Here is a 142473-nt window from a genome sequence, read left to right as displayed (position 1 = left end):
CAGTGGTATAATGGGACTAAATTAAATCTGGAAGTTACACTTGGGGAATTCAAACACCCATAGAAGGAATTCACTGGCGGATCATTGGGCTGTATCTGAACAGTGCTCAGCATCCATTGCTAATCCCACACAGTAACATACAGGAAAAGGGAAACAGAGGAGCAACAAGCATGCACAGTAGGGAAGGGTGGAGTTAGAAAGGACTCTTTCTACAGCATATATCAGATGACAGAAAGCCTGTGGAAGGCGTTGGTCTGTCTGGTCATTTACACCAGAGAGAAAATCTGTAAACTTGTGTTGATATGTCCTGTCAAGCCAGGTCCAGCTTTATCATAATCTGCAAAAAATTCTGTGGTTCAGGCTCGTTTGGGACAAAGTTGTGAGGCGCATTGCCAGGGGTACACCACCTGTTTTCTTGTGCTATTTGAAAAGCGCATAAAGAAAGAGGAAAAGAAGGACCAGGTGAGACAAAGAGATTCTCCACCCAGGGCTTATTGATCCAGAGGGGTTGCAGATGTGCTGCTGTAGCAAAAGAGTTCAGTGCAGGTTGCTTTCACGTTATCCTTCTGCAACTGCCAGAGCTCGTGCTATCGTACTCAGCCCTGTTTGCATTACAGTCACCCTTGTGACTTGCTTTTAATGGCAGATCACACGACAGCATGACACATTGTCGAGCGTTCGCATCCAAACGTTCACGCACTTCTGTACTTTTTCTAGTGTCTAACGTGGCAACAGAAATGCAAGAGAAAGATTTTTGGGAAAGTTATTTTCAGCCTTACGGATTTCAAATTCTTCCTTGTTTCTGCCTCGGGAGGGAACAGTGTTTGTGCAGATTTCAAGTCTCACAGCATAAGATGATTCAGGGAAAAGTTTTGGCTTCTGGCTTATACCTCCCCTAACATTTACACTCTTCCAATTTGTCCTTCTCTTTCAGGAACACTATGTTCAGTTCAGTACCTAAAACTCAAGGGTTTGGAGTGGAAAATGTTAGACTAATCCCTTCAGAATCTAAGCTCTTCTGAGTTTTTTTAAGGTATGTCTTGAAACCAATTTGGAATATGAATATTTTAACAAATGTTTGGGTAACACATAGGCTTTCCAGTCTAATGACTAGGAAGAATATGATCCCACAGTATCAAAGACACATAACAGCCTTTTATAGAACAAAATTTTAGGAGGCAGGAATGCTGCACATGCTTAAGAAAGGAACTGGAAGAAAGCACCCAGGAGCACACATTTATCTGGCAGTTAAGGAGCGGACTTAACATACTGTTAGGCATGAACTGAGCCTGAGAATTAGATCGGTGCTCATCCATTATTTTGTGCTAATGAGGAGCATAAGTTTAAAAAGAATAGTATCTCTTAATAAAGCAAAAATATCATTACAATCATTGTTTCTTATTTTAGCGTAAGTAAATATAGTAGTTTCATGGTGCAATGACATTATTAGAAACAATTTAAATGCCATCCTATTTCTCTGTAGAACATAATTAATACATGTCTAATGTACCAAGAATGTTGTTGGATCTTGTACTGATTTCATTTTCAAAACACAAGAACTTTAGACATAGAAGCCTTGAAACCCTAAGCAGCCACTAGCTCTCAGTGTTAGCAGTTTTACAGAATATTGCTTGTTTACATAGAAGTGATAACTTCTCACCTCACTGTTTCTGCTGTGACTGCAGTTTCCAGGATCTCTGAACATCATATTCTAAAGCCTAAGAGTGCCATTAGACAGGACTGTAAGCATTTCTTAGACTTGTGCTGTCTATATTGATTCTGTGCCCTTTCCTGCACTTCAAAATCCTTTGCTCCATAAGGAGACACCGAGCTTCATGGCTAATGGAAGTGCACAGGCCTCTTAGTGTGGAGAAGGATCCCCAGCAGCACAGGGCAGCTTGGTACAATAGCTGTGGATGGGTAGTAAGGAAGAAAAATACACACAAGATGCACATAGCTGGTATGTAAACAGGAACTTGACTGGGCAGAGGGCTGGAGATGGTGCAATGAGGGATTCAGATAAATACAGACTTTTGTGGCATTGCTATCACAATGGAAGGAATCTGCCTTTTCCCGTGGATCGCTTCTGCTTACTGCTTTGAGCTGCTTTGAAGGGAGGCAATTGCTCTTCCGCTGCCAAGGCCCCATAGCTGCAGGTTCCACTTTGTATCTGTCGACTCCCTTTCTGCTGCGTACCTGCATCCCTGGCAGATGATGTTTGTAAAGCTGAACCTCTGGGGAATGATCAATAAGCAGGTCACTAGTGCCAGAGATTAGGCAAGGTGGTGTAGCAGGAGAGCACTGCTCTTCCCCAGGCAGCAGCAGCATGCTCCAGCCAGTCACAGCTTTGCTGCCTAGCGTGACAAGCGGAGAATTGGACCCTCACTGAATATATTCAGACATTTTTCTTTTTGTGTACTGGGGCTGAACAAAATACTTAAGGACTACCAGGCAAGCCTCGCATGCCCCAGCCAAGTTAATTTCCTCCATTTTCCATTGCATTTTTCAGCAGCAAAAAGTGATGAGAAACTCTTAGCTACTGGCGTTTTCAGCTACATCTATTCAGTCTTCCAGAACTGAATGGTTTAGCTGGATGCTAGAATACCAGAGTAAAAGGATCCTCACCCGTTAGTGCTCTGAGACCAGCTACACTGGGCTTCTGCTTCCATTGGGAGGTCCTGTAATATGTCAAACATTTTTCAAGCCTGTGTTTAAACTCCTAGGAAAATACACACTTGACTCACTCTTGGACAATGCTGTGTGGCCCTGAGCCTCCCGCTCTGCATCTGTGATTCAAGAGTGCTCTTTTCAGGTCACAGCTGTAAGCAGAAGGAGCCTGATGCTGCCCTCGTATGCACTGGTGAAAGTTGGCCTGGGTTCTTTCAGAACCCCTGGCATGAATGGCTCTGAACTATATCAGAATTAGGCCTTGAGTCTTAACTAAGTTTTGCGATCCTTCTAAATTAGTCACTTTACTGTCTTCTATGCTTTATTTTCTCAGATAACTCTTAGCACATATTTAATCATTTGCACTATAGGTATGGGTCAAGGTCTGGGCCAGAATGCCCGCTCTGTTGTGCTTGGTGCTACATGGTCCATTGCCCCTACTCCTTTCCCCAGCCATTCCAGCATGTTACAAGAGCAGACAGAGAAAGGACTGTGGGGTTTTTATAAATCCACCGAGTTGGGCTTTTTGTGGGGAGAAGGAAAAAGGAGTTACTTGAAGTACTTTTATACAAAGGGATAATATTTTTTGTCACCAATGTTTGATGCATCTACCACTTCTGAAGTACCAAAGTCCCATAATTTACAGGAAATGTAGAATTACAGTATAATCTTTTCATTCAGAACTTCCTATTCACTCAAGGACATCCTAAGTAGCTACTTGAAACCAAAAAGCACCTAAGTGATACATGTTAACCAGAAGGAGAGGTCCACTGGGACATCCGCAATATGTAGGTGTTTCACTGCAGTTGATTTTGCTGACATTAGCACCTAGATGCCTTGAGATGCTCTTAGGTGCTTACCTGTGTCATTAACTGTCTCAAACATTTCTTCAAAAACTTGTCTGTATGTGTGATGGGATGGTGGGAAATCAGGGGAAGATAAAGCTCCTCTAGTAGCTTGAAAAATAGGATGTGAATACTTTTAAAAGGTACCTTGATTGTTTTTCTGTGCCCCAGTCTCCCCATTTCTAAACAGAAGTGAGTGATCCTAGGTATGCTGTAGAGGTAATGTTTAGTAGTCAAGCACTGTCTGTTCCAAAGTGCTTTGCTCCTGAACCCAGTCATGGTTGCTAAGTGACAACAACCTAATTGTCTCTCATAACTTTGACTAAGCCAAGCATTTAAAAGCAAGAAAGTGAAGTGCTAAGGACAATGCAGCTCTCCTGCTGTCCATATACTAATCTGTTTTCTAGAGCAGACAAAGGTATTTGTTTGCTGTTCTTCTCCAGTAACTTTATTATTCCCAAGACTATTATAGAGAATTACATTAATTGCTATGGTAATCATAACAGGAAGAAATTACTTTCAGCAAATAACAATTACTTCACCTTCCCAGATTTGTTTGTGACCACGCCTGGTCTTAATCCCAGATTTATAACAAACATTTTTCTGGAAACTAAAAAAAAACAGATATTGCTTGCTCTTTGGTGGGGAGGACTTGCAAATCTGCATGCTAGGGTCTTTTCCCCTGCCAAACCCCAAGGACATAAACAGTTACTTAAAAATCTCATGATTTTTGTAAATATCTCATAGTATTGTCAAGGGTGGCTTAGGACTGCTTTTTGTTTGTGATTGGTAGCTTGGCGTAGACAAAAATGCAAAATACCAGGACCTGGGAAAAAGGCTTGAATCCATTTAAAAACTGGGACCAGCTTGGTTTCACTTGAGATGATCCACTATGTTGCTGTTACTTTCCTATCTAAGGCCTTTAAAGAAGGTACCTATGTGAACATAGATTTAGGAGAAAATCTTAGGGGAAAACATTACAGGGCAAAACTGTTTGCTGTGTTAACATATGATTGTTACTATGCAAACTGATCAAATACTATGGCATTAACAGTACTAAAATGTTATAGAATGCCTCACAAAGACATTAATTGATGTCTAAAGATCAAATTCTTTAAGTTAATACCATGTATAATAGCTTTCCCCTGTGTTCCTTTTGTTTTTTAAGCAAGACTTGTATTTTACCCAGTACTGCTTGATAACCTGCACTGTGCCTGACCAAGATTGAAAATACTCGTTGATAAAAAACTACAGCAGTGTTCGGCTACTCACAGCAGTATTCCTCAACATCACTAATATTCATTAAACCTGGCAGAATGAGAAATCCCTAAACTACTAATTACCAAGGTGCTGTGCTGTTCACATAAGTAAACTGGAAAACATTTTGTCCTTGTTTTGTACTAGGAAAGATGGATGGCATTTCCTGCTCTGTTTGTGCTCCCCGGTGCAAGACCAGCACTGGAAAATACCCAGGGGTACTGCTAGCAAGGGATGCTTCACCTAGCCAGGGTGAAGGTGTAGCTGGAGGATCGATAAGAATCGATGCCCTGTTTCCCACCGAGCTTCCATGTTCAGAAGTGTTCTTCAGGGACTCCAGAGAAGTACAATCCATAGCCGGAGGCTGGAGTCAGCACAGCAGGCTAAGAAAACAACAGTTTATTTATAAACAACTTGTCCCACTAAGTTGGCTCGCTAAAATCTTTCATGTGTACTTGGTAGCCCAGGTTCTGTTTGGCATGACACAAGTACATCCCAAATCCATAAGCTGTGTTTCATCCCTGTAGCAACTGTATTTTCTCTGGAGAAAGAGCTCTACAGTGTCAAATAATGTTGATGTTTTTCACTGCTACTTATTTTTAGTACAATGATTTATGATCCTGAGCCTGATAGCCAGAGTAAGTAGTTTCCCAGTGGGTTTGCTGGCTGAGAACGTTTGCCAAGCCCTGAACAGCACAACACATAAACGGAGTGTTAAGGCCAGATTTGCTTTTAATCTCTGCTTCGCTCTATGTGGCAGCCATTTGGAGGAATAACTGACATTACCTTGATATCTAACGGTCTGCATACACATTTTTGTGAGCAGACGTTGATCTCGCTCTGTGCTTGCTAGGAAAGTACCATCTCCAGACACTGGGTTAGCAAAGCCCTGACTCTGTGCTGATATCTGCATTTGTTCAGCTTCAGGACTGTGCTGTCATAGCCGTATGGCTCACAGCCAGCCTGAAGCACAGGCTGGGAGAGCCGAGGAGAGATCTGGAGAAAAGGAAGATGGGCCAGTCTTAAGGAAGTTGAAGTGAGGTTTATAAAACAGATCGCAGCCTACTTCTCCACCAACCCATGTGAATTAAGCACTTTGCTGCATCTCCAGATACCTGAATGTAACTAAAAATCTTGCATAATGTGAATTAATGTGATTGGAGTCAGAATTCATCTTGCTAGGTGCTTTCTTTAAATGAAATAGAACCTAATTATACATACCAATTATCAGAGAAACTGTATCATAACTCCCTCAGCACAATTCCAGAATATGATCCTAATGGTTTGGTGTTTTGGACAGTACAATGCTGCAAGTTTGGGCACCATGTGATTTTTAACTGATACACAAAAAGTATGTGAACTGCCATTCTACGCGTGTTGTCTTCCAATACCCATTTTTCAAATAGTAGGTCAGTTTTCCAGATTCGTTTATGTGGCTCAGAAGGGTAAAGGACTGAAATAAAACAGCTTTTCTAACAAAGCCATGTAACTAAAACCTGACACTCAGCCACTAAAGAATTCCCCAGTGGCCAAATGAAAACTGAAGAGTGTTGAGGGATATCAGTGATGTGCTAAATCATATCTGGCTCCCAAATTTGAAACAATCAGAATTAGTTGAGAAACAAAATTGCTTCATTCAAGTCAACTTTTAAAAGATACTGAATTATTAGAGTGAGGTAAATTCACGGGGAATGTGAAGGACAGCTGAGAATGTGAATTATTTAGCAATATGCGTATGTAGATCATGAAAACCAAGTTGTTCAACAAAATTGTAGCAATGTTGGTTTTTTCTTCTTCCCAGACAACTAACAAATCAGATCATCTCTCCATTTTACCACTGATGAAAAAGCTGAGAAAGTCCTGTTCTGATGGGCCGAAGGATTGCAGGAGAAGGCATCCAATTGTAAAGCCTGGGTGCTGCCATTGCCTCATGCGCACTTACTACTGACAACTGCTCTCCAGTTACCACCCTGAATACACCAGGCCACTGGCTCTTGGTACCTAAATTCTCTAGGTTTGCTGGGATTTCTGATCACCATTGTGGACTTCATCACCAGAATGAAATAAAGATCTTGAAGAACAAATGAGGGGTAAGATACTGTACCTATGTATTACAGGGCTCATCAGAGAGTAGGCTTCTTTATTCCTGAATTTATAAAATTAGCTCTAATTATCAAGGTTTTAATGCATCTGCCAGATTATGTAAAGGACCATGTGCAGTCCTCCTATGGGACTGAACCAGCACCCTCCAAAGATAAAGACTGAGCTGTTGCAAGTTAGGCTAAAAATGTGACCATCTTTAACGTTGGGCATAAAATTCTTATCCTCTAGGGGAAAGGCACAAGAAAGGCTATAATACTGGGTGACTAGTGAGTTACATCCACAGGAACTAACACCTGACTATGGTCCTTTCAGATTACCCAGAATCTTACTGGAAGAAGAAAGCATATCATGTCAGTAGTCAAACAGTATAAATAACAATGAAGTAAATTATCCTTTGAACAACCTACTGATCCCCATCAATGTGTATAGGTACATTTTGGGAATATGGGAATTTTAAAAACACTTGCTAAGTGTATATCAAGACTCCACAAAAGTGATTTCATCTTTATTTTGTGCAATGCAAATGTAATTCCCTTTTGCTATTCATATGCCCTGTTCAAGTGAATTAAAAAAATCTTAGACTTTTAAAAATTATAGTATCAGCACGAAGAACAATAGGCATCTTTCTTTTGGCAGCATGGGAAAGCTGCAATAACTATTTCTTTAAAGAAAAGACATAAATGCCATTAATCTAAATTACCAGGGAGCAGATGAGGAGGGCTAGCCAACAAATCATTTATCATTATGAAATAAAAGCAGCCTTTTATGCATATGAGCATCAGTGATACTGGGATAGTTAAGATCACATTAAGAAGCTTAAGAACCAAGTTCACTATTCCAGTTTCTTTAGCATGATCTCCGTGACTTTTAATTATTTCATCATATCCATGTGGTAACCTCATTATACAATCCTGCTCCCAGTCTCTTCTGGGAATCCTCCTCTTACCACCTTCTTGCTTTTGATGCTAGGCTTGCACCAGTCACAGTACTAAGGCAGCGTGTCCTCCCACTCTTCCACCACAGCCCATTTGTTTCTAGCACCACTTACCTGCTGTACTCCTCCCTCATCTTAAAGCACATTTGAGTGCTTTTCACATTAGTAACAAGGTTGGGTAAGATGATTACTAAATGCATTGCCATGGTTCGTCTCCCAAGAACTTGCACAGGTCTGGGAGGAGACTTCTCTCTACAAGAGCTACACCGACAGTCTCCTGCTCAACCATGTTTGTGCATAGACTTGTTGATTCAGTTTTTTGTAATCATTTCCACAAGTTGGCCTGGTGGAGCTGTCAGCCTCAGTGGCCTTTTAATTCCCTGTAGTTCCTCTTGGAATACTTTTTAAATCACACTGTTCACTGGGGAGCCAGTAAAACACTTGAGCAGTTTTGACTGTCACTTCTCTCCAGCAGAGAACAGCCCTGGCACGCACAGGTGCTGTCCCCCTCCCTGTACGCTCTCCAGCTCCCTTCACCTGCCTTCAGCCAGAAAGGAGAAAGTACAGGTGAGAAAATAAGATGGAATCATACAATGTTAAAAAGGCTAAAATACTAAAATATGAACTAGACTAGTTTTAAGTTTACATTAGCAAAAAACCCCCACCCAAACCATTCCCCCCCAACCCAAACCCTGCTGTACAAGCAAAATAGTTACAACACAGCAAATTTGTGTAAAAGGCAATGTCTCTTCCAGCATCAAGTATGGACTATAATACATGGCTTTCCACCATGGATTCCTCTGAGAGTCCTGCAAATTAATTGCAGTTAACAACTACTGCTACAATTAGTCTCTTATTTTTAAAAGACTAGAGGTTTTCCTCCTTCATTGCATAATTGGTAGCAATGATGTTAATTGATAGGGCCTCCTTGCAGTTTGCAGTTCTAGTTAAGGACTGCTATGGATTGTCGCACAGAGAGAGCACTAGATAGGAGTCGGGTTTTGCATATGTTTCTCTTGTTAAAAGCAAAAGCCAGTCAAGGGAAAAACAGCCCAACACAAGTTTTACACTGGCTCCCTGCAGTGTAGACTGGTAGAACAGAAGACATTCTTTCAAACTACTAATTGGGGAAGGGCAAGGGATAGACAAATGTAAACTTTTCAGTGGTGTGCCTGTGCATGATTCGGTATTCATTTCAAACATCAGAATTCCTGAATTCAGAATTGCTGAATTTCCATCTTGAACCCATGAGGAAGTTCATTTCAATCCAGCAGCTACCTCAGAGTGCCCACTACCTGGTGCTCTGCAGGAAGAGGGGTAAAAAACCAGTAGCAGATGTCTAGGGAAGAATAGCAATGTGCCGATGAGGATAGGAGGTTTCTTCTTTAATCTTCCTGGCTTTGGTCTGACAGCAAGAATCTTGCTTACATTTTGTAAAACCAAGCAGATCTTTTAAAAGCAAAGCAAAACAGATACAGCTGCAAAGGGTAGATGTGTCTCACCTTGTTTAAACTGTCTAAAAATTAGCTTGTTTCAGCTATTTGTCTCACCTTATTTTAACTACCTAAAAATTAACTGGTTTCAGCTATTTGTCCACACTTCTCCTGTAGCCAATGGAAATAATTGACAGTAACCAGCACTTGGCAATTCATCCAGGCCCAGGAGAGATATTTCACCCTGTAGCAACATGTGTTCCTGCCATTTGCTGTTGGAAGGGACCCAGGTGGCTGTCTTGGAGCAGAGGCCTGCCTTTCAGATATTTATAGGCAGGTGAGATGAATCCCAAATGGCAAGACTGCAATGTGCTTACTGTTAACACTACGTAAACACTGAAAAGCAAAGAGATGCATAAACATTTCGCCCATCTCTCACAGTTCCCACAAATGTTTATGGAAGGTACCAAATGCAGATCAGCTCACACTTTGATATATATCCTGTATTGATCCTACATCACTGAAATCAGCAGAAAAACAAACAAGCAAACACCCATTGGTACTGATATGAGTAAGCAAGTATCCAAAACTACTCATCATGAATGTTGCTGGTAACTTTGCCTCATGATGCTCTCCTTGCTCCTACTGCTCTCCAGCAAAGCCATCAAACACTTGCACAGTGCCAGGAGGGAGGTGGCTCTGGTACATGGGTGCACCTCTAACTGAGAGTAGCAGGAGGGAGGCATTTAGCATTTAAACTGCAAGCAGGGTGTGACATCCTAGCAGAGCTGTGGGATGGCATCACTGCATGCTAGAGCATAATGAAAATCTGTTGTATAAGGAGGTGCCTCAGGCTCAGAAAGGTTGAAATGTTCATACAATGTAGATGGCTATATTAGTGGAATATGATCCAGACATTGCATTTATTAAATGTTTTTTGCCTAGTCTGAATGGAAGAAATGCACTAAACCATTTATTCATTACTGAAACACGTACAAAAAAAAAAAAAAAAAAGAAAAACAGTTAATTTACTAGGAACATGAAAAGTCAAGACAAACTTGCTTTTTAAGAACTGCTATTATCCTTTACCCACTAAGTGTCCCTCTGCTTACCTGGAAATGCTTTGAACACCCCTGAAGTTTAGGCTGCTCTAAGGAGTGGTTCTGAAAGACAAAGAGCGTGTAAAAAGCAATGTAATGGTCTGCTTGAAGAAAGAACATTTTGTCTTTTGACAGTCAGATTCTGACCACGCTGATCAGAGCAAAACCTTTGAGCAAAACTGGCTTGCTTCACTGAGTTTCTTCTACTGGCTCTGTCCATGGCAAATGGACATTTTATTTTATAGATGCTCATTACAGTTATTCTTACATGCCATCTGCAGTTTTCACTGCTTCTCATTGGTGATTATTCCTCTTGAAAAGAAAAGATCAGACAAATTAATGGACAGCATTCACCATGAATCCTTCCTCCTTTTCCTTTAGGACATTCCTGAAACACAAGTGATGAGAACAAGAAATGGTTCAATACAGCTGCTGTGTCAGGGTTAATTAAACTCCATCAGGTAGCCAGATATTCCTAGAGAGGAAATCTTTGTTATTAATAAACACATCTGGCTTAGATTTTGTAGCACACAGTCTGGTAACGTGACAGAATAAAAGACTGATAGCTGACATGGGCTTTCTTCCCAGCCAGATTTGACTCTTGCATTTAAAATGCACTAAGTGAATTTGTCTTTACTGAAGGCTGAATTCTGACTTGAAGTACAACCTGTGGGACAGATTCCCTTAGGTGAGAGACTGGATTTGAATGAGAAGGGGGGAATCAGCATCCACTGTATAAATATAGTTTATGGACTCTTACTTAAACTATCAATTTGTCTTCAGTAATTCAAAATTTGAAGCATGCAAATTATTTTCTAAAGCCCCAGCATGAAAATGGGTCATGGTTTTAATATAAAGCCTAATCTAAACCAGGCAGCACTTCATGAACAAGGGTAATTGCGTTGTGATGAAATCTGAGCTAATGGAACAGGTTATCACTGTAAAACCTTATTGCTCTGAAGGGCACGTCCACTTCTGCTTTGCAGTCCAGCACCTCCTCCTACCAGATAATGCAATTCCATCACAATCCTAAATCCTGGCGTTGTGTAACGGGACAATTGCAGGCAGGAGGAAGCAGCGGGGGTGTCAAGTTGAGGCACAGGGGGTTAATGCGACTCTGCCCAAAGGACTCAAGCAAGAGCAGACCTGGGAAGGCAGTTCTCAGCCCTTCTCAACCTTCTCTTCTCCACTGGGAGAGAAGAAGGTACATTTTCTATGTAGGACAGGAGATGAAACAGAGATATAGAGAAAGGAATCATGTAACACTTTTGTAGCAGATGTGGAAAACAAAACCAATTTTCCTGACTGTCAGGCCTCTGCAAATGTGAAAAACCCATATTTCCCTTGGTACCCTTTAATACAATTTATGCTCTGTGAAGGGTGTTTTTCTTCCTCCAGGATTCCAGTGACTTGCACCTTGCCTGTTCGGACTGCTTACCTGCCAGTGCTGGTGCGCAGCAGGCAGATTTTCAGCAGTTTGACCACTCACAGCTGCCATCTGGCAGCTCCACAGAGCGTTCTGAGGAGAGAGAAAGCCAAACTTCTCCAGACTTAATCTCATTGCAGAGATTTTCATAATTTTTTAAAAGTGCAGAATTCCTACACCATGGTGCTGTAGCAGAGATCTTGCCATTATTTTTTCTCAGCAGGGACTCAGGAGTTGCTGTGCTCTCTCAGATCAGTACTTCATATGTTCCAGGGGTCTGGCTCTGAAAGCAGGTGGGATTAGCTCCATCGAGGAAGAGAAGACAGTCCTGGGAGACTCAGAGGAAGTTACTGCCTTTCTGGACTGATTTATGCCAGGAAGCACAGTCTTTTGCATCCCTTTCATGTTTCCCTTACCTGAGGTAATGACCATGCTTATTATCTGTGATAATGGACAAAAGGGACTTTTTGCTAGAGAATGCTGTGCATGAGAAATGATATTATTTAAAACCTTCCTGGAGAGCCGGTGTATGCATGCACAGGCACGTTGCATTTCAAGCATTCTCTTACTGACACATCCTCCCTCAGCATTAACCATGATGCATGAGCTGTTCCATCCTGACATGCCCAAAGGACAAGCATTTTATGTATGATGAGCTCTTCACTGAATCTCTGCAGTACCCAGAACCACAGGTTCAAGGTGAGTGAGAAGGAGTCTTAGGCTTTACTATGGTAATAATTAAAATACTTTAATTCAGTAAAACGGGGCCTCAGTTTGGCCAACTGGCAGGTCAAATCCCTAAATTCAGGTGCTGTGAGAAGTTGTTTTTCTTCCACAACCTTTATTCCTTCCCTGGTTGCAGGCTTTTAATCGGTTTGTTTGGGAGATGCTCCTTGATGAACACACCACAGAACTGGCACATCTTAACATTCTCCAGTGCCAAGGTTTGCCATTTTGCAGGTCATCCACCATGGATTCACCTCGGGAGGAAGCAGCTTTAGCTGGAGGTTGGAAGAGCGGGACGGGAGGCTGTTGTGGTGTAGAGGGATGCAGGGAAGAGCTGCTTGTGCAGAGGGCTCAGCCACTCCAGCCAGCAGCTACAGGGGGGTTAGTCCCTTGAGTAAACCCGCTCTTAAAGGGCTGTGGGGTTTCCATGGAAGGGTGCTTCAACTCCCTGTCTGCATAAGCAGGAATAAAAGTCACCTCCCCTCAACTGAAGGCCATGTCCAGCAGAATGCTATTCTGAAGCTGTTATTTCTGGAAAAAAGCAAATCGGGTTTCATAGCCTGATTTTAGTCCCATATGTGGGTTTTTTTCCCCAAACTAGGGATTTTGATTGCAAGAACCTTTGCATGAAGTTCTCTTTTTCCCCTTGCACCTCTGCTGACATACCCAGCTGGGTGCTGAGGCACGGTTGAGCAGACAGTGTCTATGATTATGGCCCTGCAGCATTTTGATAAGAGAAGTGCGGCAATTTTCTATGTCAGACTGTGATGCGGTATAAAAAGCCTATTTTTGTTAGACTATTTCAGCTTAAGTACTTGTGCACTGTTCATGCCAGCCTCAGCTACAAAATAACACCATGCTGCATCATGAAAAATTTCTAAGTGAAGGCAAGCTGTCCCAAAAGGAAAAGCCAAGGTCTTCTGGACAGGTGTAAAACCACAACCACCAGCTGTGCTTTGAGATGGACCAAATGAAAAGACTTTGAGATGGACAAATAAGAAATGCCAATGATATTGGGACTGAGTTCCTGCATCAAAAAAACTGTGGGAATGGGGATTAATCACTGTAGTAGTTGCAAAGATAGAACCAGTTGCAAACTGCAGTGCTGTGCAGCACCTGCCACTGCTGCAACATGCTCCAGCTTAGCTTGAGCAGGGTGCATGGCTCTCCCTCGGCCATTGCAGGGAGCAGGGGCTTCTGCTTGCAAATTGGGCTCAGAGTATGGCAGCTCAGGACAAAACTCCTCCAAGACAGAGCATGGCTTTAAGCTGAGAGCGATGCTTTACACTGCATCACCTTTGTGTGCTCCACTGTAAAACATCGCCAGATCAGGGCGCTGCATTTTACAGATCCATGGTGATGATGTAAATGATCACATGGTGGGTAGAGCTTGGGGCAATGAAGGGTTATTTTTGTTGGTAATGAAAAAAAAGGAGGGGAGGGAGTCAGCATTTAAGTGAAGGTGGGATAGAGAGAGCAGAGAGTGGCTTTTCCAGTGTGGGGGGCTGCAGGGCATCCCCCTTTTGCCATGAGCTGTGGTGCGAGAGGAGCCACGTGCCATGGGCGCTGTGTGCCGTGGGTGCTGTGTGACGTGGGCGCTGTGTGACGTGGGGGCTGTGTGCCGTGGGGGCTGTGTGCTGTGGGGACTGTGTGTTGTGGGTGCTGTGTGCCGTGGGGGCTGTGTGCTGTGGGCGCTGTGTGACATGGGTGCTGTGTGCCGTGGGCGCTGTGTGCTGTGGGGACTGTGTGCTGTAGGTGCTGTGTGACGTGGGCGCTGTGTGCCGTGGGCGCTGTGTGCTGTAGGTGCTGTGTGCCGTGGGCGCTGTGTGCCGTGGGCGCTGTGTGCCGTAGGTGCTGTGTGACGTGGGCGCTGTGTGCCGTGGGCGCTGTGTGCCGTAGGTGCTGTGTGACGTGGGCGCTGTGTGCCGTGGGTGCTGTGTGCCGTGGGCGCTGTGTGCCGTGGGTGCTGTGTGCTGTAGGTGCTGTGTGCCGTGGGGGCTGTGTGCCGTGGGGGCTGTGTGCTGTAGGTGCTGTGTGCTGTAGGTGCTGTGTGCCGTGGGGGCTGTGTGCTGTGGGTGCTGTGTGCCGTGGGCGCTGTGTGACATGGGGGCTGTGTGACGTGGGGACTGTGTGCCGTGGGTGCTGTGTGCCGTGGGTGCTGTGTGCCGTGGGTGCTGTGTGCCGTGGGGGCTGTGTGCTGTGGGTGCTGTGTGCCGTGGGTGCTGTGTGACGTGGGCGCTGTGTGACGTGGGGGCTGTGTGTCGTGGGTGCTGTGTGCCGTGGGCGCTGTGTGCCGTAGGTGCTGTGTGACGTGGGCGCTGTGTGCCGTGGGTGCTGTGTGCCGTGGGCGCTGTGTGCTGTAGGTGCTGTGTGCCGTGGGGGCTGTGTGCTGTAGGTGCTGTGTGCTGTAGGTGCTGTGTGCCGTGGGGGCTGTGTGCTGTGGGTGCTGTGTGCCGTGGGTGCTGTGTGGCGTGGGCACTGTGTGACATGGGGGCTGTGTGACGTGGGTGCTGTGTGCCGTGGGCGCTGTGTGCTGTGGGCGCTGTGTGCCGTGGGCACTGTGTGCTGTAGGTGCTGTGTGCTGTGGGCACTGTGTGCCGTGGGCACTGTGTGCTGTAGGTGCTGTGTGACGTGGGTGCTGTGTGACGTGGGTGCTGTGTGCCGTGGGCGCTGTGTGCCGTGGGTGCTGTGTGCTGTAGGTGCTGTGTGCTGTAGGTGCTGTGTGCCGTGGGGGCTGTGTGCTGTGGGGACTGTGTGTTGTGGGTGCTGTGTGCCATGGGGGCTGTGTGCTGTGGGCGCTGTGTGACATGGGTGCTGTGTGCCGTGGGCGCTGTGTGCTGTGGGGACTGTGTGCTGTAGGTGCTGTGTGCTGTGGGCGCTGTGTGCCGTGGGCGCTGTGTGCTGTAGGTGCTGTGTGCCGTGGGTGCTGTGTGCCGTGGGCGCTGTGTGCCGTAGGTGCTGTGTGCCGTAGGTGCTGTGTGACGTGGGCGCTGTGTGCCGTGGGTGCTGTGTGCCGTGGGCGCTGTGTGCCGTGGGTGCTGTGTGCTGTAGGTGCTGTGTGCCATGGGGGCTGTGTGCTGTAGGTGCTGTGTGACGTGGGGACTGTGTGTCGTGGGTGCTGTGTGCCGTGGGTGCTGTGTGCTGTAGGTGCTGTGTGCTGTAGGTGCTGTGTGCCGTGGGGGCTGTGTGCCGTGGGCGCTGTGTGACGTGGGCGCTGTGTGACGTGGGGGCTGTGTGATGTGGGGACTGTGTGTCGTGGGTGCTGTGTGCCGTGGGGGCTGTGTGACGTGGGCGCTGTGTGACGTGGGGGCTGTGTGCTGTGGGCGCTGTGTGCCGTGGGTGCTGTGTGCTGTAGGTGCTGTGTGCCGTGGGCGCTGTGTGCCGTGGGTGCTGTGTGCTGTAGGTGCTGTGTGCTGTGGGGGCTGTGTGCCATGGGGGCTGTGTGCCGTGGGTGCTGTGTGCCGTGGGTGCTGTGTGCTGTAGGTGCTGTGTGCCGTGGGGGCTGTGTGCTGTGGGTGCTGTGTGCCGTGGGTGCTGTGTGACGTGGGCGCTGTGTGACGTGGGGACTGTGTGTCGTGGGTGCTGTGTGCCGTGGGTGCTGTGTGCTGTAGGTGCTGTGTGCTGTAGGTGCTGTGTGCCGTGGGGGCTGTGTGCCGTGGGCGCTGTGTGACGTGGGCGCTGTGTGACGTGGGGGCTGTGTGACGTGGGGGCTGTGTGTCGTGGGTGCTGTGTGCCGTGGGGGCTGTGTGACGTGGGGGCTGTGTGACGTGGGGGCTGTGTGACGTGGGGACTGTGTGCCGTGGGTGCTGTGTGCCGTGGGGGCTGTGTGACGTGGGGACTGTGTGCCGTGGGTGCTGTTTGCCGTGGGGGCTGTGTGACGTGGGTGCTGTGTGCCGTGGGTGCTGTGTGACGTGGGCACTGCACACCTCAACTCTGTGCTGGCGTGGGCCTGGGAGGTGGAGGGCTCACCCAACCAAACAGGGTGTGCCACTGCTTACCTCTGGTCTCCCATCCACAGCCACGATGCAATCTACTGGGCTTCTTTTCTGGAATTTGTCTTTATTCTGATTTGAATTTTTTTTTCTGTTTTTCCTCTTCCAGCACAGGGTGTTTCCCAGCACAGAGCTCTAGAGCAGAGCTGTCCCTCTGCTCTCCCATGGCTGTCCCCTCCCACAGCAGCTGCTTCTTGACCAGGAATCCAGCTGAAGCAGCAAGTAGGTTTTGCACTCTGATATCTGGAAACCTCCTCAGTGATTCTTTGCAAGATTTCATTTGTTTCCTGTGTTTATTACTCTATGTGTAGTTTCCAAAGCACAACTCACATAGAAATGTGAAGCATATTTAATTTAGACATATTCTCAGAGCTTCTTTGCTGCAGACAGAACTTGCTCAAATGAGTAAATACATTTCATTCTGCAAAACTTAATGGGTTGTTTTGTTAGACACAGACATCACCCACAGCAAACATTTTTAATTAGTGGCTCTCTAGCAGTTATGTTACCCTTCTCACTTGCCTTACATTGAGGACTGTTAATTTCTGTGTTTATCTGGTCTACTTGGGATGTACATGATGTGCTAATGAAGAGGGAGAGAACAATAATGATGCTTAGCACTTACACAGCACTTATTCCATTTTGCTGCATAAATATTAACTGATGAATCTTCACAAGAGCCCCAAGGAATAAATTAATACTATTATCTTTCTATTTAGGGAAATAGAAGCAGAGAGGTGAAAGGCAATACGAAAAGGAAACAGAAGTACACAGATGTACTTTTCTAAGCTTTTTTATAGCATATGAAAGAGGCTTGTAGATGTTTTTTATAATTCTGCTTACAGTTTTCATTTAGGTGTAACAGGAATATTAAATCTTGCCTTCCTCAGGCTTTACTGGGAACTTGACAAATGAGGAGCAGAAATATCCTTAGAATTTAACAGAAAGGTGAGAAAGGTAACCCATCAGGGAGGATTCTTCTTCCAAATGTTTTATTTCAACAGGCATTAAAGGTAGTAAAGACTTGGAAACAGAATGAATAAAAATCACTTATCTCAGTTAGGCACTGCTTCCTCGCCATTCTGCTTTCTTTAGAAGTAATCATCCTGCTCCTCCATGCACAGCCCTGCCTCAGTACTTTCTGGGCTGCTTTTGTGTCAGGTGCAGGTCCCCACACCACAGTCCCTGGACCTGTGTTTTAAACCCAAACTGAGGAAGAAAAAAGGGACCTGGTTTTGGACAGATGATAAGCACTGGCTGTTCTATCATCCTCCCTTTGGAAAACTCGCCAGTACTTCTTTAGTGGCATTGAAAATATTTAGTTCCAAAGAGCAGAAATTAATCCCTTCAACAATTAAGTTACTTCATTCTCTGATAGCATTACTATCCTTGAAGAAACACAATACATAAATGAATTTTATAGTTTGTATTCCTGAGAGATGCATTTGTCCTTTCAAAACAGAGACATTATGTTTTTAACATCCATTTTTAATTGAAAAGCCTCCCACTGCATACATACAGGGTGGATGTTTTCTGATTACCACTAATCAAACTTCAGGGTTGGTGTGTTTCGTGTTCAAGGGAGAGTGAGATAAACTCATGTTAATGAAAGAGGGGAAGCAACATTAGTCTCAGGGGTTAAAACGGATGGGCTTATCTTGACTTCCATTGCAGAGTGAGTAAAAATTGATTTTCAATAGAGGAAATTCAATGAGATGTAACGTTTTTATATACAGAGAACATAGTGAAAAATGTGTTTGTATACTTAGTGATGTCTACTCTGCAGGTTGAGGTATGAGCGTAACCATGGCAGTTTGCCTCCTCTCTGTATGAAGAGTGGTGCTGCAGCATCTTGTGGTTTAGCTTGTGGATAGCACAGCTGCACTTGGGGCCAAACACACAGCAAAGATGTCACCGCAGCTGAGTTGCCAAGACTAGTGGGTGAGAGACCCTGATAAGTGTTTTGAGGCAGTAATGCTAAAGCTGGAAGTGCTTCAGCAGGGCAGTGGAGGTAGATAAGTTCTCAGAAGTACAAGTCCTCCCTCCTGCTTGCCGTGAGTGTCCTCGTATTGACACCACGCGTGGTCCTGGCATGCTTTCAACAGGCACCCTGGGTAGCCTCTGCCTCTGCTCTCAGGGGCTGCCTGGGATGCACCAAGCAGGAGAAACTTTGTGATTCCTTGCACCACAAGCCGGTGCACACCTCACAGTTCTCCAGCTGCTTTGTCAGCACATCAGTGTAAGGGTGAGTCTGGTGTGTCTTGTCAAAGTAAAGGGTTAAAAATTTCTTTGGCATATAGGAACCAAAGCTAAAGACAGATTAAAGAAAACAAAGGACATCATCTGTAGTTAGTTACCTCTGGTTTTAACAAGTTTTTCAGGGTTTTCTTCCAAAGTACCACAAGCGATAAGGTAACCTGGAGATGAGGGCAGATTCCAGTAACCATTTCCAAAGCTGAAAGTGGTGCTGAGGACCCCTGCCCTCTGCTGTGATCATTGGTCCATGTTGGTACTCCATGGCTCGTTGGAGTAGCTCCCTGAGTACAGAAGATTTTCCTCCCCAGACTCTTTTCTCTGAGGTATTAGCAAATATACAAATATTACTTTGACATCATAGATAGACCTGCCTTCTTCAAGTCTTCCCTTAATGTACACCTTGTATACCTTAGTTAGCACATTGCTACTTCTTGTATTATCAGGGCTGCCATGAGGCTTTATAGATCATGCACCCTGAGAAACAGTGGTTGTGCTGTACCTTTATAGAGTTGTGGCTTCCAGCTCATTGTGAACTTGGCAGTGAGTCTCTGCTGGTCATTTTGCTGTCTGTATTAGGTAAGTGCTTTCTCTCAGTTAATGTTCCTCTCTCCACCACACTTACTATTAGTCCTGTAGTCCTGCCACATTTAAGGTGCAAAATGCAATCCATGACCAGAGCCACTTTAGGAATTCCTTGTTTTCAGTAAAAAAATGTACCATTTTCTCATGTAGCTGTTGCAGCAAATGTTGCAGTTCACTTCTTTTAGCGGATTTAGCCATAGAAAAAGGCTGTATGACCAGCAGTCTGGGGGAGACTGCAACCATGCAAATCTGCACTCACTGGCCTCCTAGAGCCAGGGTAGTGTGTGCCACTTGTGGCTTCCTGTGATGTCTGCTGCCTTCTTTGATGGCGTTTTTGCTCACACCAGTTTAATGCTTTGTATTTTTTGGTTCCAGAAGAAAAACAGTGAAATTACTTGCAGTGATGTCCCAATAAATTTTCATTCCAGTAAAATAAACTGCAAGCGATCACAAGTCAAAGAGGCTGTTAATGACTCACACTGTTACTTTTGATTCTTTTTTTTTAAAAACAAGGACACCTGCACAAAACACTGCACTTAAAATTGTTCATTTGGTCTGAATTGGCCCCATTCAATGTCCTGGCAATAAGAGGAACCACAAACCCCATCAATGTAGTTTTATTTTCGTAAGTGGACAAATGCAAGCATGTGCTGTGTCAGTATGGTCAAATTGAACCTCACTGCATCTTCTAGTCACTCTGAATCGTTCACAGGCAAAAACCTTTCAAAATCTTTCTGTTCCTTGCAGCTCTCCCAGGTACTTTTGGGGAAGGTGCCTCCCCAGCAGGGTCTGGTAATTGCCTGTGGTTTTCCAGGGGTCAGTAAGGGCAGGTGGATGGGGCTGATCCCTTGTATGAGTCCCTCAGCTTTTGAGAGAGAGACTTAAGGCAGAGACTAGAACATGTTAGCATCCATGGGATCCAAGCAAGTATGAAGAATACAGTTGTCTCATCCCTCTGCTTTTTAATGGAGATCGCTTCACCTAATATATACAAATGTATTGATTTCTCTTTCGAGTCAATGATAAAATGTGTCTCTGCAGCTTTTCTTTTTGTTAGGCTGCATTTGCTACTTGTGTCAATAAATCATGATGTTGAGCTGAATGGAAACTATGGTCTGTTACCCCTGGTGCTCCGACTGGGGCCATCCATCTGTTACATCCGAGGAGAGCAGCCCGCAGTCGGAGATGTTCCCTAGGAGCACGGCTGCACCTGGGAGGCCCAAAGCGGGGTTGGAGCTATAGAGAGTCTGGCAATTCTTCCTAGTGTTTGCTGGAGCTACCAAGCTAGCACTTGGGATTTTAAATTGTGAACTCTGAGGCATGGGGGATGAAGTGATTATTAATTCAGTTATATATATGACCGAAGCCCTTCTGGGGAGGGCAATAAGGCAGCACTGACCTGACAGCTCAGAGTTTTAATGCAAAAAGGAAATGACAGGATGTGCAAACGGGATCTGGTCTTTTATCCCTTGAAAATCTGAGAGAATTGCGTCAGTGAAAGGGGTTTGAGGCCTTCTGCTAAATGAGGTGCTTGAAAGGAAATGGGCTGAGTCGTTGGGTTGCACCAAGAGCCTTTTTACTGAGCTGTGCAGGTGGATGAGTTCTGTTTTTGCATGGTCCTCACTGGGCTTCCTCCGATTTCCTTTGATTGAAATGGGAGGGCTTTAGCTGCAAAAAATGATATATTAAGCTGTCTGTGCAGAGGACAATGTATTCTTCCCTATTCCATCTCATCAAACAAACCTTTAGAGGCACATTTACCAGATTAGGGCTGGAAAACCATCTCAGGCTGCTTAGTCAGATCAACAGCTTCGGCCTCTTGGCTGTGCTTCCCAGGGAGGTGACAGAGCAGGGCTGTCTGTGCCAGCAACGGACACTCTGCCATGGGCTGTCTTTTCTGGGCAACTGGACCACAGCACTGGAGAGCATTTCTTTTCAAATAAAAGTATATTAAATAAAATCAGGATGTAGTGCACATTATAGCACCTCTCCTAGGACAGAAACTGGGAGCAGCAGGTTTCCACTATTTGCCTTTCCTCTAATTCCAGGTGTTAGTCAGCTGGCTGGGATTTCTGATGCCATCTTTGTACTGGTGTGAAAGTAGCAGCGTATCACATGGCAGGTAAATCTCTTTTCTTACCAATAAATAAATAAAACAGTTAATTTCTAGCGTGTTATTGCAATGGCAGCACTAACAACAAAAATGAAGAGCAGTTACACTTTGACACATTTGAAAAATAAATCTGGGCCAATCCTTATCACTAGTATAAGAGGCTACTCTCATTTATTCTGCCTCTCTTTTTCATTGCAATGAACTGCATTTTTACATTGACCCTTTGCTAGTTATCTTTTCTGATGCTGAGGAATTGTATCTCGTCTGCACTTCCCAGCATGCTGAAAGGACTGTTGTTCTTCACCTGGTTGTAGACAATCCTACTGTAGTCAACTTGAACTAAATAAACGCTCGAACCGAGTAGGGCTTCCCTTAGACTGCCAGGACCTCTGCATCTGTGCTTCTGTTGGAACGGGGTTGTTCTTGTTTGCTTGCATAGTCCTTTTACTGTATTCATTCACTGTATCTGTGGGGATTGAGGAAATCATAGAATAGTTTGGCTTGGAAGAAACCGTTAAGGAACTGTCTAGTCCAATCCCCCTACAATGAACAGGGACATCTTCAACTAGATCAGGTTGCTCAGAGCCCTGTCCAGCCTGAGCTTGAATGTTTCCAGGGATGGGGCATCTACCACCTCTCTGGGCAACCTGTTCCACTGTTTCAGCACCATCATTGTAAAAAATGTCTTCCTTATATCTAGTCTGAATCTACGGTCTTTTAGTTTAAAACCATTACCCCTTGTCCTGTCACAACAGGCCTTGCTAAAAAGATTGTCCCCATCCTTCCTATAGGCCCCCTTTAAGTACTGGAAGGCCGCAATAAGGTCTCCCCGCAGCCTTCTCTTCTCCAGGCTGAACAACCCCAACTCCCTCAGCCTGTCCTCACAGGAGAGGTGCTCCAGCCCTCGGATCATTTTGGTGGCCCTCCTCTGGGCCCGCTCCAACAGGTCCACGTCCTTCTTGTGCTGAGGGCTCCAGAGCTGGATGCAGTACTCCAGGCAAGGTCTCACCAGAGCAGAGCAGAGGGGCAGAATCACCTCCCTCGACCTGCTGGCCATGCTTCTTTTGATGCAGCCCAGGGTACGGTTGGCTTTCTGGGCTGTGAGCGCACATTGCCGGCTCATGTCCAGCTTTTCATCCACCCTGATGAATCACGAGCTTTCTGCTAGGAAGATCAGTAAACACAGGAAAAAATTGCCTGCAGCGATTGTGAAGCCTCCAGTAGAGGGTAGACAGGGCAAATAGCTGTCAGATATGATAAATACAGACAATTTTGGCTTGGGACAGAGAAATAGACTGCATAACCGCAAGGCCCCTTCTAGCTCAATTTGCACAGATTTCTATATAGCACATATGTTATTAATATCCATATTAGTGTCCCAGTGTGGTGCATTTTAATATCACTCATACTGCAATAAAATTTTATTTCCCCAGGAGAACATTCATACAAAATTACCTTGTGCCATCTGCAAGAATGAGGAGAGTATGACTTTTGCATCTAAATCATGACAGAAAAACGGTAAGCAGTGGCCAATAGGCTGAAGAGCAGTGCCTGGTGTGAGTGTGCATTGCTGTGCCCTGAGCAAGGCTGGGGCATGCTTGAAAGTGGTGCCACTTGAACAAACTAGGAAAAGCACAGTCCCAGGTCATGAGACGATCACAAAGGATTGGACCGGTGGGAAATAGCTACGTTTGCAACACAGACAGAGAGAGGCTTTGTAGAAATAAAATGGAGGGTTCAATTTGTTTAATAGGAAGATATGAGCTGTCAGTCTGGGCTGGTTGCCTAACTTCATGGACCCACTCACTGGACCCTCAGCACTTCTGTGCTCTTGGATTCAGGGCAGTTCTTTGGTTACGGCTCCTGGATGCCAAGTGAAGGAGAACTTTTAACACTTTTTGAGCAGCAAGACCCTACAGTTTAACCTCTTTGGACTCTGAAAAGAGGGGTTTCAGCCCTCACATCTTCCCAACAGGAAATGCAAAGCAGGTCCCGAAGGCTCAGCAAACCAACCTGCTAATCACCTTCCGTCTGTTCTTGAATGAGGCAGGAATGGTGCAAATTCCTGGAAAACAGCTAAACCCTGAATGCAGCTCCTGCACCAATGCCTCCCATGTTCCTCCTCCCCCAGCTGCCTTCTCTGTCCTCTGAGCCTTTCTGGTGGGCAAAGCCAGCAGCCTTGCTCACAAAGATGGGATTGTTCAGCATGTGCAGATTGTTCAGCATGCCACATGATGGCATGTCACTGAATTATCAGATTTGCTCATATGGTCATCTGGTATAGCCACAACAGAAAACATGGAGAAAAAAAATATAAAAACAGTATAGCCTTTCTGCATTTGTAACTTTTCCTCTTTTTCTCCCAATACAGATTAGTGATGTCAGTATTTGCTTTTGCTGTGCTGCAGGATTTGGTGATTACAAATCACCACAAGTCCTTACCAGGTTCCCAGCTACCTAGTGTACAACTCTTCATCCACTCACCACATTTATTGCCTCGTTCTCTCAACTTTTGTCTGAGATCCAATGGTTTCTGTTCATCTGATGGACCTGTGTTCTCACTTCCTCATCTGTCCTGTCATTAGACTGGTCTCCAGTTTCCATAGAGACAGCAAGCCTCACCTTGCCCTCTGAATCAGGGTCCCTTTGTTGCGTTTCATGACTGCAGAAGGACATTAGTTTGCTCCAGGCACTTAAGTAGAGAAAAAGATGTATTTGATTCCCTCGGCATAACAGTAATTTAAATGAGAGCTGCCTCAGACTATGGAGGGACTACAGAGAGCAGGTTATTGTGCAAAGGTCACTGTGCAGAGGCTTTAATGAAACAGAGTTCCATGGAGCACTTGATGGCAAATGAAGGTGGGACCTTGAGGTCTCAAGAGGAGACAAGACTATTTTCATTCCTCTAATGCAAAAGCAACAATGTCCTTTATACAGAAAGCCAGAAAGATTAAGAGACACTGATTATAGCTCCCAGGCATTAGCTGCATCTGCTGTGACCTGCCCCTCCTGTTAGCATGAGACTCGCTGTGCATGTTATGCCTCATGATGTATTGCTGCTGCTGCTGCATGCGGCTAAAAAGAAATACATCTGGCTGGAGCAGCTGAAGGTAGTGTGTGCTATCTCCTGTGCAGGAGGGCAGAGAAACGAGCCCCAAACCTCACGTCCAGTTAGCACTTCTCTGACAAGGCAGTGGCTGGCAGAAATACAGAGATCTGCTGGAGCACCACCTGGGAAGGGTGCAGCAGGGCAAAATCACATAATTCCATGCAGTGGTATCACCTGGAGCTGTTACCTACGAGAAATCTGTCCAGTTCTGTTCCCTGTGCTCCTGCAGGAATGAAAGAAAACCAGCAATGTTTTCATCCTGTTAGCTCTGAGTGCCCAAATGCCAACTATTAGAGGCCAGCACTGGTAGCCAAGGGAACAGTCCTCCCACAGGAAAATAAGAACACAGCTGAACGGCGTGTAGAGAGGACAGCACACAAAAGGCTCACCAGATCATGAGAACATTTGGGTTTTGTTGTGGGGTTAGGTTTATTTTTTTAAATATAGATGGCTAGCTCTAATCTTTTATCCATTCCGAGTGCTTAGACTGCCTGCAATCTAAAGTGCTGGGGCGCTCTTCAGCCTTTAATGGGTTCTGGGAATGCTTCAAACAGCTATTGCAATCCCATCAAATAAATGCACAGCTGGGTCTGAACTAAAAAACTTGCTTAGTTTCCAAAAATCAGACCTCTGTGTGTGTGTGTGCACCTACCTACTGGTTCAGCCCTGGCTACAGATAGAAAGTGAAGCAGTCCATGATGAAAGACTACGTTTCTGTCCCAGCTCTTGCGTCCTCTGCCCCACAGGGCTTTAAACTCTGTGCAGGCCCTTATTTAATAAATGCACATTAACAGCTGTGTGTTGGTGCCATAGGGGCATATTCCTGCTGGGAGTTTCACCCCGTATGGATTGTACAGGAATTAACAGAGGGGATCTTGAACTTGTGAATAATTGCTGTTTCAGGTTGTCCAGACATTTTGCAGATAGTGGAGAGCTAATTTGATCTGATTTGGGATTATATTCCAGGAAAGACCTGATCTGAGTATGCTATGATCTGGATCTGGTTCCTCCACTAAATTAGCAAAATAGGCTTTGGATTGTGAAGATTTCTTTTAGGAGCACACATACCTGGGACCAAGCTGTGGAAATCGTCATCTATTTAACTCCAGAGCCAAACAAGGTAGCCTAGCATTTATAAGGAGCCCTAGCAGGCTTTCTGTTGCACAGTGTTACTGTAGCTCTTGCTGCACTCTGGAGACATTAGGGAAGAAAGCAGTTTGATATGATGCTTTCCTGGGATCAGGAGATGCTTCAAGGGCCAAACTGAATTACTCGTCCTTTTCTTTTACTGATGGAGCATTGAGAAAAAATAGAATTCACTGTGAATTAATTAATCAGTTGATCTCATTTTGTATAAGGACAGGTAAGTTCTAGTAGAAATAATTCCTCTCCTGTGCAATTTATTCTGGCTCATTTTTGTTGTGAACCCACCCTTCTTTTCAGACTCTAGTATTTTGATCCTGTTTTTCTTCAACAGCTCTGCTATGAACTATCTGCTTGGAGTGTTTGGGCCAAGATAACTTACACTCCAGCAAGTCCTTTAAAACAATCACATAGGTCCCAGCTGAGGGAAGCTGATGCTTGATGTGCTGCAGAAAGTGTGCAAAGTCCCTTTGGTTTTAACTATATTCATAGGCTGAGCAGTATTGCACATAGCAATTTCTAACAAGAAACAGCATTTATGTTTGTCACTTATTAGTTTAAGCCTCCAAGCACAGAGAGTACTCAATTCCTCTCCACACATTCATCTGACCAATTTGCAGTGTCATGACAGAAGTAGAGAAGTATCCCATATCCCAGATTGCACAAGGACCTTTCTGAAAGAAAATTTTCCAGTATTAAGGTTCAATGCAATTAGTTTTCAAAGTTATATCTGTTTCCCAGTCTCTATCTCTGATTCAGCCTAGTGAACAGGAATGGAATCAAAAAGCTTTGTTCTTTCACACTTAAACATCAAAAGATGTTACTAACTTTCTTTCTGTCACCTTATGTATGTCCCCAGGAAACACTAATGCCTTTCAAGAGCACTAAGTGAAGTGTGAGCAGCCTGAAGCTTGCTGCTCTTCAGTAGTGTTAGCAGTAGGCTCCTGAGCACCAGGTCTCTTTGCTTGCCTCTACATGCCATTTGCCAGGGTTGTCTGTGCGATGCTGGCATTGCGCTCTGATAAAGGACCTCACCTTTGGCTCTCCAGAGGGCAACATTTCAACTGGTGCTTCTAAGACGTAAAATTTTTCCACAATTTGGCTTGAAGTTCTCATAGATTGTTGAATGTAGCTGGTTGTGGGATGACAGCAAGTACTCTGGCTTAGTACTGCAAAATGCTGAGGGAAAATATTAATTGAAATCAAGCGGAGGTTATTTATTTATTCAAATCATAGATCAAAACCCTTGCTTGAAATTGTTCCCCAAAGATTATAATGGGGAAAACAGTACATATAAAATGTTTCCAGGACTCTGCTATGGTATAAATATAACCTTAGGTTGCAACTTGTAGCTGCACAATGTCTAAGGCAAAATCATCCTGCATTTGAAAGGACTGAATGCTTTACCTTACCTAAAGATCACTAGGGACACATACAGGTACTGCATGAGAAAATACATTCTGATCATAGGCTGTAGTTTAACACACATATTAGGATGGCATTAGATTAGGAAAGAAAGTTCATAGAGAATTAGAACTGATCACTAGGGATCACCTATCTCCTATCATTTATAGAACTATATTAATAGCTTTCAATTTGTGTTGCAGTTTAAACCATCAATGGATCAGCATTGTCACTATGGTGTGATAGTGAGATCTGGAAATGTCCATAGCCTGTTGTGGGACCAATGAAGAGAACAGTTAGAAACTAAGGTGTTTCATGCTGTAATACACAGAAAACAGAAATTACAAAGCCAAGTACACTGCAGAGACATTTTGGTTAACTTTTAAATGGTGTGGGAAGTTTTTACTGTTTGCTATAACAAAACCTTTGTGCTGCTCCTATAGAAACCACCCCTTGTATTGAATTTGTTCACACATTCTGTGGCTTTTGTAACTATGTCAGTCCGTGGCATCCTCTGCTATCAGAGGATTCTGAGAAACACGTAAAACTCACAAAACCCAGCAGAAAAGAACTTAGAATAATCTCGGAGTTTGAAAAAGATCTAAAGCTTTTTACCTCAAATGATATAGAATCTCTTTGAGGGCCAGCGTCTGGTCATCATAAATACCATGGTGTGTGAGCTGCCAGTGCGAGGCAGGTGGGGGTCCCTGTGACAGCTAATGTCACTCTATCTCAGCCTACCTGACAAGTAAGAGACTATATATTTTCTTTGTACCAACTGCAGAACAAGTAAGCAAAACAATGCCATAGAGAAAACATTCTACTTAAGAAGGCACACAAAATAACTTCCCTGAAGGTAACACAGCAAGTCTGCTCGCAGTGTTGACAGTGTCACAGCTTCTTATTTTCTCTTCAGCCATTATTAACAGTTCTGCTGAGGTGCCGATTGCATCTTTCCCAAATAATACTCCACAAATACTATCAGAATAACATTCAAAGGCCAGTTTCCCATCTTAGTGCTTCTTGGCTTGTAAAGAATTGACAAGTCCTTGCCATGCTAAATATTGTTTGGAGAAAAAATCAGTTTGGGCCCCTACTGACATCATGTGACCTGAAATAAGTCAATAGCCATTCAATGCCTTGTACTATAGAGATAATACAGGTTTCCTTCTCAGGAGTTTGCAGAAAAGGTTGTGGAAAAGCAACGAGAGATTCCTGGGCAGGAAGCTCTTTAGGAACATGGCGTGCTTCCAGTCACAGGAGAGCTGGAAGGAAACCAGATCACTTTTTTTCAGTGTTTTTTGTGAGACAATGAAATGCTCAGACCAGGCCTTTAAGTATCAAAGACTGTCAGAATAAGGAACTTCTAACATAAATTCAGGTTAGCATCATCTTCAAGTTATGAAATTACATCATGGCCAAACAATTAAGATTTTTCTTTGATGGTTTTCTTACCCAACTCCATATGTAATGGCTCTGTGAGCTGAAAAGTAACACTGTGTTTCTTGTGATTCACTGGGTGAAGTGCACTTGAGTGCTGCGGGTGACAGCTGCTGTATAAACATGTGGGGTTTTCATCTTCTTTCTTTCTTCTGTTTTACCAGAAGCCTCTCAGTTGCTAAGAAAAACTCTCTAGGGTATGTTTAAAGCACTGTATTTCAGTTTTACATAGACAGAACGAGATCTTATAGAGAACTCCCACCATACTCATGAATTAGAGCGTATGTATGCATTACGATTATGCTGTTCACAAATCCCCATCTGAAATCACCGCTCCGAAGTGGCCTTAATTTTATAATTCCACATCACACAAATTTCTTACTAGTTGATCTAGGGGAAAAAAGGATTACAAACAAGACTATATTACAAAACCATATTACCATATTACAAACAAGACTGTAAAACAAAGTGTATATGTAAGAAGTATAAAACATTCTATTTGGAACAAATATGCCACTGGTAATTGTAACTAGTGTTAGAAGGCAGTAACAACAAATTAGAAATATGTGATATAGTCTGAAAATAATGTAATTAGTGGTTATTGTGTTTGCTTCAAGTGTGGATACTGAAAAATGAAAGTACTGGGAGGCTACAGATATGGCATATGAAATGACATTGAAAATTTGGCACAGGATTGATCATTAAAGTCTTAAGAGTCCTGGAGAAATCTGTTTTGTGTGGATTCTGGGCCATATTGTTGATACAGTGTCTGGAAAATCAGAGCAGGATACTAATGTTTGATCCTGAAATATGCACTGGGGACTTTGTACAACCCTGAATCCAGATTGTGGGTCTCTGGATCGGTGGTGTCATTATGAGTGCATACAAATGGCCTAATATCAGGACTTGAATTGAACCCCTGGGTGTTACCCCAGCACGAATTATTGCAATAACAGTACAACTGGATATATTACTTACTTTCTAATCTGTTTCTTGCTGTGCCATGACTCCTTTTCCTCCCTCTGCCTTCTTGCTTCGCCCCCAAAAAAGCCCAACCCTGAGCAGAACTGTATCATTCTGAGGTCTAGTGGGTGAGATGCTGGGAAGCGCAAGGGAAGGAGGAATTCTTCCTTCTCCGTCTACCAAAGGAGGAGAGGAGCTACCTGGGAGATCTCCTCTCTCTCACATGATGAAGTGAAAAATTGCCGACAGAGTAAATTTCTTTCTGCACTGAACAAAAAGTTTGTACTGTTATGAGGAGCATGATTATTTTGCTTTCCTGGTGTGGCAATTACACATACAAAGTCTCCCAGTGTGTCCATCTGGGTGGGTGTGTACAGCTACAAGAACTACCTTCACACATACATTGCAGAGAGGAGTTGTTACTGATGGCTGAATAAAAGGTAAGCAAGCTGCAAAACTGCTTTTATTACAATATAATACAGAAACAGAACCACCAGAACAAGTCTGCTTTTCTGGTTCTAACATCATGCGGCTTCTTTACCAGACAGCATCTTTTGTTCAGAATTAATCCAAATGACACTTAATGACACAACATGATGTGGCGCCAGTGTTTTTTACATCTCAGTACAAAACCAGCACTCCACTGGTGATCTTTTCACAGCTGCGGGAAGCATCCTGCAGTGCATGCTTTCATTTCATCATTTAAAGCCATGTATTCATAATTAATTAGAGTTGGTCACCATTCCTTCCGAAGTATATGCTGCTTTGTTAAAGGAGGTCAGCTGTATGCTTATATCAATACAAGCAAATGAAAGAGAAAGAAGACAGTGGTTTAGGAGCTGTGAAGCTGAGATAAACTCCTTTATTTCTTAGACAATCCACTGATCCTGAAGATATCAACAGGTCTTCCATATTTCCCAGTATGCTATTGTGATCACATATCTATCACTCTTTCTTTATGACCTCATATGCTTTGGAGGAACAATTTTCTTCCCAAGAGGGCATAAAATTTAGCCTTTGTAACACCAGGTAAAAAGAAAGAGCAGGAAGGTATCGGCCTTTTGGTAATGCCTTCATAATATCACAGCAAGATGGTTATAAGACAAGATTTGCAGTGTAATTTTCACCTCTCAGCGGATTTTGATTACGTCTCCTGCACATAATCTCTAGGTTGAGAACACAATGCTATTAGTAGAGTCTATAGTCTCTGCTATAGACTGCATTAACCACATATTATTTATAACACACTGAAATGAGACTGGCTGATTTTTTTTTTTTTTTTAATGCTTGTCTCTTTGGAGGGAAAATAGTCAAATAGGAGAGGGCCTTACCCATCTAATGCATCTGTTACAGCATCATCGATATCTGTGTAAAAGAGATGTAGGTGTGTCTGGAACAGGCAGCAAACTGTTCAGAGACAGCCTGAAAACACTTTAAACTGTTTTTGACAAGTGTTTTAGTGTAACAAAAGATCCTTTCTTAATTTGGGTTTGCCTTTTCAACTGGTGGTACAAAATTGGATGATACTTCATAACCTTACCTTTACTAACATGCTTGACAGCTTTTGTGAAAATAGTTCATGGTATAATATTTAAGCTCTGCAAGTCTCTGAGTTCTCAAGTGCTATGAAAAAGCCTCCCTGCAACATGCACTTTATATGTGGCTTTAATTATCTGCAACATGTGACACTTTTATTCAGGATGTTCCCAGCTGCCTGTTTGCTGTGTTGACTGCAAGTTCCCCGGGGGGATCACTGACAATCATTAGTCCTCGTGGAAGAAAGCCTGTTCTAGCGCAGCAGTTTCATTTGGACTGAGGATCTAAACAAGCCACTCGGAGGCAGTGAGCATTACAAACTCAAAAAAAAAGATCAGGGCTTAAAATGTCACCCAATTCTCCAATGCCTTGAGCCACCTGTAATTGCTTACTCTGTACACGACTTCCCAACTGTTTTATTACGAGACTGTTACACTCCAAAAGGGTAGCATTCACTTACCTTTCCCAAGTGAAACAAAAGCCCAGAATAGTACCTAGCACAGAATCAGGCAAAGTGTGTTCCTCTAAAAGAGCTTTACCTTCTTGAACTGCCATAAAATATTAACCGTATTAATAGAAAAATGAATCTCACTTTTGTCACCACTGCTGGGGTTTTTTTTTCAGACCAGTGAAAAAAAGAGCCATAGGTCTTAACATGCACAGTATGCAAGAATGGTTTTCATATACTGCCATCTGTCGTTACAGCGTACCCGTTCCATCACTACAGAACACCGCTGGGGTTTTTATTCCAGCAGTAAACATATCCCTTCCAAGAAGTCTGTTAAAAGTGCAGTTAAGTTGGAAGAACTGCTTTCATTCTCACATGCTCTGCCTGAGACAGCATGCAATGAGATTCTGCTTTCAATGGTGGCAATAGCCAAATTACTGGTGTTTTTTCTCCCACTTAACTTACTTCAATAGTAAGCTTGTATCTTTATTCAGACCATAGCCAGAGCATTCATGTTCTGAATCAGCAGTAACTTTACAGCAAAACGTACACACACATATCACAAACTTCACATATATTTATACACACCAAAATTATAAAAGATGATGTCAGTGCATGAATACGTTTACATATACTGTTCTACTTATTTAGACTGCTGTTTCAGAATATGTATCTTTAGTTGCGGTTTGCATACATATAAGCTATGGATTTGAGTCCAAAATCTGATCAGCTAGCACCTTGTTCCCTAAATCTGTATTATAAAAAATAGAACATAATGTTTCAGAAGCTGGCAGGAAAGTAAAAAAATGTATGTGTAATCGAATAAAGGGTGATCAGTGTACATTGCAGAGCAATCCTAAAGCAGTCAGGCACACATGGTACTCATACACAGTGACAAACCACTTGGCAAGACGCTAAAAACAACACTCAGGCTAAAGGTATTTAAAACCTGTGTGCTCGCCTTGTCTGAAAGGGAATCCCCCATCTTGGATACTTATCTGTAATTCAGTAGATCTAGGCCAATTCCTAGCTCTTTTATGTATTTCTTCTACAATCCGGGGCAACTCTCAAGCTCTGCCCCTGTAGCTTATCTGCCCAGCAAAGCTAATTAAGTTCCTTTCTCTCCTGCCTCTGCCTCTCCTGCCTATTTCATTCACAAGGTCTATAGGCATAGATGTCTCTGTGCACACATTGCCATACAGGCTCATGACTATTTTGGGCTTGGCATCATCTGAACGTGACTTAAATGTTTCTAGATGTAAGCTGACCAGTGAAAAGATGCTCAGGACCTGAAGCCTCATGCCTCCCCTGGACCTGGAAGCATCACAGACAGCAAGAGGCACTGCCCAGGATCAACACGCAGCCTGGACGAACTTCTCACAGTTAGCAAAATTAACAGTACAAGCAGAGGACAGTATTTCTGTGGCCAAAGAGAGCAAAATAAGCATGGTTTTAAAGTGGAAGTGGTGAGACTTAAACATCATGTGAAAGCAGCTCAAAATCTGTGCTTGTTCCAGCAGGAGGTTAGCTCAGAAAGTGTGCAGGATTCATGGCAGTCTCTGAAGGGCAGAAACCTTTACAAGGCAGCAAGCTATTCAGCCTCAGCCCAGTACAGAATTACAGTTCCTGGTTATAAACATTTGCATTGATGTTATGGACTAATTTTTCAGAACTTAACTCACAGTGTATGATTGCTCTTTGTTATCTTTGATGCTGTAATGCACTGAAGCTTATTTGCACTGGTCACCATGGATTTTTATATTCAAAATACAGGCTATTTCTGTATATATACAGATATATATACTCCTATATTCCACAGACTATTCCTATATTCTTACTTCATGTACCACAGAAATCTAGAAGCAATATAATTCCACAATAAAAATTATGTACAGCCATCGTGAAACTGGCTGCTGATACTGTTCAATACATTTGACATAGAATATATGCAAGGACTTTCTTTCACTTGTTCTCTCAAGGTTGTCACATGCAAACCAAGAAAAAAATCATACAGTAACAAGATTTATTTGTACACTTAATTAATCTTCCGGATTTCCTCTCAGTTTGCATCTTTTGTTGATTTATTACCCTTACTTATCCAAAATCCATTATAAATGTAAAAATTAAATTTTGGATTTAGAAATATTAAAACATCTCAGTTTAAATAAAAAAATATTTCCTTCCAAGACACTTGTAGTAAGCTTTGTTGATGCTGCCTTTAAGAGTGATACTGGAGTTGCATAAATCAATTAACACACTTTGAAGCTTTCTCAGTATAGTGAGGCTTCAGTGACGGAGATGTTTAAGAACAGCTTTGAAAGAACAAAGAGAACTTAAACAACTTGACTTTCAAGCCACAGCCTAAGAGGTGGAAGAGTGAGCCAGCTGCTGTTTGTGCAAATCTGGCACATTCTGAGTTTTTTAAGCAGTAGGTAGCAGGAAACATACTAACATACTTACTTCATTGTTCCTCCTAAAAAAATAGTAAAAATTAGTTAGAAATCATTCTTTAATTTCAGCTGTTGCAATGGCTGTATGCAAGTTGAAATGCCGAGAAGCACACAAATGCATGTACTTTGCTAACTTGCCAAGCAAGCTGACATCCTCTCAGCATCCAGAACTATCTGCTGATCCTTCAGGCATAATGTTCATTTTGGACTGGAGAGCCCATATTGTTAGCAGCTCTAACAGAACCTCTTCCTGCGTTCTGAACTTATACAGCATAAACCCAGCAACTGAGTGCAGCACCCAGCACTTGCACTGGAGTGCCACATCCCATGTGTTGTAGATGAACTCTCAAAGTAATTTTTCATTCTCGGTTACCAAGGCAGTTGTTTCTCTCTTTTCAGATTGAGAGATACTGTCATGAAGGCAGATTTGTGGATCCTGCTGACTATGTTAATTTGTCATGAATGAGTGACTTTACACAGTTATTAAGTAGCAGTTCAGAATTTACTTGCAGCAAATCGCAGGATATGATTGTGATATTTTAATAGCACTCAATCATCAGTCGATTAACAAAGTGATTAGACAAAATTAATCAAAACAGCAACTTAGTTAAAGATTCGAAGATGGCAAGGTTCACTCTATTACTACATGGAAGTGCACAAAGGAAAATTAAGTTACACTTGAGTTAGAATGATTCACGGAGAGATCGTGGATGCAGGGGATAAGGAGGACCCTCCCATTGAGTCACGACGTTCAGAACAGACCCCCTTGCTTTCTAAACTCCTTTTCAGAGAGGAAATACTGTCACCCAAGAGATACTTGTTTCAATTTTGTAGGCTAGACCTCCATTTAAGAAGACAGCAGCTTAGTACAACTCCATCCCAAGACTCCACACTGCTACAGAACAGCTTTTACTTCTATGCTGAAGTGATCCACCCCTCAGTTTCTTCATAGCTTTCCCACCTGGCCCTTTTTCCTGAATGCAGTTTTTTACTGAAGATGTTCTTGGACAAGATATTTTTGGCTTGGCTCCAATTAAACAGTTAATTATTTAGAGATCAGAGTACATCCAATAATTCCATAACATTGATTTACAATCAAACAATAAACATTTGCACAAATGAAATAATTATACTGACAGCCTGTAAAACCTACAGACTGAATTGAGAAATCAAAACTTCTCAGATGAAATTATGACATTAAACATATAATTTAAAAGTCAGCAAGACATCAAATTATTTCTCCCTTTAACAAGTCATCTCTTTTTTCCCCCTAGTTACAAGGGCTGTTTTGATGGTATGACGACAAAGCAACTAAATCAGCAAGTCTAAATACAACCTTAAGATAACAATACCTTCAGCAAATAAACCTACTCAAGTTTCTCAAGCCATCCTGTTACAAAGCAGCCTTAGAGCAGACCACCCAAGTGTGCCCACTACCAAAGATCCACAACTGCTTGTAAGAGAGATGGCAGAGTTTTGAATGTCCAAGCTGGGATTACCTTGCAACTGTGATTTTGTCTCTGTGTGTGTGTTAGAAGTGGTCCAAGCACAAGCCTCAATACTGAAGTGCTAGACATGAGACCCTTTCACACTTGAAACCATGGGGACAAACTTCCAAAAAGCCACAAGTTTTTGCCTTCCCTGAAGAGGAGGGTCTAAGCAATACACTTAAGAACTTGTGTATTTAAAAAAGTAGAAAGGCACAGCAGAGTTGGTCATGTTTGTTGCATCCACAAAAATAGAAGTTTATTTGCATATGCAAATAATCACAGGATACTTATTTATTATGAAAGAAAACTGTATGGTCACAATTTAAATAACAAGTTCACTTGTCATTTAAAACTGCAGTCTTAATAACTGCAACTGACAGTTTTACTCCCCAAATATTAAAGAACTTGAAGCTTCTTTCTGTTCTTTATGTAACTGTTTTGCCCGGTTTTTCAAATCCTCTGCCTTGGCATCATTCTTCTCAATGCCATCTCCCAGTTTGTACATTCGACTGGCATTGGCACAAGCCCATATGTGACCCAGCTCACACCCTTTCAGCGAGTACTTCAAAGCACGGCTCATGTCCTTAGGGACCCCAGGTGCTCCTTGGAGGTATATTACACTGAGGTTGAAGCAGCTGGGAGCAAAATCGCCATCACAGGCTTTTGTGTAATAGTCTCTAGCGACAACGGGGTCAGGTTTATCATCATTTACTCTCCCATCGTGGGCCAACAGCCCAATGTTATGACATGCATTTACTGACTTCTTCCCACCTTTCTCACATGACTTCATAAAAGAGTTGTAGGCGGCTTTCAAATCTGGGTCAACTCCACCTATCAGCCAAGAAAGCAAAAGATTACTGTAAGGACATGCTAAAACAGATGGGAGCTCTCAGCTTTGCAGCATGCTTCCCAGTGCTCTTTGCGAAATACAGCATCCCTCACTTTAGATGCTACAGTCAAAATTTAGGACTTCGGAGACACTAACATTGTCTCAATTACAAAGGTTTTGCTAGTATCTTCTAGTTCGGAAACCCTCCTCCACTCCCCAGTAATCACAAGTTATGCAGACCAAAAAAACCCCAAAAAACAAAACCACAAAACATTCTTTCCACTACTACCTCGATGGATTTCTTAACAGCTTACACCAGGCAAAGTATTCTTTTGCCAGTATACCTATAAGTACACTACAATTGTTACTAGTTTTGAACTACAGTAAAAATATGTTCCTTCCTTGTATTGTCATTTGGAAGAAGTCTCACTAGTTTAACTGCTTTCAATTACTGTACCAGCAGACACATGTTGGGCAGACTTGGGGCCTACTTATGTGCCTGTAAGCCAGTGTTACCAGTCTGTAAGTTTATTTCTTCCTTACTTTCTCTAAAAAAACCCCAGCCAGACAGGAAGAAATCCAAATTTTAAGAACAGGACACAGAGCAACATTCAGCACCAGATATACTTACCACTTATACAGACATAATTATAAAAAACAATACACGTGGTTAACCTAGAGTTGATTCTTCAGAAGGAAGCAAGCTAAGGTTTTCCACCTTTCCCCAGCTTTTATTACAGGACCATAAAAGGGGCAGGACAGGTAATTCCTCCTTCAAGGCCAGGAGGAAATGCAGGTGTTCAGCACCTTTGCAAAAGAAAGAGCTGTGTTTCCTCATAGACGCTGGCCGCCCTCCCTGCCCCGGTGCCCCAACACAGAGGAGTTCACGCTGCTGGCCGGGCCACCACAGACCGGCGTCCTCTCTGCTGCAGGTGAGGAATCCGCGACACCCGACCGCTGTGCCAAGCCACCAGCGGCTCAGGCACGGGCAGCGGACAGAACGCGTTTAGAGGCAACTGAAAGCATGAGGGCAGGAAAGGGAGCCCCCGACGGGGAAGCGGAGGCAGCGACACGAGCGCCAGGGCTGCCCACCGCCGGCTCACCTTTGCCGATGGCCTGGTAGGCCCCCAGCTTGTAGCAGCTCTCGCTGTGCCCGTGCGCCTCACAGTTGTCGCGCAGCACCCGCGCCGCCGCCGCGAAGTCCTTCTTCACGGCGTCCAGGTAGTCGGCGAGGCGCTGGCAGCCTGCAAGGCACCGGTGAGGGGGTTGAGGCTCCCGCCGGCCCCCGGGCGGCGGGCAGGGAGTCACGGTGGGGCCACTTACCGTCCGGGTCCTTCTCCTTGAAGCACTGGTAGCTGTACTCGACGTGCAGGTTCTCCAGGTAGCCCCTCACCTCCTCCTCGTCCTCGAAGTTGACGAGCCCGGCCATGCCGGAGCTGCCAGGGCCGCCGCGCAGGGCCGCTGGCGAGCGCCTAGCCATCGATCCGGCGCCTTCCGCGAGCGCCGAGCGATCGATGCGGCACGGCCCGCGGGGGCCGAGCCCGCTGCGGTTCCCAAAGCCGCTGCTGCTGCCGCGGAGCCGGCGATTCCCCAGCGCCTCCTCCGTGCCCCCGGCACCGCGACCCGCCAGGTGCCGACCAGCGCCGCCCCCGGCGCGGCTCTCAGACCGCTCGGCGGTGGAAGTCCCCGTGTTCGCCTGCGCTGCCTCACCTCTCCCTCACAGGATCGCCAGAGACTGGCAATTCAGAAGTTTTAAGCAGTAATACATTTTTAGTATTTTACTTTCAGAGTTTTGTACCGTTGCATACATATATCTGAGGTCTTATTCACGACGATCGAATCCATAAGTTGAGACATTACCGTATACTACACTATGCATGGCCTAGAAGCCAGGGCTGCTCTACCAATTCCACCACTCGTTGCCTGCGTGTTTTTGCCTCAGATTAACAGCTAAATAATTCGCAACTCAGTTTTAGAACGGGGGAGTTGCTGCTAGTGACTGTTATCAGCAACCATTCCTTTTTGTGGTACTACAAAAGATCTTACAAACGCTTTTTGAAGAGCTGGAACCCTGCATCCGAGCATCTCTGAGCAGGCAGCGCCAGGGTTGTTGAAAACACCCGGAGACTGGTAAGCAACTGACAACACACAGCAAACCCTAGTTCTCTAGTTAGGGATGAATTTAAGCCAGACATGATATCAGGACGCATATACAAAATATGGCAGACTAGCCAATTGCAGCGGTTCTGAGCACAGAGTTTTCCAAGCACGTTAGAAATTCACATGACAAAATGCTGAGAGTTAAAATGAATTTCAAAGAACATCTGCATTAAAATTAATTTCAAAGACTATTTGAGAATGCTTCGTCCCAAATTATTTCAGTAACGTAACGCCGGCTTGTCAAGCTTTTGGGATAAATAAAGCTCGGTTAAATCAGAAACCTGATTGTCCGTTAACGGCTGGAGCCGCGCGGGAGAACCACCGCCGGCTGGACCGCTGGCACTACCTGCCAGGCGCGCTGCCCAAACGCCCGCTACAACTTCGGCTGAAGTATTTCCTTACAACTTTTCAGACTTTTCAGTATGTGGGTTGGAGTTAACACACGGTGTCTGCGTGAAGCTCTAAACCTTGTTTGCAAAATGCATTGACCAAACCCACTGCACATGTCTGTGAGAAGGCAAGTGAGAAGACACGGGTAGTTTGGGCCACGCTGACTGCTATCTGAGAATTTTTGTGACAAGTCCTCTGTTCTGGAGAAGGCCTTTTGTACCAGCTTGAACTGCTTTGGTACTAGCAATACCGTTTCTCTGAAAATTCAGCTTTGAAAAATTTCAGTTTGCACAGGCTCAGTAGAAACTCTTCTGAGTTTGTTGGTTTAAATCCCTGAAGAGCCTGTTCTCGCTGGGATTTTGTCTTTGCGGTTTCCGACGCTGATGTTAAGTCAGTGCCCGCTGAACCGTACGGCCTCTCCGTGCTAGGAGCGAAGCGGCGCCGCGGGGCTTCCCTTGCTGCTGCAGCTCTCGAGTGCAGTGGGGCAGGCCAGGGATGGGCACTGAGAGCAGGGCGTCAGTCTGTCGCTTGACAGTTTGCACTGCCTGAGCGCAGACAGGAGAAAGGAAGATAGTTCTTGTCATAAATCCAGATGGAATGACAAAAAACAAGGTAAAGACGAGAGATCTGGTGATACTCGGGTTGGAGTGAACAAGCAAAATTGTTAATAGGTACGGAAAGAACAGCCTGGAAGCTCCAAAAGACATTAGGAGGTAGAAGAGACGTTAATGGACCAAGAATAACAGCACTAGCCCCTCCCTTTACCTATCTAAGCTAATTTGTTTCTGTAATTATATAAATTATTTCTTCTAAGCAAATTAGGTTTTTAAGTGGTTAAATTCAGAACACAAGGACTTTTGATTCTGTTCATGTCAGATCCTGAGCATGTACTTTCTCTACATCAACATCCTAAAGAACTGGGACTATAACTGACCTTTGCCACATAGTCCTTAAACACGCAAAATTGTGTTTAATAATGTTTGTAGAATATTTTGTCATCTTCTAATGGCAGAAACATAAATAATTTTAGCAATTGTTCCTTATTTATGTGTTTTGCTGTTTTGCAAACATATGATTTAAGGCTGCTGTACACAATATCAGCCAATTCCTGAAAAAGTTTAACAGTAAACTCTTTATAATTTCATTTTACTTGGACAGGGTAATTGTACCGCTCTTTATTTTGTATCCTGAAACAAAAAATAAATGTATTCTCTTTACCAACAATGCATGTATTTGTTGGGAGACCGGTTTTCATCAACTACTGTATCTGAAACCTGAAATTATTTTGTATAACAGCTTATGGCAAAGCTCCTGTCCAACTTCGAAGCAGGTGGCAGAACCTATTGTACTGGAGATTATCATTCGTATTTCCAGAAGAAACTCGTTTGGGCAGGAAACAGATTTAAATTACAGAGGTTAATCTGTGACCAACACGCATAAAGCTCACATTAAATTCCTGGTTGTGAGAGGTTACCAAAGACAAGGAACTGCTATAGAACTGCTATAGAACTGCTTCAGTCCTCAGCGCCTCTGCTGGGACAGACTCACCGGCACTTCGGTGTTGTTTCACCCCTGCTCCGAAATGAAAGCAACTAAGCGTCAGGGAAGATCTCACACGCACCGTAACACGCGAGACCAATGCGCTTTGCTGCGTAATAGACCCTTCTTCTGACACTTTACGCTTTTCATCCTTAAACCTGGATTTTAAGGTTCCTACTCACGCGTAGAGCAAGCAGCGTGTGCGCGGCGCGGCCCCTTTAAGGGAGGCGGGCTCAGCGCCGCTTCCCGGCCGGCTACGGCAGATTCACTTCCAGGTCGGGGGGGGGGGGGGGGGAAAGGGGGGAGTAAAAACGGGGGGGAAAGAAGAAGAAAAAAAAAAAAAAAAAAAAAAAGGAGCTAAGCTCCGGGACCCGTCTCGCTGGGCGCTCGCCTCCGGCACCCAGCGCCGCGATGGTGAGTGAGTTCCGCGGGCAGCGCCGGGCCGAAGAGCCGCTGAGGGGTGGGCGGGGGTCGCTGCGGCGGGGGTGGGCAGGCTGCCCCTCGCCCCGGGGTGGCAGAGCCCGGCGGCGGGCAGCTGAGGCGAAGCGCCGCCGCCGCCCCGGGGGCAGGGGCCGTTATGGCGGCGCCGCGAGCCCCGCTCTGTCAGGCGGGGGGGGCTGCCTGCCGCGCGGCGGGGCAGGTGAGGCCGTTGGCCGGAGTGGGCGCGCGGCGGGCCCTGGGCGCGCGGCTCTCCCCCCGCCGCCGAGGGGCAGAGCCGGCAGCCACCCGGCGGGGCCGCGCGGCGCCTTCACCTCGCGCAGAGCCGCGTGCCCCCGAGGCGGGCCGGCAGCCCTGGCTCCCCTCGCCGTTGTGTAACCGCCGCGGCGGCCGCCCTGCCGCTTATGTAAAAGGGCGACCGGGAGCCGGCGGAGGGGAGGCTCAAGCCCGGCGCGATGCGAAGGGGCAGCGGCAGCCTCGCCTGGTGCGCCCCGGCATCGCTACGCCGCCGCGAGGGTGATGGCCGGCCCGGCCTCGCTGCCGCTGACCACCCCCTCGCAGGACCTTGTCGGGCCGGGGACTGTCGGCTGCGGCCGGCTCCCCGCCACACAGGAGCGGGGGGCAGCCCGGCGGGCACAGCTCCTCAGTCGGCCGGCGTGAAGGGCAGGGCAGGACTGGACAGCCGTCTCGGCCTCCTCCAGGTCGTGCCTCTCCCCCAGTCCGGGTGCAGCCCGACCCTCAGACAGCACTTTTCCCACTGGGGCTTGCTTTGTCCAGGGGCTGCCTGGAAAAAGCCGTGCTTCTGAAAGCACGGGTTTTGTGGTATTCACGGTCCGTGGGCCTTGCCGATCTGTGTAGTAGCGTGCTCTTACAGCACTGAGCTGGCCAAAACTGGCGGTGGAGAAACAGCCTTTCTCTAATAAAGGCAGGCCTCAGAGCAGAACATATGGGTGCTGTTTTGATTGCTCCTCTGAGAGATGAGTATGCGTATTTGCTTTTAAAGGACTAGCAGGAACTTCCTGGGTTATCTAGTCTCATCCCTTGTTATTGAAAGCCTAATTTCATTTAATCCCTTAATAAAGTTTTTTATTTTAAAAGTAGGTACCTTTTGTGCCTGCTGTTTATTCAGTGGACTAGGGTGGAATTTCATTGTGTGATGTTTTGGAGCTACATACTGACATTTAAATTTACGGCAAAAATTCTAATTCATGTCATTTCTGTGTACTTTTGTTGCTGCGCTGGCAGTGTGCTTCACCTTAATAGCTTTTTTCCTTCTATACTTTGTATTCACTGTGCTGTATTTATAGGCAGCATTCATATCTCTCACCTTTTGATCTGCCAGGCTAAGAAAAACTGGTTTTGTTTCCTACTCCCAACACGTTTTTTTCCCCAGAGCATTCTAGTAGCTGCTATGTTCAAACTGAAATGGTGCAGGTATCTCTTAACATAAATAGCCCCATGAGATCTCAGAGTGTCTTGAAAATGACATAATACGTCCTTATTTTTGCTTGCTGCTTTTCCTGATGCCTTCTTTGGCTGCCTCACATTGTTTTCTTGTGGTTAAGCAACCCATTCAGGTTCTTCTCTCCAGTCATTTCTAATTGATGAACTCATATCTGAACTTCTTGATATTAATCTTGATATACATGGCCTTACTATGTAGTTTTAATGTAGTACTATTTAATTTTAGACCTCTCGTGATCTCTGCCAACTTTGTATCACTAGCAACTTTAATCAGTATGTTCCCACTTGTTGTGCCAGAATAGTTAATGTTAAATTTGAGTTTTGAGCATAATCCTTCCTTGAGTCTGGTTAACAAATTGCCTGCTCCTGTTTCATTCCATTTAATTTAAGTAGGATAATCATAAAGCTTTCCTTGTAACATAAATCACTGAACTGTTTATTTTTCACTGCCTTTCCCTTCCTTTATTAGCACTCGGAAGAATTTTGATGACCGTTACTTGAGTTGCTATTTCTTGATCATTTTAAGAATGTTCATTTTAAGAAAGTAAGTGAAGTGCTGGGGCTGTGGAGAGGTGGAAAACAGTGAGAAACATGGTATGTCCAAGATCAAAGATTAATACTCTAAATTACCTTTTATTTGCTGCTAACTTTTTGAGAGAAATAACAGCCATGATTTGAAAAGTCCCTTATCCTGTATCCCATCTCCTTTGAGATTTCAAAGAGAAAAAAAGCAGATGGGCCTGGTATGCAGAAACCTTACACATTTGGATTTTGCCATACTGCGTCTGCAATCGGGTATAAAAATTGGGGAGGACATCACAGAAGTGGCTGGAGCTGAAGTTGGTATTTGTCTTCTAATCATAGAATATCTCAATTTGGATGGGATCCATAAGGATCATCGAGTCTGGCTCCTTCCAGTGTTTTATACTGGTTTATTGAGGGGGAAAAATAATAAAAAACTACCTATGGGAAAAAAGATTGGATTTTTAATGAGTCTGAGACACAAAGTCAGAAGGAACTGAATCTTTCAGCCTGGAGTTGGTAGGATCACAATACCTACAGAGAAAAAGGCCCACACAGCAGTGGAATTTACTTTCTGTGCAAAGTTAGATTGCAATTGCTGATGGAAAACATCAGTTAAACCTCTTTTTTAGTTATTGTTTTGTAAGCAGGTGGTTGCCTGGTGATGCTTCCCCAAAGGAACAGGGTTTTGTTTTTTTTACTCGCACTCAGCCAGTTAATCTAGGCATAATGTTGGGCTTAAGATTCTCTAGCTTATTCCAGGTACTTTAAGATGTCCCCTTAAGCTCTTTTTTATTTTAACTGCATTTTGAAATATAGGATAGATATATTCTAGCAATATTTAAAGTTGATTCAAGGAGTTTTTAAAAGAAAATGAGGAGGATAGTGTTCTTTGTGAGAGCCTTCCCATATGCACTGGTGTATGACCTACAGGCTGAACTGGGTAACATCATACTGAAGCTGGTATTGCATTTCAGTCCGCTGGTGTATTGGATTACTGTTAGATGCCAGTAGCCATGCAGTTTACTCCCCTCTCACCCCCTGGCCACTTTTTTTGTTTGTTTGCCGTGGTTATATTAAGCACTTATGAAGTTATCTTTTTTTTAAAGAATTAATTGAAATAAGCCTTGAAAAGCCTATCTAAATGAAATTATTCTACTCTTTTTACTATTCCATAAGCTAGTTGATTTTTTAGATGTGTCACATTGTCTTCATTAGCTAAAACACATATTAGTAAGAGTACACAGACTTGCATCATGTAATGAATAATTCCGTGTTTTCGGGAATTTATTTTTATTTTCTGGCCACTGAATTAATTTGATAGAATGAAAGAAACTTTGAGGTTACATGGAAGTATCAGATAGTTAAGATGGATATGAAAAAGTCAAATATACATAATAAAAGTTCTACTGAAATATTTCTGAATGATCTTTATTAAATAATTAAAAAAAATCCTGCACAGTGGTTGACACACATTTACAGCATCTCATTAGAGTATTAGGAACCGGGAAGTGAAATGAGCTGAAAACAAATGCCAGGTTTGTTTTCAAGTTGACATTCAAAAGCATAGCTAGAGAAAGGAACCACTTAAATACTAACCTTGTAAGGGCTTAAATACAACTGAAGACTTTTACTATGAGGTCTTTAATTGGCAATATTCTCCTTAAGTAAAGAGAAGTTGAGAAAAAGAATGCCGCTGGCTTACATAAAAGGTTTACAGGCTGCATTCAAGTTGTTCTATTTCAGTAGCTGACAGTCTAGGGAATTGTTTTTATGATGCTTGTCAAGTGACTTTATTAGGCAAAACACTCTTATCTGTATCTATCTGCCCGGATTATCTAGGGAGCCTTTGTTGTGTTTCTTCAGCCTTTTTGCAGCAAGTTGAAGAAACATTGCAAATGTCTCCTATAACTAGTATAAGTGGAGTTAATAAAGGTGATACTGTGTTGTTTGCAAGTGTAATTGATCCCTGCTTGTGGATTTTGTTCCTTTATTTTATGGAGATGTCCTGTATGGATCTCTAAAGTAACTATTTTATACAAAAATTAAAACAATACCTCCAAATTACAGATTGGCCAGATCGAGGTACTGGTTGAAAAAATAGTTTTCTGAATCATATGCTAGTGGCCAATCTGCAAAGCGAAAAATTCTCGTTGGCGTTTGCTCACTGATAGATAAAAATGTTTTAGCTTTTCTGGCAGAAATTATGGAACAGTGCCAGAAGGAATGAAGAGAGACAGTATTCTGGTTTTGTCATACTTAAGCATCAAATTAGAAGCACAGGATCTAATGGTAGATGAGGATGTCTTTGCTTCAGTGGGAATAATTTTCATATGCCTTTGAGTAAGGATTCTGATTTTTGTTTGAATTTGCAGCTGTCATACAAGTCCTGGGCGTGTGTATTAATTTCAGGTTAAAAAAATTTTCCCCTTGCATTCAAAATATGTACTATTTTAAAATAGTTGGTTTTTCTCTTTAGAAGTATTTCAGGCATTGTTGCACATTGTTGCACATTATAAAGAAACAAAAGACGTTAACAGTTCCAAATTCTGTCTGTCCTTCTCATATCAGCTTAAGATTGGAGGCAGCCAGAATTGTTGTTTTCTGGTAATGTGAGCAAGTCGTGTCACAAAATAACTCCTGTTTCTTCAACAATAAACTGTAATAATCAAGCTTTAAATAAATTAAGCACTTAGTGAAATGAAGTCAAAGATGAAAGTTGCATGTCAAAAGCTGCAGAAAGAGCTTGTATTTGAATAAGTCGGAGTTTCTGGTTCCCAAACCTGTACTTAAGTCTTCAGGAGCTGTTAAACTGCAGTCTCTCATTGTTGTCAATACATGATTCATTAAAGATAAGCTCCATTCCATCTTTGCCCCAACGTGGTACCTCCCGGTCTTCAAATATATGCACCTTATTTTAGAAGACTTACTTCTGTCATTTTCTTTATATTTCTTCTATATAACCTTTTATATGTTTCTGTACTTCTGTGATGAGCATATTAGGCAAATGAAGCAACAGAACAGAAGTTAAATGAGCTAGGAAAGAAAGGTGACATTATCCAGAACTTTTAGTATAAAAGGCAAGCTACAGTTTTTCCTACAGATGAGATCTGGCAGCAGTTGATGCTGTTATTTTCAAAATTGTCTGGGGGAGTATGTACCAGTCACTCGGCCTTCTTTTGTGTAGTGCTGGGGATGATTCACAGTGCTGCGAGTCATTCTTTATGTTGATTAATCTGTGTGACTGAAAACAGTAGGCTATTATTAGACATTGAATAAAAAAACCTTTGAAATTTTCATATATAAATGTACAATCTCAAACTCTGAAGGAAAAGTTCAAGTTTATATTCTGCCTTGTCCTTTGTACCAAGGGTTCTGCTATAGATGATTCCAGGTGCTTAGCATAAAAAGGAGGAAATGGGTATCTATAATCAGAAGGAGTACTGCAATAGTTGTTACTTTAATTCCAAATTTCGTGCGGCAATATAATAGTTCTTTCTGAGTTTCCTTTTTTGATCTGAAGCTCTAGTTGCCCTTCTCAGTGTCAAAAATTGCTCTGAACAACATATAAAATTTATCTCCATTTCTCAGGTAGGTTGGTAGTAGACTTCAAATGTGGGTTGACCTAAATGAGAGATTAAAATAAATAGTTTAAATCAAGAAGTAAAAGTTTATTTAAATCTTCTTTCAGTCTGTCTTGGTTGATTAATTCCCAGTAGACTTCATAAATTCAAATAATCTTATCAGCAATTACTTTTCTTTCTCTGTGAATGCAAGCAGGGCTCAAGCACAACAGACCAGACGGGATGTGGTTCTGGGGGTGACTCGGGGAGGAGGCTATCCGTCAGTTTGGCCAGTCGTTCATTATGTGACCTGACTTACACGTGCTTCTAAGGGGGGTGTCTCCTTTTGTAGTATTTGCCTGTTCCAATGAAAATTAGACTAACAAAAAAGAATGATTTGCCTAAAAACGTTATAGAGGAATGGAGGATTCATAGAATGATCTGACTAAATCTCCTTTGTTTTGTTGTGTTTTGCATGTGACAGGAGGAAGCTTCTCCTTATTCTTTACTTGATATCTGTTTGAATTTCCTGACTGCCAACCTAGAGAAGTTTTGCACAGAAAGGCAAGATGGAACGTTATGCTTGCAGGAGCCAGGAATGTTTCCTCAAGAAGTTGCTGATCGATTGCTGCAGACAATGGCATTTCATGGTAAAAACAATTATTTGTGGGTCATCAGTGCAAATATTTTACTGGAATGTGACACTGCAGTTCTGGTGTATTTTCTGTTTTCTGGTTGCAGCTGTTAAAACTGTATTCCTTAATCTCTTAATAGAGAATTTCTGTTATTTTGGCTTTTCCACAGCTTCAGCTGAATGTTGCATTGCCATATAGATAGTTCTAAATAGAAACTCCTTTGTCTTGGGTTTATTATTTTAATTTAATGTTCTTTTAATCAAATATTCTTTAATAGATCTTCTTTCAGTCACTTCTGCAAAAATATTTATTTGATTCTACTACTTCTAGCAGCACTCAAATATTTCAGTATCTCCCACAGAGCAATTAATTGAATTTTCTTTACTGTGTGTCCTTGTGATTAAACTAGGAAATAATCTTATGATTTTCATTAAAATCGTTTCTCATCTCTTTTGGCACTTTTGCTGAAGTCGAATTACTTGCTCAAAAGCAGTCAGTTTCAAGAGTAGTGTAAACATCTGTGAAAACCACATTGCGGTGTTCTTACATTTTAGGTACTGGCCTATCATGTTCTCTGTCAGCACATCTTTGAGGAGAGGGCTTCCCTCTCTTTTCCTTGCTTTAAGCATGACAAAGGAAAATGTTGTGTCAATAAGAGCTTCTTAGCATGAAAAGAGTGAATGTACAGATTACCCTAGAGAAGAGACAGGAGACCCATTCCTGGAGATTCTGGAGACTTTTATTAAGAGATGAGACATGACACTAGAAAAATTACTTTAAACAGACCAAGCACCCTATCCTCTAGCTGCAGGTTTGATTTGGTCTTATTGTGCAAATACTGGTGTTCTAGTTTTCTCAAGTTGTTCTAGCCGGATGTAATAGAAGGAATGGTTCTTTAAAAAAAAAAAAAAAAAAAAAAAAAAAAGCTAACCCAGAAAACCTCTTCTTCAACATACGTTACTTTCTGATAAGTAATTATTCAGAGTAGTCCCAAGAAAGCAGATTCAAGGAAACTGAATTACCGGAGACTTATTACCAGTGCTAGTAGTGATGAAGGCAGTTCCAGACACCGAAACATCACAAACACTGTGTCAGAGTGCAGGATGTCAAAAAAGTGCATGCCAGGTAAACAGGGTGTGGCTAAGGTAGGCCAGTGAGAAAGCCTATCTTGATCCTTAAATGAAAAGATTAGCAAAAATTAAGAAGTAATTTAGCATTACTTTAAACAAATTATTTATTACATTTAATTTTTCTGTTGGGTACCAATTGTTTCACCCCGTATTTTTGCTGTCTCTGCAGAAGAGCAATGCCCCAACTACTTGGTCAGAAATGCCTAAACCATTTGCTCTTTAGAAAGGTCTGCAAATCTTAATATTAATTTGACTTTGTCACAGAGGCAATTACTAGCTTGTGACTTAAATCCAAACTGTAGTGGCAATGATGTTTTTACTCAAATATATTGCATTTTCAGTTTCTTTTCTATGTTCAGTATGCTTGAAGATAGGAGATAAAAAATGGGAGTGTTGACATATATAACCCTCTGGAGTGGAACTAGAAGGACATGTTCTTCCTACTCCCTTTGTGTGTATGCTTGTGCAACCATACCCTTCTCATATGGCTTTATAAAGCAGTAATCCTTCTGCTGATAGGATACAAATAAGAAATCTTGGTGTTCTCAATACATTTTGGATAATCCTGTGCGTGGAACTAAATGTATTATTTCAGTTAGGATGTTGCCAGTATGCTGCAAGAGAAGAGACTATTTATGCAGTCTTCTTGCTACAGAGCAAAAAGATAAACAAGATTGTTGCATTTCCTTTTTTCATGGCAGTCTTTCTCTCCTTCCCACCCTCTCCTTGTCCTCCTCTTTCTCCTCTTTGAATCACTTTTTATGTTTCCTTCTCACATTCAGCTTGTTTCTGAGCAACACTCCTACCTTCCTCATGAGGGATATATAGAACTTAATTAGCGGTTTAGTGTATTGATCATACTTATGAGTTCGATGAAATGCTAAATTATTCAATTGAGTTAAAGCAAGATGAGAACTGGTCATTGATTGCTGGTACTATCTTGAGGTTAATGGAACTGTGACCAGGGAAGAATAACTTTCAGAAATTTTTAAAATCTGTTTTTAGCACATTTCTAGCCAGTTCAGTGAGAAAATCCAGGCAGCAGCCTGAATGTTTTTGAATCATATCCACATTTCATTTACTGCATGTTCCATGCTCTGAACCAAACAGGTAATGTGTATATACTACATCTTAATTTATCTGTCCTGTTCTTAAACTTCACATTTTCCGAAAGTGAGATCATAATTTTAAAAGTGGAATCTCAAATACAAAATCTTGGGATCATGGCATAATGATCCAAGACAAACTGCTTTGCAGTTAGTTTTCTTTGTTAACACTTTATATCCTTTGGGTTCTTAAAATAAAAGTGGTGTTCTGTAACACTGGAGCCAAACATTAATGCTGTTTTCCAACAGGGCTTCTGAATGATGGAACTGTGGGCATCTTCCGAGGCAACCAGATGCGTTTGAAACGAGCTTGTATCCGGAAAGCGAAAATCTCTGCTGTGGCTTTCCGGAAAGCATTCTGCCATCATAAGCTAGTAGAACTTGATGCTACTGGGGTGAATGCTGATATAACAATCACAGACATTATAAGTGGACTTGGCAGCAATAAATGGATCCAACAAAATCTGCAATGCCTTGTGCTGAACTCACTAACTCTTTCTTTGGAAGACCCATACGAGAGGTGCTTCAGTCAGTTATCTGGGCTTCGTGCATTGAGCATTACCAATGTTCTGTTCTACAATGAGGACTTGGCAGATGTTGCTTCACTTCCTAGATTAGAAAGTCTGGATATATCGAACACCTCTGTCACTGACATAACTGCACTCCTCACCTGCAAAGACCGACTCAAGTCTTTGACCATGCACCACCTGAAATGCTTGAAAATGACCACAACCCAGATTCTGGATGTTATAAGAGAACTAAAATACCTGAATCACCTTGATATTTCAGATGACAAACAGTTCACATCAGACATAGCACTTCGTTTACTGGAACAGAAAGATATCTTGCCTAACCTTGTGTCTTTGGACATTTCTGGAAGAAAGCATGTTACGGATAAAGCTGTAGAAGCGTTTATTCAGCAGCGGCCCACAATGCAGTTTGTAGGACTGCTAGCTACTGATGCCGGCTACTCAGAATTCCTAACAGGAGAAGGAAACCTAAAGGTTAAGTGGGGGAATTAATTTTACTGAAAAATTACAATGTGCAGGGAAAACAACTAATCATTTGTAACAAGTGTATGTGGGTGTTTCAGAAGGAAGCTGTAGGTTAATTTTTTAACTGTTAATTGTAATTACTGACTTTATGTCAAATTCCTACTTAATTCTGGCACAGAAACTACTAAATTTACATAATACTATTGTGAGGAGCATTTATTTCCTGTGCCTTTTCAGTGAGCCTTAGATCCCAATTTAACATATCGGATCTAAGAGAGCAGAACTTTGTCTAGTCTGAAGTCATTTACTGGAATAATATTCTCTGGTTTCCAGCACAGTATCTAGCATAAGGCAGCACTATGTAAGAGGTGGAGGTATAATTTGCATAATTACACAGCAGATACAATAAAACTTAATAGCTGAGCTGCTGTTGTACTCCATCACCACTTCTATTACAATATTTCTACCCACCTTGAAAGGTCTTTTGGTGATGAACATGTAACAAGTAATTACTTAGGACGAAAAACTTCCTCTTCTTGAACGAATCCTCAATTACCCTAGCCCCTTAGGATGAGATGATGTTTGCTGAAGTGTATTTATTTATCTTCTAGTGCTTGGCACTAATTTTGCCTAGCCTAATTTTGGCTTATAATGTGGATTCTTCTTTATGAAGAATGTTCTGTAGAATATGCATGCACTTACTGGAGAATGAGCCTATCCTGTCCCTGCTATGAAGGGGTCAGAATTAAAGAAGAAAAAGAGATGTTTTAGGCATGTCAGTGGTATATCATCTTTGACTCTCTGAGGTTTTTTTTTTTTTCCTACTGTGCCATGAGGATGATGGAAACTGCAGAGGGAATGAGGAAGAGTTTGCATAATGTTTCCATAGTTTCGTTTGTCTCCTGTGCAAGTTGAGTTTTGCACTTAAGTTTTAAAATTCAGAATGCTTTTGTTATAGGCAAGTGAGGTAACACAGCTACACAATTTTATAATTTTTTTTTTTCCTGGAACTTTTGACAGTTATTAATGGCTGAGTCTCTTGAGTACTTAGTTGTCACAGCTGATAGCGATGTGTATAAATGTTGAAATCCATTGTTGGAGAAAGGAAGTTCCCATTTGGCATGACTGATGTTCAGCATCAGGAAATTATACCTCATGTGGTATAAAATAATTCAATATAATCCTTGTTATTTAGAATACATACTTCATACAAATGACTGTGCTATGAAAAGGCAGGAAGGAAGAAGGTTCTAGTAATGTGAAAATCATGATGGACTTGTAGCAGTGTAGTTAGCAGAATGCAGTTTGTGGGTGGTGGTTTTTTTTTTTTTTTTTTAAGGCGTAGTTGTCAAGAAGGGACTGTAGGCAGTGATTGGGGTTTTTTGGGGTTTGGGTTTTTTTTGTGTGTGACCTGAAATTCATTAGTGACTATATTGAAATATTCAGCTGCTTAGTCTAGATACTGCTAAATAATAAACAGGACACAGCACTCATGGAAACAGTAGAAGTAAAATATTACTGTCTTTACAGCAGTCCTGTGAAATTTGATTATAGATTCTTGAAATATTAAACACTAGGCAGACACTGTAGTTGAGAACATGAAGCCAAGTGGAAATTCTTCATATATTCCTGATCTAGCAAGTTTCAAAAAATTTGGCTCTATACAATACAGGATGCATGAAACATGACACTTCAATCTATGAACATTTGCTTTCCCTTATGTGACACATTAAGTATAACAAGTTCTGCATGCTTCCCTAAGAACTTTAAATAACAGCGATTGCAGCAATGATTCATTAAATAGTTGGACTGAGGAACAAACCATCTACAGCTATACAATTTACAGTTATAAAGTAGATAAAATATATTTAAGTGGAAAATATAGCAGATTGGGAGGTGGAAAGGTTTGCAGCTAGTTGCTGATTTAATATTCTGAATTTAAGGTTGTATTGGTCAAAAGCTCATAGCTTCTAATGCAGTCTTCACCTACCTCATTGTTTAGTTTTCACATGTATTTAAAGTCTGGTTTTAAAAATTACTTCTTTTGCAGAGAGCATGAGTAAGTTAGTTCTTTAATATGGTGCTAGAAAGCTATTGCTACAGATACAGATTATAGGAAACAATGTAGAGAGAGAATGGAAATATTTTTTTTTATTGCCAGAGCTGGAATCAAGAGCCAAAAAATTATAGCCAAAATACCATCTTCATCAGTTTATCAGCTGCATTTGACAGAGCATTCAGTTACAAATAGTGCTTTTAGCCATTTGGTGCTTCATAAGCAGCTTTTGTTAGTTATGAAGTGATACTTTTACGTAGTGGTTTTGTACAGTTCTGCTTAAAGACATGACTGAAGCCTAATTTTGGCTTGTAATGTGGATTCTTCTTTATGAAGAATGTTTGAAGATTGTGTAGTTCTGGATTAATATGGCCAGATAAAGTAATCATTTGCTTACTGAAGGATTTGACTAAAAACATCACCACCTTTGAAACTGCAGCTTTGCACTTAAGAACAAAATTTTTAAAGTACCATGATGACATCTTGAACTAAAGATTTATTTCTCTGTTCATAGGTGTCAGGAGAAGCAAATGAAACTCAGATTTCTGAAGCACTGAAGCGTTACAGTGAACGGGCCTTCTTTGTGAGAGAAGCACTCTTTCATTTATTCAGCCTGACACATGTAATGGAAAAAACAAAGCCTGAAATTTTAAAGGTAAAATAATATAGTTTTGATGATTGTCATGCATTGTTCCTTAAACTGAGCCCACCCCCCAAACCCTGGTACAAATTATTTTATAAGCTTTTACATTTTTTGGTTGTTATTTTTAAGATAAAAATTTTAATCTTGGATAAAGATTAAGAACAATTTAAACAGCAGTGACGTAGAAGATGTCCTGTCATGTTTTATGTTAGGGAAAATTGATCTGGACTAATGTATAGTATCTAAACTTAGTAGCTTCTAAAATAATTTTTTCATGTAATTTTGGATATGATATGAAATTTTCTTCAGACGCTGAATTCTGTCATTACAACATACCTGTACTGGGTCAAATCAAAGGTCTGTCTAGTCTTATTCCCCAGGTACAACAGTGCCTTCTGCTGATGCTTACAAAGCAGTAATAATAAGGAAGGCATTCAGTGATATTTCTCTCCACTGTCACCTTCCAGTATGATAGCAAGTGAATAAATATCGTTATTTATATTGGACTCTAACTTGGAAAATCCTAGAAACTTCCATAGAAATCCATTCTAGGCATTGGCTTTCCATGTCTAGAACACCAGAAATGGTTTAATTTTCACTGTGATCGTAAAAAGAAGCATCAGTAGGACAGATTATTTTTGTTTTTCCTATCCTCTTCGAAGTTGAACAAGTGACCTTGATTTTGTTGGCTTCGGTATCAAAAAGACTTTGGCAATCAATAATCAACAAGGAAAAATATCTTTTTAGGTAACATCACAGTCAACATACATAGCCAAAAATATCATTCAGGAAGAAGGTGTGAAAAATATATCCTGACCTAGCAGCTTAGGATGTGAATCTGAAATGGCTAGTCACCAAACAACAAGCCACTACATCATTACCATTACACTGCAGAAAGTCTGTCCTAGCTCATTCATCTCTGAAACAGTTTGGTGATTTTTATCCCAGTGTGTAGAGCAAACCTTGGATCTTTCTAGGAATCTTTCATTCCATGCAGCATCTCCTTTGAGAGGCTGCTGCAACCAGTGCAAAAGGACTTGGAGAAACAGAAGTTGTCAGCTTTGAATCACTGAGCAGAAGGAAATGTGCTTCCTGAGAATGAAAATCACACCAGATGGATTTTTCACTTAAGTAAAAGGGAGGGAGAAATTGGGTCCTATGAGTTGTTGTGGCCTCAAGCAATAGTGGATTGCTCTTGGGGTGTGTGCACAAACATGTGACTAACTTGGGCAAAACTCTTGCATTTCAGCTTGTGGTTATTGGAATGAGAAATCACCCCCTGAACTTGCCTGTGCAGTTAGCAGCAAGTGCATGTGTCTTTAACCTAACCAAGCAAGATTTAGCAGCAGGCATGCCTGTGCGGCTTCTGGCTGATGTCACTCACTTGCTCCTGAAGGCCATGGAACACTTCCCAAATCATCAACAGGTAAAAGATGAAATTTCTTTATTTTCTGTAGGATTTCCCATCTCGTGGATCTTACAAAAATTTTCTCCATATCTCATGACCTCATGGAAATATGTTTAATGATCCATAGCAAGAAAGTATTCTGAAATATATATGTCTCTGAAGTAATTTTTTTAATTTCTCATAGCTGCAAAAGAATTGCCTTCTTTCACTGTGCAGTGACAGAATCCTTCAGGATGTTCCATTTAACAGGCAAGTTTTATACGTCATTTAAAATGTGTTGTAGCATTTCAGAGTATTTTTCTTTGTTGTCTCCTCCTTCAGAAGGTTTGTTTCTGGTCTCAGTTTTGCTCAGTTTAAATCATTACAGTGTGCTGAATTTGTCTGGCCTATATTATTTTGGGCCTGTAATTCACAATTGAATATAGGTCTGAAAAAAATCCTTTGGTATACAAGTATTTTTTACTTCACCTGGGTGGGTCTATCACTAATTGTGTGTAACTTACGTCAGGGTTTCTCTGGGGAACTATGGGATTGCTTTTTGCAGAGATTTTTCTACTTAAATGTTTTGTCCAAATGCTTTGAAGCATGTTGGTCTGATGTTTCAGAAGATTGTGCCAAATTTTTCTTCCCTCTTTGGAAGCAATTCCTGTGCACTTTGATATATAATTAGAAGTAAAAGACCCTAAGCAAACAACTCAAAGCTGACCGAGGCTCATGCAATACCTGTAACTTCACTGTGTATTTCTACTTTTTTTTGGTACGAACCATACTTAGAATCATAGAATCATTTAGGTTGGAAAAGACCTTTAAGATCATCCAGTCCAACCATTAACCTAACACTACCAAGTCCATCACTAAACCAATTAAGGGTAGAGTAGCAATTTCATGTTTCCTGGCTTGGTGGCTGGATCATTTATAATGAAAGTAAAAACTAGGAATCATTAAGATTGGAAAGGACCTCTAAGATCATCAGTCCAGCCATCAACCCAACACCACCATGCCCACTAAAGCATATCCCAAAGTGCCACATCTAACCGTGTTTTGAACACTTCCGGGGATGGTGACTCCACCACCTCTCTGGGCAGCCTGTTCCAATGCTTGACTACCCTTTCTGTGAAGAAATTTTTCCTAATCCAATCTAAACCTCCCCTGACGCAGCTTGAGCCCATCTCCTCTTGTCCTATCGCTAGCTACTTGGGAGAAGAGACCAACACCCACCTCACTACAACCTCCTTTCAGGTAGTTGTAGAGAACAAGAAGGTCTCCCCTCAGCCTCCTCTTCTCTAAGCTTAACAACCCCAGTTCCCTCAGCCGCTCCTCATAAGGCCTGTGCTCCAGACCCTTCACCAGCTTCGTTGCCCTTCTCTGGACACACGCCAGCACCTCAATGTCTTTCTTGTATTGAGGGGCCCAAAACTGGACACAGTATTCCAGGGGCGGCCTCACCAGTGCCGAGTACAGGGGGAACTTCTTCTAGTTTATTTTGTCTTGCATGCATTTCTATCTGATGTGTTGTCTGTGTACGTTTTTCTTTTACTAAGCCTTACGAGACTTCTGAAAACTAAATTTATTTTTAACTTCCAGGTTTGAAGCAGCCAAACTTGTTATGCAGTGGCTGTGTAATCATGAAGATCAAAACATGCAAAGGATGGCTGTAGCCATAATTTCCATTCTTGCTGCAAAGGTATGAAATTTAAGCTTTGAGGTGATAGAATAATATTTCTAAAGTCTAAAAAAACGTTGATACGGTTTTGTTTCTTTACAGCTTTCAACAGAACAAACAGCTCAACTTGGCGCAGAGCTCTTCATCGTTAGGGTAAGTCAGATACTTTCCTGACAGTCAAAAATACCATCTTCTCCAGCTATTCATGCTAACAGTATTCCTAATGATACAAAATAAACCTAAGTAGATAGAATTCTAAGAACATATTAACCTGTATTCATTTGAAAGCTCTTTAGAAGAGAAAAACCTAGAGAATTTGTTACGGATAATATCAGAGACAGTGGCAATGAGACATACTAGCATAGATGAAAAGAAGCCAAAGTGGAAAAACTTGACACAGTTAATACAAAGTAAAACAGCAAGACATCTCTTGATTTGGAATCCATTGTATAACATGAAAGATGCTCAGAAAGAGAATATTTGAGGTAAATGGTTAGCGCTGTCAGTGTTCACGTGTGGTCCAGAGTCCCGTGGATGTGTTTGTGCCATCTGTAATAGTACTACACGTGTAATTATGGTGGAAACAAAGGAAGTCCTCTAGCAGGCAGCCATGTCCAAAGGGGAGGTAAAAAGTTTAACAGCCATTTTATTTTGTATAGTTTGACCCTAAACATGTAGATCTTTACTCTGCATATAAATGATAGCTATGCATTACCCCAGTCAGTGCAGAAAGAAGCAGAGGAGATAATACATTTTGTATGCCATCATAACTGGGATTTTTGGATTTTTTTTTTTTCCCCAGCAACTTCTACAAATAGTTAAACAGAAAACAAATCAGAATCTTGTAGATACTACTCTCAAGTTCACATTGAGTGCACTTTGGAACCTCACTGATGAATCTCCAACAACATGTCGGCACTTCATTGAGAATCAAGGGCTAGAACTTTTCATGAGAGTCTTAGAGGTGAGGAGTACAGTTTTGGTGGTGGATTATCAAAATAGGTTTATAATTAACATTGTTTCAATAATAAGCATAAATGGTTACCTATAGTTTGTTTCTTTTTTCCATAGTCTTTTCCGTCTGAATCATCCATTCAACAGAAAGTTCTTGGACTTCTGGTGAGATGAACAAAAAAAGAAAAAAGAAAAAAAGAGCTCTAAATACGTACTTTTAAATTTTGATTTTTTTTATCCCATGTTAATCTGAAAACTTGCCTAATATTTTTATGATGTTCTTTAATCTTTGTAGTGTGCATTATTCACAACTGACATTGTTTTGGACTGTTTTACCAATTCTCCAAAAGCACTAGTTATATTGAAATTGATGGTTACAGTAAACAAAAAGAGCTTTTAAGAAAGGGCAGTGAGTGAGTCTTCAGATGAGTCCACATGCAAAAAGTTGGTTGAAAATCAATGGAATTCAGAATTGTGCACTGCTGAAGTTTACTGAAATTGAGTGTGTTTGAGAATGTTAAAACTAGCCTTTAATTTAGCATAATCTGCATGCTAATGGCCTGAAATAACTTATACGAGAAAGTCTCTTTGTTTTGAGGCAAATTTCTGCTTTAGAGTGGAAAAGTTTTCAAAAGCAAAAGTAGTATTTTGGCATCTGATGGTCACCTGGATATATGAAGAACTCATCCTGGTGTTTCTATGTGTTTACTTATACAATGTAGTTCAAGTTTATATGTTTATCTCCCTCATATTGTATTCTTTCTGTTTCTCTTTTTTTCTTTTCCCCCCCACTCCAGAATAACATAGCTGAAGTTAAAGAACTGCATTCTGAATTAATGTGGAAGGACTTTATAGACCACATCAGTAAATTATTGCACAGTGTGGAGGTGGAAGTTAGCTACTTTGCAGCAGGGATTATTGCTCATTTGATATCTCGAGGAGAGCAGGCCTGGACATTAAGTCGCAGTCAGAGGACATCTCTCCTTGAACAGCTGGTACAGAAATGATGGTGAATTTTATCATACTCTTTAATATTTTTTTCAATGTTTGTATTTAACAATGAGTGTTCTTGGTTCTGTATTTTGCAGCATTCTGCAATTTTGAATTGGCCGACCCCGGAATGTGAGATGGTGGCTTACAGGTAACTATTGTCTTGATTTAGAGTCTGGAAAATAAACTGAATTAGATTTAAAACTTGTGCCCAAAGCAGAGTGAGCTGCTAGCCAGACATGGTTTTGTCCAGTGGAAGAACACCTATCGGCTTAAAATACACAGCGTGTTAATTTTCCCTTTGTGACCAAAGAAGGTTAGGGACTCCCGTAAAAGAAAAATATGTTGTTCTGCTTGCTTTTCTATTAAAGGTATTCAACTGCATGTCTAAAAGACTTGCAGTAAGGTTGTATTGGCTAGCACTAGGTTAGCACTGTCTGTCCTAGATAAAGAAGCTTGAGGCCAAAAAGTACAATTAGATAATTATTGTCCATCTAATCCTTATAATTTCCACTGTTTTTACTCCTGGTTTTAAGGAGCAGGAGGCATCCAAATGCTATGGTAAAAGCATACCACATATTCACCTTACATGATTTTTGCTGGTAATTGTCTTAAACGTTAAAAGGCTTGCCTGCTGCATGTAAAACTCCAGCTTATCAAGTGTCTCTCCTAGTTAAACCCGTAGCTGAATGAGTAGACAACATGTGACCTCTGAAGTAATAATATCTAGTAGTAAAGTGAGTTGCTGTTCCTCTCCTTTTTTTTTATAGGTCTTTCAATCCATTTTTTCCGCTACTTGGCTGTTTCATGACACCTGGTGTCCAGTTATGGGCAGTGTGGGCCATGCAGCACGTCTGCAGCAAAAATCGTATGTATTAAGATAATATTACCCTTAAAATTCTTATTTCTTAGTATATCATTCACTAGTGTGAAGTGGGAAAAATAAGAGTTCCTAGAGTATTCACTCCTAATCCTCTGGAGAAACTACATTTAGGCTTTGACTAAATGGGGCAGGAAGAGAGAGTAATAAAACTTCTTTATGGCCTTTTATTTACTGGAATTTTACTGTTACATGCACAGTATTAATTCCAAAAGGTGGACATGTGTTAAGATAACTATATTTTTGGCTTGCACAGGTGTTTTTATTCAGAAACATAAATATTAATAATGGGCAACAAATTTCTTCTAAATTAGGAACCATGATTGTAGCAGGTAGCTATCTCTTACTGTAAGAACAGACGTTTTAGGTAATCCTCATCTCTAATCGCCTTTTTTGCAATACTTGCTGTGACAAGAAGGTCAGTTTCGTAATCTGTCTTTCCCATCTGCAAAATGAGAACACCAATGTCTTGTTTGTAAAATGATTTAAGAGCATGTGATGAAATGCACAAGTGTTGGGAAAGGAAATAAAATCCCCTGGGCATACATAAATGTAAGACTGGACAAACCTTCCTGGCTTTTAATGCTTTTGTTTGTTTGGTTTTTTTGACATAAATTTGTATGATGTGAATGTGTGTATTGTCATTAACTTCTACCAGATATAAAGCAGCTTTCCTCTAAAGTATTAAAAGTATTTTCTGTGCCAGTTTTTTAATCTTCTTGACAGCAGTTTATCTGTGCTTGTTTATCCCTATCCCATAAATCACTATTTCTACAGTGAAAAGATATCTATTCAGGACCAAACAATAACATGGCATAACATATAATTACACATAAAATACTGTTTTCCTACTCTATAAAGAGCTTGTAACTGTAATGAGATACTGTTCCCAGGGTACACTGTCCAGAGATCTGTGAGGACTTTTCCCATGTTGAAGTAGGACTGTTCTGACAAAGTTGTTTTACTGGTCAGACTCTGGATAACAGTTTTTGATTAAGACCCTGTAATTCTGTATTAATGAAATTAAAGCAAGCTTTCTCCCCCTCTTTGTGCCTCAGCCCTGTTAACTTAGTATGGTCCTATTTTTTCTATGTATTTTTAGTGTTTATTTTGTGCTGCCCGAACTTCCGGGCTTTCAGCGTGCCACAGAGGTTTGTATTGACAGTGAGTAACTGTTCTGTAGAATGGAGAGGCTGGAAATACTTGGATGACATACTCCTGATTTGAGATCAAGACAGTATTCCTGAAGTTTAGTTCTGATAGTAGTTGATGCCAGAAGCTTCTGGACAAAGTTGCAGAGAAACGAAATGTTTGGTAGCAAATATAATAAACACATTTTCCCTCAGAGTAGGTTAATTCTGAAATATGGAGATCTGTCTGGGGGGAAAATCTTAAGTTTTTGGTGCTTGGCACCAAGAAGGCTTTTTGTCCTGGAGAGGAGATGATCTCTTTCAGATGAGGGTGAAAAGTAGTCTGGAATGAATGGGCTTGATTTTTCTTGATTATTTTTTTCTCCTTTTGCTGTTTCTCTGTATCATATCAACCACAATGAGCTAACTTAACTAAAATATTAGTAGCACTGCAGTAAATGTGATCTCCAGTGAAATGCTTCATGATAGCATTTAAACAACTCGGGTGTTGTTTCACCGAGGTGAATGGTGAAATTGGGCACATCTGAGGTAATGCTCTGTGGATTGCATTACAGTTGTCCTGCCCTTTTTGTAACTACTTCTGAAACTTGCATGTTACATGAAACATACAGCTCTTTTAATAGCTGGTCCCTGCACATAATAATACTGGAGCTGATGTAGGCGTGCTTTCAACTTTTTAAAATCAATAATGAAAGTGGAAAGAAAAGTATAATTTTATCCCTGAAAAGGCATTCATAGCAACTTATAACTAGCTAAAGGCCACCGTCAATAGTATTTGGCAAACTGTTTTCGAAGGAACTAGTTCCTATTCACTCTACAAGCCTGTGCAAATGATGTGGTAGACCTGATACCATTTTTTGGTAACTGTTCTGTACCAAGGTTTTTGGCAAAGGTGATATTTTTACCTGGGTACTCATAGATACTATAGTACTTCTGATTCCCATTTCTTAAAATTTATATATGTGCACTTAAAGTGCCTGTAGAAGAGGCAAGGGGAGAGAGAGAATGCTGTGCATATTACAAGGCACTTTCCAGTCAGCTAAGATAGACACAGAAACAGGCCTGATTACAATCGTAGTCCTGTCCAGACAACTCTGTTGTTCTGCTGTCACTTGCTAAAGTACAAATGCACTTCTCTAGACGCTTCGGGGCGGGTCCTAAATGCTGCCTGGTCTAGGAGATGGAAGTGGATTTGAATCAGTGTTTACAGTATCTGCTACATTTATCCTAGATGCATTTTTTTTTTTTAATTTCCTTTTTTTAATCTTACTACAGCTGCCAGGTACTGCAGCATGTTAATTGAAGAAGGTGGTTTACAGCACTTATACAACATCAAGGAAAACGTCCAGACTGATCCTCACGTCCAAAGGATTGCTATTGCCATCCTGGATAGTTTGGAAAAACACATTATGCGTCATGGGAGACCACCTCCATGTAGAAAACAGCAACAAAATAAATCAAACTGAAAGCTGCAGGTATAGGAGTGTAAAGTATTGTCTACGTAATAATCCTTTCCGATGTGTGTGTAGTTGGAGTAACTTGTAATATAGTGGTAACCATTAAAGTGATTTGCCAATAATTGTGGTACCCAGAACCATGTACTGTTCACCTTTGGTGAATGTCAACTTTAATGGCAACCGCATATGCAACTTGTAAAGGGTCACTGCTTGAGCTGGTCATACCTGTAGGATTACTGCTGGCTACAAAGAGATGGGACTTGTACAGATCAATATGCACATCTGAAAAAAAGACTTCTAGGAATATCTTCTTTTGTGACTTCTGGGAGAGAAAGTTATTTCATCCCTATGATTGCTGTTCATAACACTGTTTACCAGTTTGGTGTTTGAATAGAACTGTGTGTGCTTGTGAGATTCAACATTTTTACAGATTTGTTAAAACAAAACTACATGCATGCAGGTTACAATGAGACTTGTAACTAAGGCGGCCAAAATGTCCATTGTCTCAAAACCTTTTTAAACACAAGTGGGGTCTTCAACTTCCTTTTCCTTTTGCCTGCAAGCTGTGTTCTTTTGTTTTCCTTACTGCTAGAACAATGCCTTTTGCAGTTCAGCTCTCCTGAGTCCTCCCTACTCTTAGTAAGGTGGGGATGGGCGTTGCATCAGGGAGAGGGGAAACCTGCTAAAGTAAAGCAATAGAAACAGGATTAAAAGGAGACACAGTACTAAAAGGATTAACTAAGCTTGAGATTTTAAACTTGATAACAAAAGGGGGTTTTGTTGTTGTTTGACTACTTTTGGTTGTGTGTGATATCTTCCATTTTTAGAATACTGAGAGGGAAAGAAGGCTCCTTAGAGCAAATACTGACTTGTTTTCATTCGTGAAGGGGATTGCATGTCTTGATAGGAGGCCCAGGATCTTTGGTCACCTTATTTATAAGAGACTAATGATTGCTCTGTTTTCTGTAAATATTCTGTCAGTATTGTGCAGTGAATTATATTTCCAAGTCATCACAGTGCAAAATATCACCCAATGTTCTGTGTAAGCCCTGTGTCAATTTCACTGTTTTGTGGAGTGTGAAATGATTACATAAAGATGCTAATTGTAACAACTTCTTTCTTGGTTACCTGTGGGTTTCAAATGATGTGTTGAATGAAATGTATTGCACAGCATACAGATGCCTGATAAAATACAAGTGATGGAAGCAAACTGCATGTCCGTGCAAATTCAGTTTTATTTCAGGTATTGGTTTTGTTTATTTAGTATCTCATATTTCCATGGCAACAGAGTGATACGCATAAATTCTTCTGTCAATATATTGGTAATTGAGTTTAAAAAGAAAACTCATGTCTGGTAGCTCACTTGCAGGAATGGTTTCTTCATGATGACCATGAAGAACTTTAACTTCTTCCCTCTCCCAACTCCCATCCTTCAAATAAAAATATCACCTCTAATCTTCAATAATCTAGTTACTGTGTATTTCAGCTGCTTCAAAAGGTACTGATCCAGTGATTTAATCAATGTTGTGTAATTGCTTTTTGTACAAAGGTATAATTTGGCTAGCATCATTTTCATGTGTGTATCTGGTTATATACAGTTTTCTTGATTTGAAAAGAAATTAAATCGGTTGTAGCTTTGAATTATGAAGGTGGTTTAAAAAATGAAAAATGGCCTGCAGGCCTGTACCCACCACCCACCCTTCTGAGATGTCTGCTGTAGTACTTCTGCTACAAAATTTCCGTTACATGAAATGGAACACAAAACCTGTCAAAATTGGTGTTAATAGAATGAATATAAATAATTGCGACAAGATTTTAAAATAAAGATGACAACTCTCCATACAGTACTGTTTTTTCCTAGTAACAGGAGAACTTGCTGAAGCATCTTAACTAAAACTGGGGGGAGGGGGCTGAAATCTGCTACTACATGCAGCATAAAATGAATGTGATTCTGGCATCAGTCCAGATGGTGAAGAACTTCACAAAGTTCTGCAACCAGCAAGCACAGAGATTCTAAATGATTTTCCATACCCTTCTTGTTTTGTTCCCACGTGCTTCAGGCAAACAAAGAGTGATTAGAATTAAGCTGAAAAGTTTGAATGTCTACAAGGTATAAATCCACTAAGTTTACTTAAAGGTTACAGAAAGGTCTCTTCACATTCCTGTACAGCTTTAGGCGTTCCTGCCAGGGTAGAATAATTCTGGAAGCAACTTTTGAACTCTTGGGTTTCACCTGTGGCATTTGCCATCTCTTTTTGTGAAGGCTGAAGATCATGACTGCTTTTACCTTTGCAGATCTTTATATAGGAAATTTGTTCATGTATAATCTGATAAGGTTACCTCACCCACAGAATTGTTTGGTTAACTTTTCACACAAGTGAAATTGAGGTGTGCTTCGAGACTATCATAGCATGAAGTGATGCCCAGTTCCAATGTGGTAACCCACATTTTGTAAGTTTATTTTGATAACCTATAAACTAATTACTAAAAATACATTTCTCTAACTATACTACTCAATTTTGCTTGAAAGCCCCAGTCTAGGGAAGTAAGAAGCTGTAGAGCTAGATTGTGTGGCACATCTCAATGCTGGAGAACCTCTAAGGCAGAGGGAGAAAATAACTTCCAGTCAGACAACAGAGGACAGTAGGTGGTGGGAGAGAGGTGACATGCTTGAGATGCCTGGCATAGGCTGATATAGTGGCCATATATACTTGCACATACAGGCCTTGCATTTTCTCACGCACCGATAACCAGAGACATAAGTTCAGTTGGCTGGAGCGCTAGCTCAGTGTTTTGCACTATTCATGACAGATCTGGGGTGAAACACCGTTGCTCTATGTTAATACTGCTAGTTCTGTCTTGATTAGTTGGAAGAGCACTGATAACAGCAAGCAAGCTTAGGAAGCTTTTCTTTTTATAGGTTGACTTCAGACTGATTTTTTTTTTTCTTTTCCTATCAATGTTTACATGCAGCATGTTTTCTGCCTTTTTTTTTTTTAATTTGCTTACGGTGAACCAAAGCTGCTCCATACTCCTTACTTGACATCTGTTTGAGAACCATAACCACTAACTTAAGACTGGCTTAAAATGTGTGCTCTTTAAAAAGATCAGCTGTACAAAGTTAAATCTTTATTTGGGAATTCTTGCAGCAAAATGATCTGGTGGAGTATTCAGAAATGCAGTCCAAAGCAAGGAGCTGAATACACAGAATGCAGTCATAAAATCAATCCCAATCCTCTTCATTCCTCCTTTACCTTCAAAAAATCAAGGGGAAACTAGGAAGCATTATTTGCCGATAAACTGAGGTGGTCGTTTCTCCCTGAAGGCAGCCATCCCTTCCTGACGGTCTCTTGTGGGAATATTCTACATTTAAAAAAAAAAAAAGTGGTATGTTTTTCATTGACAAGTCTGATGTGTTTTTAAGTACTGACTAATTTGGCAGTAGTGGTCTAAGACTAAGATTGCTTTTCTTTCAATGATACATTGAGTCCCACCTTCCACGTTTTGCGATTAGGAAAATAAAGAGACTAGGTTATAGTGTAAATCACAAGCAAAGCATCTAGACCATAGAACTATACAGGAAAACAATTTTCCATAAATTTAATACTTTACCATCTTAAAATACACAGAGGCACACTGTTCAGTTAGCTGAGAAAGGAGCATGCTCTCAAAACTTGTCAGAAAAAGTGACTACAGGAGGAATCTGGTTTTTAATTTATTAAAACTAAACCCATTCATGAAGCTCATCCTATAATTGACATTATTGAAACTAAGAATATACAGTTACTTTAGAAAGGTATTTAAGGGCTTAGAGAGACAGCTATGCATGACACAACAATTAATATTCTGAAATAGATATCTGGAACTGCACTCAAATATGTTCTCAAAGCCTTAGATTTAGCTGTTAAGTGTTCCCTTATAGAGAGGAAAATACAAGAGGATGCTGTGAATACCTGGCTTTAGAAAATGTATGGTTGTTCCTTTCAGGAATGTATTCTGAAGGTGACCTACCTGGGCATAACACATCCCCTCAATAGCCATCCCTGACGCAATGTCAACCTGGGGATGAGAGGGAAGGAGTGAGAATTGTCTGACGTGTAACCCTCAAAACTGCTTCATAGCCCTCAAATCAATAAACGTTCACTTGCAGCGAGTGACATTCACTCCTGTATTAGAGCTACAGTGCTAGCATCTGTAGAAAAAAAATTCTGCCATATTAATTTTGTCTTTAAAGAAAATCTTTAAAACCCCTGAAATGGCTTTAAATGCCTTGTCTAAACAAGGATTATAACTCATCTGTTCTAAACATTTTTACTGTAGTAATTTTAGAGCTGTCTACTTCATTTACCTCAGTATGTAAAAAAAAAAAAATTACCTCCATTCCTCTGTTTATTGCCAGTTTTCCCATTTTCACAGCAAATGGAGCCTTTATGAAGAAATAAAACAAGCCACAACAAACATTTAAAAGTAATTAAAGCCACATCAGTTCATAATAGTGTAGTTTATCCTACCTCCAAATGACCTTTTAGTCTACAGAAATTTGCAGTAAGTTAATAAGTGTTTTTTAAAACCAAATTGGCGTTATCTACACTTAACAGATGTACACGGTACAGGGTTTCAGTGTCCTGCATGTCTGCATAACCGAAGCTGGGAGGTAAAACTGTCCTATGGGTTAAGCAGCTGGATGTTAACGCTTGTTCCCACAGAAATTGCATTACAAAAACAGGACAGAGTTACAATCCTTAAACATCAGGAACCAAGACTTTAATATTTCATAGAAAGGAACTTCAGCTGTTTGCTCTCTCTTAAGGGAAGCAGAAATGCCTTCTTTATGTTAACCACATTAATAGTACACTTACCTGAGGAAGGATTTCTTTAGCCAATGTTAATGCTCTCTGGTAAGCTGCATCTCCCTCACTGTTTTGTGGCACTGTGTGATTTACTAATCCCATTGAGGCGGCTTGTTGTCCATCAATCTGTCTACCAGTGAAAATGAGTTCCTTTGCAAGGCCTATTCCAACACATCTAGGCAGGCGCTGGGTTCCACCTTATGACAACAGCAAAAACACCATTTTCCATTTCTGCGAAATGCCCAAAAACCAATAGGATTTTGTCTCCTTATATAACAAGGAGGTTTGAAAAATAAAGGGATCATGTGTTCCTTTAATAACTACTAGCTGAATATGTCAACTTTTTGCAAGGCATCTGAAAGGCTTCAGCATCCTTTTGAGGATTTTGATCAACAGGAAAAGTGTATAAAGGGAATTTCCTAAATTCATAGCAAGTCTGAGAAAGGGCTTGGAACAGAACTCTGGATTCATAGCTCTCTTGGGTCACTGTAAGATGCTACTAATTTATATTCAAAACACTTCAAGTGCTCTAATGGCAAAATATTTACTATACAGCTGAGAAAGAAAGAGACTGAAGATTTAATGGTTACCTGCTCCAGGAAGAAGCCCTCTTGTTGTCTCAATAAGGCCCATTTTAGCTGATGAAGCTATTAAAAAAAAAACAAACCAGGGTTGAGTTACTTTTTGATCTGTGTAACTACAAATTTTCCATACTGAACTGATTAATAAAACTACAAACTGCCAATACTGAACTGGAACTCCATTTCTCCAAGCAGCTAGAAAGTCTGAATACTGCAGTGCTTAATCAATGTCCATCTCAAGTCAGATGAGGGACGTGTAGTAAGGCTGCTGACCCCTAATGTATCAATTTTATCTAGAAAAATGAACCTTGGGTCCATCCTAGATGAAATGTAATGGACGGAAGAATGGAAACAGAAGGCGGCAGGCTTCCACTCCAAGCTGCTTTAAGTAGAGAAGATCAGATCTAGCCAGAGTGCTAATCCAATATTACATGATAATAACTATATAATTCTACCAATAAATAGTTTTCTGAAGGAATCTTAATCTTGTCTAAAAATAGGCTTTAGTTTTTAAGCACGGAATAGTAACTAAATGTCACAATTTCTGGACAAATGCCTACTCGTTTCCTGAACTGTGTAAGTTCCTCTCTTAGCCTGCTGGATTCCATTAATAGTCAGCTATCATGCAAGTTCTCTTTAAAATACAGTCACTGATTACAAGAAGAATCCTGTATTAACCAACACACAAACCTGCTACTCGAAGGTCACAAGCTAACGCCAGTTCTAGTCCACCACCCAATGCGTAGCCATCTATTGCAGCAATTGTGGGTACAGGCAGGGCAGCTAGAGAAGACAATACAGATTACATAGTTTTGTTCCAGAAGTTTTGTTCCACTCACTTCTGGAATTTAACATGCTTAAATTCTAAAGTTTTCAGTAGTTCTCCAAAATTGTTCAAGAATTCATTTTCTTCTGCCACAAACTTTCTGTCTCTAAATAGTAGAAACTGTGTCTTTTCACACTTCTCTCTTCTTTGTAAGAAGAATGCAAAACCATCTTACAGGCAAAGCAGCATGCAAATACAAAGTACTGCAACACAAAACAGGATCAATTGTCTCCTTGCAAATTTATGATACGAATATGCAGCTATTGCAGTTAAACAGTCAAAACAAAGACATCATCTCCAGTCACTGTTAGAAGGATTAGCTTTTCTAGTGCTTTTGTTAGCTAAGGCTCCTGAACTTGATAAACACTGTGGTCACCTCATAGTTGTGGAACCTGAGGTACCTGGAGGTTAGCTGCTTGATAAGATACCTTTTTAAATACTCAGGGAGCTGGAAGCAGACTTCAGGCATGTGCTAGTTCTGTGCTGTTAACTACCCCGGCCCCAGCTGCTGCTGTGGTTTATGAGACAGGGTCATTCTCTCTACATTGTTGTTTGGTTTTTAATTACTGCAGTTCTGATTAGTATTTTAGATTTCACGTTGGTATTCCTCTCTAGTGGAATAATTCATAAATAGGGGAAGAAAATCAATTGCAGAAGTCCATATTCCTTTTGGGGAGGAAAAAAAAAAAGCAGGGGGAGTTGTAGCTACAAAACCCCTGACATTCAACAAATCCATTGAGAGAACAAACCCATGTTCTTAGGACATCCCCATATCATGAGCGCTTGAGAGTGTGTATTAAAAGTGGGGCAACCAACATTGCTCAATCTGTCTAGCACTGTGTCCCAAGGATTACACAGAACTGTATATAGAATGCTTTGTTATAGCAGGTACTTATTATATGCATGTGTCTGTGCTGCTATTCAACATGGAAAAGGCAGTACTGAAATGCATCTTGCCCTTGGAGTGGCAGCAGGATAGTTTGTATTTAGTTCCAATCGCACCTTGTTTCAGGCATAAGCTGGAGCCATTTGGGAAGCTACTCCTAAACGGATAACCTGCTGGGGCTAGCATCCTTCCCCTCCTGCAGCATTTCTAAATGTCTCAGTACAGGCAGTCTAGAACAAACTTCCCAACCGAGATAATCATTTACCTATTTCATCCATGAGATTTCTCAGCCTTTTAACAAAGTGTCCAACTTCTGCATCATCCATCTTTGCACGTTCCTTTAAGTCTGCACCTAAATAGAGGAGAAAAAGGTTAGAATCCAGGAACAGGGAAAAAACATCTGAACTGTCTTCCCTCCTGTCCATCCCAGGGAACAGACCACTTCAGAAGTCTTGAAATACAGTGTTCTGGTTAAGTAAGGTCAGTGGAAGCTGGAGTGTTGACATTTGGGCTGGAGCAGTGGCTAAAGTGCTCCTCTGTGCCCTTTGAACAGATTTCACAAAGGAGCACCAATCACTGTATGTAAGGACGATAATCCATAAAACGGGAAACCAAGGACTCCAATACCAGAGGCACCTGTGCTTGAAGATGGTTATAAATGGAAAACAAATAGTAACTCCATCACACGTCTTCATCACTGAAGCAGAGAGGCAGACAGGCAAAAGAGATAACGATGTGTTTGTTATTTGCTACACAAAAGCCAGCCCGTTTTTCTTTTAGCAGGCATTTCCAACTGCTTTTCTGCACAATCTGATCAGCCCTAAGAGCCATCAGATTTTTTAACAATAGTTTGCAGAGCCTTTGTTACTTACCAGCACAAAATACACCTTTCACCTCACTCTTGAACACTACCACACGAACCTTCTCATCAAAGCGGAGTTGTTCCAGAGCGCTGAACAGCTATGAGGGAGGGAGTACAAACAAGAGAAGAAAAACTTTAAGCATATGGGTGTATATACCTAAATTATAGCAGGCTCCTAATCTATGATAAAAGTTTTCTTTTTTTTTTTCCCTGCAGGTGCCAGGAATTTCTGGAAATCATATATGTGGAGCCAGCAGGATCCTTCCATGACAGTCTCAGAATGACACGTTTCCCCATCTCTTTTTTTCTTCCATTCAGAGATGAACCTTTGCTGTACCTTGAATTCCCCTTCCTGTCCAGGCATGAGCCATTTCTCTAGAATGTATCAGCCTTGAACAGATCATTTGCTAAGGTCTGACAATGAGTATGTTTCTGTTTTAATTATGCAAGTGAGGAAATCATTAACTTGCATCAGAGTTAGCTAACTTAAATAATTCCTCCAGTATCTCTGTCCAGTCCACACCCAAAGTTACTGCCATATAGACATACTGCAATCTCATTTTCTTCAAGCTAACTCGCCTTGCCCCAATGCAGTCTCCCACTGACCTTCAGCAAGAGATTAAGTTTTTGTTTCAGATCTCCCACAACTATTCTTATTGCATTTAGTTACTGATCATGATTCCAAATATGTTCACAGGCCAGACCCATACTCACTTCATTTACAAATACTTTTCCCAATGAATTTCTCGCGTGGGGTCGGTTCATTAGGATTTCAGCAATACCTTAGTAATAGGAGACAATTTCAGTTATACTTCATTTAATTCTCTGACACAGTAATTCAACTGGGAACAATATCTGCATGTGCTGCATCTTCTCTTTCCTGAAAATGCATATAAAGTATATTCTAAAACAATCAGTTATTTTAAAAGTGGAGGTGGTAGGTCATGTCTACAAAACCCAGTTATGCAGGTCAACTGTAGAATTCAGTAGCACTGTGAATAATATAAATAAGCAGACTTCTAAAAAATGAACATGAAATCCAAGAATATATGTCTTAGAACCACTGCAGGAATGGAAAAAAAAAAACCCAAACCCCAGACGATCCATCTTAGGCTTCTGTTTCAAATGTTACTTAATTCAGTTGTTATTGTACAGTCTTACTGTGTTTAAGTATATTTCTTGATGAAGAAAAACATCCTCTTGGGATTGCTGTTTCCATGAGAATAGCACAAACCAGTCACTCTCAGTTCATGTTCCAGAACCATTTTGAAACTGCAGCTCCATTCAGTTTAAAGCTCATCAGTGGAAAGGACTTAACTCAAAGTTCCTAAGTCCAAGCAAAAAAATAAGACCACAACATCTACTTACTTCTCCTCTCCACTTGTGTTTGTAAATTATTATCCAATGGTTTCTGTATGCTTTGGAGGCAAAACAACATCTCCTATGTCCTTGACTGGACTTCTGCTCCCTTCCCAGGCCTTAACATTGTAAGATGCTGTTGCTGCTGCTGTAGGTGCATAGATGCACCTTGCATCTGTCACGCCAGGTCCTTCTGCCCTGCTAGAAGTTCTCTGTCTTTATTCCTCTGCCTATGCCAGTGGCAGCTGGTAAGCAAGAGATGCGTCACACAGGAACAAAGACACAGGTAACAGCAGGCACCAGCAAACAATGGAAATTCACAATTCGGGTAACTACATTCATGTATATGTATCTAGAAAAAACACCAAGAACTGTTTATAAGCTCTTGCAATAGTTACCCTTACCAGAAAGTAATTCCATTGGCAATCTGAACTAAAACTCAAAAATTGCTTAGTGACTCTCACGCATAAATATGCACAGGCATGCCCTGGTTGTACCCTACCTTTAGCACCGTACATTATTGATATCAGAAAAGTCTAAGGTATGCAAACCAGAACTTCTTGTATTGTAATCTCCTGCATACCTAACTTTAAAAAAAAAAAAAAAAAAAAGAAAAAAAAGGAAAAACGGCATCTAGCTATTTGTTCAAGAGTTGTGTTCCTGAGGAAAGTATCAAGGCATAACTTAAAGCAAAGGGACTATAAGCAACCTGCCTGCCACGGACTCTGCAAGGCAGGCAGCCCCCTCCGGGCTGCCAGGGCATGAGCAAGGGAAGCTCGGCGGCGCCGGGCCCCCGTGCCGCGGGGGCAGCACCAGACGCCCGGGCCGCGCTGCAGGGCCAGCCCGGCTGCTCCCGGGCCTGCCCGAGGGACAGCAGGGGCTGGCAGCGCAGAGGGCCGCGGAGGGGCTGGCAGCACACACGGCCCCACACGCACGGCAGGTCGGGAGCTGCCGTGCTCTTCCCAGGAGCTGCTCAAACTGAGTAGATCAACACGCCCCCTCCTCGCAGCACCAGAAAACCGGCCCCGGCACCAGCTCGGCTCCACGGACCCCTCGGAACTGGCGTTAAGTGAGGGCCGGGGCCTAACCCCGCACCCCCCGGGCCCCCCGGGGCCGCGGGCGGGGCCGCCGCACTCACCGCTGCTCTCCCCGCCGGCCGCGCCCACCAGCACCTCCGCGCCCCGCCGCGGGGCGCCCGCGGGGGGCCCGCCGCGACCCCAGCGCAGCAGCTCCCGCCCCGCCCGCCCCAGCCGCATCATGGCGCCGCTCGCCGGGCCGCGCTGCCTGCGGGCACGGGCAGCGAGGGGCCGGACCTCCGGGGCTGCCCGGCGGGGCGCTGCGCCTTTAAGGGGGAGGGGTGGGAGGGGAGGCGGTGGCGGCGGGCCCCCCCTCCCCGCGCCCCGCCCCTTCGCCTGGGTGTCGCGCGCCGCTGCCCGCGCGAGGGGTCTCGGCGGCGCCTGCTCGGCCGGAGGGAAGCGGGAGGAGGGCGCGCGCCGCCGCCATCATGCAGCGCCGGGTCTTCGTGGTGGGCGTCGGTATGACCAAGGTACGGGGCTGCCAGCTCCGCGCCGCCGGCCCGCGCCCTCCCCGGCACCGCCTGCGCGCTGAGGCCGTGCGGGAGGGCAGAGCGAAACTTGGCGCCCGTGGAGGGCGGGGGGGTGTGGGGGGGTCGGCCCGGGGGGGGTCGTGTCTCGGCGGCGGTCGTGTCTCGGCGGCGCTCATGAGGCGTCTCCCCTGCGGGCGTCCCCTCCTGGCGCCCGGGCCGGCGGCGTTGTAGGAGCCGTGCGCTTCCTCCCGAGGTGGGGATAAGGCCCCGCACGAAGTACGGTCGCTGTCTCAGGAGCGCGCTTGCAGAGAGGAGAGGCGTGCGGTCCCAGCCCGGGCCTGCGGGTCAGGCCTGGGCGATGGCGGCTCCGCCGCCCCCCGCGCAAAGTTCACCTTTGGTTGGTATGTCGGAGAGGACGGATCCGCCGGCCAAGTTAAACGTTCTGGAGCTCCCTTGAGCAGGTCGATATTACAGACTTGTACCCGCCAGAGCGTGTCCCCGTGTCGCTGCAGCCTCTGGGCAAGGGCTCGGCCCCTCGCTTTGCGGGGCCGGGGAGCTGAGGGGCTCTGGAGGAGTGGAGGCAGCAGAGCAGATGCCCTACAGATACTCGGGATGCCTTTCTGTACCCGGTCATTCAGTGGCCAACAGAGTTCACACAGCATGGCACATTTTCAAAGAGGAGAAAAAGCTAAAGGAACCTTTTTTATCTCGGTGGATAAAACTTAAGATGGCTTCGATATTTGCCAGAGTAGCTGGAAAAAAAAACCAAAACACTTCTTAAATAACTCTTTTTTGTTGCTGCATGGGTATTTCTCCAGCATGTGATGTGATGGGGGAGGAAATAAAAGGTAAAAGATTTAATTCTGTTAATTGTGTTTATTGGACTGAATCACAGAATGTAGTTTTAGAAGCTATTGGACCTCACCTTAAACTTATTTGTGATGTGGTCAAGGAAGGAACAATAGTGTGGAAGAGACAACTGAAAATTGTCAGACACCATATTATGTCTTATGCATTTTATTATGAAGCCTTTCAGGATTGTACCCTTTCTGTTTTTTTAATCCTAATGATGTAATGTCTGCTAAAAATTGGTATGCCTTCTCAAAACAACAATCTGTGTTTCCTGTGTGTGTAATTGTCAATTCCACAGACCATGCCTTTCATTTTCAAAAGTGGATCATCTCAGTTACCAGTTTAGTGTGATTTGAGAAATTGTCAATATTCTTTTTCCCTCTTTGTTAGTCCAGGTATCATCAATTGCTCTTACAGACTTTTGCAATGATCAGATCACTGACTAATTTTGCTTACGACCTTCAGTATGAAGGTTCTCTGCCTAAATTAAGGAAAGGAGGCACTACAGAAAGTACAGCTAAGTGTTGCAAAAGGCTGGAGTTGGGGAGGTAAGCATAAGGAGGTAGCAAATTAACTTTTATATACTAACAGTGGAGGTCAAATAATTTGTTGAACTGTAAGTAGTTAGTATGAGGTTTTTTTTTTTAGCAGTGACACTTTTTGTTAATGACATAAAAATGCAAGACACGTGTTTGTTGGACTCTAATGAGTCAAACTGCAAAGAAAATAGAAATACCACCTCTACTCCAGTGGTGAGTGGTAAGGTACAATATGATTTGTAACAAAGTGGAATAAGCCTTGGGAAAGGGAGGCTTATGTAGAGTTAAGTTCTGTACAAAGAACAAGCATTTTCTTGTTACAAATAGGAGTATAACAAAGTGGAAGGGAAGTGTTTATCAAAGCCATAGTGAACATTATGTCATGCATTATAATGTATCAGTGAAGATGACACTTATTCTCTGTCCCGTCCACAGGCTTTGGACAGGGTTATTGTCCATCTCCATACAAGTAATGGATCTTTAAGACTGAGCAACAATGGTCCTCAGCTTCCATAAAACTGCACTATTTTCTGGTTTTAGCCATTACAGGGTTTGGCAGTAGCACTTGGGAATTGTGCAGATTTTGTGCATGTGCTTTTGGGTCAACTAAATTAAATTGTTTCCATTATTTAAAACTGATTCTTCACAAACCTGTTTCTAAGTTAAATAGAAAGCTTTTAAATACACCAATTTGAGCAAAAGATGTATTAAATCTTACTGTGATTTGTTCTTGGGGTTTTTTTCTTTTTTTTTCTTGTCAGTTCACAAAGCCTAATGAGAAGAGTCTTGATTATCCTGACATGGCTAAGGAGGCAGGTAATTTAATAATAAAGCAAGCATTTAGTTTGATTGCTGACACTTATTTTAAGTCTTACAGTTAATCTTTTTATTATACATATGAAAGCTACTGTTCAGTAAATACGTATATATAAGAAGCAAATCTAAAACTGATAAAAAAGAACACTTTCACAAAGTCCATAACTGACCTGATCAACTCACTGCCTTCCAGTACTGAAGTCAGAAAGACTTCAATTAAAATTGAATTGGGCACTTGAATAATTTCATATCTACGTGTATTATTCAAACATACTTTCATTGGGACAAGCAGCCTTTGTGCATGAACACAGAATTGATTGCATGACATTTTCTGATAAAGGAGCTTGTTCAGAACTCAAAATACTGCAAAATTGTCCTTGTGAGAATTGAGATGCAAGACTATATTAATCATTCGCATCATGTAATAAGGACTCTTTACCACTCTCTCTTTCTTGTTTGTGAATGCATGAATCATACGTACTACTCTAGGTTTGCTTGTTATGGTTGAGAGTGCTGCTTTTTTTCTTTTTTTCTTCAACTCTTAAACTTTTTTTCAACTTCTAAACACTTTTTAGGCAAGAAGGCTTTAGCTGATGCTGGGATTCCTTATTCAGCAGTGGAGCAGGCATGTGTGGGTTATGTTTATGGTAAGTAATGTCATTTCATTGGCACCAAAGCCAGCTCAGGTCAGGTCACTGCTGCACTTGCACTGCTTCTTGTAAGGCTTGTCCTCCATTGGTTCAGGTGGTTCCTGCTATAGTAATTCCCATAACATGCAACTCAAATCATGGGTTACAATTTAAAGGTATTTCCATTCTAGTCTCCGCCCCTGGTCCCTTTGGACCAGACCATAGGGTTTAACATTGCAATGAACTCCTCCCCTTGCCCCTGCTCCTGCTTGGATGTATCCACAGACTGCAGTCCCTTAGGGGTGTACGTGCTCCAAGTGGAGCCTCATGTATGGGCCACAGTCTCTCCAGGGGTATACCTACTGCAGCATAGACTTATCCACAGCCACACTCGCCTTGAGGTGCACCAGTTCCAGGATGGCCTTATCCTTGGGCCACAATGCCTTCAGAGATGTACCTGCTCCAGTGTGGCCTTACCCACAGCCACCGTCTCTTCAGAAGTAAATCTGCTCCAGCATGGCCTTATCCACGGTTGCAATCCCTCCAGGGCTGTACCTGCTCTATTGTGGGCTTATCCGTGGCCATACACTTTGAGGTGCTCCAGCATGACCTCATGCACAGCCACTGATGCTTCAAGGTGTACCTGCTGCAGCATGGCCTTCTCCACAGCCACAGATGCTTCGAGGTGTACCTTCTCCAGCATGGACTTATCCGTGGGCCACAGTCCCTTCAGAGGTACACCTGCTGTGGCACAGACATAACCACGGCCACAGACACTTTGAGATGAATCTGCTCTGGCATGGGCTTATCCACAGCCACAGAGGTTTGGGGTGTCCTGCTCCCACATGGACTCATGCACAGGTCACTGTCCCTTCAGCTCGAGTTCACACTGGAGTTCCAGCCTGTCCAGTACAGCAGCACAGAAACAGCAGCGATGCCCTGGCCATCTGCCAGCCCAGGCGCATCGCCATTGCTGTTACCCAAATGTTCCCAGGCACAGCAGAGTAAGGTGTCAGCAGTACAGTGGGCAGTGAAAGCAAAAAGCAGCCACTAACGAGCACTAGACTCTAATATACAGTAAGGCAAGCAAGCCCTATGGCAAGCACAGGAGCCTGTCAATTAATAGCTAAACAGCAATAACAGCTCTAAATTTGATTTAGCACATTCCAATCAAATCTGTTGTTATCTTGAACCCTTTGAGCCCCGTGTTGGGCACCAAAAAGGACTGTCATGGTTCAACCCCAGCTGGCAACTAAGCGCCACACAGCTGCTTGCTCACTCCCCCCAGGTGGGATGGGGGAGAGAATTGGAAGAGTAAAAGTGAGAAAACTTGTGGGTTGAGATAAAGATAGTTTAATAGGTAAAGCAAAAGCTGCGCATGTAAGCAAAGCAAGACAAATTCATTCACTACTTCCCATCGGCAGGCAGGTGTTCAGCCATCTCCAGGAAAGCAGGGCTCCATCATGCATAACAGTTACTTGGGAAGACAAACGCCATCACTCCGAATGGTCCCCCCCTTCCTTCTTTATGTGCTGAGCATGATGTCATATGGTATGGAATATCCCTTTGGTCAGTTGGGGTCAGCTGTCCCTGCTGTGTCCCCTCCCAACTTCTTGTGCACCCCCAGCCTCCTCGCAGGTGGGGTGGGGTGGGATGGGAAGCAGAAAAGGCCTTGACTCTATGTAAGCACTGCTCAGCAGTAACAAAAACATTCCTGTATTATCAACACTGTTTCCAACACAATTCTAAAACACAGCCCCATACTAGCTACTGTGAAGAAAAGTAACTATCCCAGCTAAAACCAGCACAACCCTCAAACAGATTTCTAGTAGACACCTTCAGCAGAAGCTTTTAACTTGCAGTCACTGCTTATTGTAGTGAGAGGAGATGGTGTTAAATGACTGCTTTGAACCTCTTCCTGTCACTTTAATTCACAGATGCCTGATATATTTCTCAAAGCAGTCAAAATCAGATTTCTGTTATGGGGAAATATGTTTCCATTCCAAAGAGTGTTTTCTATTTACTTTTGTCGTGGTTTAGCCCCAGCCGACAACTAAGCACCACGCAGCCGCTCGCTCACTCCCCCTACCCCAATGGGATGGGTGAGAGAATTGGAGGAATAAGAGTAAGAAACACTCCTGGGTTGAGATAAGAACAGTTTAATAATTGAAATAAAGTAAAATAGTAATGATAATAACAATATAATAATGATAATAACAATAACAATATACAAAGCAAGTGATGCACAATGCAATTGCTCACCACCCGCCGACTGATACCCAGGCAGTTCCTGAGCAGCGATCGGTACCCTCCGGCCAACCCCGCCCCCCCCCCCCCCCAGTTTATATACTGAGCATGATGTCATATGGTATGGAATAGACCTTTGGCCAGTTTGGATCAACTATTCTGGCTGTGCCCCCTCCCAGCTTCTTGTGTACCTGGCAGAGCATGGGAAGCTGAAAAGTCCTTGACTAGCATAGGCAGTACTCAGCAACAACTAAAAACATCAGTGTGTTATCAGCATTCTTCTCCTACTAAATCCAAAACACAGCACTATGTCTGCTACTAGGAAGAAAAATAACTCTATCCCAGCTGAAACCAGGACAACTTTCTTCCTGTTCCTCTATTAATGACTGTATTATGGCAACTGAAGTAGGGTCAGTCAGCTGTGATAGCAACTTCCAAGCCACACCTCTGAAGACATTTGTCTCCAGTCCAGTTACCTTGCATTGATTCACAGCCTGTTACCACAGAAGCAGGACAAACTTCTATTTTTAAAATCTGATGATTTTCATCTTGTTTCTAAGGTTCTTGTACTGTGGGTACTTGAGAGACATACTCAAGATGACAAAATTCAAGTTTGCAGTTTAAGTGGTAGCATTGCCCATACATGGTGGGATTTCTTTTTGCTAGTGGAGTTTGAGTATGTACCTTATTTTAATGTTGTGTCTCTGTATAAAGGTGACTCAACCTGTGGACAACGGGCTATTTATCATGGTTTGGGTTTAACTGGCATTCCTATCATTAATGTTAACAACAACTGTGCTACTGGATCAACTGCTTTGTTCATGGCCAGACAACTAGTAGAAGGAGGTGAGTTGTTTTGCTCTGGGGCTGGGTAATACATATTCTCTATTTCTATAAACATAACTTGAATGAGGAATGGAACTACTGAATGTGTGAGTACTCTTAAATTGTAAATGTCCTGTCCTCATAGGTAAAACTGTGTTTTCTGCCTCACTCGGCTGAAAAGGTTGGTCAGCTAGAGCATTATGTGTGCACCTAAGAGACTATGTCTGTGATGCAGTAAGATAGTGTACGTGGATATAAATGTCCTTTCTGGTGTCACAAGCTGTATCAACCTAGTAAGTAGTAAGCCAGTTAAGTTTTTTCTGGAAGGATTGTTTGGAGTAGTGCAGAACCGGTTGCATTATAATACTGCAAGACACCAGACTCTGCAGGATGAAAAGGAGAGAAGAATTTGCTAAAAAGCTTAGCTTTTTTTTTTTTTTTCCTCTTCCTTTTTAACTTGAAGTTAATGCAAGTGTTTGACTAGCGCATTTTTGGAAGGGAAGGGAAGGGAAGAGGGTAATGCCTTGTGACAGACTATGCTTTGAACTGACAGATGAGTGTTTCCTTCTGTTTCTGCAGTTCCTTTGTGGACTTTGATACTTTCTTGCACTTAAATGCTGATGCTTCTGTAATGAAAACTATAGTAACATTCTGTACGATTATTCTAGTATTTGTAGCAGAAATAGAAGTGCTTGGTCATCTAAGATAATTGCTGTCAAACAGTTTAAAAATAAACTCAAACCCTGTAGTGATCTCTCATTCTTCAGTATCAGTATGTTTGTGTCAATACCATTCCCACCCCAATTTGACTCTCAAAAATGAAGACAGGAGGAAGAGCAGCTGGTAGGTGTTTATGTATAATTCTTGTAGCTGAATAGTTGTTAGTACATAATGTCATTTATAATTACATTGTGCTTTAAATAGCCACAAATTTTATTTTAAGGTTTGGCAGATTGTGTTCTGGCACTTGGTTTTGAGAGGATGGCAAAAGGATCCCTTTCTTCAGGTGTAAGTGTCTGAAACACTTTACACATTTCATTGTATTCGTAGATGAAATGCACCTCTTCATTCTCTGAGACATATTCTCATAAATAACAGTTGCTTTAAGATGTTGCTGTAGATGGTTACAAAATACACCATTATTTTGATCCACAGGAATGTAATGAGTTTTATGGTTCTGACTGCAGCTATGATAAACAAATTTTGCATGGAATGTTTTAGAATTAATTTTATGTAGTATGTCATGCTTTTAGTATTTTGCCAAGAATACACTAAAGGCAGGATTAATAGGGAATAATGAAAATACCAGATAGAATACTGAAGCATTGAGCAATTGAAGTGTCTTCCTCAAAATGACACAGCAAATCAAAGAAAGCATCTGGGTCTTCTGGCTCATGTCTTGATGCTTACTCAGTTGACCAGTTAACACACTTTCCCAAAAACTAAGGACTTCTGTAAACTTTTCTTTCTTGTCTCTTCTTTGTTTTTACTGGACAAGTGTGTGTGTGGGTAGCTTGTATTACTTCACCCCTAATTGATTTAGTGGTGGACTTGGTAGTGTGAGGTTAATGGTTGGACTTGATCTTAAAGGTCTTTTCCAACCTAAACAATTCTATGATTCTGTTTTGCCTTATGGCAAGCAATATTAGATCCCATATGTTGTTTAACTAGAGAACTGCCAAATTTGATAATATATGCAGAGGTTTGGGTGAGAAATGTTTAACAACTGATTGAAATGAGTAAGAGTTATCTTTAACATGCTTTACGATACTTCATCTAAGCTTAATTGAAAATACTAATACAGTATTAATTTTATAACTTGGAACTATAGTAACAACAGGATTTTAAGCTGAGGTGAAAAATACCTGAATTCCTTTGCTGAAAATAGTGACTGTGATAGCAATCACATAGGAGTGGTCCTTGCCATGAATCAGTGCAGTGATTAGAATGTTAAGCGTTTTCTGCTTAGTTACTCTTTGTTATAGTTGGGAAATTATGAATGCTTCAAAACATGTCACTGAAGTGCAACATACTGTCCAGTGGAATTGTTAAAATATCAGAAAAGCCTCTATTTTGCTTGAAATCCATGGCACTTTTGTGGCAATGTTGTAAAGAAAAGGAAATTATGACTTGCTTTATAACTATTTATTTTTAGTTTTCAGACAGAACTAATCCAATTGACAAACATTTGGAAATTATGATGAATAAATATGGCTTAGCAAGTGCTCCAGTAGCACCTCAGATGTTTGCAAGTGCTGGCAAAGAACATATGGAGAAATATGGTATGTTAAAATACATTTTTTCATTGTCCTCTTCTAATTAAGTGATTTAAAAAAACACGTGTTAAGATTTTGTTTTTAAAAAATGTTGCCATTCAGTGTCCTTTCTTTTACCCAAGTACAACTGCAACATCTACAGCTAACTCATACGGGAATACATGTGGATAAAGAGTTTCTACAGAAAAGTTGGTGATGTGTAGGCAAACAAAACCGTCAGGAGACAAAATTAAGGCTGTGATACAGAGCGTCTGGTAATCATGCTAATGGTATAGTTTGTGCTTCCGTAAGGTCTGTGCGATAAGTTTGTATAACTTCCTGCATTTTTTTCCTTGTGTCTTAGGATGGGTAGATAGGCTTGGGACTGAATTGTTTGACCAAAGCTTTTGGGTGTTTGATTCAATATATAGCACTAGGCTGCTGCCACTGCTGTTTCTTACCCCCTCACCGGACAAGGAATTGGCTCCAGGGTAACAGGCTGGCCTGCTGAGCATCTTTTATTTGCACTTAGTTTTAGACTAGTATATGGAAAAATTTTAGACTTGGACTCCAGTATTTCACTTCATCTGTTTTGTACTGATAGGAAAATGGGCATTCAAGTTCAGTAATACAATAATACCTCAAATAAAATATACTTATTTTCTGTATTTTTATGTTAGTAAGTGTTAAATATCCAAGTAGGATGTTCTGTTAGCTAAAACTCAACCATGTTTAGTAGTCTTTATCTAATTTTTAGACCTAAGTTGAGTTCTAAGGAAAACCTCGATAACAATGACTCTCTTGTAAAGATGCTTGTAAAAGTCAAATTCTTATGACACAATATTTAAAATGCTACATTAGCACTGTTTGGGTAAACAAAGTATTTAAACACAGCTTTCTTTCCCCTTCCAGGGACAAATCCAGAATACTTTGCAAAAATTGCATGGAAGAATCATATCCATTCAACTAATAACCCGTGAGTAATGTACTCCACCTCTGTATTGAACATATGTTGCTGTTAAAAAATTCATGCAAAATTGAGTATTATTTTTAGAAATACTTTGCAAAGTATATTCTTTATTACGGAATGAGAATTATACCTAGAATAAATTCTGTATCCAGTGCCTTATACTTTGTAAAAACAGCTCTGTAGCTGCTTAATAGTGTCATATTAGGATGTCTACTGCTAAGGGCTGTGCTAAAACTAAGATGGCATCTATATGTTTTTCTTAGGTATTCCCAGTTCCAAAAGGAGTACACATTAGATGAAGTTCGGAATTCTCGCAAAATTTTTGATTTCTTGACTGTCTTACAGTGTTGGTAAGGAGAGGACTTAGCATTGTGAAATAAATCTTGATGTTAAGACAAATATGGTAGGACACCTATTTAAATAAAAGTCTGTTTGCGTGTAAATAAAAATTTACAGATTAAGTAAAGCTTCCTATAAATAAAACAAATGTGGAATCTCTATCTTGACCAAACACTATCTAGATGCTTGTTCATAGCATAATACAGTAAGCTGAAATACATTTTGTACTTTGGGGCTCTTACGTCATTCTGTATCTTTTTCCAATGTGCATCTGTTGCTGTTAAGTGTTAATTCTTCTCTTCAGCCTTTCCTATACGCTCCTGAAAGGCTTGTTGTTAAGAATGTTTATAGCCAAGTAGCAGCTTTGATTTTTTTCTAAACTGGAAAACCTTTAATGATTCGTTTCTGTTTTGATGTCATGCTTTTCAAATATCTGTTATAAATATTACTGAAAGCGTCCAGAAAACACTGATGGAATTTATAGTTTCGGTGGCATCAGCCGAAGAAAGTGGTTTTTTGTTTGTCCTTTTTGGTTTTTGGTTTGTATTAGAAGATAATTCTATGAAAGATTGACATTGCTAATTTAGAATGATGACATCATTATTTTTCTTTCAATCAGTCCAACATCAAATGGTGCTGCAGCTGCAATTTTGAGTAGTGAGGAGTTTGTGAAAAGGCATAAGTTGCAGCCAAATGCTGTGGAAATTCTCGCCCAGGTGATGGCTACTGATTATCCAAGCACATTTGAAGAAAACAGTTGTATGAAGATGGTAGGTTTACAATTCTATATTCCCTGATACACCTCAGGGTTTTTTTTTTTTTTAATACCTGCAAGTCCTAATGATATTGTAGACGTTTCCATGTCAGCAAGCAAACAAATTATACTTTGTGGTGACTGTAAAAGTCATTTCATTTGGGCAGGTGGAGTAAGCAGACTATGGTTGTGGAATAACAGTAAGACATTTATAAACAGGCTATCAAAAAGGTAGTTTTTAACAAATCATTTAAAGGCTACTTTTTAAACAATTTGAACAGCAAGAAACACATTTCTTTAATTTTTCTGTTTATGAGAGTAATGAAACTTGAAGCGATTTTACTTATGTCTGTGTAATACTGAAACTGAAATAACCTGTTGGGTATAGTCATGATTACTTGCTTAAATAGAATGAAGGGAAAGACCTCAACTGCAAAATTTGGATGCCACTGCAAATGGACTAAAATAATTGGATGTAAGTGAAACCATTAGAATACCCAATAGCTTCTACTCTAGTCATGTTCTGTTTGGGTTTTAAATACAGTACTAGTCAGATGGCTAATAGAAAAAGGTAGTGAGACAGTTTGAGGATTTGTTTCAAGGCGTGTTGAGTCATGCAAAGGAGCAATTTGGCTTGTGAGCAAGGTTGAGAAAACAGAGGATATTCCCCAGAAAAGTTTCCACATGCCAACAATGAAACTTAGAATGTATTATTTCTTTCTATACAATTCATACTGTATGAATATTAAATGCTGTGATACGTGATGCATTAAAAGACATTATAATGCTACCTCCTACAGGTTACTATCACTTACAGGATATATAGAAGCATGTTTAAAATTAAGTGTAGAAATGAAATCGCTAGCTGTGTTTCTTTAATGATATTTTAATGTACAATTTCTTCTTGTTGCAGGTTGGCTATGATATGACTAAAAAAGCTGCAGAAAAATGTTTTGAAAAAGCAGGCCTAAAACCTACAGATGTTGATGTGATCGAACTTCATGACTGTTTCTCAGTTAATGAGTTCATTACCTATGAAGCTCTGGGACTCTGTCCAGAAGGTAATAGCATCAGTGGAGATCATGGTTTTATTAAAATGGAAAGCATTAAAAAAATCATTTTATCTGTTCATATAGTTAGAATTGTCTACTGGACAGATCTATATTTGAAAGTCTTGTTAGCTAACCTCATAAGAGGGAAAAGCACGTTACCACTGTAGTAACATACAGAAGACCTGCAAACTCTAGACTTCATAGAATCATAGAATCATAGAATGCTTTGGGTTGGAAGGGACCTTTAGAGGTCATCTAGCCCAACCCCCCTGCAGTAAGCAGGGACAGCTTTAACCATTGCTCAGAGCCCCATCCAACCTGACCTTGAATGTTGCCAGGGTTGGGGCCTCTACCACCTCTCTGGGCAACCTGTTGCAGTGCTTCACCACCCTCATTGTAAAAAATTTCTTTCTTATGTCTAGTCTAAATCTATTCTTCTTTAGTTTAAATCCATTATTCCTTGTCCAGTCACAACAGGCCTTGTTAAAAAGATTCTCCCCATCTTTCCTGTAGGCCCCCTTTAAGTACTGGCAGATCGCAATAAGGTCTCCTCTCAGCCTTCTCTTCTCCAGGCTGAACAACCCCAACTCTCTCAGCCTGGCCTCATAGGAGAGGTGCTCCAGCCCTCGGATCATTTTGGTGGCCCTCTTCTGGACCTGCTCCAGCAGGTCCATGTCCTTCTTGTGCTGAGGGCTCCAGAGCTGGACGCAGTACTCCAGATGAGGTCTTACCAGAGCAGAGTAGAGAGGCAGAATCACCTCCCTCGACCTGCTGGCCACACTTCTTTTGATGCAGCCCAGGATACGGTTGGCTTTCTGGGCTGTGAGCGCACATTGCCGGCTCATGTCCAGCTTTTCATCTACCAGTACCCCCAAGTCCTTTTCCGCAGGGCTGCTCTCAATCTCTTCATCCCCCAACCTGTACTGATACCGGGGGTTGCCCCGTCCCAGGTGCAGGACCTTGCACTTGGCCTTGTTGAACCTCATGAGGTTCGCACAGGCCCACCTCTCCAGCTTGTCCAGGTTCCTCTGGATGACATCTTGTCCTCCTGGTGTGTCAACTGCACCACTCAGCTTGGTGTCATCTGCAAACTTGCTGAGGGTGCACTCGATCCCACTGTCTATGTCATTGATGAAGATGTTAAATAGCACTGGTCCCAGTACAGACCCCTGAGGGACCCCACTTGTCACTAGTCTCCATGTGGACATTGAGCCATTGACCATGACCCTCTGGATGCGACCATCCAACCAATTCCTTATCCATCGAACAGTCCACCCACCAAACCCATATCTCCAATTTAGAGAGAAGGATGTTGTGGGGGACTGTGTCGAACGCTTTACAGAAGTCCAAGTAGATGACATCCATTGCTTTTCCCTTGTCCACTGATGCAGTTACTCCTTCATAGAAAGCCACTAGGTTGGTCAGGCTGGACTTGCCCTTGGTGAAGCCATGCTGGCTGTCTCGAATCACCTCCCTGTCCTCTATGTGCTTGAGCATATCTTCTAGGAGTATCTGCTCCATGATCTTCCCAGGCACAGAGGTGAGGCTGACAGGTTGATAGTTCCGAGGGTCCTCCTTTCTTCCCTTTTTAAAAATGGGCACAACATTCCCCTTTTTCCAGTCAGCAGGGACTTCACCTGTCTGCCATGACTTTTCAAATATCATGGAGAGTGGCTTCGCAACTACATCAGCCATTTCCCTCAGGACTCTGGGATGCATCTCATCAGGTCCCATAGACTTGTGTACATTGAGATTCTTCAGGTGGTCTTGAACCTGATCTTCCCTTACAGTGGAAGGGGCTTTACCCCCCTGATCCCCATCTTTTGGTGCATCAATTCGGGAGGGGTGAGGAGAGAGGCTGCTGGTGAAGACCGAGGCAAAGAAGTTGTTGAGTACCTCAGCCTTCTCCTCATCCGTTGATACAAGTTTGCCTTTCTTGTTCATCGGGGGGGTACGCTTTCTTTAACCTTCCTTTTCTGGTTGATATACCTGTAGAAGCCCTTCTTGTTATTCTTTACGTCCCTTGCCAAATTCAGCTCCATCCTCACCTTGGCCTTCCTGACCTCCTCCCTACACAACCGGGCCGTTTCCCTGTATTCCCCCCAGGACACCTGTCCCTGCTTCCACTGCCTGTGCAGTTCCCTCTTACTCTTTAGTTTGACCAGCAGGTCTCGACTCAGCCATGCTGGTCTCTTCCCTTCCTTGCCTGATTTTTTACACTTGGGGACTGATAACTCTTGTGCTGTATGGAAGGTGTCCTTAAAGATCTGCCAACTCTGTTCTGTTCCCCTGTTCCTGAGGACCGTCTCCCAGGGGGTCCTTCTGACTAACTCCTTGAAGAGCTGGAAGTTTGCTTTCCTAAAATTTAGGGTCCTGACTGCACTCCTCGCTTTTCCCATGTCCCTCAGGAGCGTGAACTCCACCAATGCGTGATCACTGCAGCCCAAGCTGCCTCCAGTCTTGACATCACCAATGAGCTCACTTGTATTTGTGACCATCAGATCCAGTATTGTGTCCCGTTGGGTAGGGGTGTCTATTACCTGGCTTAGGAAGTTGTCATCTATGCATTCCAGGAATCTCCTGGATTGCCTACAGCTCGCCGTGTTGCTTTTCCAGCAAATGTCGGGGTGGTTGAAGTCCCCCAGCAGCACAAGATTCTGCAAGCGCGAAGCCTCCCGGAGCTGGAGGAAGAAGGCTTCGTCAGCAGGCTCCCCTTGTTCAGTCGGCCTGTAGTAGACACCAATCACAAGGTTCCCTTTGTTGCCTCTGTCTCTGACTCTTACCCATAAGCTTTCGACCTGCTCGTGGCTATTCTTCAGGGACAGCTCTTCACACTGTATTGATTTCTTTACGTAGAGGGCAACGCCTCCGCCCCTCCTTCCTCGCCTGTCCCTTCTGAACAACCTGTAGCCATCAATAGCCACATTCCAGTCGTGGGATTTGTCCCACCAGGTTTCGGTTGTGGCAATCAGGTCGTAGCTGTCTAGTAGCACAGCAGCTTCCAGCTCCTCCTGTTTGTTCCCCATGCTGCATGCGTTTGTGTAGAGACATTTCATCTGGGCTGTTGGCCGTGTCACCTTCTTAGTGGAACACCCCTTGTTTCCCTCGGGGTGTTTCACGAAGGTTTCCTTGTGAGCTCTAACTATCTCAGGAGCCCCCGGCTCACCTCTGAAAGACTTCAACTGTGTTGCAGCATCCCCATCATGCCTCTGGGCAACAGGTTGAGGGCTCACAGTAGCACCCCATCCCTCTAACCATTGCGTACCATCCCACAGCTTGTCACAGGCAAGCCTGATATGTTCCCCCTCCCCCTCCACATCTAGTTTAAAGCCCTGTCAATGAGCCCTGCAAGCTCCTGTGCAAAGTTTAACAAATAGTTAGTTTAACAAATGAGCATGTTATTGTGATTTCTGAAGAAATATACAAGGCAAATTAAAGTGTTGGACAGCTATGAGAAATTATATGGCTAGCTTGTGGAGGAATGGCTCTTTTAAGCAAGCAGAGCAAGGAAATTAAGGGCTCTTGTGATCTTTCTCAGTATTTTGCCCCCTTTTCAGGGCTATATACTTACCGCCCCCAAGATTACCCTCCATCTTTGTATTTTCTTGAAGAAGATAAAAATCGGACAAGAATTACCTGTAGAGGCCTTACCAAGTTACTTACCTCTGATATGATTTTTTTTAAAATCTTGAAACATCTTTGCCTTTGAAAATACAGAGTTGTTGGCAAGTTGTGAACATGCCTCTAAAGTCAACTGTATAACAATGAACAATCTGTCCAGATTAGTTTAATTTCATTGAAGTGAGCGGACTTACAACACATTAAATGGCAGTGGAATTTAGTTCTATGTATGTAAGTCAAACTATTAACATTTCCTACTGAAGAGGTTTTTGTTTTATTTCAAATAAATAATGCATTGAACTGCTACTTCAGTGTTTTATGTATTTAAACTTTAAATGTATTCTTGCTTTGCATAAATTAATCATCTGATGTACTTTCTCTAATTTGTTTTTAATTTTGAGAAAATATCATATCCTATCACTAGATGGTGTATTGTATTAAGTCTAAGCTTTCTCACTGAAACAGAAGTTCATAGATCTTCAGGAAGACTTTCAATGTGTTTGTAGGTCTTCAGTTATTTGCCTTTGAATGCTTGCTTTTTACTGTCTTCTTTGCTGTGTTTTTATGGTATTTGCAGTAAAAATGGTACATTTGACATTATTTAAATAGGTATATTAAGCTTTTTAGCTTCATTCCTTTAATTGAAGATTAAAGAATTGAAGAATCCTGATGGTACTTGTCTATTTGACCAGTAAGTCTTGTGTATGGTAATTTAACAGTGCAATTCCCACCACCGTTCAGTCAGTCTGACCTTACTAGTATGTGAAACTTACCTTGGAATGGTAGGCTCATTAGACATAGAGATTAGTGAAATGGCATAAACCACATTGTGCACGTTTAGATGTGCAGGACTAACCTGCTATTCTCATTTAATGGCAGAAGTAACTTAGAAACACAGGAAATGTGGCAGATGTTTTTTAGACTTTGATGTTAATAACATAGGCTGAAGAAGCTGGTACAGGAATAAAGGAGTAAGGGATTGGTTAAAGGGGAGAACTGTCTGCTGAAGGCATGGGAACTCATAGTCTGGAAAGCTAAGCAATTCTAAGCATTAGTCTTATGAGTGATTTTATTTACTGTCTTAATGTCTTAATGCAGCCCAGGGTACTGTTAGCATTCTTTGTGGCAAGGGCTCATGTTCAACTTGGTGTTCACCAGGACCCCCATGTCCTGGGGGTCACAAATTATGACTAACCCCTCTTGTAAAAAACATAATTATCACTGCAGTTTCATTAATAAAATAATAAACAGCTTCTTTATATTGTATATATCATAATACTGCATATCAAGAAACCAGCAAGTTTAAAAAAGCTTTTGTATCCAACGCTAGCCCTTTTACTTCTTTTCCATGTTACGCTTTCTCCAGTAGTATAAGTCATTAATGTAGTGTGGCTAATTTCAATCTGCTCTTTGTAAAATTTGTGGCGTAGTATTTTGTAGGTTTTGACTGACATGCAGTATCTTCAGTAAGTGACAGTAGATTTGAAAAATCACTTAAAACCAAAAAAGGAACACTTTTCTTTTATAAATACTCTTTTATAGGTAGAGCATGTGACCTGATTGACAGAGGAGACAATACTTACGGAGGAAAATGGGTTATTAATCCTAGTGGTGGCTTGATTTCAAAGGGACATCCACTTGGTGCTACAGGTACGCAAAAAAACATTTCATTTAGTCATGCCAGTTAGATACGAGATAACAGCTCTTGAGCAGGCAGATGCTTCCTGCTTGTTTTTGTCTGTATGAGACATGAGGGCTTCCTAAGACTAGAAGGAAGCTCTGGTGTTGATTCTCATTTCCAGCTAATGCAAACATTAGGGGAGGTTGACCATGCAGGATTGCTCAAACCAAGAGAGCTGGAGTGTGAGTTTGATCATTAGCACTTACTTAATTTTATGGTGCTACTTTTTCTGTTGTTAAAGCAACCTGCAAAACAGCTTAACTTTTTTCGTAAATAGTTGCTTAGTAGTACAACTTCTGATGAATGTAGTTTGAATAACCATTTTTGTATGTTGCCATCCTTTAAAATTCAGATTTTGGGGATTTTTATTGCACCTGAATAGCCTGTACCCTTGTTAGCTGTAATAAAAGCTATTTCTGTTAAGCCTTGGATGTCAAAATATTTACCTGATGTTTACAACAGAAGCTCAGTTAGTCACCATTTCCCAGCAACATAGGTTTTCCTTTTTTGTTGTTTTGGTTTTTGTTTTCTTTAAACTGCTATGCTTGCTTCCAAATGAGATGGCTTTTGGATAAAATGTGTTTTGATTTGTGAAGATAATTCACCTTCCTTATTTGGAAATGAGAAGCTGTCAGGAAACTGGAGAAGAGGAAACCTTGCAAAACAACAAACCTTAATCTAAACAGCTGGAACCGGTAGACAACCTGAAGTTGGGGGGGGGAGTATTAGGAAACTTTGGAAGAAAAACATTCCAGGTAAATGAGACTCTGGGTATCTGTAACAGGATGAGAGTATTAACATTGCTAGGTATGTTTAACAAACAAATTTTTGTCAGTTGCACAGTGATAAATGTAGAGGCAAGTACTGGTATTCATGCCTCTCTCTATTGCCAAGGGATGGGGGGAAGAGTCATTAAAATGCAAAAAATGACATGTCTATAGATTGTCAGCTTAATTTCACTATAGAACAGTGTTGAGGTCACCTATATGCTAATCAGAGGCCATATCGGTCATCTTAAGTTTCCAAACCATTCCAGGGCAGGATGGACCATGGTACACATTCTCTCCTTGAGGCTGAGGGAGTGTAAATGAAACCTGTTAATTCTCATCTATGACTGGAATTATAAAACTTCTTACTCATCCTCTTTGTAATATTTCATTTGGCAATGCGTATAATTTGGTGCATAAAATGCAGATTCTGCTTTGCCTGAAGGCCTACACAGTTGTCTTGGGGAAGGGAGAGGAAGGGATGGAGGTCTATGGATGATGGAGGCAAGAAGAAATGTGCATGTGGTGGAACTGGATCGTAATTGCAGAAATAGCGGATAGGATAGTCAGGGGAGACTGAGGGTAGATGTGATCTGAAAAGGAGGGCTATAATGAAAAGGGATTCACCTTCATTTTGGGCCTCCCAAGAAAATGTATTTCTAGGTATCTGAGCTGTCAAGAATTAACTTTCTCAAATCCTGCTGCATGTAGTCACTTAAATTTCCTTCCCTAATAAGGTATTACGGAATACGCCTGTACTGTATTCCTTACTTCATTTAGCCAGCTATGTCCAGGACTAATTTTAATCACAATTCAGTTGTGTATCCTAGGGCTTTTTCTTATCTTGTAGTATAATACATGCTTCTTACAGGCCTTTTAGTAGTAGGCATTTGTACTGCAAAGAAAAACAGTTTTCTAGAAGATCTTTGGTTGTGTTTTATGTTTGTTAGATTTAGCAAACTCATACTGACTTCAGATTTTCACTCTGAGAGAGGTGCCAAGATGGTGCGGTGAGCGCCGCTAATGCTTCTGAGGTGTCTTTAGTAGCTATTACAGCATTGCTATAAAGATGCCATAGCACATAGAACTACTTTAAAATGCTTATGATTGTCATGGATTTGTGTCTTGGAGATCGGAAAGTTGATGCCGCCTTGTTTATTTGGTAAGGGCCCTTTGGAGAATTGGGTGTTTTGAAGGTAGCTCATGCTGTCTGTCCATCCAGGCACGTGACGTCTTGGGCAATAGCTTTACCTAGCTTCTGTCTAAGCAGTCTTGTGGAAATGTGAAAAATGGGTAAGTCTGAGGTTCAGACTCGTGCACACTCAAGAGCGTGCATTGCTTCTGTCATGGCCAGTTTTTCTGCAGCTTCCCCGAAGCGGCTTTGCTGGACCAGCACTGGACTGGCTGTCTTTACAGCCGGCGGGGAAAGCAAAGCTTGCTTATTTATTTTAAATCCCCTTCAGTTATCTGCGGTCACGTTCCAGGCGGGCAGGGTGCGGGGGACGCGGTCAGTGCAGGCACGTGGGGCGGCTCCCTCTCGCCTCTCCCCGCGCCGGGCTAGCCCCGGGCCCCGCTGCGGAGGCGCCGGGGCCCACGCGTTCTGTGCTCGATTTTTCAGGCCTGGCGCAGTGCGCCGAACTCTGCTGGCAGCTGCGCGGTCTGGCCGGGAAGAGGCAGGTCCCGGGGGCAAAGGTCGCGCTGCAGCACAACCTGGGCCTCGGCGGGGCCGCGGTGGTGACCCTCTACGGCATGAACTTCCCCGGAGCCAGGTGAGAGCCCCGCGGGGCTGCGGCTGCCCGCAGCGCGTAACCGGGGCGAGGTGGTCCGATTCCACTGCGTGATGCCCTGGGGGAAGAAGTAGTGGGGCAGTTGAGCGTCTGCCCTCTGCGTGTAGCTGACTTCTTGAGGAGACAAAAAATCACCGTGTGTACCGAAAGACCTTACAAAATAGTCACTTTTCGGACCGTATCTCTGTAGAGTACAAGAAGGTGCGCTGCTGAATGAAAATGCTCGTTCAGCATTGGTGTACAGGTACTGGTTATGCTCTTCTTGGAAGCTTTCACCATGGGTTCAGTAGTGGTGTAAACTAAGCATACTTTGTGTTGACTGTCCTCCCGTATCTTTGTGTTTCACATTGGTTTTTTTAGAATTATTGTTTGCCTCTGTGCAAGGAAGAAGCTGCACTGTAAACTAAAACTTGCACAGCAGTTGCAACTGTTGTGTACCTACAGCACTGCAGGTGTATACGCAGACCATAACTCACACAGTGTCTTATTCCTGATAAACAATATGCACTGTGAGTTCTAAATTACTGAAAAGAGCAAACTGGCCCATAAAATGGCTTGCATGATTTCCTGTAAGGAAAAGTAATGTTTGGCGGGAAAAAAGCCAACAAAGCAAACAAAAACCCTTCCAAGAACAAAACAGGCCACATTAAAATGAATTAATTGAAACTAGGGAGGTGCCAAAAAAAGCAAGACATCCGTGGGAATAGATACCCACTGCTTTCACTTCTAAAATTGTTAATAGATTGGTTTCATGAAGAATTGCTTTCAGCTGTATGTGTTAGATGTGGTATTCTAAGTACTCGTTAGAATTCAGGCATGTTACTCATCCAGTCCTGGCTAAAGAATTTGCACTTGCAATTGTAGCATACTTCAGAGTGAGAGGAGAATACTGCTATGATACTGTCTCGCAATCTGCTGTAGCTTTATGCTAGGATGGACAGGAATTGAGAAAAAATACTTAAAAATTGTAAATATACCAGAATTTCAGGAGAGACTTTTTTAATACAGTTTCCTTTATGTTTTCACTTTCAACTTTGCTTAGAAAGATGAGCTACTCTTTGTGGGTATTATGAGTTTTGGTTTTAAAGCTTGATGCCAATACTTTATATTTGCTCTAAAAACCTGTGAACAGCAAAATTTATCATGTACTGGACTTCCAGAAAGAAATATTCCTCTCCCAACTCATATTTCTAATGTCTGTTTTAGCTAGACCTGTACAATTCCTGGGAGGTGACAGTATAATCTGTGGAAGAGGTAATGAGAGAAGCAATTGAAGTTTGAAGGGCTGCAGCAGTAGCTTTTTGTAGTACAGTGTCAGAAGTGATAATCCTCTCACTTCTGTAATCTGTAAGAAGTTAGACCATATGAGAAAATAGGTGTGATACAGGAAAAATCCTGTCTTCTCATGGATTCTCTTCAAATATGGTCACAAAACTTGGCAGTGGGTGTTGGTACACAGTTTTAAATCACAGGGGAAAAGACTGTTATAGGGAATATACTATTTTCCATTGCTTTGAGCTTTGTCTTTAAAAATACTGTAATTTTATGGAACAGGGAATCTGGTGCTATTTGTATACCATTAACCTTGAGGTACTGCTAGAAGTAGTGCCTTCCTGTCAGGAAAAGCTTTGCATGTATAGATAATATTTCTCTTGTGGAAATGAAGTCTAATTTACTACAGCTCACTTCACCTTCGTTGGTACTGAGAATTTTTTTAAATTCTTTCTTGGATACAACTCAAACCAGAGAAATCTTAGCAATACTAGTTTCATCTTACATTAGAGAAGCGTAAAAACCTTTAGTTCTTCCAGAGGCTTTGTGTGTGGGAGATAACCTGACACAAGGAGTTGCACCAATGTGTATCACACGTTGGAATGAAACAGTGCAGCTAATCTGTTCAGATACCGCTTATGTAATCGAATGATATTGTGTAATTAATGGTAAGGTGGTGGCATTTCATGTTTATGAAGATACTTCATACTATTTTTTCTACAGAAATGCACATAGACTAAATCATTGGATTCAGATCTAGGCTGTAATAGTAGCTTTAGTAACAGCTACCAAGAATGTACATCAAGGTAAATAACAGCAGGACTTCACCCATATTGGATTAGTCTTTGAAACAGTTCTGCCTTTTTTTTTTTTGACACCTTACAATTTTACATCCTGTTAGTACAGCCTTGGTTTATTAGCAAAATTGATGTGTCTTCTTCAGACGAGACAGTCCCTACTATTGCTACCCTAGCACACATCTATAGGGTAGTGTTAGTACCACAGAAATACAAGTTTTAGCAACATTTCTTAAGTGATTCTGTCACTTTTAACAGTATCAGACCTGACCACGGTTTTGAACTCTGATGCCAAGAGATGGTAATAATTGTAAACTTGGTTTTCCTGCTGCTTGAATTGCCGTTTCTTTGGACATCTCTGTATTTACTTTGACTCTGGGTGCCTCTGCAGAAATGAAGAATTAGGTTTCATGATACTGTCAGGCCATGGAGGATGACTGCTCCAGAGAATCTGGAATAATGCTTAGTACCTCTTGGGGCTGTTAAGAGACCCACATGAATTGGGAGGGAAAAGAGGATTTGTTTTGCCAAAAAAAAAACCGCTCTCTGAGATCGTGCAGATGCTGCTCTCTCTTCACACAAGGTGTGGTGGTAGCATTTGCTGATTTATCTTAACATGATTAATGATTTACTTTCATTATAAAATTAGTGCCCTGTCCATACATGGAGAAACATCTAGATACTTGAACTGGTTGTAATTCAAGATGTCAAGCCCATCAGAGAGTAAGCTTCACTTAGATATCATATAGTTGCTCTGTACTGCTAAGGTGTTTCAGCATGGCTTGCTGGTGTTAGACCTAGTCATGATAATTTGAAGATGCTGAAAATATGATTAAAGGTATGTAAATGAATGGGTTTTTCATTTCAGCATCAGACGTATTGCAGCTGTGCCTCTCAGCGCAGCTGTTGATGGATTTAAGTCACATTTGGTCTTCAAAGAGATTGAAAAGAAGCTCCAAGAGGTATTTGACTACTTCTTCTACCTACAACAGGTTTTTAATTTATGACAGAACATGTGTGAAACCTGGTGGAAATACAGTAGCATCAATCACTTCCTCAGTAGTGCTCATTGAAACAAGTGTTACAGCTTGGAATTTCACTGTGTCAGAAATCTTTCTATGCTGTGCCATGATTTATTTTTTTTCCAGACCTGCATAAGGGTGTTTCAGTAAAGGCAAGTTTAGATTGTATGTGACGAGCTTGCTAACTAACACAAGAAACTTTGTGTTTGGTGTTTGTTGCTTGCTTTGTAAGTGTGATTAGAAGAAGAAATCACATTTTGTCAGACTTGCAGCAAGACAAGACTGTTAGGACAGTCATTTTTTTTAGTTGATAGATTTTAATATAGATAGTCATAGTTTGTGTTGGGGGGCAGGTTGTTTGTTGGTTTTTTTTAAATGGTTATTTAAGTGAAGCCTAATAGAGGGGAAGTAGATATTTCTATGTTAGTAGAAAGGGTAAAAGTTTTTAAATTACTTTCTATTTAATTCAGACTGTTTTAAAATTCTTTTGAAGTAAATGAATAATTTGCATATTATATGGTCATTATAGGAAGGAGAGCAATTTGTCAAGAAAATTGGTGGAGTCTTTGCCTTCAAAATAAAAGATGGTCCTGGTGGGAAAGAAGCAACTTGGATAGTAGATGTGAAAAATGGTAAAGGCTCTGTGGCAGTTAATTCAGGTCAGTGCTATTTTATTATATTACTGCACAAAACACATAAAACTAATGAAAAGAATATGAATTCATATTCTGTTTAAGCTATAGTGACCTTGAGCAAAAGTGATGTAGAGCTACCTTAATTGTAAACTTTTGTTATTACTGACACTTTTAATCCATGATGTTTAGGACCCAGAATTAAATGTCTTCTACTCTGAATTCTGTCTAGATAATTGCATGTTTTCTTAGAGGCTCTGACAGATCTGTCATATGACTTTTACAGGAATCAGAATTAAAAAAAAAAAAACAACCCAAAATTTCAAACCTCAGGGCTTTTGTTGTTCTCGCCTCTTAAAATTTGGGCCAGAAATGTAATTTGTAGCTGTTTCTTCAGTTGCTTTGTTGGATACACTGGTAGGTGGTAGGCTGGTCTATCTCGTCAAGTTACTTCTCCTCTGCAGCTAGTTAAGCAATAAAGCTTGACTGATTTCAATACTGTACCAGCTAACATAAACTTCAAGTTCCATTTTAAAAGACATAAATAAGACACAGACTGGGTGATGGTGGGGAACCCCGTAAAAGTATTGGAAACAAAGGATTTGTACCTTTGCCATGAAAAAGTCTTGTTGTGTATCTGAAGCCATGCATCCTAGTAATGTAAATAAAAAGCCAAAAGCAGTCTGTCCTCAGAATCTCATATATTCATGAACCTGCATCATAAAGTTTTTAATTAAAAACATGATGGGGGTTTGATTTGGAACTCATTGATCTAAGTTGTTACAGAAAGAAAAGTACTGTTTTCTGTTGTATGGACAACATTTTTTCAAAAAGCTAAGTTTAATGTTAAAGATGACTCTAGGAAAAGATGTGTGCAGTTTTTAGCCCTTTGGTATATACATTATATTTCTATCAGCACTTATTAAAATATTCTTTTCAGCTTATTTCTGGTAAGAAGATCCTAAAAACTTCTGGATTTGAATTAATTAAAATAAGTGCTTTTAGAATGCACGTTGTTCCTGTTGAAGGAGAGGGCAGGAAATGCCTGAAATTTCAGTGATGAGTATCTTCAGAGTGTCACAGGGATAAACACATTTATCCTGAGCTCATCTTAATAGTAGAAAATTTAAGCTTGATAAAACTTCAGATTATTGTCAATAGAATCATACTTGCAATTAACATTCTATCTGATTAGAAGTAGATTATTATTTCTTTTCAAGGAATGAATTTGCTTAGCACCTTTTAGAAAGGTCCATCTTTCTTCAGTGTTGGGATGATCTGTGCTACAGGGTGGCACAGATGCCTGTTGGATGATCAAAAAGACGTGAAAAGACATTTTCATGGCAAAGGTACAAAGTATTGGATGATCTCTTGCTGATGTTTTTACAATGGCCCTTATTTGTAGGTACTTCAGGTACCATTTTGCTAACCTGTAGTATCAACAGGTTCTTCATGGAGTTGCAGCTTCTCTTACTGTTTCATCTCTCAGTTTGAGTCTTCATAGTCAACTCTGTCTTACAGATAAGAAGGCGGATTGTACAATTACAATGGCTGACACTGATCTATTAGCTCTCATGACTGGCAAAATGAATCCTCAGACAGTAAGTATAGCACAGATGAGATAAGAGGACTGACTTTTTTTGAGTGTGTTGAAGTTGAAATCATTTAAATAAATCCCCTCCTCCAAAACTGCCATGGCTGATCTGAAAAATGGCCGTCTCTGACTTTCTCTGAACAAATTGGCCAAAGTAAGATTAATCAGGAAAGACAGTATCTACTCTTCTGAACAGGTACGTATTATCTCAGACATCCTGTAGGTAATCCAGAAGGGGATATAATAGTGCTTGGTTTGCAGAGAAGAGGGGGAAACTAGTGCTTGCAGTGTGACTTAAGAAAGGAGGAATGTTGGCCCTCTATTTGGAGCGCTTTATGCTTACAGTTGGCATTAGTATAAGGAGTAATCTTGATGCTGAAAAATGGAAATTGAGGTGAGTATCCACTGAATACGTATGATTATTTGGGGTTTTTTAATTCCTAAGTGTGTCAAAAGCAGCCATAGTGTACAAGTAAACTGACCATTTAAGTTAATTTTTAGTTGCTGTTCCGTACTTCTAAATTTGAAATGCTCTGGGTAACATGCTTTTAAGTTTTTGGTCTGGTAATCACAGGGTAGATAAGAGTTTTCACAAACCAAAGTGTATCTAGGAAATGTGTAAAGGTGTTTAAGTGTGAAGGTAAAACACATTATAGAAATGTTGTAATGTACATGTAGGAAATTCAGAAGCAATTACAATTTTACATCTACAATTTGGATATTTTAGTGCATGCAGTTCATCTTTTTACAAGGTCTGGAGGAAAAAACCCAAATCTTCAGGGTGTCTGTTTCACAAACTGGATTTGTAAAACCGAATTAATCAGTAACAAAGTCAGTAATGGCTGGGGGGGATTTGAGTAAGAAATCAGTTGCGGCATCTACTGTACACTGTTGCTTTATCATCTTCAATTGAAATAGTAAACTTTTATTCTATGAACTGTCATCACCAAAACACTGTGTATTCTGACCTGCTTTATATACAGGTCCATCGTTACGACAATGCAAGAAACATGCACTACCAAGTTTATTCTCTTCAGGTATCACAAATATAATAAGCATACAACTTCCTCAGTTTACTATTCTACCCTCTAGTGTCAGAAAATACATTTGCTGATGAATGTGAGATACTGGCTAGAACTGGTGGAATTGTAAAACTGCAGGCCAGGACCTGCACATGCATAATAGTCCATATCTTTTGGGAGGGCTGCATTTGGGGTAATATGTTGTATTGCATTTCATATCATCTTTCTTTCTTTTTAGGCATTCTTTCAAGGCAAATTGAAGATTTCTGGGAACATGGGTATGGCAATGAAACTTCAGAATCTCCAGCTTCAGCCAGGCAAAGCTAAACTTTAGGCTCATTAGAGTAAACAGTCAGTACTTGATATTCTTGACAAAAAAGTAGAATGAAACTAGACTTTATCAATAATATGGCACAGGCTGGGTTTGACTTGACCTCTCACCTAAATTCTGTGGTTAGAGACCTTAATTCTCTTAATAAATTCCATCGGTTCATCTGTGGCAAAGATTTTTAGGCTAAGCTTGAGGCATGAACTCTTACAAATGGTATATGGTGGGTATTTGTGACAGTTTTTGTTTTAATCAATATGAAAAATTTTATAGAACTTTGAGTTGAATGAGGCTTCTTACTGTTGTTCAGGTTAGTCAGGAAGAGAGTAAGGATGGTTATAAATAGTTTGACATAATTAAATGAATTGCATTTTTTTAAAAGCTGTAATAACAGGTCAAATGCTTTCAGGCTTCCATTCTAACAAATTTGCTGCTGCTTAAACTAAGATGGTCTTATAAAGGGGATCTCTTAACAACATTTTTATAGAATAGGCTTTAGGAATTTGCTATAAAATACTTTTCTTATTACTACTTTGGAATTAAAAAATAAAATATTCAGAAGTAAGTAGGAACTAGAAACATTGCTTTGAGATTCACAAGATTTGATAGTACTTCACCTTGAAAAAAGATTAGGTTTGCCAGGAGAGCAGAGAGGGAGTATAACCAACATTCTACCTGTTTTCTCCTGAGAAAATCTGGTGTTGATCATTATGAAATTCTTACCAGTAATGTAAAAGCTTTAACTTCTGTTTTGGGAAAATGTATTCTGCTTGGAAGTTTAATAGAAAATTAAATATACTTTTCCTGTTCTTCTGTGTGTTGCTTTTTCGGATTTGTAAACATGGATTTCATGTTACTGTTCTGAATTGACTATTTTATACAGATTGTCATGAAGGGCTCCTGCAGTCATTCATTTTTTCCTCCTCAAGCATTGTCAGTCAATACTCCATAAACTACATCTCAGTCCAGTATATACACCTCACATCCTCACACATGTGGGCCATAACTGAGGAACTTACGCATAAACTTTCACTTCCCTGGTTTAACTAAAATCATAATAAAAATTAGCTAATTCAAGCCAATCATTCTGCTTATCTGGTGTGAATGGTTAGTAGATTGCTGAGCAGTAAGAATAGCTGTACTGAATCAGACCAAAAATCGATCTAGCCCATTATATTTTCTGACCATTGATACCTTGGAAGGAATATTAAGATGGCCCAGAACATACTGTTTACCCAGAATACTTTCCTAGCTGCCAGGTTTTTTTTAATTTTCTTTTTTTCAGCTCACAAATTTGAGCCAGAAGTGGTATATCTGTATCTGAAGTTCTTGGTGGATAGTCTGTCATGAGTTTGTCCAGTCCCTTTTTGAATCCTTGACGTTTTTTTAGCATGGGTCGAGAATTTCTGTAGCTTACCTACACGTCATGTGGAATTATATTTATTCCTTTTTATCTTACACATTGCAGTTTTATTTTATACCTCTTAGTTGCTTTTTTTGTTGTTGTGGTTTTTTGTTTGTGTGTTTTTTTTACTGGAAGAAAGAGTGAACAGCTTTGAAGCACTCCTGATATTTACAGTTTTGCTCTATCACCTTCAGGCTTCACAGCTTAAAGAAGACGACGTTCTACTTAACTGTGTTACACAGAGAGGCCCTTGTAACCTTTTGGTCATCCATGTATCCTTCCTGTATGCTGCATTCCGATTGTCTTGTTAAAAAGCTTTCAAGATACAAGAGCATTTTCTGCTTTTATTTTAATTTCCCCAGTTGCTTTTCTGACCACTACTAGTTTTGAACTGATGTTTTCTTAGGTCTCCTAAAACTGGGGCCTCATTTCTTTCATATTAACTCAGTGCTTATTTCTGCACTGTGAAGCTGAAACTTCTTGTTTTAATTATTCCATATTCATCGCTTTATTTATACTGAATTTCAACTGTCTGTTTCACTATCTAGGCACTCAGTGTTCAGACCTGCCTGCAGCTTTTGTTCTCAGCCGTCATCTGGATGAATCTGGATGAATCAACTTTTACCACCTGACTATTCATCTTGTTTTCCAAGGCACTAAACTAGTTTAGTGTTGAATAGGACAGATATTGCCTTGCTCCACTGAAGTCTTCTTAAAATACAATCTGGTCACGTGAATCAGATTTCCTCTTGTGTACTTGTTTATTGACTTACCCAAAGGATTTAGTAGATAGGAATCATGTCTCTCAAAGGAAAGCAGGGTTAGCTCTCTACAAAATAAGGTGTTGGTTGCTGGAAGTGCAGAGGCTGCAAACTGCTCCCTACTGCATGGTAGCTTGTGAATCTCCTGGGTCTTAGCAGCAGCTCACACCACACCGAGACCTGCCTGATACAGATGCTCAGCTGGAGAGGCTGCTAATAATAATACCACCAGAAGAGCTTTGGGTAGATGTCTGTTAACAAGCTAAGAACCTGCCTTTTCCAAGAATTTTGAACATAGATGCAACATATTCTTGGCCACTGTTTAATTGAAGCAAATGAATTCTGAAGTGTAAACAAGCTAAAATTGATCATAGTAGTCCATACTAATAGAAGTTGGGCGAAGATGTGCTCACCTGCAGACTGAGATCACTTTTCAAGGGGTAAAAAAGCTGCACAGGAATATACAAAAAAAAAAAAAAGTGCAACAATAACTGGAGTTTGTTTGCTACCAAGAGAAAGAGTATCCAAGTCTGAGACCCTGGCCTTCAGAGAAATCTCTAGGTTTGCGCAGGCCCAGGACTTTTGGGCTTAGGTATTTGCAGATATGGTGTCATTATAATAGAAAGATCCCAGATTAAATGTAGATGTTTAGTTCACTTACTGATTGTAGCTAGAGGGAGTAATGAAGAAGTTCACACAGCCTACTTTCTCTGCCTGGAAGTAAGAGAACTAGTCAATTTTGTATTTCTCCTTCTGCAGTATTTAAGAAGATGGAGTAAAGGACTAAGTTGTATATTTATCCCACCTATCAGTTAATGGCTTTTTTAGACATCTGTCTTGTGTTACTCCTTCATTTTCAGCACCTTTGTGTCATAACTTGCAGAGAATTTTTAAAATTATATAATACATTTTCTAATTTTCCTTTTTCTGGGAGTGAGGTGTGTGTGAGGGGTCTTTTCTAGAAATGCTAGATCCCCCATTTACATTCTGTAGTCTTAGAATCTCATAAATGGGAGCAAATAAATTCCACAGTGGACAGAAATCATTTGCCCTGTTTGTCATGATGAGGCAGTCAGCAAAGCTCTGTGATAGACAGCAGATTTTGACATTACCTTTAAGTTCTGTTACTTATTTTTTTGCATAACTCAAAGCATTACTTAAGTTTGTACCATTTTAGAAATCTCTTTACAAAGGTTTTCTTTCTCACTCCATAATGCTCTCTTGACCAAGCAGCATTAAGCACCTCTTCTCCAGCTAAAATCTTCTGTAACTTTAGATCAGCCTTTCTTCTGAAGTTCATGTGTTACTGCAATTCTGTTAACTTGATTCCTTGAGGGCAGAAAGGTAGCTAGAGATACCAAGAGGTGGCTAGTTACTGAACATAGCAAAGCTTAAATTTTTGGTTTCAAAGGCCTTGCATAAAGAAAAAAAAAATACTAATCCTCTAGGCAGAGGGTTTAGTGTTCTCAGACTCCCAGTTCACATGAGACTAAATTTCAGCTTTAGACATTAAAATGCTGGGGAGGGTTGTTCTTCCTTCATGGGCTCTGGTGAATACCCTTTGCAGCTATTGGGTTTGGTTTTTTACCAGCTGTGATAACTGTGTTAATCATTTGACAGCCAGAGATGCTGTCAGGTTGGCAGGTATATCTTGTCTTTACTTTCTTTTGTAAAATTCATGCAATTCTTTCAGATACAAATTTTCATAATAAAAAAGTAAAACATGTTTCATTGCTATGAGAGAAGCAAATAGATTTGTCAGAGTTGGAGCCAGTGAGCAGAGCGATGCCTGACTCAGCAGATCTGGCTTGCAGGAATTTGAGTGAATGCTTTGGTTTTGGAGCACAGATATTCTTTTTAAACTTTCACTTGAGTTTTGTGTTTCAGTCCTGCTGCTTTGCCTGGTCAGAAATAGGTACAATGCAGTAAATTACACTTACACCATTTATACCATATGCATTTTCAAAAGTGATTGCTGCTTTTCTTGTAATTAATTTGAGTTGTTAGAAGAAAAGCTGATGGTCAGAACATGGCTCCTTTCCTTAAGAAAATGTGCTACTTCAAGAAATCTCAGTTTCTGTGTTGATCAGGATAACAAATAGGAATTTGTTATGAAATTCTGAATTTGGGATACTTGCAAGAGAGCGCGCTCTAGATAAATGAGGGCATATCCATGGGCAGATGAGGCAGTCTGCTGCAGCTACTGCAGCTGTATGTTGTTGTATGGGGCTGACCTTACCTCTTGAATAACTTCATGGGGGTGTGTGTGACACAGCGCACCTGGTACAGGTGTTCATAACTGCAAGTGTTAAAAGGGGAATGGAGAATCTGGCAGATGGCTCATCGTGGCTTTATTTGTGTAAAGCAAGTCCTCCTCGTACAAGGTAATCTGGGATCCCTTTGGTAGGCAGCAGAGAGATAAGTTTGCTCAGGTGAGGAGGTTGTGAACAGCTGAGCACGGTTTGTGGCAGTTGGGTTCAGGAGCGATTCTTTTGGGTGCCAGATCATTTCAGGATGCGGGAGGATGGGACAAAGGGACTTGACTACATCTTCCCTCTCACAACAGGAACAATTTGAAATAATCACAAGGCTGGATTTGTCCATTTCCCATATGTCCAATTCATCTGAGGTCAGTTTAAACTGTTACCTCCTTGGAACAGGAACGACATCGCTTCCTGTTTTAGAGAGCACTGAGCTGGATGTCAGCTCTCATTAAACAGAAAAGAATAAGAATGCGATTAGCCTGGTGGATAAAAGGCAGGAAAAAGTCTCTTAACTATGAAAAATCAACACTTGAGGAAGCAAACCACATGTGGAGAACAAATGCTGGAAAAAAACCAACTGTTTGGAACAAATTCCTTTATTACTTAAATAAACAGCAGCGTAATTTGTCGGAGTGACAGTGTGAGCTGTTCCGTACCCTATATCTGTAAGAAGAATTCATTGCTAACTGAAAAGCAGATGGCTTCATATGGCCCTGGGTGGGTTCTCTGGGAGATGTTAGTTACATACTGTGATACAGGAACAGAAATACCCTAATAATGCTGCAGCAGGCTGAAAGGAACATGGGTAGTATAAAACCAGTACGAAATATGCTGTGTCTGTATCCCATATTTCAGGTAGATTAAAAGCAGTCATGGATTTTTTTTTTTTTTTTTTTAACAGTACATGTCCTGTGGGAGAACAGACATCTTAAGAGTTCATTCAGATCAACACACAGATGCCAATAGGCTCATGGCCAGGCTCTGTTGTGCATACTTAGGTTTGAAAAATACTTCCCTTCCTGCTTTGGAGACAAAACCCCCTTTTACTCTTTGTGTTTTGATTATTCATTTTTTAAAGCAAATGACAGCAAGTTACTTAAAAGAATTTTAATGGGCTTTTTTCTCTCACTTCAAATAAAGGCACAGTATCAGCATATAGCAGTGGACACTTCAGGAATGCCAGTATTTCTGTAGAGTCTTATTTAAATCAGGTAAATAAAGGTGAGAATAAAGAATGTTTCATTACCTTTTAAGATACAACTAAACCTTAAATTTCCTGAATGCCTCATGTCTCACTCCATGCTGATCACAAGTGAGCTCATGTATAGCTGCCTGTAGCACCACTACTCTTGGAGCTCATGCTTCAATGGATTTGCTTATACCTTTTGTTCTCTGCCATGTTGTTGCTTGACTGGGGTGTCTGTTACTTGAGTTTATTGTGTCACATCTAAATTTAGTCTATAATCTCTTTAGGACAGTGACAACAGATGCAAAGTCAGAGCTGAGCAGGTCTCACAGGTTTGAGCTATCTCTGTGCTGTCCCAATCCTCTGTGGTTACACAAGGCAAGTGCAGCCTTGGTGTAACTTAGGTAAGTTGTCCAACCTTCTCGGTTATGGTGGTGGAATACAGTGTACTGCATACTGCAGCTTGGCCCTGGACATGTCCTGATGCTGAGATCTGCAAGAGTATCTTTGAAAACGAAGAGCTCAAGTTAGCAAAGTCTGTCCTTGACCGCCACTGGGGCTTTTTTCTGCTGGAGGCAGTGCAGAAGTTTGGGTCTTGCACAGTGCACTGTGTGCCGGGCCCATTGCAAAAGCACTGTGGCATGCTGTGGCACATGTGGTCTGTGATAGCTGCCAGTTTTTCAATGAAGTACCCTAGCAGTTGTTTGCCCAAGGACCTGTTTCTCTACCATCTACATGACCTGAAGAAGTGTTCGTACCAAAGTTTAAACTGAGTCTTCAGCTTCTGTTTCTAAACCTGAAAATGTTTCTTCATTTAGGCTGCAACCACCACTGTCACCCATCAGCAGGGAACACGCAAGAGTATGAAAACTCGAGTTTGACTGGAAATGTTTCCTGCAACTAATTCTATTTTGCGAGTGTTATGGTGGAAGTTCTTTCCTCTGAAAGCACCAGAAAGCTGTAGTGATGGAAACAGTGGTTGCCTGAGTCCACATACCAGGCTAGAGCATAGCCTTTGGTTTAGTGGTGGGTCAGAACACCTTCAGACAGGTTTGACACCAGCTCTGGTTTTCCTGTGGATTTTGTGGGTTCTGATAATGGAAATGCAGCACTGGGCCTGGAGATAGGAGAGTGCAAGTCTGCGATATGTTGATATAAGAGGGCAAGATGTGGAGGAAGTGAAAGCATGGAAAAAAGAGCCTATATAGGTAATCTGTAGCATAGTGTAAGACTGGAAGTGTTACCTTTGCACATGGGCTATCTGGTTTCTTGTACTGGCTCTGTCCTGCTGGATAATCCTGGGTTGGTTATGACTCCTGTGTGCCTCTGTTTCCCCACTAAAGGAAGCATAGTGCCCCTTTTATAAATGTCCTGTAGTACCTCTAGATGCTACGTGACAGCTAAGTACTACACTTGTACAACAAAAACACAGATAAACAGGCACTTTTGGGGAAGGGTAAATCCTGCTCTCTTCCTCTCCCTTGTGGGCTGCTCTGGCATCAATAGTGAGCCAGGTAATCACCATACTCCTCCTCTCTGTCTGCAGACTGGGGTAAGATGGGGTGGTCCCCCAACATAAGGACACTTTTTTTTTCCTCCCTGAAAACACTTGTGTAAATTTTGTTGTATGGACTCAGGGTACTGTAATATAGAAAGGGTAGCAGGCAAATGCATCCTGGATCTCTGAATCACTAAGAAAAAGCAGCTAGCTTTGTTTTGGTTTTATTTTGGTTTTAGTAAAAAAACACTTCCCACACTAACTTTTGAAACTTACACGTGGCACAGAGGGGGATCTGTTCCAGTTGATATGAGCCTGGAAGAAGAGAGGGAGGAAATAACTTAATTGCTTTAGACTTCAGCTGAAATCGAGAGGAAAGAATCAGTGTCCCTTTTTTGGAATTCAGCAAGAAGGTTGTGTTCTTGGTGAGGACAGATCCTCTGCAGATTTTGTGGAGGTACTGTACGGAGCGCTGCAGGGCATTCACAAAACAGGTGGCTTTATATTTAAAATAGTAACTCTGCTGTCAGTGACAAAAGGCTGTGTTGCTTTCTTGGAAGTATTGCTGCACTTAGAGCATTCTGTGTTATAAACAGCCTGTTCCCCTCTTTTTTACCAAGAGGGGAGAAGTAAGGAAGCCTTCTGGGCTAAACGTGACCAGGGCTGGAGTGTGTGTGGTGGAGGGTTGTTTTGATGTTTAGTGCTGTAATATGGGGCTTAAAAGATAAAAAATATAATGGGTAGATGGGGTGTTATATCAAATTTGGGGACTTTGCCTCTAAGATGTTTGTAGTTTCAGCCTTTCTGCCCCTGGTCCCTGAAGATCAGTTGATGGGTTGAAAACCAGGGGGAGTTAAAGGGGAGGGAGATGGAATGCAGGAAAAACTGCTGATCTGTCTGTTCCTGGCTAATTTGAACCAGACCCCCAGGGAATGGGAGGACATTCCCACCTGGAATTCAGATTTTGTGTTGAATGCAACTAAAATTAAAGATTTAGTAACAGATAGTGCAGCTCCAGTATCCTGCAATAAAATGCTAAAGCACACACCGTCTCTGCTTCTCTTCTGTCAATTCCAGCATGCTTTCTTTTGGCATCTCTCATGGGTCTTGCAAACTGTGTTGACAAAAAGCAATGGGAGATTGTTTCTTGCCCAAGTCTTTATATTCAGACTATAGCTGCTTCCTCTTTCCTACTCACATTTTCCCATATGGTGACTTTGGAAAATTCCTCTCCGATTTTGTTGGGAAGTGCAGGAAACTCTCGTTGGTAGAGGGTTGCCTATTACTCTCTCTAATTCTGCTGCTCACATCTGGAAAGGATCTGGCTTGGAAAGGGGAGACTCGCTCTGAGCTCAGCCCATGTAACTGACATGGCATGAGCCGAGGGAGCCGAGGGGGCAAGAGAAATGTTCTCCTCCATTCATTCGATTTCTGACAGCAAAGGTGAGTTTTTCAGCACTTTATTTTTTTTAAATGCTGGGTTCTCAGACAACATCCAGCAGCCTGCCTTTCAGCTGCAGCTTTTAGAAAGGATATTAAATGTAAGTAACAAACTCAGTTAACCTGTTGATATTGAATGAGAGGATGTTTTTCCACCCCTGTGTGTGTGTCCTGTGAGAATGTGTGTGAGATGAGATATTTTGAATATGATTCTGTTGTTTATTGTGGTAACTGTAATCACTGAGAAGCATAGAGTAACTCCTGAAACTTCAGCTGCTTCTTGAGACTGTGCCTTTTGTAGCACCCTGCCTCTGGTGCTGTGTGGCAGCAAAGTGCAGAAATCAGCGGTGGTTCTGTCTGGGCTCAGAAAGATGCAACCACAGAAAACCCTGAACTGGTTTCAGCGTAACTTCAGTCTTTGGGTGGAAGGACCTGATCCAAAGCCCACTGACAGCAAGGGAAGAGGACTCTTTCTAGTGGGTTTTGAGCGACTCCTTTAATAAGGTTTCTTAATAAGGCTTTGGATCAGGCCCGTGGGAATGGGTTTAAATGGAGTGAGTTACTTGAGACTTTCTTTGAACTAAAAGAAAATCAAAATCATGCCTGGTTTTACTGCCTGTGCTCCAGATGCAGGCAGATGTTTCTGTATCCGAAGTGTCTCCCTGTGGCACCAAAGCAGCATTCACTTCAAAGGCACTGTAGCAGAAGCATGCATACTGATGACAACAGGGTGAGATTGCTTCAGAAATTTTAGTGTGCAATAGATACAATAGTTCATGTTAATTTTTTAACATCTTTCCAGCTATATATGTGGAAAAGTCAGCATGTTGCAAACCTATAGAGCCCAGTACCAACCACGATGTAACTCTGTGCTATGGGAACAGTGTTGGTATTGTTACAGCAGGGCTGGTTGTGACCTGCATATAACAAGTTGTTTGATTGGTTTTTTTAGTTTCTTTCGTAAGTATCTATAAGGGTAAGCTGATAGATAGGAAAAATACTTTGTTAGAGATCTGATATATCATACTTTCTGAAATTATTTTCCAAGATTATTTTCTCTAAGATATCTCAAATTTTTTCTGAGATTAGGTCACCAAATACTAAGGATTTTACTAATCCACTGTTGGCATAATGTGGCCAGTTTTGATCTCACTATTAATATCTAGCTGCCATATAAGGAACACTATCCGATCTCTGGAATGTTTTATAAAGGAGATTAATTTCATTATATTCAGCTTTTACAGATATGGAAGCTGTGGAATAGTAGAGCAGGGGGAAGAGGGATCAAGCAAACAATGTTAAATGCTTAAAATCACCCAGCATGTTGGTAGCAAAGAGCAGCACCAAAGTAAAACCATCCATGTCTCGGGATGCTCTGTCCTGTAATCCCACCTTCTCCCGTTTCTTCAAGCATAAGTCAGTGTTTAAAGAAATTACTTAAGATTTTCATGACTGTGACTGAGAGCAGGATCTCTCCAGTGCTTTCCAAGCACCCAAAAGCTGTGAGAGCCCCAGAGAGTTTCAGCTGGTGCAAAAGCAGCAAAGCCCCGTGGATGTAAACAGAGATGTGCCGGTTCTGACAGCTGCCAGTCTGGCTCTGGGAGGTTGTTTCCAATGCAAAGGAGGAACCTGGGCTGGCAGAGGTGAACAGAGTACTTATTTCATATTAAGGTCATTAATCCATTGTGCTTTTTCACCTTAAAAGATCAGCCTAAATAAGAATTTCTCATCACTGTCGAATACTTCTGTGAAGAATAGCCGAAAGGATAAAAGACAGGCCATTACCAGCCCTTACTGCGAATCATTCTATATGAAATCTGAGAAGGGCAACAAATGAGACCGAGGGGGCTGGATTAGGGCCAGCTGGCTGGTCCGGCAGATGCTCAACTTCTGTTTGAATTATCTTAAGCTGCTGCCAGCAAGATAAAAGCTGAACATTAGCCAGGCCCCTACGGTTCAGATCGGCACTGTCCAAAATCAATAGGAAGCCCGTTTTGTTTTCAGTAGCCATGAGACCTTGATATTGTTCGATGCATGTGAAGCAGCCCCCATCCTGACAGCGAGTCGCTCTTTTCCAGCACACCTTGTTTACATTAACGAGAATTTCCTCCCGACGCAAAACTGCGAGGAACAGTACGACCAACAGTTACACAGAAATAACATTGCATAACCTCCTCTATAAATCTCCGGGATCATCTGGCATTTCTCAATACGAAAAAAAGCAATAAATAACTTGAGGAGCCGGGGACGGCGCGGGGGCCGCTGCCAGGCCGCCGGCTGCAGCCGGGGTCCCGCCGGCGGGGCAGGGCCGGGCGGGCGGCCCGGGGCCGGGCAGCGCTGCTCGGTCTCAGCCCGGGCCCCAGACCGCCCTGAGCGCACGTCGAAGCACCCAGGGAAAGCGGGGCCCGGCGGCGGCGGCGGCGGCGGCGGCGGGGCTGGCGCCGCGGGGGGCTCCGCCGGGCCGGGCCCTGGCGCTGCCGCCGCGGCCTGACCCCGCGCCGTGCTCTCGCCTTGCAGGGGCGATGCCCGCCGGCGGCCGGGCGCTGCTGGCGCTGGGGCTCCTGGCGCTGGGCTGCGCCGCCGCCCGCCCCCCGCCGCCGCCGCCGCCCGCCGGCAACGACTTCCCCGAGGGCGCTGCCGAGCGGCGGCGGCCGCCCGGCCCGGCCCCCGCCTGCCCCCGCGACTGCGGCTGCACCCAGGAGGGCGTCGTGGACTGCGGCGGCATCGACCTGAAGGAGTTCCCGCTCCTGCTGCCGGAGCTGACCAACCACCTCTCCCTGCAGGTAAGGGAGCCCAGCCCCGGCCGCCCGGGCCGGCGCGGGCCGCCCGCCTCCCGCACGCACCCCCGGCCTCCTCCGGGGGCTCCCAGGGCCGCGCAGGCCCTCACGGACCCGGCTCCTGCCGCCTCCTTCGGCGGCTCCTCGGCTTGGCCTCGGAAGCAGGAGCTGCAGCAGGCCCAGCGCTCGGCGAAGGCGCCTGGTTATTGGCATCGATCCTCTTCCCCACACATCCAGGGAGGAAAAAAGACTGGAAATTGTTCTCCTTATTCTGTCCCAGCTCCAAGAGAAGAACTTTTGTCCAAACTAGTAATTACTGATTCTGGTGAAGGCCTTTCATTTTGAAGTGTCCTTGAAAAGGATGGGCCAATTTACTTCGTTAACGAGCATTTTTCTGGCAGCACTACACGTTAGTTAAGGTGTTGTAAACACAGCGTACCAGGCCAGACACAGACCCATCCAGTGTCCCAGAACGTCCCACCTCTCCCCGCAGCACATGGAGTCAGCAAGGAGCAGGGTGACATGGCCGAAGCCAGCCATCGTGCCGGTGAGCGGCATTGCCTGTGACACCCAGACCGCTGGTGCTGCGCCTGCGGGGCTGCGTGCGGCCGGGAGGCTCGTGGGTCATTTTACCTGGGAGAGTCACACCTGCAGCAAACGGTTACGCTGCAGAGACGTCATGTCTTTTCAGGAGAAGGGCACATAAGGATGTGAGATTCAAGCTTCGGGTAGAAGAAGCAGTCTGTCCTCGACTGTCAGCAGGCTTCCATGCGCTGCCTTTAGTTAATTGATCCCTATGACTGGCATTTGGGCAGCCATCCTTTCCCTGCCTGTGCTCGGACACGTGGACAGGGCTGGAGTGTGGCAGCCCCGTGGCTGTTCCTCCTCCAAGTGGTGGCAATAGTTCCAGGCTTTTCTATGCCTCTTTGGCCCTTAACCAACTGCTTTTTGTTTATTGCTCCCATTTGCCAATTCTCTTCAATGGATGAATTGCAGATTTTGTTCAGAGCTTCCATCCAAGTGCCAGCATAGTTAGAAAAAATATAACATAAGCTGTCACCTTCCTCAGCAGATCTGTCCCAGGCGTGTGCTAGCCATGGCTCCCACCTCTACTGCCAACAGCAGAGAAGGTTTTTTGAGCAGCAGCTGTCACTTTCTGTGTATTGGCCTGGCCTCCAGCCCAGTGGGTCCTTGACTAGTCCTCTAGTCGCTGAAACACTAGAATCACTCAGTAATGGTCAAAATGGTAGTCAGCATGTTGATGAAAATTTGATGGCAGTCACCGCTGACAGTACAGCCAGAGGAAGTGAGCGTAGTTTGACTCTCCCTGCCCATGACAAGTTGTTTTTAAAACAACACATCAATAACAGAAGTAATAAACTTGAAAATCCGCAGTGCCAACCCTGTAGCAAATGCTTTGCTGCAGCTACAAGGTTTGGCTGTGGCAGATGGATTATAGGCCTTGCCAGGCATAATCACACTCTTTGTGCGCTACCAGTGCATAAGCCAGGTATTTCTGGAGATGAACACAAGCTACAGAACTCGGTTCAGGCCTTCAAATGCTGCTGGGTTTGGATGTCTTGGTTTTGAGATCTGAGTTTGACTCATTACAGAGAGAAATCTGTTGACAATGATTTGACACGGTGGGTTCACTTCCAAATTTTATTGGAGTTCACAGTCTGGGTTTTTTGGGATCCTTCTTGGATTACTTTGCTGATGATTAATACTCTCCATTTTCTTAGAATAACCAGATAGAAGAAATCTTTCCAGAAGAGCTTGCTCGTCTTTACAGACTGGAAACTCTCAATTTGCAAAACAACAGGCTGACTTCAAAAGGTAAGCCAGCAAAGCTGTGAAATGGCCAGAGCCTGTGCCTCCACACCACCAGCTTATGCAGTGAGACCAGTGACAGCTGATAAGGAAAGCCACAGGGTGAGGGACTGACTTGGTTGGAGTGGTTAGCTATAACCCTCACTCCTTTGGCCACCACACAGATCATGGAGGCACTTTATCGTCCGAAACATAATACTCAGTGTATAAGAATGCAGCCTTACTGAACCAGCGGAGGAGACCTGGCAGCAGCACTGTGTACTGTGGCGTGAGATCTTCTCATCCAGGAAACTCCCTCCAGTCCCACAGGCACATCAATGCAATCCACTTGAGAACCAGAAATGTCTACATGCTGAATGATTTCCTTCTGACTGACCTTGTTTCTTTATCCACTTGTTTAGTTCAGTCTAGTCAGTCAATGCAGTTTAGTACAGTTCAGTTCTTGTCGAATTTAATATAAATAAGGCAACTTCTGCCCTTCTAAAACTCTTTTGATTTTTGTAGGCAGGTTTGCTTGCTAAGTTGTATGCTTATTAGAGGAACTTGACAAGGGGTTAGCGAGGAAAGCAAAAGAAACAGGAATTGGTGTAAATAGTAAGAGAGGAGGATATGTGATACAAAAGATATAATTGTTGTTGTGTGTCACCCAGTTACTCTGAATGCTGTTGCTATCCTTATTCCATTGATAGAGAACAGCCTTAATTGAGAATGGGGGCATATTATGCACGGAACCCAAACCATAGCACTCTTACATAGCACAAGAAAGGTTGTGCTTAATAGATTCAATCTTTGACATTATTACCTTTGGGGCTTGATGTTTCTTTTACAAGCTTCAGTGCAGCCCTGAGTTTCCAATACGTTTTGACATGGGAAGTAGCTTCACCTTTGACTTATGGTTATCAAAGTGCCAGGTGAAAATGTTATTTGCGGTCTTTCCATTGTGACAGAAATTGTGCTTGTGTGATCAGCTGGATGTGGAATAATTCAGCTGAAAATTACTAATTATTGGGGGAGGGTAAGCTCTGAGTTGGCTCAGCTCTCTGAGCTGATTACTGCGTGGCTATCTGGATTGTGGGAGAGCAGAACAAGGGAAGGGTTATGACATGCAGATACTGGTGTTATTTTCATGGTCATAGATCAGATTGATCTGATCATTAAACAACCTCAGATTATGTCCTTCCAAGAAAAACGATTTGCAGATTCATGAGCAAATGACAAAAGAAACTTCTCAGCATGGTTGCTGAGAGCACCGATAATCAGCCATACAGCAAGTCCACTCAGCTCTGTACCTGACCCTTGCCAGTGGGGTTGGCCGCAGGCCTTTCATGCTTAGGATTTTTAATGGTCTTTCATTGCTTTTGACAGTCTGTAGGGTTGGGTTTTTTTTAATTTAAAAAAAAAGACAACAATAGGACTGAGTCAGATTGTTTCAGTGGCAATGAAAAATATTTAAATATCACATTAAAGATACTATGTGAGAAAGAAAGCTACCTTCTGGTATTTTCACTCAGAGAGGCAATAAGGTGCCAGTGTCACTGATTAGTTATTCCTGTTTTTAAGGGTTGCCAGAGGAAGCATTTGAGCATCTGGAGAACCTGAATTACCTGTACCTGGCAAACAATAAGGTAAGAGGCTCACAAGGCTTTCAGAGTTCTTTTCTAATTGGGTTCTGAAAGTTAAACAAACAATTCTTCAGTTCTTTAAAAACATACATCCTACATAAGTAAAATTGTGCTAAAGTGATATTCTAATGCAGGTTTATCTAAGGTGAAGACAATCAGTTAGTATGCTAAAAAAATTAGAGGGTACACATGCCAGTCTATTTTGAACACTTATTTATTTGTGCAACTGGTGAAAGGTTTGCCTTGTGTGTGTAGGGAAGTCCAGAGCGCCCCTACATTTATAAATTACCACTGTCTTCAGTAGGCTTTGGGTCAGCTGCACTCAAAGTTGGTAGCTGCCTGTATGCAAATAAGCTGTGGGGTAATGATGTGAAATGCTGGAAATCTCACTGATGAGGCTCATTGAAAAAATTGTGAACAAACACGTCCTAATACCTGTGTTTGAGCCATCAATATCTGTAAAAAGCTATCCATTTTTCCCTGACTCCCATTCTTACGAGGTTTGATGTGGGGGGGATACCCAACACAGAGTGAAACTGAGCAAGTAATGAATTTATTCTTTTAGCTGCAGTGGTAGGAGCGAAATTTCTTTTTTAATGGAGAAGATCCTAGGTGCTTTCCTATTAATGACCCAAGTTGGATGTCATGACAGAAGCACATCTTTCCTGCCAAGGCTAGGAAATGAAATAACTTCTCACAGACCCTTATATCTGGGTGGTTCCCATTATGGCTTTCTTTTTTGCCAGTGGTTGTCCACAAATATTTGCTACAGATGGAACTGGGATGCCACAGAAAAATATAAGTTAAAACATCAGGCAGAGCTTCTTTTGTCTACAAAACCCCTGCCCTTCCATCCCTCCCCCTCTCTCTCTCTATGTAGATTTATATGCATGTCTCTATATAAATTTTATTATCCTCTTAAAATCTGTGACCTTTTGATGTTCTGTTTATATACATGTGGCCACATTCAGGTTTCAGTCAGCCCAAGACATATCCAGAATCACTCCATAGATTTCTGTATAGAGTGATTGAGAATAGAACCCATTCCTCAGTACAGTAACATTGTGTTCTTTTCTCCCTTTCAAGCACCATTTCCATATAACAATCTTGGCAGTTAATAACTCCATAAAAAAGAACAAGCCAGACTGTGACTAATATTCCAGAACTTTGCACTCCAATTTTCCCTGTGTGACAAAACAAAGTGTTTGGTTTTTCTGGCTTTACTGCAGAGAGAAAAAGATCCCAAAAGAAAATGCAAACATCAGCGAATGTCAGAACTAGTTACAGTGAGAAGTTGTGGACCCACAAAAATAACACATTTCTTTATAAATCACAAGCCAGGACAAACCAGATTGGCTTCAAACTGCATCTACTCTGCAGCAGGCGACACTGCAGATCAAGTAACTGTGGTGTCTGGAGGAGAGCAAGGATTTGCTGGTAGTTTGCTGCTTGTTTTATGGATTATCTTAATTCTGCTTTATCTTCAATTGTGATCCCATCAGATGTAGCTAAATTATCTTTCGTTAAACTAGCATAGTTGGTCGGAGAAAAGAGATACCATAATAGGCTAAAAGCCTTCTGTGGCTTATGAGTAGCAAGTACTTTAAGTAAAGAATGGATGCTGTAGTTTCCTTTTTAATTTTTCACCCCACTCTCATAATTTTTATCTGTCATGTAGTATCCACAGTAAGCCTTGTTAATAACAGAAATCTCTTCCACCAAACTGTAGACCAGGTCCTGAGCTGTCATTATTATTTATTGTAAGCTGGTGATTTTGATGACAGAAGGTTTTACGTTTCTCCATATCCCCAAAGTGATACAGGATTCACCTGGATCCAGTACTTCTGTTTATATCAAAGCTTGTTATAAGCAAGAAAACTTGTTCGAAAACTGGCAATAACTTCTGTATGCTCGTTCTGGGTTCATTGGTTAACTCATTAGTTAACGGTGGAGAAACAGTCTGCCATATGGAAAGGAAGATCCAGCAGTAAAGCTGCAAGAAAATTGCAGCTGGAGAAATGCAGATCGCTACTTAGTACGCAATACGCTAGACAAAGCTACTCAGTCAACTTTATTTTTGCTAACAGTTACAACAACCCAGCATTAATCGTTCAAGCAGTCAACCAGTGGAGATCAGCTCATCTCATGACTAAGTGCTGAAATGCCAAAGCAAAGTCCCGAGCAAGTGAAAACTCTTTTTGGATGAAACTTCTCTTTCTCTTTCCTCTTTCTTGTGGTTCTGGTGGCTTTCATTTCACAGATATGAGCCATGCCCTTTGTTTTGTGTAAAAGTTATGACCTAATAGACCATGTTTCAGGAGAAAAACTTTAATGTGCCACCATGTATGAAAGTGATTAAGTCTATTTCCTGTGTCTGAATTCTCAATATTATGTCACAGTAGAGCCTTATTTCTTTCTGAGGCACTGTCAGACCTTCCTAGTCAGAGATGAGTGCCTTTATCCACTTCCCTGAAGTCATGTCTCCCAGGTCAGGAGGTGAGAGATTATCGGTAAAGCAAAGAGCAGTATGTGGCAACTGTAGTAATATGTAAAATGCCTATTCCACTGCTTAGGTACTATCTGGAAATACTGATAGGAGTGTGATTTGTGAGAAGGATCTTTCTTGTGTTTGTGGAAATTAAACATGTAGGTCAGCTTAAGGATGGAGGTTTTGGCACAGGTGAAAATGAAAAACAGTAAATAATGTGCTTTCATCTTTTAAAAATAGGACTGTGTTATGAGTCCAGTAAATTGCAAGTTCATGGGCATAGTCCATCAGTGTACACTTGACAAACTAGTAGAGAGAAATATAGACACCCTTTAGGTAAATACATAGTTTAAGGCTCAGGTTAGGCAGTTCTCCAGTGAAGTGTCTGTTCTCTCACACGTTGTTCATCTTTTAAATATTTTTTGTTTTACACTATTATTATTAATAACCAGTTGCAGTTTTATTGCAATAAAAATTTGAAAAATATGTTTTCTTATCATGTGAGTCTTGCTGTACCTTGCAGGCTGTAAGGACTGAGTTCTGTTTCACACAACAGTGCCATGAGGAAGAAGCTTTACAGATTCAAAGAATTTCAAGCTAGGAGGCAGATCTCTTCCATTGCCCAGAGTTTTCCATCCTGATAGCAAAGCTTTAGATGACAAAGACTTGTATCTCCCTGGAAACGATGTTCTCTCCAGAGCCTTTCAGAGTGTACATAAAATAGCCTTTCAGAGTGTACATAAAATACTGTAAGAATGGTCTCATTAGTACTATAGTTGACATCTGTAACCACTGTGATTGCACCTGCCTACTGCAGTTCAGTAGTCTTCTTATATACTCAAGGATCATACCTACTACAGCACCATGTTAAGAATTTGTTTCCCAAGGGCTTAATCTTGATGCATAAATCTTCTGGGTTTATGCTTTCCAGAAGGCTGTCCTCCAGCCTGTGTTGTAACCTGTTTTCTTGATTTCTAGATGAATGACTTGGCTATTAGCAGCCACTCAGTGTGCGTAGCTATTGTATTATCTGCAAGCTCTGTAAAACTGAGCTTTTTTGATCATTAGTTTTCACTCCACCAGTTTTTGTTCAGATGCAGACATTCCTAGCATTAATCACTGGTAAAAATAGCAACAGACCAAGAGCAAACACATCAAATCCTGTATCTCTCGTCAACTATAAAGTTTTGGAGATAGGACCTTTCTGATTTTGTTTCTGATACACCACTTGTTCAATGAACAAAGTATCACTGTACAGTAGGCCTTTGCTTTGAAGTCCCATTTGATATTCCGTCATTTGGCTCAGAAGCATCCCTGTCCTTTGGGAACCTGAATCCTCTGTTGAAAAAATCATGGATTCAATATTGGAACAGACATATGAAGTGACACCCCTGCAATATACTTTCATATGGGAGCAAGTAGTAGGCCACTGTGAGGTGGGTCGGATTTTTTTGGCACAGCAGACTGAGGAATTAGGAACAATAATAAACAACGTGTTTGCTCTCTGGATAACAATTTTGTGATTTCTTCCACTAAAAAGAGACAGGACTCTTCCAACCAAAACAAACATTCACATATCTTGGAGCAAAAGTCTGTCTCCTTCCTGGAGAGATTAGTGAATGAGGACAATTTGGTTTTGTTCATACAACCTGCATTCAGTTTAATTTATTTTTGCCTGTTTAGAGAAAATAAATCTGCAAGCATTTTGTTGCTGGTCTAATATTTGATTAAAACATTTGTTGCTTTTAATTGGAATTCCCCTGTATATTTCTTTTACAGTTAACAGTGGCTCCGAAATTCCTACCAAATACCTTGATCAGTGCAGATTTTGCAGCTAATTATCTCACTAAGATATACGGGCTCACATTTGGACAGAAACCAAACTTGAGGTAAGGGATCGGGAAGTAAAACAATAATAGCGTTCTGCCACTGCTTGGAGGCAGTTGGTGAGTGATAAGAAACTATCTGGCTAAACCATGTTATTGCCTACTTAGGTTTTTTGGAAAGAAACTGACTGTTACTCTCAGCATGAGAGATCAAATAATCTCTCAGACAAACACATTCCAAGGGCTTTTACTAGGTGCCAGACACTTGCATAGATAAAAATTAAATTGTCTCCATTTTATTTGTGTATCAGCTATGGGTTGAAAGGAACAGCTTTGGTTTCTCAAAATGGAGATTAACTGTTTAGAAATCCCTAGTTTTATTATCGTCCATTCATTTGAAAACATAGAATCAGGGTGAGAGTACGGTACTCAATGCAGTTGAGTATAACTTAACTATATTAAAGCTAAGCACTTTAGCACCTTCAGAAGTGGTTCATACACTCAGGTCAGATTTCAAAGGTCTCTCTGCTAGTTTCAGGTTGTGATTTTTCTCAGCTGGATCCGGTACAGCACATTGGCCCATCTCAAATTCAGATGCACACAGGCAACCTCCTGTGAGATACGGTCTTTTCTAAAGGCATTTTGAGTAATCTATACAGACACTGCAGCATCTAAATCCTGCAAAGACATCTTAAACTCTGTTGTTAGCAATTTACGCATCCAAGTTCAGAAGCAGTTAATAATAGCTGACCCAGTTGAGCTACTAGAGTCCAGTCTTGTGATGAACTGAAGAACTCTCTGTTCCCACGGAATTCACTGAGAGCTGAAGCTATCTGTACTTACTAGGCTTTTAGTCTTGTAGCTGAAAAGGCTGAATCGCTCACTGATTTCTGGCAATATCTCATCATGAAAGAAGCTGGATTTGTACATGTGTTCTTCCTTAATCTGAGTTGCAGAAGCTGCTGTGTTTTGACTTCATATTAAAATTCTTACACTCTTCTGAAGTGATTTTCACACTCTCCTATACCAACGCTGATTTTAATCAGAATAGTAACTCATTGATTTCAAAGACTGCTGATACAAAATCCTAACACAGTTGTTTCAGTTGGTTTATTTGCCCCCAGCAGAGTTCATGGTCTCAGCCTGATTATTTGGAAAGCAAGGTTTTCAGAAAAGCAAATATTTGTGAGTTAAAAGTACAGCTGACCATGCAGGGTGAACAATATTTTCAGTGTGGCTCTGAACTCCCTGGAGTGTGTGATCACACGATTGTGTTTACATACTGACCCTTTCCTTCCTTCCAGAAAGATACTGCCAAGTTCCCTGCAACCGCTAAAGAATCCAAGAACAAGTAAAAAAAAGCACACTTTGACACTGTACTCTTTTGTAGTTTTAACCTGTCTCTACAATTTTAGCTGCCTGCTGCATCTTGGGGTAGACACAGGAAAGGAAGGGGTCATCAAAGTCAGTAAAATCCTATAATGTCTTTTGTTAAAAAGAAGTCAAATGAATTCATTTAGCAGTTAAGCCAATGAAAAGCAGGAATAACTTCATAGGGGTCAATTGTTTTATACAGAGTTAAAACCTGTGAAACAATTAATATTTTAAAATCCGATTGAAGAACCTCTCTAAAGGTTAAAAGTAAGAACGGCAAAGGGAAAATAAGAAACCCTCTTTCTCAATCTCAAAGGTTCATTAAAAACCAAAATTCTTCCAGACTGAGTAAACCTGCTCTGTCTTTCTGTCAGTACTCTACGCCTGTCTGAGTTCTAGGAGTAGGAGAGAAACTGTTTCCTGGGGTATTTCCAGCCTTCATGGGAGCAGAAAGAATGGAGGGGTGAGAGATGGCCCTTTCTTAAGAGATCTACAGGTTGATTTTGCAAGCCCAAAAAGCCCAGATTTTATTCCAAATAGAAGTTAAAATTGGGGGCATATCTATTAATCAGATATGAGTTCTAACCCTCTCGAGTGAGGCCACCATGCCAACATTCTTTGTGTCAAAGCACTGCACAATCCCAGACTTGCACTCAGTTTCTTGTTAAGAAGATAAGGCTACTTCTGAAATCTGTATTCAAATGCAGGTTTGGATTTTGAATAGACCTAAATTTCAGACAGCATTTGGACCAACCATTTGGTTTTGCATCTATATCCCTTGCTAAATTAAAGGGCACATTTTAAAAACAAATTAATTATCTCAAGGATAGGAAAAAAGGTTGAAATACAGTTTTTAAACAGTTTTCTCTTGGTAAACAAAAAACCCCAGATCTCATTATCTGTTTAACTTAATCTTTCTTCTCCTTCCAACAGATCTGTGTATCTTCATAACAACAAACTTTCAGATGCTGGGTTGCCTGATAATATGTTCAATGGCTCTGATAATGTGGAGATACTCATCATGTCCAGCAATTTCTTGAAGTATGTTCCAAAGAATCTTCCTCCAGCACTATATAAATTACACTTAAAGGTAACGACAACAAGGTTTTGTATTCCTTTATGATTGTGACCAAGTACTGTGTTTGTGTGGGATTCAAACTACACAGCCAAGCCATTTCAGTGCACTTGGAAACATTCCCAGGCCCATTGTGAGTCTTGTCTGCTGTACCCTCAACAGTAGCTGTCTCCCATGTCCTTAGTTTTTTGTTCATAAGTAACAGTGTGTTTTTGCAAAACACCAAAATGCTCACAGGGACAAAAATGCTTTTCTGTGTTTTCAGGGGAATGTATTGCAAAGCCTGTGTGGTAGCATTGTTGGTCTCTTCCCTGCATATAATGATATTAATACATAGTAGTACCAGAAGGTAGATCATTCTCTATGGCCATCCAGGGATTGGCCTCCCAGTTAAGTTTGCCACTAATGATGCTGTTTTTCCTGACAGCTGCTTACCCACTCTGTACTGGCTTTGCTCACGAACTCATTTCACATAGACTACTGTTTCCTAGCATCAGTGACTTTTGTTTGCTACTGAACTGGCAATTCAGACAACACAGCAAAAGTTTGGATCAGCTTGACTGCTACAACTTCTCCAGCAATAGTGCAATAGCAGAAGTTGTGGTATTAACTAGTCTCCAGGATTTTTAATTTTGTGTCATCTGATTTTGATAAAAACACTTCATCATGTCTGTGCTAGAGATCTCAGCCTTGTTAACAATGGGAGAGCTGCAGCGATGGGGAATCCTGGTTCCGCTTGCTCCTAGTGTTGACAGCTCCTTGGACGTGTGTAGACTGGAGTCTGTTATCAGCCCCTGGACTTAGGCAGTTCTGTGTTGCCTCCCAGCTTTCTTTTCCCTTTAAGGTTTCACTGCTAATTCCCATTAATGTCTTCTAGAAAACAGGCTTCTCCAGCTTGAATTAAAGGCAAGCAGTCTGATCCTTTAAATTGCTGGAATTTCTCCGCAAAGCGTGAAGTTCCTAGTCCCCTGCATTTCATTGCCATTTATAGGTAACCATTATCTCCCAAAGGGGTCTCAGATTTTGAGGACTACACTTTGAACTTGTGTCCTTCCCTGCTGTCACCAACTGTGTTAAGGGCAGAGTTGCTGAAGAGAGAAATGAGCATTTTGTTTTCAAGTGCGCTGCCTGTCAGTAATAACATTTACCTTGATATTTTGACTGGGAAAGAAATAGGACAGTGAGAAATGAGAGACAGCCAATAGTGGACCAGAAGGGTCCAAAAGGTGTACTTTAGATGTGACAGATCTTTTTTTTTTTTCTTTCGCTATTCATTGAGACACTCAGCCAAATCTGTCTGTGGTGGTATCTACTTTATATTAGTTGGCGCATGAGTCTAGTCCAGTCTGTCCTCGCATTATTGTGTATACGTGGATTGTAGGAAGTTTAACAAATTCAGTGTCAGTGTTTTATATATCCTTTTATAATACTAGTGGTTTATGTATCCTTTTATAATTCCTACAGTTCCTGTATGGAATTTCTACGTGGAATTTAGTTGTATGTTTTGTTCATGTCTGCCTGCTGGCTACTCCAAAGCCACACTAAGGCAACAGGACTAATTATTTTGGAATCTACATTGCAGCAACCGTACCTTTTGGAATGCCATTAATGCTGGAAGGATGGCTGGTTCCCAGCTTCCAACCTAATTCTTCTTTATGGTGAAATCTGTCTTAGAAAATGCAGAGATTTTGAGCAAACTCCAGAGGTAGTTGCCTAGATTACATTATACATTTGCACATAGGTGGAAGGACTAAGAATACAAAATAAAACCCCATTGGTATGGGGGCAAATTCTAACTCCTTAGCCCAAAGATTCCCTGGGGAATCAATAAAAATAGGTTGTAATATTTCAGTCTAGTATTTGTATTTATTTCTTAAGCAGAATTATAATGCCCCCTGAAGTATCTTATGTTTAGCCCTTTTGAAGTTAAATTGCCTGGTGTTAGTTGAGCAGAAACTGGATGTCCTGTGTCATTTCATGCCAAATAATGTGCTTTGTGCTTCTGGTGACTCTAGAACAACAAGCTAGAGAAGATTCCCAAAGGAGCCTTCAGTGAACTTACAGGTCTGCGGGAGCTGTATTTACAGAATAACTACTTGACTAATGAAGGAATGGACAATGAAACTTTCTGGTGAGACCAAAATCTGTAGTTTGCACCTCTGTCTGTGTCTGTCTCTCTCTTCTGGTACAGTAGTAATCTACTGAAAAAAGTACATCTTAAAAAGTACATTTATTAAAAGCTGCATGAAGTTATGCATTTCTCTGCTAAGTCTATATGAAAAGACTTAGATTCAGATGCTGCCATTCAAAAACAAAGGTCTGGGTGAGAGGTTTGACTTCATACTGCAGAATACTTTTTGTATAAAAGACACAACACTAAACATCAGACTGCATCACTCCCTGATTGACACAGACCCAATCACACCAGGCCACCTAGAACGATGTTGAAAGCTGGTCTCTGTTCTTCCAAACCAGTCAAAAGTGAGGGTATTTGGGACTTTCCAGTTTCAAGGGCAGTTCACTGGAAGCTAAGGCCAGACCTTCATGTTCACTGAAGCCACTTCTGTGTTTCTGTGAAGGTGACTTGAAAGCAGCCACAGGTACGCAGTTGTGAATTCATCTGGCACAGCTGTACCCCAGTGCAGATGGATTGCTGGAGTAGGAGGGGATGCAGTGGTGCTGCTCAATAGCCAGATGGCTGCAAAAGCTTTGCTACAAACTGGTGCAACAGAAATAGCATTTGGCTGTCCTAAATTTAGCCTGGGACTTAGCACTTCAAGAAGTTAACATTTGTGTCTCTGCTTGCACTGAGTGCTGCCCTTGTTCTACCTGAAAATCCAGATCACATAATCTGTCCTGCCCATAACTTAATTCTGTAAATTTTTCTGATCTCCAGACATGAAAATGTATGAAACTGTGCTTTCCTTTTCCGCATCCCACTCCCAGACACCTCCTTTAGTAATTTACCATAACTGTGTTGTGTCCACCTCCAGGTCATGTTGGACATACCATTTCTGTTAAGATTTTGATGAACAGAGTACAGTGGCTATAGCTAGGGCACCAGTCGCAGTCAGCAGAGGGGGTGGCAATTGCCCTTGCTCTCATGATACTGTCTGTACAGCACAGTGCTATTGAGATGTACCCAAGCTGCGGAAACACAGCTTGCAGCAATGAAGTGCTTTACCCAGAGAGTGTACTTGCTCATTCAGAGCATGCTTGGATAGCTGTGAATAGCAGAGTAGTAACCAGTAAGTAATGTCTGTAAGGCTTTAGTTCTTGCATTTCCTGAAAACTTTCTAGTTGTCTGCAGTGGGCTGTGTAGTGCCATGCAGATTACAGTCTCATTTGAACTGAGAAACTGACTTGAAATACAAGGGAATAGAGGACTCCTCAATCCTGGCATATAACACCATTGATCCACATCCAGTTGGTATAAGTGGCTGGTCCGAGGATTTATTTTAGCTTCAACTGAGTCCGTGGAATCCAGATTCAGTAGCTTACACAAAGCAGCTCTAGCCCTGACTCACTTCCATAATGCTGGAGGGTCAGGAGAAGTTCACTACCTTAGCCTAGGACACTGAATTAGCATTTCTGCTGTTCATAAGAGTAATATTTCATCACCTAAAAAGCAGGTGTGCTTTTTAGTTTCAATATACACTTTCAGAGAGACAGAAATACCTTATGCTCAGGCTACATTTCTGTGAAACCAAGAGCTAAATTCTGTGTTCTCATGGTGCTCCCATGGCATCTTTCTTGTATTTGTTCACTGAAACTGCTCATATGTTGCTGTCTGTGGTGTCAAATGAGAGAACAGTAGACTGCAAAACTATCTCAGGTCTCAGCCCGGTGGCAGTTTGGATGTCTGTGGACTCTTAGCAGTTTCTCTTGCTAGTGTGGCTGGGGAACAGTGGCAGCGCCTAGTCTTAATCCCTAATGGCAGTATGGGAGCTCCCTGTTTTGCTGTCCGCGTCAGTCATATCATGAGACAAAAAAGGGCAGTAATGGGAGCTGTGCCGTTAAGGCTAGAAAGCAAAGACTGTAAAATCATAGGGGAAGTTGGTTATCATTTCACCTTGCAGACTCTAAATGGAGAGTGTTTTCTTTCCTGCTTTCCCAAGGAAATTGTCTAGTCTTGAATATCTGGATTTGTCCAGCAATAACCTCTCACAAATCCCAAGTGGTTTACCTCGAAACATCGTCCTCCTCCACCTGGAGAAGAATGCAATTAAGGTTATTGGCAGAGATGTCTTGACCCAAATTAAGAACCTGGAGTATCTTCTGCTCCACAATAACAAATTAAAAGCGCGAGGCATTCACCCGTTAGCCTTCCAGGGCTTAAAGAAGCTGCACACAGTCCACCTGTACAACAACATGCTGGAAAGGATTCCCAGTGGGTTGCCCCGGCGAGTGAAAACACTTATGATCCTTCATAACCAGATCTCTGAGATTAACAGGAATGACTTTGCTACCACTTACTTCCTTGAAGAGCTGAACCTGAGCTACAATAAGCTCAAAAGTCCCCAGATCCATCGGGAAGCCTTCCGTAAACTGAGGCAACTAAAGTCCTTGGATCTTTCTGGAAACAATCTCCACACAGTGCCCTTTGGCTTTCCAAAGAACTTACAGATTCTGAAGCTGAAGGAGAACGAGATAAGCATCATCCCAAAAGGGACTTTGTCTGGGATGACAAAGCTGCGGGAACTGTATTTGAGCAACAATAAACTGAAATTAAATTCCATTTATTCAAGAGCGTGGAGAGAACTCAGCAGTCTCCAGGTAGAAACATCACCTTCTCTAATTGTTTTAGTAATGCTGATGTCCTCGTCTGTCTGCCTAAGCCAATTTGTATAGCACCAATACTAGATGTGCTTGGTCCTCACGTTTTGGGCTTGCATTGTAAGTGCTGCACCTTCTGTTTCTAGAGTAGAAATGATGTGCTGTTATGCCAGAGGTGGGTACCTCCCACTGCTGACCAGGGTGGTGGTCCACCATGTACTGCTAATTCTGGGAAATGTAAAAACATCTTTGTTTCTGAACCCTAATGGTATCCTTTATTTTCAGATAAACATTAGTGAATGTTGTCATTAAAACTGAAATTATGCCTTTCAAATAGCTTGTCTCCCAAAAGATTTAAAATCAGCTCTGAAGAGAGACAGCAGGAGGAAGGAATGCATAAACAAAAACACTCTTAATTCTCAAAGCCCCCACATCAGCTTATAGTGAGACAGGCCAAGCTGTAGGATTTAGCAGCTCAGCTGGCTAAGGCACCTGGATAGCAGCTAGGAGGTCTGGATTCAATCAGCGGTCTTCTCATTTGCTTAATTGTTGGAGAAAGTTAAACACAAGCCATAAGGCAGGCAGGAACAATCACATTCATGCTGTGCAAAATGACCTTTCAAGATTGTTACACTGGCCGAAGGATTTGTCTGCATTTCCTTTTAGGCAACAGTTTGTTTCCTGCAATAAAAGGTATTACCTATGTCGTATGGCAGCCATTTATGGTCCGTATGGTTAGGTCACTGTACAGGCAAAGTTTGTACATCTCAGAGCAGATAAGGGTCATGGAGCATATGGCTGCATGGTTACGCTGGCCCCCTGTGTGTTTTCAGACAATCCAAATGTTTATCTGTGTTAACATTTCTCTTCCTTGTGTTTCTGGGAAGAAACAATAGCTTGTTTTTCAGTTGATATAAATCAGCAATGCAGCAACAGTATCTGTAGAGCTGTTGGTTTGCATCAGCTGCAGGTTTGGTCCATGGCTTTATTGTTACATTTTGCATTTGTTTGGTGCCTCGGTGATTGGGGGGGGTGTGGTGTGCTCATGTGCATGTGCGTGTGTGTGAATATATGTACAATGAAAAATAGTCTGGAAGGAGGATGTTGTTGAGAATTACAGATGCTGGAACTGTTTCACTGCAGTAGCTTAATGAAATGTAGACACTGTCACCTCGGTTGTTTTTTTTTCCAAACAAAAACGGGTCATGAGACCCGTTAGGGAGCTTTAGTTGTTAGTTGGAATGGCAAGCTTTCCTTCTTGAAAGGCCTGATTCATAGCTACTTCACGTTGCTTTTATTTTACTGTCACTCCCTTGTAGTCAGCGTCAAGCCAGAGGAACACTTTGCTGAATCAGACATCAGCTCTTTAGTTGTATCTACCCCACAGTAAACCTTGTTCATATTAAGCAAGGTTAAGATAATAGCACATACTTAAAATTTTGTTAGACTAAAGGTGCATCTTTAGCTGTTGCTTTTTTTCTGGAACAGCATTACTACTTGTTAGTTATTTCCATGGTAGTATATCTGAGTCTTTTTTATCATTAAAGGCTTAACTGTGCAATTGGTTTATGAGTTGGTGCACTGGAGTGGATTTGACAAACAACCATCACATAAGATCCTGATTGTGCATGTGCTTAGCGTGTGCTTCAGTTCACACTGTTTCCATGGAAATCACCGAAGACTATTCTGCAATTGCAGAGCTAGACATTTACATAATTGTTTGCCAGATTGGGATTACGAGGAGAATAAAACCGCTGAAAACATGACAATCATTTGCAGAAGTGTGGCTCTGAATAATGTGTAACTAGTATGTCAGCTTGGTGCTATGAAAATGCTACAATACTGGATAACAAAACACTTACTTTGATCCATTTCCTTGCTTAAAATTCATCTGAGAAATGATCATTCTGGTATCTTCATACCTTGGTTGGTGTTAGAATATTTCCATGTGTTTTTACATGGAACTCTGACTAGTATAACCTTAGCTAGTGAAGTGTTTGTAGTAGCAGCTTCCAAGGAATCCCCGTGCACATCTGAAACACAGTCTGCTTTTAATTCACTTTGAGCAGGCATGGGCTAAAGCCTGGGGACAGATAAAGAAATGTTTGGACTCCTAAACAAAACAGTATGATGTCTCATGTGAAATCACTATGCTAAATGGTAGTGTAAGAGAGCACAATTGTCATGGCCACACTTACCTTGATGCAAATTAGAGGTAGATTAAATTAGTTTATTCTACAGTAAATATCACTTCAGTTTTCCACCATGAACTCAAACCAAGCCTTTCTGCATGGCTGACAATTTACAGTTTCCGCTGTACACACGGTGTTTGTCATTTTCCTGACCTCACCAGAAGGGAGAGGATCTGAAGCAGACTCACAAAAGTACAGTCTGAAAAATAAAGCCTGTTTCCAGATGATTTTCAAACACAACAAATTCTGGATAAGCTTTGCATAAACATCTCACTTCTGCACTGTTACTATGCTAAGTTTTTTTAAGTGCATACATATATATATATATATGTATTTTTGTAGACTTATATGTGTGTGTGCGTCTGTGCGTATATATATGTATAAAAACCCCAATGGCTAAACTTCCAAAGAGAGGGGTGTATACAGCCATCCTTTGGAAGCTTATTTGTTGTCAAACTTAAATCTCTGTTTGGACTGCTGATGACATTTAAATACAATTATTTATTTGACCCCTTGTTGTCTCTTCCTTGCAGTCACTAGACATGGCTGGCAACCAGCTGACTTCTATCCCATCAGGTCTGCCAGAATCTCTAGAATACCTGTATCTTCAGAACAACAAGATCACAACGGTTTCAGAGAATGCTTTTGAATCCACACCCAAAATAAAGGGGATTTACCTCAGGTAAGGTCAAATTTCTACTTCAACACACAAGATTTTTTCTTCTTTATCCACCTTATAATTGCTTACTTTTTAGAAAGTATTTAAATTCCTAACTTCCTAAATAAGCAACTTTGTTTTATAGTAATGTATGATGAAACTATGTCCACCTGCTCAGAAAAGACATGGATGCATATAATATGCTTATTCTGTTTGGAGAGTTTGTCCTTTCTGTGCGTATTAGAATGGATTAGGCATGTTAGAAATTCTGGGAAATTAATGTCATATTCCAATATTCAGCTGTGAACTAAAAGTTTACAGTCCACTTGTAGGACTACAGCTTCACCTGTGTGTTAGCCCTGGATTTTGACAAAATCCCCCTCTAGTGAGGCGTGTATAACTAGTCTTGAAGTCGTGCGCATTCCCTTGATAGTTTTGTCAGAAATGGATAAGTTACAACTGTGACAGTTATGTAACTAAATTCAGAAAGCTTTTCTGGTTTTTTTCCTACTCTGTCAGTTGGATGAGGGCCTTGTTCTTATAGGTGACAGATACTGACCTTTTTTACGCATAATGTAATGTCACAGTATTGTAACTGATTTAAGCAAAGATTTATACCACAAGAAGTGAAGAAAGAATCTGGCACAGTAATATGTTAAATTTTAATCCGATGGAACATTATTGAAAATATTGCTTAGAAGTAATTTATGAAACCACACAGGATATTTGATTAAGCTGATCTCATGGATGTGTTCAAAAAGCCTAGGCTGCCTGCTGCACAAGACCATACGAGGCCCTATGAGGCCTTATGAGCCTCATATGAGGCCCTATTTTGTATGTATGCAAATAAACTGTTCTGTAGTTCTGAATAGTTCTGAATCATACCTTTTTGGATGAATGATTCCATACCAAGCAAATAAAATTGCAAAATCTGGTGTAAATTAGAGCAGTCTGTCTATTCAGCTGCTCACATTTATGAGATTTCAGTGAATGCTTGGATGCAAACCAGAAACCGCATACCACATTCTATATTTCTATGTAAAGAGAAAAAAGGAATTTGCAAAACTGTTTTGCTAACATATTTAGGAGGCAGCTCCACCCAAGCTAAATGGTATTTCTTAATGGGAGGTTATTAATCACGGCAATGTTGTGAAACAATAATATACATCTGGAATATTAGACAGAATATGATTTTAAGCATGTTTGAGAGTAACGGGCCAAGCAGTATATGTGAGAGGTTCTTAAATTGCAGATTAGTTTATTTATATTCTTGGAAACCCAAATAACAGATGAAAAATTATTACATGTTGCTTTGTTTTTAAAGGGATACTTTGTACTAGCATTTTGAGTGTCCTGGGAGAAGAATTAAACAATCAAGGGATGACACAGAAACTTGTGAAAAAGCAAGTTACAATTTGAAATGTGGGCTATGGAGCAGATGCCTTTCCTCTCAGGGAAGGAGAAAGCAGAATACCAAGAGCAAGAATTTATCGGGGAGGAATTCCAATATTATGATATTTTTCCTAGTAGAATACAATTATAGAAGGGGGAAGAGGGGCTGGGGCAGAGAAAAGTAGGAGTTTTTTGAAAGCTCGTCCAGTGAACTTGAAATCAGTGGGAGATACTTAATGTTGCCCAGTATTTTCCTGCAAGGTCCTTTGTGATGATAGAGTGCTGTGAGCAAACTTTGTTCAGTCACTGCATTTGCCTGCCTGCTAATCAGTACCTGGTTTCCCTTCCTTTTTGTATCCAGAGGACTCAGTACTCTTTAAGTGCTGTTGTGGGTCAGTGTAAAGGTAGAGTAACTTGGGTCAGTGTAAGTTGGAGTAACTACCAAATGGTTTCCTCCTAGTCTCCTCATTTCTGTGTTGGGTATAAAAATGGGCTTATTTTAATAGGAAGGCCTTTTTGTTTGTTTGTTTAAAGGTTTAATAAGATTGCAGTTGGAGCACTGAAGGAAAGTACCTTCCAAAACCTAAAGCACTTACAGGTACTGGATATTGAAGGAAACGTTGAATTCAGCAACAGTTCAAAGAATAAGGACGACTCAGAAGAGGAAATGGAAGATGAGGAAGAGGAAGAAGAACTGAGATAAAATGTGAACTCACAGAAGCACATCATGTGGGAGGTAACAACTGTAGTTTAGTTAAATCAAGGGTCCAGTTCTCAGGCTCTTGTGTAAATAATTCCAATTTACAAGTACGGTTGAAACATAACAAGTGGATGTCTGAGCCCCAGACTCAAAGACTTTCACTAAAACATGACTGGGAATTGCAGAATCAAAAAGGGTTCAAAATACATTATTTTGTAAAATGAAAGAGTCAGTATATATCTGTGTTTTATCAGAGGCAGTGGACTGTTCATAGTTGCTTCTGCTTATGGCCACAGCAGACACAATAGGTAAATATGAAGATTCTGATAGTTCTGATAACAAAAAATTAAAAGGTATTTAATGATATTTTTAAGCAACTGGTTCAAAAGGAAAACAGAGAACAAACTGTGAAGCTTACTGATGCAGAAGACCATGTGAGCTGGAAATGGATTAAAATAATTAGGCAAATTAAAGGAAGATAGTGATTTTATGTTGAAAGATGATGAGGCTCAAGACACTACTCTCCACTTCTGGAGATCTAAACTCTAAGGCTTGAAAAAAAAAATGTTCAGTTTTTTCCCAAATCAGCATTTTGTCATGGAGAATGACTCAAAGAAGTGCTAGGAATAGCACTAATAAGCTGAAAAGATGATGGGGCTTGAAAAGGGCAGAAGCTACTTGGAAAGTCAAACATTAGACCTCCCGGCTGGGCTAGATGAAAACTTTGTGAGAGAAGAAATAATTTATATCTACAGACTTAGAATACATATAACTTCCAAATCAACACATCTCTGGTTTAGTCTGGGGCATGTGCGACATGTCAGCAGGTACTAAGTTTAGCATATTCTGAATTCTGTATTCCATTATGTAATTGATTTTGTTTTTCTGATGTTTTGCAGGAAAGCATATGGAAAATTACATATATGTCTATGTGTATATATCTATATAGATATACAGAGAACACTTAGCAAAACGTGCAATGAATTATGCAGAAGCTGTCATGGCACTGGGCCAGGCTTATGGAAGACAGTGTGTTACCGTGCCTTATTCAGGGAGAGACCCTGAATGCCTTTCCAAAGCTTGCAAATCATCTTATACAAGACCCTGGATCATAAGGGATTGCTCTGGAACTCACAAAAGCTGGCTTTTGTTTCTTCTGTTTCTCTTCCTTCACTGTTTCCATCTGTAATAACAATATGGGACTGTCTTGAACACATGCCTTCAAATGCTGTTTTTGTCACTGCATTTTAAGTGAACCATGTATATGCTTCTTTTCTTTTCCTCCACCCCAAAGAAGCTGTTGTTGGTCAGGTGAGATGGATATTTGCAGTAGTTTTATGTGTGGAGCAGTATATGAGGCATTTTGGTCATCAAGCAGCAGTAATAATTCTGGATGCAACTATTCCTCTGTTATAACAATGTGTATATTTGGATGAGAAAAACAAAGTAAGGCTGGATCCCATAATATTTTATCTGTACTGCCAAAGCCTGCAGTGTATGCCTGTTTTAGAAAGGTTTTAAGATAAAACAATTGCTCTTGTGAATATATATATATAAAAATCTGTATGTCTGCCTTCCAGAGCTTTGGTAAAGTTTCTGTCTTGCTGTTGTTTGCCCATGTGGCAGTTGTGTGGATGTCTCCGAAGGTATATCCAGAAGACTGAGTAACAGTATGCAGTTTAATATATGTGGTAGAATTTTTCACATATTGTGTATCATTCACATTAAGAATCAGAAGTGAGACTAATGAAGCAAAAGAGATAAGTGAGTGTGGGGTGTCTTATGAGAAAACTGTTAAGCATCAAGAGAAATTTCTTTGTTTAGTTCAAGTCTGGGGACAGTGCCTGTTGTCATACTCTCTTAAAGCCTGTTTTATGGTGTTGAGTATTCTCAGCTTCTGTTGAAATCACGGAAGATTAGGAAACCAAGGAAAAGAACACTTACAGAGGTACCTGGATGGCAAGCTGCTTATTTGATTATAATGTCCTTCATCTGAGGTAGCTGGTCTGCTTGAGGAAATGGTCTTTTCTTTTGAGGATTTCTGACTGAACACGTGTTGTTTTGCATACTGCATTCCAGGATTTACTTGGAAACACAGTTGGCTTAATTTTTTACCATCTGTTTTTTCCTGCTGGAGAAGATCTAATTCCACACTCTCACTTTGGGTTCCTACAGCACATGACAGTAATTTCAAGCTGATATTTCCTACCTTAGACAATTCAACATGATCATGAATCATAGAAGGAAAGATTGCTTTCTGAAAAAAATAAAAGCTTGGCCCTAAGAATTGCAAAAACCCCACATTTTTTAGTATCAGCTATACAGCTGAGCAATAAAATAGCCTTCCAACTGACTTTTGGGATAGATTTCTGTGTAAAATGTCTACAGAATATAGCTCAAATCAATTAGCTATCTCCAGTAAACCCCAGTGGAAGTTTTGCCAGTCTTTGGTGAAACAGACCAATTTATTATACTCCTGAACAAGCTGAGAATATGCAGATCTGTACAGTTTTTTGGAGAACTGTGTGATTATCTTTAACCTTCAGTCCCTTACACTGTGATTCTGTGAGAAGTCAGGTGCCCCAGACTCCCTTTGAGTCCCTTGAGAGTCTTATGTGGTGAATGCGGGGGTGAAGGTACATTTTAGCACCTTGTAGAATCAGGCCCAAAATTTCAGGATGATACATACACTGTTAAACTTAATCAAGCATCAGCGTTTGCCAAAGGAGACCCACCTACAGTTGAAGGAGCATATCCTGTAGACCAAGTAGAGTTAGGAAACCCTTTCCCAAGTTTATTTCAAAATAATTGCACACTGAACCTGTCCTTTAAAGGGGACAATGTTTCCCAGCAGCACCAAAAAAAAAAAAAAAGAGATGCCCCTTTCCCCCTTCCTCCCATTAAAAGCCTCAAACCCCCCCCAAAAGGAATGTCTTTTGATTCTCATGTAAGAGATTGATGAGGGAGAACCACAGGCTTGATTCCTCGCTTATCTGGTATCATCAGCACCTATGACATTGGACATAAAACTGTCAAACCAAAATGGTAGTTTGTTTCTTTCTATCAAAGGAATAAGAGGCTCCATGAGAGATGATGAGGAAGAGTCAGAAGTCCATGGGACTAAGCCCACATATTTTTTTTGGCTGTGCATGGTACCTGTAATCTGAAGGTCCATCCCAGACCTTGGGTGGAGCCAGACCCAGGAACAGGGTCTAACTTTATTATTTCCTTTAGTTAAAATTACAAGAGTTGGGAAGTTGGCCTCTCCTTAGGCCACAAAGTTGGGCCAGAAGGAGACAACACAACTGTTGTTTTCATGTATCTTTCTTCCTGTGAATTGCTTGGATTTGGGAAAGAGAAGAATAGAAAATTTTTGAGGCTGAGATAGATGTATGGATAGTGAAAACTTGGAAGTCTTAAAACATTCAGCTGGCAACTTTATTCCTAAGTATGCATTTGCACATGCTTGGTATTCGCACGTGGTCTGTATGCAAACTGAGGTCTGAGTTTATTTGCTGTTTTTCTTTTAAAGGCTGTGTTTCCTCATTACAGAGGATACTGCACAAAATGGGAGGGAAATGAGATTTTTCTGAGATTGCATATGATTTTTCACAGCAACAGGAGTACAAATGCAGCACATGAGCAATCAAGAACTCAGCGGGTGCCAAAAATAGCCCCTGGATAATGAGCTTTTATTTCAGACAGTGGGCACATAGCCCGGCTGCGTCTGCAATGTGGACAGGCCGTTCTGCAGTCGTTCTCCCCCTTGTCCCCGTTCCTTTGGACCCTCATGGGTGTCCCCTCCCCAGGACTGGGGCACCCAGCGCCCGCTCCCTTCCCGCTCCTGCCTCTGCATGCCCTCCCCTCACACCTGCCCTGCACCAGTCCTCTCCAGGTAACCCCCAGAGCTTGTTATTTGGGGGCTTCTGGGAAAAAAGGCCAAGGATAATTGTATATTCCCCAGAGGTTTCATCTCCCCACAAGGGGCTTATGGCCCCTTTTCCCTCCCTGGGTGCCAGGAGGGGCTGCAGGGCCCGTGCTGAGTTGTCAGGGGTCAGATGGGCACTCTGTTTCCCTCTGCTCCCCACGTTCACAGAAGTGGAGGGCTCCTCCTACCCCAAATGAGCAAAAGGGCCCCACAAAGGAGCTGGCGCCGTCCCGTCTGCTGTGAGGAGAGGAGAGGCCCCGGCCGTGGCGGCTCCTCTGTGGGGCGGGAGGTGGCACGAGGCCGAGGCCTTCCCTCCTCCAAGACAGCGCCCTGCGAGGGGCGGCAGGACCTCGTGGGTGACTGGATGTCCCCAGCCTTGGCCGGCTGGAGGGGTGAGTTGTGGGGGACGCCAGCATGGCCGGGGAGGGAGGCAGGGTGAGGGGCTTGGGGGTGAAGCACCTCTGTGGTGTGGTGAGGGGGCTCCTGCTCTGCCTCAAAGGCCTCGGCACTCCATGCTGTGGTGTTTGGGGTTTAAGTGTTACGGTTAATGAAAAAGAGGTGCTTTACACAGTCAGTAGATATTCTTCCAAGGAAAAATGAGTTAAACAAAACAAAACAAAAACCTCCAAAGGAAAACTGTTGATCAAATTTGAACAGGGATGTGGTGGGGCAGGAGGAAGGCTGCGAAGTGCTCCCTTGGGGGAGCGTCGGCAGCTCCGAATGGACTGCCAACTGCGGGCCTCTGGCAGCGGCACAGCATCTCTGTGGGGCTGCTTCCTCCGAGAGCTGCCAGCCACCCTCCCTGCAGCCGGCTCTGGGTCAGACAGCCATGCCAGGGTGAAGATCTGCTGGATCTTCTGAGCTTTGGGGACTTGGAGATTATTTTCATTAGCTCCCTCCCATAAATATTACAGGATGGTCCATTAAAAGGGCTGTTGGGGAAAGGATCCTTCAACTTCTGCATGTGCTGAAGAGTTGGGCTGGCAGGCCTGTTCCTAAGGCATCTGTGGTACAACCCCCCCGCCTCCTCTTCTGCTGCTTAGCAGCAGAGGGATAGAGGGGACTTTTCCCTGAAAAGGCTGAGGATGTGGAGTAGCAGAAGTTAGGTATGTGCAGGAGTGAGGCTACAGAGCTGCATTAACGAAGTGGATGAGAACGGGAAGTGTCCTCCTCCCTGAGACCCAGCTTTTCTTCTGCTCCTTGGTGGTCCGTGCAGAGAGGGGAGGCAGGAGGGGTCTGATCGAAACTTCCCATTTGTTCTCTTGACAGTGGTTCCTGCTGGTCAACAAGAGGTTAGTTTATGACACTGTTTGTCACCATGTTGACTGAGTCCACTAACATTTTTACAAACTTTGGTTATAAAAAAGTAATAAGAATAAAGACATATTTTACAAATAATATTTTTGATGGGAAGCAGTCTCTTGGAAAGCTTCTATGATCTAGTCCAATATCCTATTAATTGATTTCATTCTATACGGTAAAATTGGTGAGTCTTTCTCCCTGGGTTTGGGAACAGTTGTCCTAAAAACTTAAACATATTTAGAGTTTTATATAATATGAATTTAGCCTTGTTTTTTCAATATATTTCCTTCTCTAATGGGATTAATTTATGGAGATCATTGTGATTACTTTATTATGTTGCTAATATAAGAACAGTGAGTAAATTCCCTGAAGAACTCCATTTCCTTTAGTGAGGAAAATATTGGTGTGCCCTGTAGCTCTGATTCATACTGCTATTGTAAAACCAGCCAGCTGTGAGATATATGTGGAGGCAGTGGATGATAAATGTGTTCTAATAATTCAGTATACATACCGTTTCCATAAAAATTCTTCAGTAGTATCCAAGGACATTAAACAGTCCATCAATAAAGCCCTTCTTTAAATGGTTTTGAATCAGGCAAAGGCTGTTCTAATGCACAGTTGTACAGGCTATCTCAAGTTTTCCCCATGGTAGTTCCAGAATCTGTTTTTAGCCTATGATTATGATACTGTTGAGAATGTTGCTTCCCATAAAAATTCAGATTGATTTGCAGTATTCTCAGCTCCGGTTGCAAACCAGAAACGAATGAGTCACATGCTTTTATTACTTAGGATATAATTGCGTGTTTGTTGACAGTCATCAAAGAAATCAGCTTTAAAAAATCTTTACTTAGTATGTATCTTTCATACAGGATTAAAATTAACTTTGATTACTTATATAGCACTCTAGATCTCTCCCCTTCTTTGTGGTTGACCTCTGTTTTGGGTCTATTTAATTCAAATACAGCAGTGGGATAAAACTCAAAGCACTTTACTGATGTGCTGAAGACAGTAGAGTTGCTGCACCACGAGGCACCCTCATCATCCACAGCTTAAAAGATTTGGCACTGGAAGACTCACTTTCGTTGTTCCTACTCTCTCTGTAAAGCAGGTAGGAAGAACCAAAGTGAATCTTCCAATGCCAAATCAAGCAGGAACAGCTGAAGTGAGTCTTCCAGGTTGTTCCCACCTACTTTACAGAGAGGGGACGAACAAGACATGTGGGATACAGATAATCTCTAATACCTTTTGTGAAATTTACTCTGGAGAGCTGCAGGTTACTTGCACAAAAAGTATGGTATGGAGCTGTACATTAGTCCTGTGCACAGCACCAGTGAGAAAAAAACAACTGAGAATGAGCAGTCACAGTGGAAATTCCCTCCATAGGAAAGCTTTGAGACTTCCTTTCCAAACTTTCTGCTAGAGCTAGCTCCAACCACAGTGCTGGACTGGTACCCTCCTGTCCATTCTGATTACTCCCTCCCCAGATACTTGGTTAGGAAAGATTTAATGTTAGAGAAATGCTTTCTTCAATTACAAACCCGGAAGATTGGGTCATTTATTCTAAAACAAAGATCATACATTTACTGATTAAACCATCAATAAAATATAGACTACCCAAATCTCTGTTCTTTGAGTTTGTTTTCAGGAAAACTCATGAAATATAAAAGAACTATTTAAAGTATTTAAATGGAAAAGAAGATGGAAGATTAGGGTTGAAAATACTCAGTTTGACTTAGTTCTGTATAATTTCCACATGTTTTTAATAGCCTAGTGGTAAAACCCAATAAAACCATAGAAGCAATGAAATCATAATGAAACATCTCAAGGTCAGTCTTGTTTTTCTTTTGGTTTTGCCATCTAGCCCATAGAGTATTTGTAGCAGATGTAATGTGAGATATCTGTGAACATAAAACACTTCTTGTTTTGCTTCTCCTGCTTTTTCCATCTTATTAAAATACCCTTCTTTGGGGGGGAAGGGGGGAAGCTAGAGATATTGTATCCTTATTAGGAAAGTTCAAAAGGAACAATTAACTGCAGTAAGTTTCATGTGATGGTGGGTCAAATCCTGGCTTTCAGCTAGCGTTGTGTGCAGACACATACAAGCGTATGTTTAATTCCTAAATGAAATGCAGATACCTCTTTGTGATGAACAATGACTGCTTTTAAAGCAACAGATGCAGAACTCTCTACCTTACAGAAGAAAAACTCCTATGGTGGAACCTGAAAAGCAGAACTGTGGCCTACCCTCAGTGCATCTGTAATTCCCAGTAGCATGAGAAGTCTAGGGTTTTGTAATGAAAACACTTCAGCAACAATATTTGCTTGTTCTTGTGCTGGACTGAATGCTCTATGCTAGTTTGGAAGGAAGGACAGCATGCCCTACCACCAAAAGTCTTTGTGGGAGTACAAATAAGTTTTCATCATATCACAAATGGGAGAAGGAAGAGTTGTTCCATTAACTTCATAGTCTGTTCCAATAGTTTTCAGTGAGTGAGAACTGGGGAAGAATTAGCTGTGAAGGTGTGACCACTGAGTCACAGATGCTTGTGGATACCTGCAGACCTGTCTGCTTTGTCTTTAGTGGCTGTCCGCAAGCAGAAGCTTTGCGAGGAGAGGGGTGGCTTGCTCCATCCCTATATCTCCAGCTGTTGGTACCCTCTCATCTTGGAGCCACCAAGGAAAGGAGGTTTGATTCTATTGCAGGAGAAATGATTAAACACTCTTCCTCTTCACCTAGCAATACTTACCATCCTGTCTTCCTGAAGCTTTCTTTATGCCTTACCCAAAATACCACTCTCTCAGTAACAGACTGCTATGATTTTACTTTGACAGCCTGTAAAATATCTGAAATACTCTGTGACACATATCTGCCAAAAGTCTCAGCTGTGCCAAATCCATTCCCATATATCATCTTCTACGCTACGGAGATTCAACAATCGCTACTTTATAAATGATGGAATCTGAGTTTTTTTTCACTTGAAACAGGAGCCTGGCAATTCCTGTGAATAGTGGGTAGTGATCCTGTGCTTCCAGAGAGATGGAAGTGGCTAATCCAAGGTAATCATATGAGTCCCCTTTGATGTGTTACATAACTGTCTCAGTCTTCAGCTGGTTTATCTTTACCATGCAACACCCTGTTGAATTAGAAAACTACTTTTTGTCTGTTTATAGATGGGAAGCAAACCCTGCGTTCTTGTGGTCACTTGACCATGAGATCACATGAGAAGTCTGAGATAGTGAATAATGAACTGAACTTAAGCAGTGACCACCCTTCCTGTTCTACTGATCTCATCCATTTTGCGTTTTGTGGGACAAACCCTCTTATAAATTCCAGAACTATCAATCGGTATGCTCCAAAGTAACTAGTGAGGAATGTAATTTTGAGCATATATTGCCTCCTTAGCTGTATGTGAAATCACAGGCTAAAGTGAGAAATTTAATACATGTATGTCATTTGCAGCTTGGCCCTTAGTGAATGGATGCATTAAATTTGTCTATTCTGTGGCCTCTTTTTCAAATGCGGCAAATGTAGATATTTTCCAGCCATTGTGACTGCAAAAAGATGTGCTCCCCTACTGCAAGACAGGCAGCAGTAGCACCCCTGTGGAAAAACCTACATTGCTTTCTCTCCTCACTGTATTTAGTCCTCAGCTGGAGGGCTGTGATCTCAGCCAGCTTAGTGCCTGGAGGGGAAAACCGGCAATTCCTCATTGCCACTGTGACTGTAATGAAAGATAGCTGTCCTGATGTAAAAACGCACCTGGTCATTCAGTAGAGACAGAGACACAGGAGTACGTAGCATTGGGAAAGATCAAAGGCAGACTGAGTTTTCCAGATTCAGTTCATTTCCCAGGTTACACATTTTGCTTGCACAGATCAACAACCTTCTGCTAGTAGTTACCTCATTTTTATGGAAAGCACAGAAAGGACTGAGGTAATTTCCAAGACTATCCATCTGGCTTGAATATGAAGCTTTCCGTCTGCTTTGAAAGTATTACAAATCAGGTTGCTGTTGTTAAAAAGGGACTAAAATTAATGTTTGTTATAGAATTGAAAGAGAGAGCTCATCAAATGGTGATGTTACAGAGTTACTGCATTTTCTAAGTGCTTTAGAATTGCTAGTATAGCATGGAGGGAGTCTACGATTTAAGATTTCAGCTAATTATTTAGATCATCTTATTTGTATGTTGGGATACATTTTCAGGTGGCACAAATAAGCTTAGCTGCAATTAAGTCATTTAAGTGGCATCAATTAAGACTAGCTGAGAATATGAGTAACTGTATTAGTTCCATAAACTTCTGCATTTGGGTTGGCAGCCAAAAGCCCTTGGAAGTTAGTGGGATGCGTAAATGCTTTGGTTGTGTCTCTTTCTCCTAGTTCTAATTCTTGCACAAGGATTTATTACAGCAGTTCAACACTTCAAAACTTCCTTGGCATTGGCAAAATCCTGAAGAACCTGTTTTAAGATGTCTTTAATGATGTTTTATGCCACAACAATCATCAGTGGCTTCTTTCCTCTCAGTAGTGTATCTAGAGCAATGCAGTTGCAAATTAACCCGCATAAAACGACTGTCTTTGATAAGCATGTGTTAATTTCGGTACTTCCCAAATTATTTCTTCCATAGCTGTATACAATGCACCACCCTTCTTAATTATCTTCTCTCTCTCCTCAACACTTTCTCCTAGTGTGTCTTGAGTATACTTTAATTGTCTAACTTCCCTTTCTTTTTAGCATGGGGACGCAACTTCAAAATACAGTTAAATGTTGCCAGTTAAGAAATATGTTCTTTCTACATATACTTGAAAGTATTCCATGCAAACTGTTGTAATTAGTGATTGATTGGTTGGTTGATTGATTTTTTTAATATAAAAGTTTTGAGACTATAAAGGTCACATTTGTTTTTATGCTCTGAAAGCAGGAGAAACATATTTACCAACACAAAGCTTGCACTCTAACTTGATAATCAACAGCGTCATTATTTTTGTTGGAAGGAAGTATGATTATAGCTGGAAAAAGCTAACAGATCCATACATGCAAATATGATGGGGAACCTACTGCTAGCCTAATTGCACTGTGTGTCAGGCTGCTTGACAACAAACACCATGAGACACAGAAAATAGCTAACATGGAGGAAAGCTTACTGTAAAAATTATTTTAACTTCAGTGTTTACCTCTCCAGAGTTAGCAGTGGTGTCTTGTGTTCTTAGGACGGAATGACTGTAGTAGCAGTCAAGGTCACACTACACTACGCAACACATATTTACCAGAACAAATAATTAAAGTGCTGTAGGCCTCTAGTTAGCAGTATTTGATACCACAAATGATAAAGGTCAGGTGAGAAACTGGACCACTGCCTTCCTCCCAGCTGGTTCACATTGCAGGTGCTGCTGTGGTGCAAGGCCCGAGACAACATCAACAGAAAATAAACTTGTCCCAAAAAGAGTTTGTAACAGCAAAGCTTAAGACACCAAACAGTAGCTCCAAACTACAGGAGACAGTCACTCACAAAAATAATGGTAAGTTATGATTGGTGTAATTTTTAGGGTGAATGGGAGGCACATATTGGTATAAAACTCAAGTTTTAAAGATCTGAACAATATAATGTAAAAAAAAAAAAAGGCATGTCAATTTTGCAAAGCAAAACTGGACAGTCTATGAATAGGGTTTGAATGCAGAAGGATGATTTTAGAACAGCCTGTTGATTCCATAAAAAATATGCCTTCACACATGAGACTTCCGCATTCCCTACTTGCCAGAGTGTAAAGGGCAAAACTGTGGTTTTCTTTATTGTGTAGGACTTGTGTAGCTCAACTGGCTACTTCTTCCGGTCTTTGAAGTTTTATCTCATCTGGAGTTTTCCTAGTGGAAGTTGCAGCTTCTTAGCACTGAAATTGGTTTAGTTGGACCTCTTGAGATGTGACTAAGCTGAAGCACATCAGACTAAGTAAGGCAAGCAGGCAAAAGGATTTGCACTTTGTAGTTAGCCAAAGGTTGTAGGTGGCTGGAGAATGTGGTGGTGGTAAGGCTAGCAGCACTTTCTGCTTGGCAGACCACGGCACCTTGGCATGGTGTGTGGGCAGACTCATCCAAAACCACTTAGTTTGGAACTGCTCATTGCAAATCTTGGATCTACTTGGCCTCTTTCTTCATCATTTTTATCTATGTAAAGTGATAGATGACTGGCAGGATTTTACTATCACTTCACATATCTGTAATTGACTGCATGAATTTGAAACTTTATGTTATGTTCTCTTTGCTGGCAAACTCAGCATGCAGAGGTCTTGCCCTCTCCACATGTGCTTAGGCTGTTGCATCCCTGGCTGCTTGTTCTTGTCCCTGTGTCACCCCTTCACTTGTGTTGACACAACTGTTTGTTAGGACTGTGCTAAAAACATGTGAACTGGTTTGAATTAAAAATACTTCTCATCTGATTCTTCGTCTGGCCTCATAAATAATTAGGTCTGTACAGCTGGGAGAGGAGGGGAGGCAGTGCAGGGAGGAATGGACAGCTGGGGAAGGATGAAGGGGACCTCCTGGAACTGGCAGTGCTGCTGAGATGAAAGTATCACATGCTGTGTTTGTCAGATAGTGCTTCTGCCCATTCAGAGAGGCACAGACCAGCCTCAGCTCTCCCAAGTCTCTCATTTTAATGGCACTCTGTGGAGCAGGTCCATTACAGGACTTATTCAGGAGCAAATTGTTCTGAATAATTTCAGTTCTTCCTTATTCTTTGTGTTCTGGGTTTGTTGTTTTCACTCTAGGATCAAATCAGGAAAATAGTTACCGACTGTATGTATTTTCAAATTAATACATCATTTCTGAGGCAAATAAGATGTATGTTCATTCTTTCTTTCTGGCTTTACCATTTGATATTTAAACTACCTATACTACAGCCCTCTGAGGCAACTACTTAGTGCATGACAAAAGAAATAGTCTGAACAGGAGCCCTCAAAGAAGAGGTGAATTTGCACATCCCAGGAAAACCACTAACCATCATGTGTATGAAGCACTTCTGCTTCTGGTGAGTGCAGAAATTGTCCTTTTTGACTGGGTTATTTTTTCTCTACAGATGCAAGGAGCATATTAGAATACCAGGCACATGTTACCTGAAACTGGTATGCCAAAGGTAGCTAAGTGTAATATGTCAAGTGTATTGGTATGAACTAGTATATAATCTCTGGATTGAATCCCAGCTTTTCAAAAGGTCTCCTCACTTCCACTCTCCATTTTGGCAGAGAAATAAGAAGACACTAACAGTAGAAGTGCACAGACAGCCCATTTCTAAATGGCAGATTTATTAAAAATGTTCTCTATCACAAACATTGGAAACATAGCAGATTTTATTGTAACTGAAAGATTCAGTAGATAATGGAAAGGGAGTAACTTTCAATGTAGATCAACTACTTAGTGCATGACAAAAGAAATAGTCTGAACAGGAGCCCTCAAAGAAGAGGTGAATTTGCACATCCCAGGAAAACCACTAATCATGTGTATGAAGCACTTCTGCTTCTGGTGAGTGCAGAAATTGTCCTTTTTGACTGGGTTATTTTTTCTCTACAGATGCAAGGAGCATATTAGAATACCAGGCACATGTTACCTGAAACTGGTATGACAAAGGTAGCTAAGTGTAATATGTCAAGTGTATTGGTATGAACTAGTATATAATCTCTGGATTGAATCCCAGCTTTTCAAAAGGTCTCCTCACTTCCACTCTCCATTTTGGCAGAGAAATAAGAAGACACTAACAGTAGAAGTGCACAGACAGCCCATTTCTAAATGGCAGATTTATTAAAAATGTTCTCTATCACAAACATTGGAAACATAGCAGATTTTATTGTAACTGAAAGATTCAGTAGATAGTGGAAAGGGAGTAACT

The 142473-nt window shown here is 41.6% G+C and overlaps 5 protein-coding genes across 14 annotated transcripts; 3 read left to right on the top strand and 2 right to left on the bottom strand.

Moving 5' to 3' along the window:
• Positions 1–35147: 35147 nt before the first annotated feature.
• Positions 35148–37675, bottom strand: COA7 (cytochrome c oxidase assembly factor 7). 2 transcript variants are annotated; one of them, XM_075711053.1, is made up of 3 exons: positions 37570–37675; positions 37350–37490; positions 35148–36248 (listed from the first exon to the last, which is right to left on the bottom strand). In XM_075711053.1, exons 1-3 carry the CDS (start codon positions 37673–37675, stop codon positions 35800–35802), a joined length of 696 nt encoding a protein of 231 aa, XP_075567168.1. In that variant the 3' UTR covers positions 35148–35799. The 2 variants fall into 2 exon arrangements, with proteins under 2 accessions (XP_075567168.1, XP_075567169.1); XM_075711054.1 differs by lacking the exon at positions 37350–37490.
• Positions 37676–40680: 3005 nt separating this feature from the next.
• LOC104024782 (protein zyg-11 homolog B) lies at positions 40681–63234 on the top strand. 5 transcript variants are annotated; one of them, XM_075711006.1, is made up of 14 exons: positions 40681–40749; positions 46807–46972; positions 49443–50197; positions 52759–52899; positions 54137–54313; positions 54480–54544; positions 55880–55979; positions 56061–56111; positions 56761–56922; positions 57030–57077; positions 57710–57907; positions 58001–58053; positions 58673–58770; positions 61209–63234. In XM_075711006.1, exons 1-14 carry the CDS (start codon positions 40747–40749, stop codon positions 61397–61399), a joined length of 2208 nt encoding a protein of 735 aa, XP_075567121.1. In that variant the 5' UTR covers positions 40681–40746; the 3' UTR covers positions 61400–63234. The 5 variants fall into 5 exon arrangements, with proteins under 5 accessions (XP_075567121.1, XP_075567125.1, XP_075567122.1 ...); XM_075711007.1 differs by lacking the exon at positions 40681–40749 and adding an exon at positions 42810–42831; XM_075711008.1 differs by lacking the exons at positions 40681–40749; positions 46807–46972 and adding an exon at positions 48023–48082.
• Positions 63235–64367: 1133 nt separating this feature from the next.
• On the bottom strand, positions 64368–71916 carry ECHDC2 (enoyl-CoA hydratase domain containing 2). 2 transcript variants are annotated; one of them, XM_075711016.1, is made up of 10 exons: positions 71893–71916; positions 70110–70177; positions 69406–69493; positions 68799–68885; positions 67512–67604; positions 66831–66887; positions 66250–66437; positions 65766–65816; positions 65402–65449; positions 64368–64753 (listed from the first exon to the last, which is right to left on the bottom strand). In XM_075711016.1, the coding sequence occupies exons 2-10, from the start codon at positions 70158–70160 to the stop codon at positions 64676–64678; spliced, it is 741 nt and encodes a 246-aa protein (XP_075567131.1). In that variant the 5' UTR covers positions 70161–70177; positions 71893–71916; the 3' UTR covers positions 64368–64675. The 2 variants fall into 2 exon arrangements, with proteins under 2 accessions (XP_075567131.1, XP_075567132.1); XM_075711017.1 differs by lacking the exon at positions 71893–71916 and having other exon boundaries at positions 64368–64644; positions 70110–71153.
• Positions 71917–72255: 339 nt separating this feature from the next.
• On the top strand, positions 72256–100269 carry SCP2 (sterol carrier protein 2). 4 transcript variants are annotated; one of them, XM_075711014.1, is made up of 17 exons: positions 72256–72300; positions 74453–74507; positions 75083–75154; positions 78098–78229; positions 79152–79216; positions 80364–80490; positions 81376–81439; positions 81697–81783; positions 82392–82542; positions 83440–83587; positions 88742–88849; positions 91266–91416; positions 94372–94465; positions 95055–95184; positions 96679–96758; positions 98012–98051; positions 100055–100269. In XM_075711014.1, the coding sequence occupies exons 1-17, from the start codon at positions 72259–72261 to the stop codon at positions 100117–100119; spliced, it is 1611 nt and encodes a 536-aa protein (XP_075567129.1). In that variant the 5' UTR covers positions 72256–72258; the 3' UTR covers positions 100120–100269. The 4 variants fall into 4 exon arrangements, with proteins under 4 accessions (XP_075567129.1, XP_075567130.1, XP_075567127.1 ...); XM_075711015.1 differs by lacking the exon at positions 100055–100269 and adding an exon at positions 99701–99790; XM_075711012.1 differs by lacking the exon at positions 100055–100269 and adding an exon at positions 99701–99790 and having other exon boundaries at positions 72259–72300; positions 98012–98124.
• Positions 100270–106492: 6223 nt separating this feature from the next.
• Positions 106493–130291, top strand: PODN (podocan). The gene is made up of 11 exons (XM_075710842.1): positions 106493–106658; positions 109173–109438; positions 111175–111268; positions 112823–112887; positions 117152–117261; positions 119506–119662; positions 121663–121778; positions 123766–124423; positions 127149–127297; positions 129200–129401; positions 130265–130291. Exons 1-10 carry the CDS (start codon positions 106622–106624, stop codon positions 129366–129368), a joined length of 1821 nt encoding a protein of 606 aa, XP_075566957.1. The 5' UTR covers positions 106493–106621; the 3' UTR covers positions 129369–129401; positions 130265–130291.
• Positions 130292–142473: the final 12182 nt, after the last annotated feature.

Source organism: Pelecanus crispus, chromosome 5 (genome assembly GCF_030463565.1).
Source record: "Pelecanus crispus isolate bPelCri1 chromosome 5, bPelCri1.pri, whole genome shotgun sequence".
Classification (NCBI taxonomy): domain Eukaryota; kingdom Metazoa; phylum Chordata; class Aves; order Pelecaniformes; family Pelecanidae; genus Pelecanus; species Pelecanus crispus.
Note: the sequence above shows the minus strand (reverse complement) of the source record. Positions and strands in the feature narration are given on the sequence as shown.

Excerpts from the sequence above, each read along its gene's own strand:
- COA7 (XM_075711053.1), bottom strand. The coding sequence starts at position 37,675 with ATGGCCGGGCTCGTCAACTTCGAGGACGAGGAGGAGGTGAGGGGCTAC. Across the intron at positions 37,491-37,569 it reads CAAGGAGAAGGACCCGGACG|GCTGCCAGCGCCTCGCCGAC; the intron begins GTAAGTGGCCCC and ends GGTGCCTTGCAG. Across the intron at positions 36,249-37,349 it reads CTACCAGGCCATCGGCAAAG|GTGGAGTTGACCCAGATTTG; the intron begins GTGAGCCGGCGG and ends CTTGGCTGATAG.
- LOC104024782 (XM_075711006.1), top strand. Across the intron at positions 50,198-52,758 it reads CAGGAGAAGGAAACCTAAAG|GTGTCAGGAGAAGCAAATGA; the intron begins GTTAAGTGGGGG and ends CTCTGTTCATAG. Across the intron at positions 52,900-54,136 it reads CAAAGCCTGAAATTTTAAAG|CTTGTGGTTATTGGAATGAG; the intron begins GTAAAATAATAT and ends CTTGCATTTCAG.
- ECHDC2 (XM_075711016.1), bottom strand. The coding sequence starts at position 70,160 with ATGAACCGACCCCACGCGAGAAATTCATTGGGAAAAGTATTTGTAAAT. Across the intron at positions 66,438-66,830 it reads AGGGCTTCTTCCTGGAGCAG|GTGGAACCCAGCGCCTGCCT; the intron begins GTAACCATTAAA and ends TGTTGTCATAAG. Across the intron at positions 64,754-65,401 it reads AGGGGATGTGTTATGCCCAG|AATATTCCCACAAGAGACCG; the intron begins GTAGGTCACCTT and ends TTTTAAATGTAG.
- SCP2 (XM_075711014.1), top strand. The coding sequence starts at position 72,259 with ATGCAGCGCCGGGTCTTCGTGGTGGGCGTCGGTATGACCAAG. Across the intron at positions 78,230-79,151 it reads CAGACAACTAGTAGAAGGAG|GTTTGGCAGATTGTGTTCTG; the intron begins GTGAGTTGTTTT and ends TTTTATTTTAAG. Across the intron at positions 80,491-81,375 it reads AGAACATATGGAGAAATATG|GGACAAATCCAGAATACTTT; the intron begins GTATGTTAAAAT and ends TTCCCCTTCCAG.
- PODN (XM_075710842.1), top strand. The coding sequence starts at position 106,622 with ATGTTCTCCTCCATTCATTCGATTTCTGACAGCAAAG. Across the intron at positions 112,888-117,151 it reads TGTACCTGGCAAACAATAAG|TTAACAGTGGCTCCGAAATT; the intron begins GTAAGAGGCTCA and ends TTTCTTTTACAG. Across the intron at positions 124,424-127,148 it reads GAGAACTCAGCAGTCTCCAG|TCACTAGACATGGCTGGCAA; the intron begins GTAGAAACATCA and ends TCTTCCTTGCAG.